Source organism: Phalangium opilio, unplaced genomic scaffold (assembly GCF_054372755.1).
Source record: "Phalangium opilio isolate 3A_F unplaced genomic scaffold, DU_Popi_V2 ptg000032l_1, whole genome shotgun sequence".
In the NCBI taxonomy this organism is placed as follows: domain Eukaryota; kingdom Metazoa; phylum Arthropoda; class Arachnida; order Opiliones; family Phalangiidae; genus Phalangium; species Phalangium opilio.
Genome location: NW_028324159.1, coordinates 11,204,025 through 11,348,203, shown reverse-complemented (window position 1 = coordinate 11,348,203; position 144,179 = coordinate 11,204,025). Strand labels below are relative to the sequence as shown.

At 37.3% G+C, this 144,179-nt stretch overlaps 3 protein-coding genes, 1 long non-coding RNA gene and 2 pseudogenes across 5 annotated transcripts; 3 read left to right on the top strand and 3 right to left on the bottom strand.

Moving 5' to 3' along the window:
- Positions 1-9,965: 9,965 nt before the first annotated feature.
- Positions 9,966-10,825, bottom strand: LOC149686173 (G2/M phase-specific E3 ubiquitin-protein ligase-like). Its single transcript, XM_089871098.1, has 2 exons — positions 10,770-10,825; positions 9,966-10,662 (listed from the first exon to the last, which is right to left on the bottom strand). Exons 1-2 carry the CDS (start codon positions 10,823-10,825, stop codon positions 9,966-9,968), a joined length of 753 nt encoding a protein of 250 aa, XP_089727224.1.
- Positions 10,826-61,576: 50,751 nt separating this feature from the next.
- LOC149686170 (beta-1,4-glucuronyltransferase 1-like) lies at positions 61,577-102,278 on the bottom strand. The gene is made up of 3 exons (XM_089871155.1): positions 102,199-102,278; positions 61,794-62,186; positions 61,577-61,719 (listed from the first exon to the last, which is right to left on the bottom strand). Exons 2-3 carry the CDS (start codon positions 62,006-62,008, stop codon positions 61,698-61,700), a joined length of 237 nt encoding a protein of 78 aa, XP_089727281.1. The 5' UTR covers positions 62,009-62,186; positions 102,199-102,278; the 3' UTR covers positions 61,577-61,697.
- On the top strand, positions 94,955-95,550 carry LOC149686172 (large subunit ribosomal RNA; annotated as a pseudogene; the record flags this gene model as incomplete).
- LOC149686171 (uncharacterized) lies at positions 97,353-99,659 on the top strand. Its single transcript, XM_089871097.1, has 4 exons — positions 97,353-97,559; positions 97,745-98,790; positions 98,857-99,441; positions 99,524-99,659. The coding sequence occupies exons 1-4, from the start codon at positions 97,353-97,355 to the stop codon at positions 99,657-99,659; spliced, it is 1,974 nt and encodes a 657-aa protein (XP_089727223.1).
- A 6,693-nt stretch (positions 102,279-108,971) lies between the features above and the next one.
- Positions 108,972-110,148, bottom strand: LOC149686169 (uncharacterized). 2 transcript variants are annotated; one of them, XR_016384126.1, is made up of 3 exons: positions 109,769-109,904; positions 109,285-109,694; positions 108,972-109,219 (listed from the first exon to the last, which is right to left on the bottom strand). It is a non-coding gene; the product is annotated as an uncharacterized LOC149686169 (long non-coding RNA). The 2 variants fall into 2 exon arrangements; XR_016384125.1 differs by having other exon boundaries at positions 108,972-109,694; positions 109,769-110,148.
- An 8,671-nt stretch (positions 110,149-118,819) lies between these two features.
- Positions 118,820-121,011, top strand: LOC149686168 (large subunit ribosomal RNA; annotated as a pseudogene).
- Positions 121,012-144,179: the final 23,168 nt, after the last annotated feature.

The following is a 144,179-nucleotide window of genomic DNA, read 5'->3' as shown; positions in this document are numbered from 1 at the left end:
CACTTTGAAACGTTAAAGACCTACGATTAAGCTTAGGAACTAAGGCATCACACTAGAAATTAAAGGGCTGTTTGGTAAACCCATCAGCGTAAATGTTCGATGTGCCTACCGCCGTGGTGTAGGCACTCTTCAAGACGATTTCCATGCCTTGTATTACGTTTTCTAGCATTTGAGGAGTGATTCGTTCAATTGCGCTTTGAATTCTGGCCTTCAAGTCGTCTACATTTAAAGGTTCTGTTGCAAACACCTTCCCCTTAAAATATCCCCATAAGACGAAATCAAGTGCGGTTAGGTCAGGGGATCTTGCTGGCCACGGAATTGGTCCACCTCTACCGATCCAACGGTTTGGAAAGTGCTCAGTTAGCCATTGGCGAACATTGACCGCCCAATGTGGTGGCGCACCATCCTGCTGGAACCACAGGTCCCGCATCACTGCTAATGGTAATGCGTCTATCGCATCACTAAACTCGTGGCACAGGAAGTGCAAATACCTGTCACCAGTAATGTTGTCCTCGAAGAAGAAAGGTCCGATGATTCTGTTCCCCAGAATGCCACACCAACAATTTATCTTCCATCGAATTTGATAGTAATGTTGCCGTAACCAGTATGGATTTCGTTGGGTCCAGTAATGTAAGTTATGTCGGTTTACCGTACCATCCCTGTGAAATGTCGCCTCATCAGAAAAAAGAACCTTTCTTAAGAACAATGGATCGGCTTCAATTAGCTCGCGCATGGTAAGACAGAAGTCTTGACGTCTTAGGTAGTCATCGTCCGTTAAGGCTTGATGGAGGTGGATATGATAGGGCCGGTAGTGATGCTGATGTAAAATGGCAAGAACGGTTGAATGGCTTAGACCAACCTCTTCTCCGACCGCTCTACTACTAGTATGAGGGTTGACTTCAAAACGTACTAGAATGTCGACTTCCCTATCATGATTACCAATTATACGGTCTCTTCTACGTTGACGGTCTTGCACGACGAAACTCCCGAAATCTCGTAGGTTGTCTCTAATGTTCGTGAAGGTTCTTCGAACCGGCCTTCGTCGGTTTGGGAAGCGTTCGGCATAAAGCAATGCCGCTTGTTGAACATTACCGCGACATTCACCCAAAATAAACGTCATGTCCAATTTTTCTCGGTTGGAGTAGGCTGCCATTCGTCTACGACACAGGACTTACAACGTTTATACGAACTAAGCTGCTAGTAACGACGCGTACGTTTGATTGAATAATGTGCCGAATTCTCAGTGCCGCGGAAAATTCTGACCTTCGTAACCTCGTATGGATTCTTTATCTAAGTAGGCCAAAGCCACGAGTTTAGTGATGCGATAGACGCATTACCATTAGCAGTGATGCGGGACCTGTGGTTCCAGCAGGATGGTGCGCCACCACATTGGGCGGTCAATGTTCGCCAAAGGCTAACTGAACACTTTCCAAACCGTTGGATCGGTAGAGGTGGACCAATTCTGTGGCCAGCAAGATCCCCTGACCTAACCCCGCTTGATTTCTTCTTATGGGGATATGTTAAGGGGAAGGTGTTTGCAACAGAACCTTTAAATGTAGACGACTTGAAGGCCAGAATTCGAAGCGCAATTGAACGAATCACTCCTCAAATGCTAGAAAACGTAAGACAAGGCATGGACAATCGTCTTGAAGAGTGCCTACACCACGACGGTAGGCACATCGAACATTTACGCTGATGGGTTTACGAAACAGCCCTTTAATTTCTAGTGTGATGCCTTAGTTCCTAAGCTTAATCGTAGGTCTTTAACGTTTCAAAGTGCGTATCATTAAACGATATTCACTATGATACTTGTTTCACGTTCTCATTTGCATACAATGACACATGTCACACCCTGTATACGAGCTCGAAAATGTACTGCAGTGAAGTAGTCCGTCAGGGGTTTTGGGGGTTTTCCACAAAGGTAGGTGTTGCTCTGATCTCTTCCACACTGTATTAAATTCAATAATGCCTTTCCCCAGTATTCGCGAATCTAGTAGCGTTTCTTTAGCACGCGGGAGACTCTCTAAGGGCATTTGTGTGTCAACCAGCCTTCACGTTGGCGAGAGTTGTAAGTACCACTTTGTTTGTATTAAAATAGAACGAGGCTTAGATCTGATAAAGTTGAACTCCAAACCAACAACCATCTCAATAACCTATCCTTAAATTTGGAAGCTCGACGGGAGAAACATTTCTACTGGCGCTCTTAGTAAATATATGGGTTCATAGAATCCTAGAATCGGGGTTTCCATCAATGTTATTCGGTTTGGAGCTTCAATACTCTGTGCATGGGAAATGCAAGAGTACAAGTCAAAACTCTTACTATGTTAAACTTTCAAAACGGGAAACTAATAGGTTGACGCTAAACTAACAGAAAAACCCCTGAAACAAGGCCTAATATGTTTTAAGAATACAACATTTGGGTTAATTTCACAATAAAATATTTTTCCTTATTCTCTAAAGGCTATTCCTGTTATAAACTAAACAGTTTTTGATAGGCTTAACAACATACTTAAATTTAATCAAGACTGTGCGCGCCAATTTTAAGATATTCAACATTTAAGTTATATTATAGTCATTTTGCAATTTTCTTGGGTTTGATTGTCTAGATGACCAACTTCCGGTGCGCTTCGTGGTATAAACTAAACAGTTTCTGATAGTTTGATACGCTTAACAACATACTTATATTTAATCAAGATCGTGCGCGCCAATTTTAAGATATTTAAGTTTTAAAATTAGAGTGCAGCAATGTTTGCCTAATTTTGTTTTCAGTTTCCCCAGTTTGTAAGGCGATTCCTGGTATAAAAGCGATAGTCTTTACTTTAATTCAATAGGCTTGATAACTCATTGAAATTAGATTAATACATACGCGGTCAAATTGAAGATATTCAAATTTGAAGGGCTTGTGTTTATATGTTTGACACTATACTCACGCGCCATCTAGGGAAGAGCAGTGCAACTAATTTGTAATAATTGCTCTTTTTACTAATTTTAAGAGTTTATGTTATTTGAAAATACTCAATAATCATTGTCCGTGCTTTTTACCTCTCCGTGTGACGTAGTCCAGGAGAGGTTCTGTAACGGCCGTGTCTGTGTGTGTGTCTGTGTGTGTTTCTTTGTGTTTCTATGTCTTTCTATGTGTTTATATGTGTTTATATGTGTTTCTATGTCTTTCTATTTGTTTCTATGCGTTTCTATGCGTTTCTATGTGTTTCTGTGTTTCTATGTCTTTCTATGTGTTTCTTTGTGTTTCCATGTCTTTCTATGTCTTTCAATGTGTTTATATGTCTTTCAATGTGTCTATATGTGTTTCTTTGTGTTTCTATGTCTTTCTATGTCTTTCTATGTGTTTCTATGAGTTTCTGTGTTTCTATGTCTTTCTATGTGTTTCTATGTCTTTCTATGTCTTTCTATGTGTTTCTATGTGTTTCTATGTGTTTCTATGTCTTTCTATGTGTTTCTATGTGTTTCTATGTGTTTCTTTGTGTTTCTATGTGTTTCTATGTGTTTCTATGACTTTCTATGACTTTCTATGAGTTTCTATGTCTTTCTATGTGTTTCTATGTCTTTCTATGTGTTTATATGTGTTTCTATGAGTTTCTGTGTTTCCATGTGTTTCTATGTGTTTCTATGTATTTCTATGAGTTTCTATGTGTTTGTCTGTGTGTTTCCGTTCGTTTTTACACTAGTGCAACGCCTTAGCAGTTCGCCTCGTGTAAAGAAATCCTACAAAACCTTAATATTTTCTTTTTTCATAATTTAAAGTAAAATATAGATATATTTTTCGTAATTTCGAAGCCTTTAGTAGTTTTGTAGCTATAAAAATCCGTTTTATTTTGATATTCCAAGAATATTTTTTATATTATTATTTCAAATAGTTGTTTATATATTAGTTAAGCTGTACAACATCTGCATATAAACGTTGGAAAACTACATGCGGGTAAAACATAAACGTTTTCAATCTAAAGGCGTTTGAAACCTAAACGTTTTCAATCTAAAGGCGTTTGAAACCTAAATGTTTTCAATCTAAAGGCGTTTGAAACCTAAACGTTTTCTATCTAAAGGCGTTTGAAACCTAAACGTTTTCAATCTAAAGGCGTTTGAAACCTAAACGTTTTCAATCTAAACGCGTTTGAAACATAAACGTTTTCAATCTAAACGCGTTTGAAACATAAACGTTTTCAATCTAAACGCGTTTGAAACATAAACGTTTTCAATCTAAACGCGTTTGAAACATAAACGTTTTCAATCTAACCGCGTTTGATACCTAAACGTTTTCAATCTAAACGCGTTTGAAACATAAACGCGTTTCAAACATAAACGCGTTTCAAACATATACGTTTTCAATCTAAACGCGTTTCAAACATAAACGTTTTCAATCTAAACGCGTTTCAAACATAAACGTTTTCAATCTAAACGCGTTTGAAAGAGATACTTTTTCAATCTATACGCGTTTGAAACGTAAACATTTTCAAACTATACGCGTTTGAAAAATAGAAATTTCAGAACTAAATGCGTATAGGCCGGGGTCGTGTTTAAAAAGGCGTTGCATTTTCCCGTTTAGGAAAACGTTTAATATCTAAACATCGTTTTTTTGTGTAGGGTTAATGAAAGACGTCATCTCCCAATCCAGTTTTCATTAAAGATTGAACAAGTTGGGAAACCAAAATAAACCTCTCCGAGCCGAGACGAATTTACTTTCCAAACACAGGTCCGCAAGCCAATGAGACAAACCGGAAATACATAGTACTAATCGGCGAGTTATTGCCATGATCATTTGGTTTAAAGCGTTTAATAATTTCCTGCGTATCCTCAATATTTCTAATGAGAACCTAATATCTATCACATATTGTGTATTTAACTTTCGGCTCACTCTGAACAGTTAAGACCTCCTATAAGAGGACATGAAACAAGGTCAATTATGGTTAAGATCTAGGTTATCTTATCTCATAGACCCAGTCGTTTCAACACGTATGGAGAGATGAAGTATTAACATCCTTATTATTTAATAAAGTTGAAAGTTACGTTTACACTATATATAAATGTAGTAAAGATGAATTAAAAGTAAACACCAAATTTTAAATGTTAATATCAAAAGATGTTCTTGGAATATTGAGATGAAACAGCTTTATAGCTACACAACTACTAAAAGAATCGTAATGCCGAAAAATATTTAAGTATTTCCATTTAATATTCTGCAAAAAGAAAATGTTATCGTTTTGTAAGAGATCTTTTCATCCTACTCGCTTTATATTAACTTTGATATGCGTGTACTGTTTCGATTCAGATGCAATCTTCATTACTCGTTCTATATTAACTCTCACTTGTGTCAGTACATAGAAATAAGTTTATCTTAAATAATTAATTAAATATAAATCGCCAGTAAATAACTTTACAAATAGTTAAATCGTTTAAAATAAAGTTGTTCCTATTATCTTTCTAAACTTTGCTAATATTGACGTTTAAAGTGAAGGGTACCCCTCTTGCCCGCTTTCTTCAAATTTTGGGGTACATATACGATTCGTTTCCATTATGATAATAGATAAAAACGCATTCGCGTGAACCGATGGTGGAAGCCCTGCCATTGGGAGGCTAGACGTTTCTCGTAACCCTAGCCGCTCGCCGCGTACATCTTAAGCCTAACGACGATGATGGAGTAGAAGCCAATGTTACAGATTGGTGTCTATGTGGTATAGACGAAAGACCAGAAGATGGTGGTGTTTGAAGCCAATGTTGCAGATTGGTGTCTATGTGGTATAGACGAAAGACGAAGAACAGAAGATGGTGGTGCTTAGAAGCCAGAAGTACAAACTAGTGTCCATGTGGAGTGGACGAAAACCAAAACTGGTGGTGTGGGAACTCAAGTAGAATAGCCAGCGGAGACAAACACAATTTTCCAAATTTCCGTGAACTGTCAATGCAGTCCGGAAATTGGGAATACGTTTGCTCCGTTACGCAACTGCGAACGCGGTCACGTGGGGTGTGACAGACACACACACAGACACACCCACAAGTCCAGTGTAATACCTCTCCGTGACGTCATCGTCACTCGGAGAGGTAAAAATGTTTTAATCTTTGTATCACACTCTCTATGTGCACTCTTGCTTTTACTATTTTGAAGTTATCGAGTGATTTTGTTTCCGTAAACTGATTAGATTTTATCAGAAATGGTGGGATGAAAGTTTCAATACCTTTTTCTAAACATTCGGCCTCTATTCTGAAACCTTTATCTACTATGCATGCGTCTACATAGGGTGTTAATTTGTCCAATACTCCACCGTGCAAAGTGATAACTTTTTAGATGCTCTTCCTCTACTCAAAAAAGAAATAAAACCAGCTGGAGAAACGCCAACCAAACTTTAAAGAGTGTGGTTACTTTTATAATAAGAATAAGACAAGATTCTACATTTAAGGCAATTTGGTTTCTCTATTGGAATTTCAGTACAAGACTACTTAACTGTCTTACTTACCTTACCACACGAAAGACTATTAATCAGTGTTGCCTACCGGTCTCCGACTTTTGACAATCACCTAGCAATCCAAAACTACATGTCAGCATTACTTGATTTCCGTGAGAAAGCAAACTGCCCATTAATCCTCCTAGGTGACTTTAATTATCCTAAGTTAGACTGGCTAAGCCTTACACCTCTTGCAGGTGCGACCATTTCCGCGAGACAGTTCCTGACCTTTATACAAACTCAAGCGTTAACTCAATTTGTCACTGATATTGCAAGACACGGTGGTCTGGAAAGCAATGATAGTATACTCTATATCATTTTATACAAACTCAAGCGTTAACTCAATTTGTCACTGATATTGCAAGACACGGTGGTCTGGAAAGCAATGATAGTATACTCTATATCATTTTAAGTAGTGATTCATACCTAATTACCGATGTATCAACCCTTGCCCCTAATCTAAATCAACTTAATCAATTAAATAAAAGATTACCGTTTTTAGTGATTTTACCATAAAATAGGTAGCTAACAGTTCTGAACCTGAAACGTCACACCCTTCTATCTCTTACTGGAGTTTCATCCCCCTAACGGTTGGAGACAGTATTCTACGCGCAAAAATGCCAACCAGAGAGGGGCTGCGTGACGTCAGACTATCTCTTCCCCCTAGCCAGTTGTTAGCTCCCTATAACGTCTGAAAGGGAAAGTGATTGTAAAAATCTTATTGTAGCATTGCAGATTCTTTAAATTCCTAGTAATTCTAGGCTTTTGAACAAAGCTGTTTGTTTTGTTATTGATAAAATCATCTTTTGAGTTCAACCAGAAGTTCATTAACTAGGAAGTATCCGATTGGGGGATTCCTGGGTCACCCCTCTCTTGTGTAAAAATATGAATTGTTTCTACTAAAGGGGGTTTTTTCCGTTTGCCCAGTGTTGCCAGGTTTTTGGTGAGCCAAGACGTAGTACTTTTAATTAATAAAAATGTAACCTTTAGATTTAAAAATATACTTTTACTTTAAAGAAATTTAACTTAACATTATTACTAAACCTTAATTAATAAAAATGTAACCTTTAGATTTAAAAATATACTTTTACTTTAAAGAAATTTAACTTAACATTATTACTAAACCTAATGAATATTTAAAGAAAACCTACAGAATATTGAGAAAGCCTGATAAAATGTTGAAAGAAATCCTAAAGAATATTTAGAGAAAACTATAGAATATGCTGTTGAGAATTTAGTTAAGTAATTTACGCGTTTATTAAAATAAGTAATAATTAAAATTTAAATTTGTAAAAATATTATCAAACCTGTATAAATTAAGCATACTCAAAGTAAATTATCACGTGCAAGTGAACAAAAATAATAATAAAAAAACCTACTTAACCCCTAAAAATACCTTAAACACAATACAACAAAAAATAAAAACCTTGAACTTTCAAATTCAAAAGACCATCAACCCTTCAAAACTAACCCTTGTATCAATAAGAAAAATTTTGTAAAAGAACCTGTCAATCATTGTTAAACTGTAAATCTATAAGATCTTCCCTCTCGAGCAAGCGAAAGGGGAACGTCCCCAAAAAACCCAAAAACACCACCAAGTGCCCAAAAACGAATGCAGGTGTACCGCAGAAAGCTCGAAGATGATTGGCCAGCTTAGAGAGAGGAGATCTTGTAGAATGAAAAATATCTTGTAAATTTAGACCCTCTTCACCTTGTAGCTGGACCCGAATGGTCACCTCCCTAAGCTGGAAATTTATTCCAAACCAAGTTTTAAAAACTTTAAAATTATACTTTTTTTCTTTATGTCGCTGAACCCTAATGGTCAATGTAATACTTTAAAATTTTTATCATTTAGTATTAAAATCATTGTTTAGTTAAAACGAGTCGCCAATTAATTACCACGAAACTAACCAGTACCAATTACCATTAACAATAAAAAACAAAACTATTCATCCATTGTTTCAGTCCGGTGGATGGATAAAATTTAGCTCTCCCACTAGCGCTTTTCTACAACAGGGTGACCAGACTTCCTATATTTCCTATTTTTCCAATGCCTTCCTATAAATTCCTATAATCGAAGGTTTTCTCCTATATTTTGCCTATTTTTTCACTTTGTTAGGTTCATCAGGTTATTAAGTTTCAAACTCGCAAAAAAAATTATTTATATTGTTCAAAAAAAAATAAGTCACGAGGTTCCACCATCAGCTTGAGTTAAAGCTGAAATTTACAGTATATCTAATAGACTTTAGTTGTATCTGGAATCGTAGTTTACGTTGTCTGCTAAAACTTCAGCTTCGGGCCTATAGTCTCTCTTCACAAACTACAATCTTGAACCGCGTCAAAACTGAAAGAGCTTTCAGTTGGAGCTGAGTCTCATGACATAATTTACGCTGCCATATTGGTGGGTTTAAAGCAGGAATGAAGCTGAGACCACCCAATAAGACTTGGGAGGATGTGACGTACTACTATCCCATCTGAAAGCTCTCTATTGACGAAGAAAGCTTTGCTCCAGTGGAAAATAAAACCATAAGTTCATGGGATATGTTGCATAAGTTTGACACTGGTTACTGAGAGCTTGTCATAAAGTGACGTAGGTGAAAGTGTCAAAGACTTAAGCAAGTAGTCCACCTAGCCTTGCGAAACCGTATCGTTACCGTTTTAAGTTCGTAAATCATCCGAAAAAGGGCGCCCATTACCTAAGTTCGAAAGCATCGTTTAAGAAACGTTATCAGATGGCGTTCTGTTCGTATTTGGATACGTGACGTTTCGTTAACGATAAGGTTTCACAAGGCTTAGTAGACTACTTCCTTTATTATAGACTAAATAGGAAGATGGATTGCAAAAACTAGTATATTCAATTCTCTCTTGTCGTTCTCGAACTAGCTCGAGCTGTAAGTCTCTAACATTACGAAGTATAGAATGTCACACTTATCCTATAAACTTATGATAAAACTAATATTGATTTGACATCGAGGTCATTTTTGAAATTTTTTATCCTATATTTCCTATAATTTAAAATTTTCAATCTTTTTTTTCCTATAATTCGTTACTATATTTCCTTTATTTCCTATAAAATTTTCAAAAATTTCCCTGGTCACCCTGCATATGCTGTGGAGAATATTTAAGATAACTTATGCGATTCAAAAAATTTCTTAAGCATAAAATTTGGAAGTGTTTTTTTTAATAAATTCTCCAGGAAAAAGTGCCCAGTTTCTTAAGAATAATTAAGGGAATCTCTTAAGAAAATGCCAAAAAAAAAAGATTTGTTAGGGCTGCTTCAACGATGAGCGGTGGTGGGGTTTCAATTTAAAGGGATGATTAAAGGCTTTTTTTATAAATGGAGTAAAATTTTACTTCTTAAGTTTTCGCATTTGCTAAAATTATTCTTTCTAAATAACAGTATCAGCCACTTAACGCAAGAGAAAATTTTTTGAAACACATTTTATTTTAAATTCAGCACATTACATTTCCATAACAATATAAACCATGAGTTCGCAAAAAATATCAGGTCTAAGGTTTCCCAAAGCAAGTGTTGCCCAAAATTATACCCTCGATCATATGCTCTTTAAATTCATTAAAGCCCGTGTGACTAACTGGGAGATTCAAACAGAGACCACACGTGTTTGCCATAGGATATTTGCTAATGTTATCCGATCCTGGTACCTTATCATGTAAAAATCCAATTTTTGGATGTGGGAAGAAACCTAAAGGGGGCTCATTATCAGCGCCAGTTGCAAAAATTAGAATTTCTTCTAAGGTTATCGGGGTATTATTCTCTTCTACGTCTATTAAAGAATCTTTCCAAAATGAAATCGTGAGACTTTCCTTAATGAATCGGTTTTCTCCAGCTACCGAAAAGTTGATATTAAAAATATCATTGAACTTCTTTCGAGTTAAAATGATAGATACATCCCTAACCATAATTGGTTTAAACAATTCTGGGAATTTACGTATTTCGTCGAGAACTCCCAAAGTTGTCAAACCCTTTTTAAAATTTTCCAAGTTAGAAAGATGGCGTTTTAAAACCAAGAAATTCGTTACTTCTTTAACTAAATTATCCTTTTGAGAAAGCTCGATTATAGTTGAGGAAATTCCAGCAATTAATAAAATGTCATTAATCTTTTCCAGAGCTTTATCAAGCTCATCTAGGTTTGTTGAATTATTAACCATCAAAACTCTATCTCGCAAATCCTCATCGACAATGCAGCTAGGAGATACAGTAACGTTAGAGGGGTCTTTATATCTATCTAAAACTATCTGATGTTAAACGTTGTTACTGTTGCAATGAGTGCAGAAACCTGATTAAATCTTTACGTAATGACGGCCGAATAGGAACCAAACTGGCAAAACTCACGAAAGAGGTTAGCCATATTAAAGCAACAAATGAACGATTGGAAAATAACATGAAAACCAACAACGAACAGCTAAGCCTTGGACTAGATGACCTAAATGGGAAACTAACTTTGCTAAAAACAGAAAACATCGACCACCTAAACTCTATAAAAGCCCTTACTGACACAATTTCAAACCTCAAGAACTTAACAGGCCAACTGGAAACTATCACCACATACTACAAGGAGTTCTCGGACTTCAGGGAGAACTACCTGGAACACCGTGCGGAGGATACACAGCCTAGTACTGCTAATTTGATCCCAGGAAGGGCATTCCACATACCATTAGAGGCACCAGTAATCATGCCATCCTATTCGGATACTACTAACGCACTCGTTGATAAGCGAATGTTGGGGATCGGAAATAGATCCGGTACTCTACCAACAATACCCCGTGGAAGTCTCACTGATCAACTTAACAGCATTCCTAGGACTAAGGATAGCACACAAAAATCCGGTGCTGTTAGTCTTCCGATGATTAAGAGAACAAGGACCATTAAAAATTACGGGGCCATGCCACAAGAGAAACTACTATCATGTAAAATCAAACCATCAGCTGACTATCATGAATTCTTCATTGGCAATTGCGCTAAAACAACTACAGTAGAGGACATTAAAGAACACCTTGAATCCTATTGTAGTATAACAGTCAGTGGTCTACGTACCACAATGAAATCCCAAGCTTCTGACAGAGTAAAAAATTGTTTCATACTAAGGTCCCCCTCAACAGTTTCGGACATTCTCAACCCTGAGAAATGGCCGGTGGGAGTCTCGTGCCACAAGCTGAACTCGGATACTTCAGACACCCCCCAAAGAACATGGGGTACAAACGAAGATTCAAAAGTTCTAATACTATCGGCTTCTCCTCAATCAGTATACTGGTTGTCAAACTGCAGCCCGGAAATAACAGCTGATGACATCAGGAACCATCTTGGAGAACTTGACATCACAAATGTGGAAGTCACTCTCGCGAATGAAGGTAGAAACTGGAAAAACTCATTCACACTAAAATGCAGTAACAAATTCGACAAAATTATAATGAACCTCGAAAATTGGCCAAGTACGCTACGCATACAAAGACAGAGAACAACGACAAGACAAGACCAGAAATGACCGATAAACTTAAATCCCCTAGCATCGCCTTTCATTCCCAGCTGTCATAAACCTAATAAACCCACAACAACCAATAGCTCTGTACTTCCACGCGGACTAAGACTTGGCAACCTAAACGTAAGGAGCATAAAGAAAAACAACCTTCAACCAATAATGGAAATTGAAGTGATACTAAACACCTATAGTCTAGACCTACTTGGTATTTGCGAAACCTGGCTGACAAATGACATCCCGGACGCCCTGTTTAACATACCCGGATACAACTTCCTAAGGAAAGACCGCGTGTCGAAGGGAGGCGGTGGGTTAGGAATCTACTGTAGCGATAAACTTAACATAACATTACTAGACAAATCAAAATTCCCGGTAAATGCAAACTCCTCTCTTGAGATCCTATGGCTAACGATTCATGAAACCAACACCAAACCACTATACTTCTCAACGTGTTATATACCCCCTAACCTGAAAGATGCAGTCTCAACTTTTGACGATCTAGAGAAGCAAGTTGACAGCCTTACATCTGACATAAACACCGAAGTTATAGTCATGGGCGACTTTAATTGTGACCTACTGGCCACAAAAAGGTCGAGCAAAACGAAACTTCTAAGTAAATCCATGGTGCGTTTCACCCAACTGGTGCAAGACCCAACTAGAGTGTCCAAGCAAACACAAACCATGATTGACCATATGTACACTACGTACCCTACACGCATACACAAGACTACAGTCATTCCATTAGGACTATCTGACCACGACCTCATACTGAGTGTAAGGAAGAAAAAAACACCAGTGATTCAGAAGACCATCCAAAGCGTGCGCAATTTCAGGAACTTTGATACTGATACTTTTATACGTAATATACAAACTACCCTAGCATCTAGCATGACGTTCAACAACCCCGACACAGGCCTGAACTTGCTATACACGACAATTTTTGTCAATCTCAATAAACTAGCGCCTAAGAAACTGAAAAGAACTCCGGTTAAATCACCTCTATGGCTCACACCAGAAATCAAACACAACATGCATTACAGAGATATTTTGCTGAAAAAAAGTCGGAAAAACCAAGCGTATCGTCCAGAATACCAGAGGCTCAGAAACCTAGTCAACAGAATGCTAGTTAAAGCAAAACGGGTAAGCCTTGGAATACACATAATGAACTCTAAGTCAGAAACTAACAGCCTGTGGAAAACGCTAAAACCCCATTTGAAACCTGCTAAACAAACAATTACATGTCTTAAAACCAAGGATAAAATAGTTACAAATGAACTGGAGATGGCGGAAGAGCTGAACAAGTACTACACAACCATTAACGCTACCTCGTCGACAGCAACACACCTTGATTTGCCAGAGGGAATGGATTGCACCTTTAATTTCTCAGAGGTTACAGAAGCATCTGTATTAAAGCACCTCTCAAGTATTAACCCAAGTAAGGCGACTGGCCTTGATGAACTGTCTCCTACATTGGTCAAAGCCCTCTCGCATATAATCTGCCCAGTTTTTACGAAGATTATCAACCATTCCTTTACAAGTGGGATCTTTCCTCATGCATGGAAAGAAGGGAAAGTTATACCTATTCCTAAAACAAAGGACGCTAAAACCCCTACAGAACTTAGGCCAATTACTATATTGCCTTGCCTTTCCAAAGTGATTGAACGACTGGCCTATGACCAATTATACCAACATTTCATGGCAAACAACATAATCTACAAAAGGCAGTCTGGATTTCGGGAAGGTCACTCGACTATTACATGTGCAATTGACTTGATTGAAACAATAATTGATAGACTCAATAAAGGACACTATGTCGGGCTAGTGTTTGTTGACCTGTCTAAAGCATTTGACACCGTAAATCACTCAATACTCGTAAAACTCCTTGAGCTCTATGGAATCAGAGGTGCCAGCCATGACTGGCTCAAATCATACCTGACCAACAGAAGACAAAGAGTAAGTCTCGGAGGGCTAACATCATCGGGGCTGGAGGTCTCAAGCGGGGTACCACAAGGTAGCGTCCTTGGACCATTGCTCTTCAACATTTACACAAGTGACATGCACACTACTCTGGATTCATGCAGATCTCACGAATATGCCGATGACAATGCTCTCCTAAACTCGTCGCCATCGATAACTGAACTACTCACCTCCCTTGAAATTGACGTACAAAAACTAAAAACAAAGTTCTCCCTACGTAACCTGCAACTCAATGAACAGAAAACTAAATTTATGATTATCAGTCCTGACCTAAAGTCTCCAGACCTCACTATACAAACCCTGGGAAAACTTGGTATTCAACGTGTTAAATCGTTCACTTATCTAGGAATCATAATAACTGAGACCCTCTCATGGAAGGAAAACATCGAACAACGAATAAAGAAATCACGTGCTGCTCTATGGCTACTTCGACCACTCCAAAAGTATCTTCCAACTGGAACCCTTAATACACTGTGCAAAACTCTAATCCAACCTGTTGCAACATATGGACTACTTCTCTACGGCACTGCCGGCACTAAGGCACTGCAGAAGCTACAAATACTACACAATCATTGCGCACGCTTCGCTTGTAAAGTGTCAAAATACCACTCTGCTACTGCAGCTAGGAAAGAATTAAACTGGCTAACCCTCGAACAGTCCTACCAGCTTGCAGTACTTTGCTTTATGTATAAAGTTAATGCAATGCAGGTCCCAGAATACATCCTTGAACTCTTTATAAAACCGTCCTCAGTACATAGTCACAATACCCGTTCCTGTTCCAGTAATTTCTATACTGAAACTGGAGTAACTGGCAGAAAGCTTAGTAAAATTAGTCTAAAAGAAAATTCCCTAAAAATATGGAACAAACTACCTGCACAGATCAAAAAAATGTACGAACCTTAAGTCATTTAAAAAAGAAGCCATGGTCTACATAAAGTCACTCCAATCTTAAACTCTTAAAGAATTACTTAACTTATAAAGTATCAGTCCACTGTATATATTTTAACTTTCGGTATTTAATTTATAATCTATATTAAATTAACAAACGAGACTCTTTTGTAAATCAGGCTACACTAGCTTGAAAAGAATATCTCAATAAAAGCGTTTATTATTATTATTATTATGAAGACAATCGAATAAGTGTTCGGCTAAACAGCAAGGCCCAGGGCCAACATGAACAATAGAAATAGCGATAACAAAACCAGCCATGTAATACAAGTTATCGCGTTCGGCAATCTGATGCTTCTCAATGGTACGGGCTATTTCTGGTCCCTCGAATACCGTGCTCACCATTATTTGTTTCAAAAGTAAACGAAAAAATTCTCTGGAAGGACCTCCTAAGTCTAGCGCACCTTCGTTTTGTAGAAAGTCATCCGTAAAAGTACCGTTCATTTTAGCCTTTTCAATGAAGCTTTTTCTGGCAAATGATCGGAGTGCTCCATCCATAACATTACTTCTAATCACATTGATTTCGTTCTCTTTTTCCAAGTCTATTTTTGAAGCCAATTTTAAAATAATGCTCTTCAAAGTAACAGGAGTTTCCAATGATAATTTTTCATTGCTTTCTTCTTCGTCAGTAAAGAACATAGAGCCTACGAGCGCAACACTGTCCGAGTGTAGTTCTTCCTCAAATAAATGCGAACGATTTAAAGAGATTGTGGATTGTTGTACATTGAGGCATTCTGTTAAATTTTCAGAATTGGTCGAAGCGTTTCTAGGCTCAATGACAACGTTTTCTATATTATCGAAATTGTTCAAACCGTTACTGGGTGAACTGACAGTGTTGGGTACATTTCACCCTCGTTTGAAGCATTCCTAGGGCTTTCCACTTCGTTTAATTGAGCTATAGATAAGAAGAAGCCCGTGAGTAACTTTGATTATCAATGAAAAATAGATAAAAGGAGATAATAGAAAAACAGACTTTCGTAAAATTTGTAATATTTTCATGAATTTGTAAATTATTCGAAACAAAAACGAAAGGCGAGAAAATAAACCGTTTTTAGCCACATCGTATGATGTACATCTATGATTTGGTCTGAAGAAGTAGATGTGGAAAAAGTATCCTTCCTCTTTTTAAAGGGAGATTGAAAAGGATTTTTGATTTTCAGAGGGTGCTAGGGATTATGATTTGTCTATAACAGTGCATTGCGAATCTACAGTACTATTCACATATTAATGAACGCGTGCACTTAGAGTGAAAAGGGATAAATTGCGTTAAGGTGGTATTTTTCATTCATTGTTGATTTTAAAGTGGAAAGGCTTATGATATGTCTATAACAGTACAATACGGATGCACTGTGAAAATATTAACGAACAAACAGTATTCTGTATGTCTTTTATGAACACACAAATTTGTCATATTGCCTTATGAGAAATTCCATTCCCTCTTTAAAATTTCTCACACCATGAGTATTCTAAGAATCCTAACAAGTTTTCAATACAATAAAAAGGGCAAGATTTACTTAGAGATAGAACTCAAGTTGGATGTTTAACCGAATCTTTTCTCTTTCTAACGCATGTTATAAATTTATAAGATGCGATATGTATGTGTCGGCATAAGTCTATGTTGTAAATTCAACGAGGGGATAATCACTAAAACTATTAAATTTATAAGATGCGATAAGTGTGCATCGGCATAAGTCTATGTTGTAAACTCATCAATGGGGTATTTTAAATGAAAGTACTAGCTTGTGGCCCCGGATATTACAATTATAACGCAAGTCAATTTATTGAAGTAAGGCTTAAGGGTTATAATTTTATGTAAGTGCATCGAGGGGCTATTCACTCTGATTTTCTGTACTTCTTTTAATGGTTATTTACGGGCATTTCGTTTCACCACTGTTAAAGGATTCGCATCATGGGGGTACTCACTCACGTTTTCAAACTATATTTATTTACTATAATCATAACAGAAGTAAAACAATTGAAGTAATCATTTTAAAACAGAGATAGTGTATCGAGGGGCTAACCACTCAATTTTTCTGTACGCCTGTTAAGTACGGTACGATGTAGCTACCCTTGGGTCGTCTTGTATAAATAGTAATAGACGTCTAATATTACCTATTGGAAGTTCATCTTCCGTTAAAGCTGATTCGTCTTGTGATACATTCTCGCTGTCTGATTCATCCAAATCTTTTTTTCAGGCGAACATACAAAATGCCTTTACCCCAAATTCGATGAATAACATCACCACTTAATTCAACTCCAGGTGACAAATGTGGGATCCTGAAGATTGTAAAAACACGATTCTGAAAGTAAAAATGATTTTTAAGAAATAATTTTAGATGAAACCTAAAATCAAGGAATGTCAGGCAAAACTACACGGCAACAAACCTTTCGTAATAAATTTAGCAAGGGAAGAAGGAAGTGTCATACTCATTCAGTCTCACTGTTATTATTAAGCCTAATAAACTTGTACCAAGATTCCCTCGAATATCTGTGACAATATTTCAAATTCCACGTATGTTTTATACATAACTTACTCCTCATTCGGTGAGAGCTTGTTAGCGAATTTCGCCATTATTTCTTGCTTAATTTTTGACGCACTACATTCTTTTCTAAAATTCTGGTTATAAAGGACAAATCCTTGGGTTACCAGGCTGGTTTTTATGCCCCTCTTGGAACTCCGATTATAGATTTATACGGAAGTAGGCCAATGTTTTTCACAAAAACGGGAAATTGTTCTTTCGGTATTTTGGAAGCATTTGGTCTGAAAACCAAACAAAACAAAATAACGCTATCATGACCTATAAAAATCCAGGTGATTGTAAAATATTCGATTAAAATCAGGTAAAACTAACCTAGAACTTAAACTACTCGATCTTTTACGTTCCGATCCTACAAATTTGAAAGGTCTCTCGAGAGATTGACTCCTGTTTGTAGAGACAGCAGCTCTTGTCGATCGAAACAAACTTCTCACTTCAGCACCCACAGAACCAAGCTCGGAATTAATCGAAGGTCTGTTAGCCCTGTTTACTTCTTGATTAGGTATAGGGGGAATTTCTTCTGGCTGAATTCTTGTGTGGCTTTGACTCGCATGGTTGCCAGGTGATGCAGCAGTTGACAGAATGTTTATAAACTCGGGGCTTCTTAGAAAATTTATAGCGTTCCGAATAGAATCAGGAGACTGACGACTAACATTTCTATCGTTCATGATGAGTATTATAGGTTTAAAACCTGGCAAAATTATTGAAGACGTTCCGCAACCGTCAAACGACTCACGATTGTGGAGTAGAGATTCAGAATGAGCTTTTCAGAGCTATGAAGCGCGGAAAAATCATATAGTTTCCGAAAAGTAGTCGCACCATCTTTCGTATAAAATGCACATATTAGAGAGATTAAACATTATCTTCAATACTCTATGGAAAGTGGCTACGAGTACGCGTGAAAGGGGCTGCTTACTCTCTCTAGTAAAACGTTGAAAATAGAAGTAACAAATACAAAAGAGTAGGGTCAAGACTGAAGAAAAGAACCCCCCTCCGGACACCTTATTTACTTTTCTGAATAGACTGAAAAATAAAGCCTTTCGATAAGGAAACACGTGTGACATCCTGGGTTGAAAAACCTTGAAAGTTTCTTGGAATTCCTTATAGCCAAAGAGCTGGGTGTTTTCCCCCTGAAATAAGGAAGGTCTCCCATCAATAGCGTCGGTGAGCCCCTAAAGGGCAAGACTCATTTAAATCGTAAAATTTTACACACGCCATTAAAGATGCATAGTACTTAGTACGTATGAATACAAGATAAAATAATTTCGAAATTTTACCTTCTACAACGATAGAAACTAAATGCCGTAAATTTTGTCCTCTACAGGAAGTTCATGTTAGTTTCCGTCTTTCTGTGACTTAGGAGCGAAAAAGTATACCGGGTTTTGTTGGCGAACTTGTTTTGTATCGGGTTGGCCCTCAGCGCAGAGTGGGAGAGCTCATCTCGCTTTGGAACAACTAAAAATTCTCTTAGTTAAAATTAAATAAACCACGATTTAACAGTTAACTGATTTAATGCCAATGTGGTTAAGGTAAATAAAATTGGCTAGTTTGGAGAGCGCCAAAGATAGTGACCATGTAGATAGGCGTACAATTTATTAAAATTTTTATCGATTTACAAAACCTCGCTTATCACATTTCAACGGTCAAGTTTTTTATCCTCTACAGCCTATTCTAGATATAGTAATTTATAGATATATTTACTTGATAAAAATATCAATTTGCAGCTTTTTCTAGTTTCTCTAGATGTTTTTAACTACAATCGTCTCGTAATTTTAGTTTTTTAAACAACTTTTAGATTTTAAATTTTAACATAATTTTAATTCACAAAAAAAACGATAAATTTTCAACAGACTTTATGCTAATGTTGCTGCTAGGCTTAGATCATGTTTAAAATTCAAGCACGACTCGCGACAGTCAATCTCTTATGTAATTATGACGTAGAAGCTCGAGAATAGGGTTCGAAAATTACGGTAATTTTGGAAAATGCTAAATTACGCCGTAATTAACCACGTAAACTACCGTTCATGGTAATTTACGAAAATTCAAAAATTAAATTCTATTGATCGTTTTTAAGCTAAATAATGAAAAATATCACTTGAACACAGCTATTCTTTTCATAGAATAGTATCTTACATTATTTAAACACCGAGTTTTGATGTTTGCAGCTCAAAATACTTTTGAACAGCAACATCCACTTTCTTCTTCTTACCAATTTAGCGAATTATTGCTATTTCACGTTTTTAGAACCAAATTCCAGAGAAGGGCCGATACCGATATATCGGTTTAGTCAAATTTCGGTGCCGATATTGGTATCGGTATGGGCCCATCTCTAGAAATTTCTAACAACTACAGCTTTCCAGCTGAAGCAAACGAACTCGACAACAAGAATAGACGAGAAAATCAAATATCATTTCCTTAATCAAATTTTTCCCACACTTGCCGTTCGACCATTTATGACTTACTCATGTCCCATGGGAAGAAATAAGTGTGAATGCACGGGTAGAGCAGAATATGGAGTTTTTGTACCATTTCCAAGTGAAGGAAATGAAAATTCGGTGGTAAATTACCATCGTGGTAATTTCCACGGTAATTACCAGCCCTAGTAGCACATGGGCTCCGCAGTACAATCTTTTAACAGTCCGTGTGTCTGCTAGGTGTCTTAAAAACTCGGGACTGATAATACATGTAAACACAAGCCTAAAAGCAATAAAGTAAACAGGCCATTATTATAACTAATTTTATTAGTCACTTGACTGCCTTCTAATGCTCTAAATTCAGCCTGTTTTTTCTTACCCAAGATTATATTAAGTCAGTCCGCCGGCTTGACTATATTAAGTCTCGGATTTTCAGTTTTAGTCTGGTTATGAGACAGTCCGCAGGCTTGACTATATTAAGTCTCGCATTTTCAGTTTTAGTCTTGTTATGAGACAGTCCGCCGGCTTCTATATATTAAGTCTCGCAATTTCAGTTTAGTCTGGTTATGAGATGGTCCGCTGGCTTCTCCATTTTAAGTCTTTCACGATCAAGTTTTATTCTTGTTACGTGACAGTCCGCCGACTTGAATATATTAAGTCTCGCACTTTCAGTTTTAATCTGGTTATGAGATATTCCGCCGGCTTAACTATATTAAGTCTCGCATTTTCAGTTTTAGTCTGGTTATGAGACAGTCCGCTGGCTTGACTAAATAAAGTCTCGCATTTTCAGTTTTAGTTTGGTTATGAGACAGTCCGATGGCTTGACTAAATAAAGTCTCGCATTTTCAGTTTTAGTCTGGTTATGAGACAGTCCGCTGGCTTGACTAAATAAAGTCTCGCATTTTCAGTTTTAGTCTGGTTATGAGACAGTCCGACGGCTTGACTATATTAAGTCTCGCAATTTCAGTTTAGTCTGGTTATGAGATAGTCCTCTGGCTTCTCCATTTTAAGTCTTTCATGATCAAGTTTTATTCTTGTGATGTGACAGTCCGCCGACTTGAATATATTAAGTCTCGCACTTTCAGTTTTAGTCTGGTTATGCGACAGTCCGCCGGTTTCTGTATTAAGTGTGGCTCGTTCAAGTTATACTCTTGTTTTGAGACAGTGCGCAAGCTATTCTATATTAAGTCTTGCTCATTCAAATACTAGTCTTGTTATGAGACAGTCCGCCAGCTTCTCTAAGTCTCGCACGTTTAAGTTTTAGTCTCTAAAAACAAGATTATAACTTGAACGCGCCACACTCAATACAGAGAAGACGGCGGGCTGTCTCATAACCATACTATAACTGAAATTGCGAGACTAAATATATAGAAGCCGGCGGACTGTCTCATAACAAGACTAAAACTGAAAATGCGAGACTTAATATAGTCAAGCCGGCGGATTGTCTCATAACCAGACTAAAACTGAAAATGCGAGACTTAATATAGAGTAGCCGGCGGACTGTCTCATAGCTAGACTATAACTGAAAACGCGGGACTTAATATATAGAAGTCGGTGGACTTTCTCATAACAAAACCAAAACTGAAAAGGCGAAATTTAATAAAGGCTAGAGAAGCCGGTGTACTCTCATAACAAGACTAAAACTGAAAATGCGAGACTTAATATAGGCTAGAGAAGCCGGTGTACTCTCTCATAACCAGACTAAAACTGAAAATGCGAGACTTAATATAGAGAAGCCGGCGGACTGTCTCATAACCAGTCTAAAACTGAAAATGCGAGACTTCATATAGAGAAGCCGGCGGACTGTCCGCTGGCTTCGCTACATTTCAGTACCTGATATCCATTATATAGTATTGTTATTTGATATTGTGGGTGTCATGGGTTTTTATATTATTCATTATATCAGTCCCTGACTTCCTTGGTTTTATCTTGTAATGAGACATTCCCCTGGCTTTCCCATAATATGTCTAAGACTTCCTTATTTTAGTTCTCTAATCAGACAGTCCAGAAGTTACGATATATTAAGTTTCGCGCGTGCTCAATTTAGACTTCTCTACTTTTGAGGTTCCAACTTCGTCGAGTTTTTTGGAATTCATCTGGATGGTTTCTATATCATTTCAACGTTCTACTTTTTCAATTTGTTCCATTTTTCATTGTAAACTTCTGTTATTTTATTTTAATGATAAAAGTTTACGGAATTGTGTGGTTTCCTTTAATAATACTCCATGGTGACAGATTATTAGCAGCGGACGGATAGCGGCATGCTCGTCAAGTGCTCACGACTCCCACACTCTTCGTGAACTTCCCAAGGTGTAGGATTTCGGTTGAGTTAAAAGTTAGGAAAACCTAAATAATATCGAAACTTATTCTCCACTAAAGTTCCACGATTCTGCTGATGTAAATTTGAACAACAAGCACAATTTTCTTTAAAAATCCATTATATTTCAACAACTAACTGTAAAATGTTAATTTACCCAGATTTTAATATAAATTTGTCTTTATAAGCATAATTTTACAATAATATCAAAGAAAATGTTACGGATTATGGCTTATTTCACCATTCCCTTATATTTACATAAGCCTTCAAATTGTTTGAAATTATAACTCTTTAATTATTGGAGATTAAATAGCAATGAACACTTTCGATAAGTGCAGTCTTTTGGAGCTATTTAACACATTTCGAAAGTCGCCAAAAGTGCGGGAGTTCGGTCCAATGGGATCTCCCAATTATGGTTTGGAACTGTCCGTTTACCAGCCGATATCGTGTCCATTCGCTATCAAATATGTTGTCCATTTGCCAGGCGATATCGTGTCCATTTGGCAGTAGATATCGTGTCCATTTGGCAGTAGATATCGTGTCCATTTGGCAGTAGATATCGTGTCCATTTGGCATTAGATATCGTGTCCATTTGGCATTAGATATCGTGTCCTTTTGGCATTACATATCGTGTCCATTCGCCAGCCGATATCGTGTCCATTTACCAGCCGATATTGTGTCCATTTACCAGCCGATATCGTGTCCATTTACCAGCCGATATCGTGTCCATTTACCAGCCGATATCGTGTCCATTTACCAGCCGATATCGTGTCCATTTACCAGCCGATATCGTGTCCATTTACCAGCCGATATCGTGTCCATTCACCAGCCGATATCGTGTCCATTCACCAGCCGATATCGTATCCATTCACCAGCCGATATCGTGTCCATTCACCAGCCGATATCGTGTCCATTCACCAGCCGATATCGTGTCCATTCACCAGCCGATATCGTGTCCATTCAACAGCCGATATCGTGTCCATTCACCAGGCGATATCGTGTCCATTCACCAGCCGATATCGTGTCCATTCAACAGCCGATATCGTGTTTATTCGCCAGCCGATATCGTGTTTATTCGCCAGCCGATATCGTTTCCATTCGCCAGCCGATATCGTGTCTTTTTCCCAGCCGATATCGTTTCCATTCGCCAGCCGATATCATGTCCATTCGCCAGCCGTCATGGTGTCTATCCGCAAACCGTTTTAGCGTCTATTCACCTTGCGATTTCATAACCGTTTACTAGTTGATTTCGCGTCCATCCACTTGCCGATTTTCTGACCGTTTCATTGCAAATTTCGTGTCCTGTAGACTACCAATTTCGTGTTCATTCTCCTGTTGATTATATGACCGTTTGATTGCAAATTTCTTATCCATTCGCTTACCGATTTCGTATCCATTAAGTGTATTTTGCAATCAACCGTAGTAAACGTGCGTAGATACTGGGATAGCAAGACACTTATCTGGGCGGACATTTCGCACTGTAGGGTACGGTCTAAGGTCACAAATAAGGTTATCCAAAAAACCGTCCAGCTATTTTAAATTCAGTACTGTCCCTGCAGTTGATTTTTGTTGCAGGGGAGGGTAATTACCGTTTTCGTAATTTACCCGAGAAAATCGTAACTTACAGTTACCCTGGTAAATTACCGTGTAAATTACTATGGTAATTTACCGATTTAGAACCCTACTCGAGAAGTAAAAATAAAATGATTTCATGAACCGGGCTTAAAAAACAATTTTAAAACCTGTATCTTACGTCGCAAGACGACTTGGTAAAATTATCTAGCTGAACTTATCTAAGAGCAACAGGACTTTCCCGCCACGTACACAACTTCCCGCCACGTATAGACCTTCCCGCCACGTATAGACTTTGCCGCCACGTATAGACTTTGCCGCCACGTATAGACTTTCCCGCCACGAACAGACTTTCCCGCCACGTATTCAACTTCCCACCACGTATTCAACTTCCCACCACGTATTCAACTTCCCACCACGTATTCAACTTCCCACCACGTATTCAACTTCCCACCACGTATAAACCTTCATGCCATGTATACAACTTCCCGCCACGTATAGACCTTCCCGCCACGTATAGACCTTCCCGCCAAGTATAAACCTTCACGCCAAGTATAGACTTTCCTGCCAGAAATTATGCTCCTTTCTCTCCCAAAGTCAACACTCTACCTCATGACAAACCTCCCTCACTTGTCTCGCGTAGAAGAGAGCGTCTCGATTGCAAGCTACCTCTGACAACATTTTTGGCCGAAACGGCGTTCCATAAAGCTCCGCGTAGAGAGAGAACTGCCTGCCTGGTATATTAATAAGAGGGGGAAGAGGGAGAGGGGGCATCCCGCTCGGATAGGAGAGAGAGGGAGGGGAAAGAAAGGTAGTTTAAATCTCGCGGGCTTTTTTTGAGTGAAGGGAAACAAGATGATAATTTTCGTCAACTACTGCACTTTGTGCGCGTGATACATCAGAGATTATGATGGATGGTTAGGTTAGGTTTAGTAAAATAGAGGGGAAGGTTTACGGTCATAGTGATTTCTGGTTTAGGGGATCCAGGATTTTGTTTTAGATACATTTTTTGATTCGTATGGTTTTTAAAAATTATACTTTAGTGGGGTGCACAATTTAGTTTCATTAATATTATTTGAAATGTGACGTTACTAGAAATTAAGGGGATACACGATTGTGTTTCAGAAATGTTTTTAGTTGTACGATTTTTTGGAGATCAACTATACGGGGGGGTCACGTGAGCCGTGTAAAATTACTATTAAGGCCCAGCCCTTCGGCCATCTTGTTAATTATCACGTGAGGGATAACTTATCGAAAGGGTCAAGCTGGTCGATAAGCTTTCGCTTGCTTTATAACTACAGACGGTAAAAATTTAACTTGACCACCTTGTAGTTCCCTAATTTAAAAGTGATTGTGGATGTGGTAGATGCACTTATGGGTTGACTTAATTATAGCACATTTGATTTTAACATAAATAATTCCCCGAAAACCTTTTCAAAGTGTTAATGAATAAAGGGACAATTAAGGTTTAATAAAAAAATGATTGGCAACTGCAAAAATATCTCGCGTCAAATTAACTTTTTATTTTGCCCACATTAAAATTACAGACCGAATTTGAAATTTAACAGTAACGGTGAAAACAAGTAATTTGAAGCGATGGAGCAAATTATAGCCCCCCCCCCGATATCATTTCTGTTTATTATACATAAGTCAAAGTTGATTTGTGGTTTTCATGAAAATAATTCGTAGTTAATTAATTGTTTTGAAGCTAAGGTTAGGTTAATTTGTATAACTCTAGGATATTGACAAGAAAATCCCATGAATTTAAACGATGAATAGTTTTAAGGAAGATTTAAATTGTGGTTTGAATAGGGTATTATAGGTCAGGGCTTTAAAGAATGCTTTCAAGCTGTTTTTATAATTTTAATCTTTGAAAATACTTGTATTTGTAACTATCTTTATTCGTGCGAAAAGTGTTTCATCGTAATTTAGCTTCTAACGCGACTATCTTAATTGACGCTTTTTTTAAATCGTTGAAATTATTTTATATTTGAAAACCAAATGTATTTTATGGCTTAATTACAAAAAAATTTATTTTTTATTTTCGCAATTCTTTTCAACTTTCAAACGGAAACCACAACTGTACTTTTTCAACGATAGTTAAAACTGCCATAAAAATGACAACAAACTCTACTATTTTCAAGTTTCCAAAACCATTTTTGCCAAGTTTAATTTTATTTAAATTCACACGAGAGTGAGTGAATATTTCTTCGCATTCGTGTCATAAGTGGATAATAAGTTCAAGAGTAGATTGCAACACGCGGTGGTTTTTTTCGTAAACTATACATTTCGAAGTAAATTCAAAGTTTTTGTATTATAGAGAAATTTAGATTTGGTGTGGTGACGTTTTTAATTTTACGAGTTCGTGTTATTTAATAGAAGATAATTTCGGTCGTGATGCCGGCTACTGTTCCCGACAACAGCGTGAGAAGAAAGTAGAAAGGAACGCCGACGCTACTCAGGTCCAAATCAGTCACGCTTTTCAACGGTCTCTCCCACTTGAGCTGTTCCATCTTGTAATCTAGATGAAATTCCAGATAATCGAAAACTTTCGTTTCGAATAAGGGTGCCATGCTGCAACAGAACATTCGTTAAAACGCTCTAATAATTTTACCTTAAAATTCGTTACCGACCTCAGTTGGAGGGACTCGTGCAGTTGCGGACTGCTTCTCACCCAAGAGCTGTTGAACACGGTGTGTTTGTAGTCGTCGACAACTTCTTGTTGCGAAAAATAAAGCCGTCCTATTATCGGGTAGAACTTTTTCCAATGTATGAGTTCGAAGATAATATTTAGATATTCAACCGTTGAGATTGCAGCTTTCTGCCCGGAAACAATGGGAATGAAAGTTTTGCTTAAGGTATCTAGTAAATCGCTGTAACATTTCTTATGATCGAGTTCGCCTACACTCTAAGAAATGGAAGTGTTAAAAACGTGTTAAAACGGTGTAAACACCGTAAAAACACCCAAAAGAGAGTTTTATTACCTTGACTTTTTAGGGGCCAATTTAAAGTGTAAATTCGGTGTAAAATAACACTATTAAAACACCGTTTGAAATTAAACATGAAAAATTATAATACTGCGGGTTTCTTAAATAAGGTCTTTCATTTTCATTAATGTTTTAATATTAAAGTCAATACAAACAGTAAAAAATTGTTGAAAAACGTAATTGTTAAATCTTTTTTAAAGATGATATTCATGAAAGAAAAGAGTTTAATCCTTTAAATAAAATGAACAAAGAAATTGGTAATCTGGCGGTGTTGTACCTTCATAAAACTATGCTAAACGTGTTAGGCGACACTCTTACAGGTGTTAAGCGATACTCTTAAAAAACGAGACTAGGTTAGGTACTGGTCTCACAGTAGGGCCAGCTTGAGAAGCCAAAGTGGGGCACTTGCTTTTGTGACATGTTTTATCACAATTTTGAGAAAAATTAGAGTACTAAATGGATTTTTTCTTGTAAAATCTGTAGTGCAAATTAGATTAAACGCGTTTCTAGTGCTCGAAAAACTCTTAGTGAAAAGAGATTATTAAATTTAACAAGAACGTCTATATCTACTGCTTGAATATTATAGCCTCCAAAACTAATTTAATACCCTATGCATTTGTACCAATTTAAAACTTTCTGCCTTTTTCAGAAGTTTAAATACCCGTAATAATGACTTTTTATGCAACAACCCACGCTTAACGAGGTATAGTTCTGCATGTGAGAACTTTCCTCAGGTGATGAAGTTCTCTCAATGCTATGAATATAGCATTAATTGGTAATAACAGTGCGGAAAGGCTAATAATCAAAATTTAATTAAACAGGAAAACCATACTCGATTTTTGAGTTATGCGTCACGAGTGGTCAAAATGTAGCTACTATAGTGTTTTTTACGTCATCGGTTTTGCACTTAAGTCTAGGAAAAGTATTAGAATTTCTACTACTGTCCTACCAAAAGATCTCCCACTCTTAAAGGTGTGAAGCGACTCTCTGAAAGGTGCTATGCCGCACCCTTTAAGGAGTTGCACGACACTAATATGAGAGTAGAAATTCACTTTCAGTGCGATATAAGAGTTAAAAAGGTGTTAAACTGCACCTCTGTTGCACAATTTTATACTTATCTGTGCCACCAATTTCTCAAATAAGTGTTATTAAACCCTTTCATGGGTGTAAATGAACACCTGTAACGGTGTCAAATTTGGACCCATATAAACTACTTTTAAAGGTGTTAAAGCACACCCCAATTTCTTAGAGTGTAGCCATTCCTTAACAGCCGGGTCCTGGTCTCTCTGTAGATACGGAACAATGACGTCAGAAGAATTGAGAATCTTAACATTCAGAAGGTTATTCACCAACACTTGGAGGCGGCTGTATGTTTCCTCGAGCATTACAGGTGGAATTCCCGATTTGATCAAGTCCGAGAGGGTGTCGATGCGATTGTAGCTTTCCGTCGTGAGCTCCGTCCGCAAATAACAACCCAGGAAAAACAGATTGAAGGTCACTTCGATCAGCCACGACGAAGCGAGCAGACGACAAGTAATGTGGGGCAAAACGGATGGAATCGCTGTAAGGAACAAAATTATCCAGTTCGCTTTACCATGAGTGACGAAAGCGCTAGACATCTTTCGTTCCGGGAACATAGTCTTTGGTAATTGAATCCCTCATACGAAACATGTTCCCTCAAGAGTTAATTGTTATTAAATGTTAACGAGCGCTTGATCGCTTACGTTCGAGACAGAAGAGCGACGCGTTCTCCCAAACATTTTCCAGGGTTTCTCGGGCCATTTTCTTGACCACTTTCTTGATGGGCATCGATTTGTATTTGTTGGTTACGATGGAGTGAGCGAAGGACAAAATGGACAGAACGACCAAAGTGGACGCGATTAAAATCACCACCTAATCAAACCAAGAATGGAATTCAATGAATTCGGCGGTGAGCGGAATGTTTATTGAGCGAAATTTACTGGAGTTTCCATGTTTAAGAAGGACAAGGAAGTGGACGTGACTCTCTTCGGGGCGGCCGAAATGATAATCGTGTCAGTCGTTCCATAGGGAGAAGATGGAGTGAAATAATCCAGTCGGCCATCGAAAAATGAACTTGGAGTGTTTAACGTGAAGATATGAAATTTCTAAAACCATCGTCAAATTAACTATTTATGCTTTGTAATTTATTAATAAATCAAAGCGTTTTAATCACTCACTCTCAAAATCCTGTGTGTAGGTTTAAGAGTATATAAATGAATAGGGGAAGTACCGAGAAACTCATCAACCCTGAAAATTAATCGACAAGATGAATTAAAATATGACCTTAACATAATCTTATGAATGTTCATAAAGATATTGGTTTCTGAGGGTTTGGTACGATTACAGTTACAATTTTTTCACTTTTTTAAGCATTCCGCGTAGGACTTTTATTTTTGTCTAAATCAATACTAATCGGTTTCACCCGCCACTTTCCGCGAATCAATTTTGTCAAACTAACGAGGATTAATTTATCGCGTTAAAGCGATTATTTCTCGCTCGCCCCAATTAATAGTCGTCTAATAGAGTTCCAAATATGAAATTTACTTTATGTTCAGGGATCGTTTCAAATAATCCACCATCATTTTGAACTGGGTTGCTTTGCTCTTAATACTCAACCAGAGCTGACAAGAAATGAAAGTGCAATTTTCATCAAGAAAATCAAGCTCAATTCCGAGAGATTGTTCAAGTCTCGCTTCAATAACGCGAACGAATGAATATAAACTCACCGGAAGTATGCCGTATTTAATTTCAGTCTCATTGGTGAACCTATTGATCAATATATCAAGGATAAGTATTTCAAAATGCAAATTAAATACCTGTATTTAAAATATCGATTATTTCCGAGAAATTCCATTTCGTTCAGCGCCATTTGGGGTCTATTTAAATCATAACGTGTAAAATCCGAATGGCGACGACATGAAGTGAAACTATCTTATTAACTTCAAGTCTCTCAAATTATTCAAGTCATAATCATTTTATTAAATTTAAAGACAATTTGCTACTCTCCTTCGAGTACCGTTTTGGCGTCGTGCTGAACAGAGTTTGCCCAATCAATTTAAAATATCATTTTAACTGCTATTTTTGCCAAACAAAACACACCTGCTAATGTTTCGGTTACCAGGGTAACGGAAATGAAGATAATTAAGCTATCTAAACGATTTTTATTAAAAATTAAGACCAGACTAGAACAATTGGATTTTGGAAATATTTCGTTTGGAAGAGAACAGGTTCTATTTCAATTAAGTTATTTATTATTCTCGAACTAGAGTTGGGCTTTATCATAAGAAAATAATATAAGTATGAATCTCTTCATTTAAGCCATGTAAACAGCAGTTTCATCCGTTAAAATTTGTAAAAAGTTTCCATTGCGACCTTTAGAGAATTTTTGACGTTAAAAAAATTAAATATTTGTTTAGAAAAATTCATATTTTAATTAAATCGTTAAAGGTCTTGATTATGATAATTATAAGTGATTAAGTGCTTGACAATATTATCATATTAAACTTATAGATGACGCGAAAAACTAGCTTGGAATTTTTTGATTTGGACGACCATGGCTAGCCAATACACTGGTAGGAGGTAAAGAGTTTGGTGGCGGTTTCGCCTCCCCCCTTTTACTCGTAGTTCGAAAACGTCCCGCAGGGGGCGTAAAAGCGTAAGCGCGTCAAATCCGGAAACAAAAGCTGTAGTATGAAAATGTACAAGGTTTCATACTTATAGGAAGCTATATAATATTTTCCTATGGCTTTATTATTCAATTCGAGACTTGAAGGAGCCAAAACATCGTCGCACGCGTGTTTGTATTAAACGTTTTATCCGAGGGGGTAGACACTTTGGATCTCTGTGTATACCTGAGTTCAAAAGAGTTCAGCTTTGACAGTGTATTGAGTTCAAGACATATTGTACACCTGAGCTCTCAAGTGTCTACTCCCTCGGTTTCATCAGATCTCCTATTCGAAATCCGAATAGAGTATTCGTTGAAACGAATATTACTCGTTTTTCAAAATATTCGTTTCGAAACGATTAATCGTTCTCTAAATACATGTAGCAGACGAGAAATATTGTAGAATAGAATTGTAAGATTTTGATTTGACCACCTTGTAGTTCCCTCATTTATAAGTGATTGTGGATGTGTTAGATGCACTTATGGGTTGACTTAGCATATTTGATTTTAACATAAATAATTCCCCGAAAACCCTTGTTGTTAATGAATAAGTGGAAATACGGTTTAATAAAAAATGATTGGCAACTGCAAAAGTATCTCGCGTCAAATTAACTTTTTATTTCACCCACAATAAGATTACAGACGGAATTTGAAACTTAACAGTAATGGTGTAAACGAGAATTTTGAAGGCAGGGAGCAAATTATAGCCCCCGATTATATCATTTCAGTTTATTATACAAAAATAAAATTTGATTTGTGGTCTTCATCTAAATAATAGGTAGTTAATTGTTTTGAAGCTCAGGTTAGGTTAATTTCAGTAACTCGAGAATATTAACATGATAAACCCATGAAATCAAACCATGACGATTAGAATTGTGGATTAAATAATTATTATAGATCAAGTCTTTATCGAATGCTTTCAAGCCCTTATTACAATTTTGATCTTTGAAAATAGTAAAAATACAATATTTTTAACTAACTTTACTTGTGCGAAAGTGTTTAATCGTAATTAAGCATCTATTTATATTTTTCTAATTGTTGATAACTTTTAGATTTGAAAAAAATATATATTTTATCGTTTATTTACAAGAAATAAAATTTAAATTTTCGCAATTCTTTTCAACTTTCAAACGGAAACCACAACTGTACTTTTCAATAATAGTTAAAATTTTCAAAAAATGACGACAAACTATCCTATTAGCTAATTTCTTGATGAAACGAAAACCATAGATCAACGTATTTTCCAAGTTTAATTAATTTCATTTAAATTCACACGAGAGTGAGTAAATATGTAATCGCATTCGTGTCACAATTGCATAATTACCCTCAATAAGTTCAAGAGTAAATCGCGACACGCAGTGATTTCGTTGGTGAACTATATATTTCCAATTAAGTTTGAAGTTTGTGTTAGATTTGGTGTGGTGACGTATTGAATTTTAAGAGTTCATGTTAAATAATAGAAGATTATTTCGGTGATGGCGACGCCTACTGTTCCCGACAACAACATGAGAATAAAGTAGAAAGGAACGCAGACGCTCTTCAGGTCCAAGTCAGTCGCGCTTTCCAAAGGTTTCTCCCACTTGATCAGTTCAATCGTGTAATCGAGCTCTAAATCCAGATATTTGAAAACTTTCGTTTCGAAAATGGGTGCCATGCTGCGATAGAACATTTGTCAAAACCCCTTCATAATTTTAGGATAAAATTCTTACCTTGGACGGACTCGTGCAGTTGGGGGCTGCTTCTCACCCAAGAGGTGTTGAACATGGTGTGTAGGTAGTCGAACTCGACGCCTTCTTCCGAAAAATAAAGTCCCGCTTTCATCGCGGATAACATTTTCCTACCTTTTTTGAAATCTCATAAAGTGTTCGAAGACAGAATTAAAAAAATGCACCATCTATGATTGCAGCTTTCTGCCCGGAAACAATGGGACTGAAAGCTTCTCTTATGCTATCTTTTAAATTGCCGAAAAATTAACCTGATCTAGTTCGCCTAGCCATTTCTTAACAGAGGGGTCCTGGGCTGCCTGTTGATACGGAACAATGACGTCTGAAGAATTGAGAAATTTAACATACACTGTTAAAATTAATGGTTCATAAATGGTATAGAAAGGGTATATCCTCTCCCGCTGCACCATTAATGGTTTAAATTTAGCTAGACAATGGTGTGATTATGGTTTGCTTTGATTGGCAAACCATTGATGGTGTATGAATGGTTTATCTTAAATTTTTGACTATTCCATATATGGTTTGATAATGGCATGCTAGGATAAGTGGTTAAAATATGGTTAAGAAATGGTTTATGTTAAAAACTTTTGACCATTCCATAAATGGTTTGATAATGGAAAGTTGGATATATGGTTCGAATTTGGTTTAAAAATATTTAACCATTTTCTCTATTCCATATATGGTTTTGTAATGGAAAGTCGGGATATATGGTTGAAATATGGTATAAACATAAATAAACATTTTTCTATATTCCATCAGGGATAGATAGACTTTTTTTAAGACGGAATGGGTAACAAGGTTATTCGGGTGCGCGTCCTAGTCCACAAACCCCTTACCCGTGACGGAGGGGTATGAAAGAAGAGGCGGGTCTTATTTTTGTTATGGCGTTGTATGTATATCCGGGTCAAATAAACGTCGTCTGCCCCTTCGTCTGCCAGGTTGGAATGGGCTCGGATTGTAATTTTTGAAATAACATTGTTTAAAAATGGAAGTTACACAAGACATACGGCTTGCAACTGAAAAAAAAACGGGGAAGACCCAAGAAAATTAAAAGTGAGTTAGAATTGAGTAAAAGTCTTCATAGATATTACAGCACGAACAGGTTTTAACCAAACACTAAGCTCACAAAACTCCTGACCATTCACTAAGCCTTGGTTAACTTCATCAAATTTGTTTACAAAATCATGAGGATAGTAGAAATGATTGGCTTAAGAAAGAATTAGCGAACACTTTTCACCTTTACAGGTGTACTCCAAATCCAAAACACCGGCACCAAATTCACTATCTACCTTCTTAATTGCTATTAAAAACAATTCCCGAATAATTACCGGACCCTCGCATTTAGACAGCTCCATTTTGAACCCTTGTGAAGACGCTTATCTGTACAACCATAGCCCACTCGATCCGCGCTCTATAGCTATAGCGCGAGCAGCTTGCGTCGTGACGCGCGTGATCGAGTGGGCTATGGTACAACGCAAGAGGGGTCGTGGTCATGGCGACTGAGGTAAACAGGAATTACGTATTTTTGGCTCTCCCCGTCAGCAACGTCACCAATACGTAGTTTTTGTGAGCCAATAAGATAATTTAATTTTTTGGTTACGTGTTGAAGGAAGGGACTATATACTCGTCTATGAGTCGGACTGAAGTAAAGGCCAAACATTGTTTATTCCGTCTTAAAAAAGTCTATCTATCCCTGATTCCATATTAGGTTCCAAAATGGAAAATTAGGGTATATGGTTAAAATTTGGTTTAAAAAAAGTTAACAATTTTTACTCTTTTCCATAACAAGCATAAAATTGAAACGTTGGCATATTAGTTTAAATTTAAACTGTTGGCACAGCCATATTTTTTACCTCTCCGAGTTACGATGACGTCACGGAGAGGTATTACACTGGACGTGTCTGTCTGTCTGTCACCGCGTTCGCTGTTGGCAAATCGGAGGAAACGTGTTCGCAATTTCCGGACCGAGTTCGCAGTATACAGAAATTCAGAAAATTTTACTTCCTTGCTTTATCCCAGGCCTGTGCGAGTACTCGATCGAGTCTCGAGTCGAGTACTCGACTCGAGACTTGAAAATCAAAATTTTAGGACTTGAGAATAATTTCGAGTCATCAAAAATCCTCACTACTGGACTCGAGGAGGACTCGAACTGAGGCTTAACACCATATCAAGTACAAAAAATATTTACTATGGATTAAGAATTTATTCTTCTTTCGTCTCTTGTCAGCGCGCACAAATCTACATTACATAGAGGCCTAGCTTTCCCGTGCTGACAACCGAAGCAGCAACAAAGTATATATCGAATAAGCTGCCTTCGGAGATAAGGAGTTGCCTACCCTCTAGCGTGAAAACAATTTTCCTCAGGCTCATCCTTTATCCATGTATTTCGCCTGAACTCGGTGACTCGGAATTTCAAGTAGAGCGCGGTATCTAGTGGGGTTTTACCGATTTAGATTTTAGAGAAGACAGATGATTGGACAAAAATTTGACGTCAGCTAGAACATGTTTATTGACGTTTGTTACTTTTTATATCCAAGCTGTGATATTTGAACATATGAAGAGTAAATGAAAATATTTAGCCTTGATTTTGACATGAAATAATTTATTAGGACTCGACTGGGACTTGAGACGTAGTTTTGTAGCTGAATTTAGGACTCGAGGACTCGATACCAGTTAAAGGACTCGACTCGAGATTCTATAAGACCTCTTTTTAGGACTCAAGACTCGACTCGAAGCCCAAAAAACTGGACTCACACAGGCCTACTTTATCCATCTTATTTAACGCCAATCATTAACTATCTGTTACACCTTCATCTGCTGTCTAACCGCCATGGTTTCACCCAATGCCAACCGCTATTTAATGGCTTCTAAGAACAAACTGTGCACTCGCATTTCGTGTACACCACATACACACCAATCTGTTCTTTTTGGCTTCTAACACCACCATCTACTGGTCTTTCATCTATACCACATAGACACAAATCTGCAACATTGGCTTCTACTCCATCATCGTCGTTAGGCTTAAAATTTACGCGGGGAGGGGCTAGGGTTAAGAGAAATGTCAAGCCTCCCAATGACAGGGTTCCACCAAAGGCTCAAGCAAATGCGCATTTCCTTATCCCTTGGTGTGAATCAATCGCCTTATATACCCTAAATTTACAAAAGTTCTGATATAGGTGTTCTCTAGAAGTATAACGTTAAAGATAGCTATGTTTAAAATTATTTTAGGAATTAAGTTTTATAAACCGACTTAACTATAATTAACGTAAAATACTGACGATTAAAATATTTAATATCAGTTACATTTATTTAATGATTTAAGATAAACCTCTTTCTTTGGAATGACACAAGTGAGAGTTTATATAGAACGAGTAATGAATCGAAACACTACTAGCATATCAAAGTTAATATAAAGTGAGTTGGATGAAAATATCTCTTACAAAACGATAACATTTTCTTTTTGCACAATATTGAATGGAAATATTTTAAATATTTTTCGGCATTACGATTCTTTTAGTAGTTGTGTAGATATAAAACTCTGTTTCATGTCAATAATCAAGAACATCATTTGATATTAACATTTCAAATTTGTTGTTTACTTTTATAATTCAGCTTTACTACATTTATATATAGTGTAAACGTAAATTGTAACTTCAACAGATAATGTGTTTGCTAATGCTTCATTTCCCCAGTGTTAATACGGTTGGATCTATCAAATAATATACCTTAGATATAAAAGAAAATTGACCTTGTTTCGTGTCCTCTTTCAGGATGTCTATACGGTTAAGAGTGAGCCGAAAGTTAAATCCACGTTTGAGTTATAGATATTAGGTTCTCATTAAAATTGAGGATACGAAGATAATGATTAAACGCTTTAATCTTTACAAATGTCCTTGGCAATAACTCGCCAAATTCTAAATATGTATTTCCGGTTTTTCTCATTGGCTAATGGACCTGTGTTTAGAAAGTAAATTTTTGTTTGAAAGAGTACGCCCTCGTCTCAACTCGAAGACGTTTATTTTGGTTTCCCAACTATTAATGAAACAATTTACTATTTATTTTTTATTACCTCTTCGAGTGAATTATGTCACGGGGAGGTCCTAATTTCGACGTGGGTGTCTGTTGTTACACCCCAGGGGACCGCATTCTCAGTTTGCAAATCGGAGCAAATGAGTTCTCAATTTCCGAACCGCATATACAGTTCCCGGAAATGTGTAAAATTGTATTCCTCTTACACTGGCTATTACTCCATTGTCTGTCTAACGCTACCAACTTCTTGTTTTTGTCCATCCCACATGGACACCAGTCTGTAATTACTGGCTTCTATACACGACCATCATCCGGTCTTTTGTCCATCCCACATGGACACCAGTCTGTACGTACTGGCTTCTATCTCCATCGTCATCGTTAAGGTTAAGACATACGCGGTGATCAGCTAGGGTTACGACAAACAGCTAGCCTCCCAGTGGTGGGGCTTCCGCCAAAATTTCACGCGCTGAGATTTGAAACATTTATTTACTACCGATTTGAGTAGGGCGAAACAGTAGGCGTATCCTTCGTTTCAAACGTCAATATTAGTCAAGTCTATCAAGAATGTCTAATTATTCTTAATTAAAATGATTTAACGCTCAATATAATGAATAATTAACGAAGAAATATATATAATATTAATTATTTATTTTAGAATTTAAGATAATCTGGTTTCTCAACTCAAAATTAATACAGAAAGAGTTAAACAGCAGTAAATGTGTTTGTCTGTGTGTCTGTGCGTTGCTATACTAGTGCACCGCGTTAACAGTTCGCTTGTGTAAAGAAATCTTACAAAACCTCAATATTTCCTTTTTTCGTAATATAAAGTGATTATATGGAAATATTTCAGTAATTTCGATGCCTTTAGTAGTTTTGTAGCTTTAAAGCTCTGTTTCATTTTGATATTTCAAGGACATTTTTGATATTATTATTTGAAATGGCCCTTTATATATTACTTAAGCTTTACTACATCTGTATATAGATTACTCCTTGCTTTAGATAATACATAAAGACCGCGAAGGCTAGTAGTAAAAAGTGGGGCATCCAACTCACCCGGGAGTCGGGAGTCCATGTTATTTCTATGGGGAGTCAAGGGTTATAATGTTATTTCTTTGGGGAGTCACGACTCCTACGAGTTGGATGCCTCACTTAGGTATACTATCCAAATGGAGAGGAGGGGAGTCAGACAGGGGGACAGACAGGTGGTAATATACTTCCGCGTTCTACTAGAGATTGAGTGTCCATAGGTGCATACTTTGCGTACGATCGAACAACATCTGTTTTAATAGGGGGGAGGCATTGAGGAGGAATGTTGTCTGGAAATATATTTCCCCTTGTAAGAGTAATAACAGTTGTTCTAATAAGAGTCTGATGATTGATAACATTATTTAATTTGGAAGGAAGAATTTCTAGGAATGTCAAAGTTTTATTATAATGTTTTCCAGTTGATTACAATAGGTTTTTTGATCACACTACATTTTGAATTCTTGAATTTCGTTCTGTTCCTTGTGAGGATGTAACTTGGTGATAATTCGGAATTATTTCTTGCATCATCGAATAATTTGTTATGGTGATTTACTGGTTTCATTCGTTTTTCCTGCTTTAATTTTAGGCTTTCGAGACACGTTGAGGGATTTTTTCCCCTTTTTCTTTTTTAAAGCTGTTTCAGATGTCGGAGTTCTTGTTACAGCGTTGTTATTAGGTGGGGTAGCCGTCTGTGGCTTAACATTGGGTATTATGTTTAGATTTGGTGGATGTGGTGATTGTGTTGAAGCGGTCGGAATCTGGGATGGAAGGTTATCGACATGAACTACATCTGGTTGCATTTTGCTTTTATTATGTAGGAAATTTTCTAGCAGGTTCATGTATCGTTTAGCCTTTTCCTGGGAGGACATTCCTGTCTCCCTCAATATATCATACATGTCACGATCTAACGCTGTCATTCGATTATCCAACACACTCTTGTTTGACTCCAATTGTCCATATAATACTAAAACCATCGTGAGGATGTCATTTTACACCGAGTAGGGCTGATATCCCGTTTACAATGGAGGGTAACAAAGAGCTCACACTGTTAAAAAAATTTGTTCAATCTTGCACAAAAACATGTGCAGGGTGGTGACTCTGAGACAGCACAGATTTGTGACCATGTCTGCACATATTGACCCATGTGCTAATGTGCACATCAATTTGATTGTGCAAAGTTACACAGTAGCACGGACATCTTTGAGCAGGCAACCGACCAGCGACAGCAAGAAAATTTACCATCTTTGAACGGACAAGCGACCATCAACGGCAGGAAAAGCGACCATCTTTGAACGGAATATCTACCGTCTTTGAAGGGAATAGCGACCATCTTTGAACAGAATATCGGCCATCTTTGAACAGAATATCGGCTATCTTTGAACAGAATATCGACCATCTCTGAACAGAATATCGACCATCTCTGAAGAGAATATCGACCATCTTTAAACAGAATATCGACCATCTTTGAACAGAATACCGACCATCGTTGAACAAAATATCGGCCATCGTTTAACGCAATATCGACCATCTTTGTACAGAAAAGCGGATCTCTTTGAACGGAATACCGACCATCGTTGAAAAGAGTATCGGCCATCGTTTAACGCAATATCGACCATCTTTGAACGGAATACTGACCATCTTTGAACGGAATACTGACCATCGTTGAACAGGATATCGGCCATCATTGAACAGAGTATCGACCATCTTTGAACGGAATACTGACCATCTTTGAACGGAATACCAACCATCGTTGAACGGAATATCGGCCATTGTTTAACGCAATATCGACTATCTTTGAATGGAATGCCGACCATCGTTGAACAAAATATCGGCCATCCTTGAACAGAATAGCGACCATCCTTGAACAGAATAGCGACCATCCTTGAACAAAATAGAGACCATATTTGAATAGAAGATCGACGGCTGGTACGTAGACCATTTTAGACTAGAAAACTCATTTTTGAACGGAACAACCACAATCGCTAAACGCATAACCGACCACCTTTGAATGCAAAGCCGTTCGTAGTTCACCGACGATGTGCCTTGATGAAAATAATCATCCAGCTTTAAGCACCTTTCAGTTTGAAAATTAACCTGACAGGGACTATATAAAACAGTTCCACCTTTTACGTCAAATGATCACTTTATTTTTCATTTATAAAAATATCTAACTTAATTGATTAACAATATTGCATACACCAGAAGATATTTTCTCACAGCTAATTTTAAAAACCACCTTTTGAATATACTCCAATGTTTTTTGTAACCCAATCGGATATTGGAGTTGGAATGCATAATAGCCAGCAAACAAGGTGGTAACTCCATCTTGAATGGTTTTAACGTCAAAGGTGACACCTTCAATTTGTACCGTCAAAGGTGCATCCAAATAGTTATTATTCGAAAACATCATTACAGGAGTTGGTGCCTTGGACTTCTAAAATTGAAAATGCACGTTTCAAATTTGACTCTTTAACAGCAAAAAATAAATAAATGACTATTTCGTACAGTTGATGTTAAGTATAAATCAAGTTCTTCCCCGAAAATGCATGGCAACAAAAGCAGACTGGCATTGCATAACTAGTATAAATAGAAAAAATCCAGTTATCCCAAAACTAAAGTCATCACAAAGTACAAATCTCCATAGACATTTCTGATGAAATTTTAAGCTAGGTATAAATATTCAACGTCTAACAAGTTAAATATTAGAAAAATCTCCATGGCATTTTATTGAAGGGCGAACCATTTAAGAAATTTTGTGGACAAGAAGGGAGATTTAAACTTCCGATTTTTAAGAAAAGAAGTTTGTTTTTAAGTCAATGTTCATTGCAAATATACATTGTATCAATTACCCTTAAATGCCTCTTCTGAAGAAACCTCTTCTTTTTCCCTAAGAAGGCCTAGAATTGGTTTCGCATGTGTCTTCTTAGCACATAGTTGAATTATTCGGGTTGCAAGGGGCTCGATATGGTGTTCTAACACCTTTTCTGCTGATGGTCTTATATTTTGTAGTATGTTAAGCTCTTTTATTAGCTAAAAAAAACAAATCAGAATTATAGTTCAAACTATCATTTTTAAATAATCCACAACATTGCTTAAAGTGGAAAATATACCTTGTTAGTTTTCGTCAGAACTGGAAATTTCGAGACTATTTCATCCTCTCTTTTATTTCCATATGCCATACTTTGACGATACGAAGCAGTCCTTAGCATTTTTTCTTCAATTAGTGTTTCATTGGGATAACTTTTGTCTATTTCTTTGTTAAGAATATCAGTGTTCATATTTACACTATCTTCATCTTCTGCCATTCCAGAAATAAGCTGCATATTATGAAAACTATTAAACATAACATAATAGAAATGACAAAAATTGCAACATACCCTTGGGCAAATCCGTTTTGATCTCTCAAGTGCACCAACCTTTTTCTTCTGTAACTGCTGAGTTTCTGGATTTTTGTTACTGGCTTCCAAAGACGGTTCATCCGGATCTTCTTCTATCACCACCCCATTCCCTTTCCTACTGTGAATGGCTTTCATTTTCTTAACACATTCCAAGTCATCCCTACTACACCGCTCATGACGAAATTTAGTGTGTAGAGCTTCAGCCCATGTGTCCTACAATAAAATATTTTCTACGAGTTGGGATATGGACCATTGATGTAGGGAAAATAGCTTTTTATATAACTAAAATAGTACAATTGCTCATTATTGGACGGTGTTTGAAAAAAGTCAAACAAATTTAAATGTTAAAGGGATACTATCAAATGAAGAAACTTAAACTATGGCACGCATAATTTCATGAAATAATAGGTAAATATAGGGTATGTTAAAAAATTACTTTTATGGGAATTATTTGTACATGCAAAATCATAGCTGAAAATGGAAGTCAAATTATTTTTGGGAACTCTAAGCTAATGTTACTTCTGGTTAATAAAATTACAGCGTGTCTTTCTGTGCACTTACATATGGATTTCCATTTAGATTGTTCAGCTTGTCCTTAAGGAAAGGATATTTTCGAACAAGTGCACTCGCTACCTTGTTACGTTCAACTTTGGATGGATAACTGTAAGAAATAGGAAATTAAATTATGGTCCCTTCTAGAGTGTACGTCGACGAAGCATTATCTTACTAATTTTTATATTTTGTCAAGTCTTCGTAAAGAATAATTATTATACGGGGCCTATATTTTCTACCAAAAACCCTTGCATCTTTCTCGTTTATTAATTTTACTACATCTGACGGAAGAGTTGGTATGATGTAGGAGTCTGGGATTCTCTCTTCAGCTTTGATCCATGCCCACATGAGGTATACAGGGTTTCAATATTTGTTAATCTAACTAAAACTTGACAAATTGTGAAGCCAACGTAGAGGACCACATCATTTGTTTTGAACCAGTCAGAGTGATGTTACGTTATCATTTCATAAACTATTTGTTACCAACAGTGATGGTAGTTAATTCATGATAGGGTCGTTATGTAATTTAATTTGTCAAATAATTTTCATGTTTACATCAGTGCTGATTTTTCCAATGTAACCCCGGGAAACAGAGGGTTATATGGTTTGATATTTCCACACTACACATTGCCGTTTGTTAATTCGTCTAAATTGCTATGAATTGTTTAGGTACTTGATTTAATTATTGGTATTTAATCAACGGTTGTGTATTCACCGTGTGAAAGATTGAAATCGAAATCCTACGGTAAAGCTCAAAGAAAGTTAAATGTTAAAAATCAAGGATGATATTCTCACCATATCAAAATTTCAACAACCGAAATCTGAGGGAGAACTGCCAGAAAAAGTGTGTGTGTGTGCCATTGTGTTTTGAACACTGCAGCTGTTTACATTAGCGCAGTTCTTTCAACATTACCATATAAAATACACAGGGATTATGCGAGAAAAAACATCGACTCTTTTTTTAAATAACTGTTTTATTTTAAAAAAATATTGAAGAAAAAATTAGGTAAAAATTAAAGAAGAACATCTTTCTAATAAAAAAAATTATAATTTTAAACAATTGTTATTAGGAAAAAATATAGTTTAAAATAATTTATAATATTAAAAAAATTACAGTTTAAAATAAAAATTTTCATTTAAAAAAATAACACTTGAAAAAAAAAGAAATTATTTGCAAAAAAAATTTAATTTTATTGTTAATGCCAATCCTGTAAGGAAATGGATTAAAATTGTGACTTGAATTATAATTATGAGGGTCCAATTCTGTAATTGTTTTAGTTGTGATAAGTATTTCTAAAGGGTTAATGTCAATGTCGCGAGTCAGCAGGCAATTTTATAGCAGCAGATTTTATTCTTTGAGATAGACACTAGCCCATTAGTTAATTGTTATCACATCCAAAATATTTTTAAAGAATTGATCCCCCCTCCCAGAAGAGAAACAGGAAACCTGCTATACAGGGTATACCAAAAAGGGTGAGAGAACCAAAGTACAGTTGGCTCTATTGACGATTTTGAGTCGAACATGTTTTATGACATTTTTGCCGCCGTTTATGACTGAATTTAATAAATACTAATTTATTGTAACCTTCTGTAATAGTTTGGGGACCTCCCGAGTTTCTACTCCAGGGTGTAGGATTTATATAGAGGATTAACACCCTGTGTTACCTTTGACCTTTCCCTAACTATAAAATGGTAGACTGCTTATGATAATAAGTCAGTCATTCTCCACTACTAAGATGTTGTAGTTCGCTCGAGCGTAGGGCTTTGACCCTGAAATTGGACTTCATCTTCGCAAGTAATTATTAATTTCTTTAATTTGTACTAAATACAAGTCGATATTTAGTTATGTCTTTAGTTATTTATTCAGTTATTATAATAAAGTATGTATGAACCTAAGGTTCTATATTAGTTTAAGTATTTACCAAGGTTTTATGGCCACGTGGGGCGAGTTTAGAAATTTTGGTTACATTACTTTTTAATTAATATTAATTATAAATTATAATTCGTTAAAAGTGACCTGAACAGCAAAATCTCAAAGAATAATTTCGACTCAAAATTGCATCTGAAGCAAACCAACCCACTGTTATTTGGTCCTACCACTCTTTTTGGGACATAAAGCTTACGAATTTATCCTGACCTCCAGGGACATGTCGTCCCCGGAGTCCTCCTCCTCCACCGGCTCGTCCCCAACGCCTTCAGGCTCGGCCGGCTCCTCTCCAGCGCCTTGGGGCTGGGGGGCTGCACTTCAGCGCCCTGAGGAGGGGTAGGCGCCTCCCCACGCGGAACCTCCGCCACCGGAGTTTGTTGGCCATCTTGGACCCCTTTCAACAGAATTGAATAATACTTTGTACATTTTGACATTTAAGTATCAAACGAGTTTTATACCACGAACGCGGCTCCAACAGTCGCGTGCCAAGTGGCCATAGCGATCGGAATTATTGCAACGCCGGCCCCTGGCGTTGCGACCGCTATGGCCAAAACGACCTCCACGGCCTCGTTGGCCTCCATAACTTCGAGGCGGCGCCATTGCCCCCGTTGAAATACGGCCCCCTCCTCCGGGATTTAATTGACCGCCTTCCTCACGTCCATTATTGTTAAGGTGCACATGGTGAACCGTAACATTACAGTTTTCAGATATGTAAAATAGTCTATCCATTTTCTTAACTACAATTTGAAATAAAGACATTTATGGTTATGGTACTAATCTTTCCTTCACTCACGGACTATTTTCACATTCATGGAAGCTGATTTTAATAGTAAAAATATAAACGGGATTGAAAAACATGCTGAAGAAAAAGGTTGCACTGGATAATCTTAAGACTTATAAGTTTTAACAGTCTTGAAACCTTGTTTATCTTAATTACGGGCCTGTATCGTAATTTTCCTGTTTGTAACCTTATTCTTGATCTTAATAAAAGTTTAGTCGTTTTAAGTAATTTCTTTACTAAATTACCTGTTGCAAGTAATAAGCAAGTGTTCAGAATCTATTTACAATGCCATACAATAAACGATGCGTCATTCTTGGATGTTCAAGTTGTAGTGACAATCTAGCAGAAGATGGTTCATACAGTTTACATATATTCCCGAAAGGTATTGTAAACCTTAACAAAAAGTGCCTTTTTGGGCGACTGGGGTATTTGGCTAAGTTTTTCCCAAGATAAAGGTAATGATGATCTTACTGAAAAGTGGATTCTGGCTACAAATCGTGGTAAAAAGTGGAAACCGAACAAAGTTTCCGTTATTTGTTCAAAACATTTTAGTGACGACGATGTTATTGTTACTAAAGGGAGAAAAAGGATGTTACTTAAACCACATACAGTACCAATTCTTGGAACAATTTTACATAACGAGCTTGGAGAGAGCTCAAATTCTAAAATTCTACTAACAGTACATGACGATATAAATCTAGTACATGTTCAAGCTTTTGATGATAATGAAAGAGAAACAGCAATTAAATCAAAACAAACTGAAGGTAACCCTGCGCTTGTAGATAAAGTCATGACACCCTGCATGGATAGAATTAGTATTGAAACAGTGAAAATTGGCACCGAATGTAAAGCTACGCAAACAGTCATTACAATGGCTAAAAAATGTACTCAGACACTTAACATAAACAATGCTTTGTTTCAATCGAAAGAAGTTATTCGGGTATTGCTGCTAGAAGAGAAAACATTCCGAAATGATTGATTAGAAACAGTATCAAAACTAACCACAAATGAAGAATATAGTATGAAGAATGGTTTCAAAGACGAAGTGGAAAACACATTTTAATATTTTAAACAGATGCCAGAGATATTTGTAGAGAAGACCTTTTAAATTCCTTGCAAGCTTAATTGCAACAATTGCAAACAACATGCGACGGAAGATGAAGTCTAGAAATTGTGAAAGGAACTAAATGCAAGAGTAATTTTTACTAAACATTTTGTCATTAAAAATCAATGACTATAGAATTGCATCAAAATAAATGTTTGCCTAATTTTCACAAATTTAAATGACATCAATGGCAGTTTTGAAAAATAGCCTCGCTTATTTTTTCTTAATTTAATCCATTTTTGTGATTTCATTCTGTGTACGTTATGTCAAATAAACGTCAAAATTATTGAGATCACATTTTCCACAATTTTGTTAATTATTTCGAGGCTTATTGGTTAAAATTTTCAAATTTCTTATATAATAAAATAATCAGGGGTGTGCGGGTATCGCGGGTACCCGACTCGATATCTGAAACATATTGTTTAGGACTCGAACAGGTACCCGAGTCCCATTTTTAAGCCTTTGCCAATACCCGCTGAGTCTGACCAAATCCCGATGGGTCCAGCTCATGACGCGCATGTTTCAAAATTTCTGTCTTTCATAATTTAACAGTTTTAATTAGTAACAAGTTATTAATTAATTTTGTTATGGGATAATGGCTCAGCTTTGAAATCTAGATTTTAATTGGACTGTAAGGAAAAACAAAGACTTGTCTGAATTGGATACGCGCAAGCTAATTTTGGGGATTTTGACAGACCCTAGGACCCGACGGGTAATTGAAAATTGGACCCTATACCCGCGGGTAAAATTTTCTATTACCTGAAGTTTACCCGCACAGCTCTTATCATAAGAGATTTAAAAAAAGCAAACCTATTTCTTCATTAATAGACTTTTCCGTGCTTTTAAAGGAAAAATATCAGAACAATATAGTTACAATATTTCTTTATTTTTTTCCTCAAATAGCAACTTGACTACAGGAAATAATCACAACCACATAATAATTTTAAAAGTAGTAGTATATAGCAAGTTTGTGCTGTTTCAAGTGACGACTTTAGGAAACGGTGTAGTTTAAGAAATATGTTTATCTATTTGAAGGAACAAACAGTAATTTTCATCTTCTGATTTAATGAAAGAAGGTAAAAAACGAGTAGTAGAAGGCTTGACTGAAGTGTTCTGGCTTTGAAATGTTCTCTCTGAACTTCCTATGTGGTCCTAAAATGCTTTGCTAAAGGTGCTAGTTCCACTCCCGTTATTTTTACCCTCTTTTATTTAATATACAGGGAGTTACAAAAAGATGTGTCACTAATTCAGGGGCGCATTCTACGGGTCAAAACAAGACTAAGTCACCAAAGAACTATGGTCCAAAACTGAACACCAGCGGAGATACGGGCCATCAAAGTATCACGTAAAATGCGATGAATTTTCCCTTCAAGTGAAGCGACTAATATGGCTTGACCATATTGTTTTCAATTAATTGGTCATAATTGAAAAAGATTCGATATTTAAGAAACGATCGATTCTGGGGGCAGAGCTAAAAGCATTTTAGACCAAAAAATTTAATTGGGCAAACTGTTTTAATTTGGCCTAAAGTTACAACGGCGTTTTCAGATCGCTGTAGTTGCTGAGAGCCTTGGTTTTTCATTCATTAAAACGATGGCCCATTCAACTTCTTTAGGCGGTAGATCGACGTTTGCGAGAGAAAGGGCAACTACGGCGAAGGGGGGAGCTGGAACACCTCAAGATGTACCCGAAAACTTAGAAAACCAAGTCCTGCAAAATGATCCCGGAACCGGTACCCGCAAGGTGGCAGATCAACTTGATGTAAATCATGTAAAGGTTTGGAGAATCCTAAACAATCACGGATTTCACCCGTACCTCTACCAGAAGGTTCAGGGTTTAAATCCAGATGACTATCCAAGGAGGCTACAGTTTTCAAACTGGTTTATCCACCGATGTGTTGCGAACCCCCAATTTCCAGGCAAGGTCTTAATGACCGACGAGGCCACGTTTGCATCAATGGAGCCAAGAGAACCCGCACGCCATCGTGGTATCAAGTCATCAAGTCAAATTTAGTTTAAATGCTTGGTGCGGTATTGTTGGTAATCGGACCGCACTTCCTCCCACAAAGACTTAACGGTCAACATTATCTCCAATTTCTAACTGAAACGCTACCGGAACTCTTAGAAGATGTGCCCTTGGCTCAGTGGCGCGACATGTGGTTTATGCACGATGGCGCTCCCGCTCATTTCAGGCGCGACGTTCGGGCACATTTGAACGCCACCTATCCTGGAAGATGGATCGGTCATGGAGGACCTGTTGCTTGGCCAGCTCATTCGCCCGACCTCAACCCTTTGGATTTCTTTCTTTGGGGTCATTTGAAGGACATGGTTTACCAAACGGAAATTCCAAACATCGAAGATTTACGTCGACGGATCATTGAGGCATGCGAAACCATCAGAAATACACCAGGAATCTTTGAAAGAGTTCGTGGGTCTTCCGTTTAAGAGAGAATTGGACCTTCATCATTATAATTTAAGTCACAATTTTAATCCATTTCCTTACAGGATTGGCATTAACAATAAAATTTAATTTTATTTTGTAAATAATTTCTTTTTTCAAGTGTTATTTTTTTAAATGATAATTTTTATTTTAAACTTTAATTTTTGTAATATTATAAATTATTTAAACTATATTTTTCCTAATTACAATTGTTTAAAATTATAATTTTTTTATTAGAAAAATGTTCTAATTTCATTTTTACCAAATTTTTTCTTCAATAATTTTTTTAAAATAAAACAGTTATTTAAAAAAGAGTCGATGTTTTTTCTCGCATAATCCCTGTGTATTTTATATGGTAATGTTGAAAGAACTGCGCTAATGTAAACAGCTGCAGTGTTCAAAACACAATGAACTTTCTGGCAGTTCTCCCTCAGATTTCCGTTGTTGAAATTTTGATATGGTGAGAATATCATCCTTGATTTTTCACATTTAACTTTCTTTGAGCTTTACCGTAGGATTTCGATTTCAATTTTTTCACACGATGAATACACTAGTAGTATATCCCCCCACTTCGTACCTCCGTAGGTGTAGAATGTAGGTGTAGAACGTAGGTCAAGGTCACCAGTGTAAAAGTAGGTCAATGACCTATGACGTAATGAGTGACGTAATCAACGACCCCTCGCCGCCGGGGAAGCCCCTCGCGGGGAAACCCGCGCGCCCCCTCGCGGGAAAATACCGCGCGCCGCCTCGCGGGAAAACCGCGAAATTTGAAAAACGCGCGCAAACTCGCGGTGAGTCTGCGCATGCGTATGACGGTCTCTTCAACTGTATCTGTGACGTCATTGATAAGAATTGTTGGTGTTTAGGTTATTGAGAGAACTAATATTATCTAAAAGAACTAATTAACCGACTGAAAATTAACTAGTCTTAATATACTTTTGTTGGTTATTTTGTAAATGAATAAACTTTGAGACTTTATTTGCAAGAAATAGTTTATTTTAGCAAGGATAAAATTAAACGAACTTCTCGCGTTGGAGGTAATTTCGAGAGTGATTCTAAAAAAAGTCCACTAGCAAGAGACGAGGGACCCCATAGGTCACGTGTCCGTTTTTTATCTTAGAACAGCAGAGGTTTTTTAAGCTGTTATCTTATTTACATATATTATTTTTTACATTAATCTATTTTGTTAATTTTAGACTATACATTATTAATTATTATGATTATTTGATTTTTAATTCTAAAATAATTTTCATGGGTCCGCTTTAAAACCAAAAGGCAAAGTGTCCCAACCTTTAATTACACGTTTGTTAAACGTAAATCCAAAGCTTTTTTCTAGTTTTCGACTTAAAAGAGTGGCCGACGTTTTATTTCGAATGACGTTGAAAGGAACGTCCACTTTTAGACGTTTGGATTTACTTTTTATAGAGTCCACTATAGCTTCAAAGTTTATAATTTTCTCGTTAACACGATTAAGGCAAATTCCTTTAACCTTCACGACAGATTGACCGTCCGTAGTTCTGTAACCGTAACTCTTGGGCCCATTTGAAACAAACTCTGTAATTGTAGCGTCCCCTAGTTTGTTAACCCAACATCCTAAATTGTTACCCGTGGGGGGTTTAAAATCGTTTTCCCCCGCCACAAATAAAACGCTATCCGTATCTATGTATAAGGCTCTTTTACCCAATTTATGCAAAGTCTCGAATAAGGTTAATCTTCCGTAACACGAAACGAAACAAGCCACATACGGATTTCCTTTGAAATATGTTGGTGCAAATTCATCTTTGTTTTTGTACGATAATAAGCACATTTCTTCATTAATTGGTCTTAAATCTACCAATTCCTTTGTGTCATCAGATAAGATACGTACAAGTTCTGTGTACTCGTTAACAATTAGTGTTTTGGTTTTGTTTGTATTCATACCAAAACGACCCCAAAGACTGTTGAGACAAATCTTTGAAATAGCTCTCAGTGCGGGGTTATGGACTACTTCATCCATCTTGATGCTAATACCTTCAGATTCATAAATCGATTCAAAATATTTTTGTTTTTGCTCGGCAGTTTTAACGGAAGACGGATAGCCGGAATTAGCTTGTTTTATCTTCAAAAAATTGTTAACATAACCTCCAAATAGTCCATCGTTAACATGTTTTTCATACTGAAATGTCTCGTCGAAATGATGTCCTTCGTATATTTTTATAATTTTATAACCCATTTCTACGGCTTTGTAAATTTCAGGCGAGGGCCAAATACCCGAAATAATTCGTTCCTTGTCAGAATGTTGACACGCTTCATTATTTGATTCAAGGGCCCATGACTTACACAGGGGGAAAAACAATTTTCCATTAAACCTGTATGGTAAAACTGGGATATATAGATCAGTCGGGGGCAAGAGTTCACACGATATTATACCAAAATAGGCATTTTTTCATAGTTAAAGTTACTATTTAAAATTTTGGGATGTCCTTTTGGGTAGATTCCGTATTTATTGACAGCGGGATAGAGTGACATGAGGTCGTAATAATAAATTTTTTCGTTTTTTGCTTCGTCCGATTTATGATATAATTTGAAGACTTCTGTCCTTCCACCGTATAAAGCCGACCTGGCTAATATTGGTGAAGGCACCTCTACAGTTTCGCAAAAGGTACTACAAGCGATATTTGTCTTTAACAAATTTTCAAACTCGCATTCCCACATTATTATATACTTTGCATTGGGGTGTAACTTTTTTATAAATTCTATTCTATCCAGGCCCTTTTCGTAACAGTTTTTATTTGTATCATTTACTAAACTGTTCCATTCACTACCTTTTAAACATTTCGGACAACCGTGATACACGCAACCATTAAACTCTAGGATAATTTCAGGATCCTTTGAGTAACCATCAACTAAATAAGGTCCAATTCTTTTTTCTCCTTCAGGAGATAGGGCTGTCTGTATTTCTACCTTCATTTCTTTACTAACCCAAGTCAACCACTTGATAGCTTTACTACTTTGGTTGTATGATCCACGATAACCCGGACTAGGTACTACACCCAATGTATTTTTTCTAAATATTTGTGTAAAAACACGTTAGCACAGGCCCCCGATATTGTAATAGCTCCGCAATTAAGAGGATCTAGACCCGATGCCTTTTTGTAAAGTTCTCTAAATTTTGTAATTCCTTTTTGTAAAACTACCACATCTTGTACAGCGTATTCCTCTAATTCGGTCATTATTTTGTACGTGGATTTTTTACCTTTTTCACTGTACCATAAATCAAAGGCCTGTCGGTCCTTTTCATTCATAAATTCAGGTTGAAATACGGCTTTTTCAGGTAACGGACCTTCATAGTTTAAAGTGTCCTCTTTTAAGAAAATATAAGGAAAAAACTGTTTTTTGTAACTACCCAATTGAAAAGTTTCTGTAAAGGCTCTCAAAGGAAGCGCCACGAATGAATAACTACAAATAAACCTAAAATTTTGACTTTTAATAAAGAGAGCTAGAATTTTAGAGCCGTCGAATATGACGTCTGGTTTTACATGGTTATTAATTAACCAATTTAATATAAAATACGAATCAAAACCTTTAAAATTGTGGGCCACTATAGTCAAATTTTCAAATTTAGGTTTACTTATTTTTATTCGTTTATTGTTCCTTGTATAAGATGTCTCATCTTCTGTTTGGATCAGATATTTCATAAACTTACCAACACAATCAAAACCTCTAAAAATTTGATAATCGTATTCGGTATCATTAATTTGCATGGCCGAAACTAATAGAACCGGGGTATGTTTAGAGTTCATATCAATAGTTTCACAGTCAAAATAACAAAATCTAGTTTCTTTAAAAGTATCATCAAGGGGTTGAACGTAACACATTTTGGGAGGGTGCTCAATTTTACATCTAGAACAAGTTGTAAGACATTTATGTTTGTCATCGCGAATTTCTTTGCAACATTTTAAGCATCGTTTAATTTTTAAACAAGTGCCATTTTCTATGTGAAATTGGAAACATTCAGGCCCTTTAAAGTATCTATTACAGTTTTGGCAGCGAGATATTTCAATCTGAGGGTCTTCGTGAAAGGTCTCAGAGTAACAACGCCAACATTTGATTTTTTGATTAAAACATTTGTGTTTTTTTCCGTTGTTAAACACGTGTTGCAATACGACTTGGCCCCAAACATACTGGCTAAACTTTTAATGACGTGCATGTGTTGATCTATTTGTAATAAAAAAAATTTTTTCTCCGAAAACATTTCACCTTGATTAACCTTTTTGAAATTATCATTAGCACTGAAAATAACTATTTGGTACTCGGGTTGCAATACTTTTTGAAACATTGAAATTTTGTCTAAACTAACGGGACCAATAGGCACATTAGCCTTGGCATGAAGCTTTAACGCTTCTTCTTTTTGCAAAGGTCTATGACCTAGTTGTATACGTCTATAACAATTAAAATCAAAAGTCAAAGTACTAAGCTTTTGTTTCTTTAAATATGTTAAATCAGCAACCATCATACCGCAAACGATTGCTCTTGATACGCATAGTTCATCATCGTTTATTATAGGCAAAAATGTCCTTCCTTTCTGAATATATTTGTCGAGAGCTATCATCGATCTATTTTTAACAGATCGACGACCTGATATTGGTACATTAACATTTAAAAATATAGCGTCGAGCCTGACATCACCCTCGAGAAAAAAATTTCGCCGGCTTTGACTTACTTGACTAATGGCAGTCATTAATCTTTCAGCCGTTAACTCATTTAGGGCCATAAAATTTAAATTTATAGCATTTTCCAGTAAGTCAGACCAAACACAAAATCTAACGCTATTGTAACCTTGAGAAGATTCTAAAATTGTCTCTATAATGGATTGAAAGATTTTTATCAATTGTTCATATACTTCTGTCAATTTGAGCATATGAAGGTCTTTAAAAATAATTTTATATTCAGAGGCTAAACAGTTGAACTTTCGAGAGACAGTTTGGTTAACTTTTGATAATTCGTAAAACCTTTTAGGATTAAAATAGGAAAGATCCAAAGGCTCTTCTTCGGATGATGACATGTTTTCTATTTGATCTAAGGCTCGACTCGAGATAAAACTCTTGACGTATACCTAGGAAACAAACTAAAATATCTAAAATAATACACACTATAAAGTTCTAAAATAAAAAGTATTAATTTTCTAAAAATACGTTTTAAACATTCTTTATTGTTTAAATTTACAAATTTCTTACTCAGTTACAGGTATTTTCTTTAAAACTTTATCTATAAGACTGACAACCTCTGGTATTTCATCAAACTTTAAATTTAATTGTTTTTCGCGCATTTCCCCCCTATATTTTGTCAATAAATAACCCGTATCTTTAAAATTTTCCAGTTCCAGCATTCCCGGGAAGCATAGGGTCTGTTTTATGATACTGCATGGTTTGCTTAAATTTTTTTTAACTTCTTCTATCACGTCTATCGAAATACACATTCCATATATAAGGGGTTTTTTAAAAGCGTATCTTCTAATATCTACATATAATTTATTGTTTAATTTAACTAATTTTACACCGATATTGTCGCTCTCGTTAAATTTAATTTCGATAGTTTCCCACGTTTGATTTGCCGTCTAAAGACAATAATGATACATTTGGACATGCAGTTTTTAAAAACGTGGAAAATTAAAAAAATCTTACCATGTCTAAAGGCATCGAGAGAATTTAGTTTATGGTCGAGAGATATTGGCTCAAGTGATTGTACGCCGCGACTTGCGGGGTTATATACTATATCTAAAACGGTCGACGTATCACGTTAAAATAAGTACATTTTGAACTATCATAGATGTAAAAAAATCTTATTTCCGTTTTACAAAAACAGCTGTTAGTTATAAGAGCGAAAAATATATTATAACCTTGACGTCATACGTATATTTCGAATTACCTTTGACGCCAACCTTGTTTTCGCTTTATTAAAACACCTGTTAATTATAACGAAGCAAAATATAACACGGTATAGGCGCTATATTATTCACCTTCAGGTATAACGAATCCTCGGGTCCTAGCTAGTTTGATAGTATTTTATGGAACGAAGTCTATAACCAACAACTGTAAGTTATAAAGAAGCAAAATAAATTTTTATCATGGCTAACCTTGACGTCATACGTCGAATTATATTTGACATCAACTAACCTGGTCTTTACTTTATAAAAGCAACTGTTACTTATAAGAGAGCAAAATATATTTTCTATACGTATATTTCGAGTTATCTTTGACGTCAACCAACCTTGTCTTTGCTTTATAAAAGCAACTGTTATAAGAGAGTAAAATATATTTCCAATTATCTTTGACGTCAACCAACCTTGTTTTCGCTTTATGAAAACAACTGTTTATTATAAGAGATAAAAATATATCCTTTACAAAAGTAACCTTGGTTCGCTTGTTAAGGACTCTCGCTAAGGGTATTCGAACTCGTGATACATAGAACAACGAGTTTAAAGGCAGATACGTTAACGAGCGAACCAATGATACTTGAGGTTATATTCGGTTGTGACGAAAAGTATATCTGCTGGATAACCAACTTCACTAATAGCAATAATTCACTGTATTCAGATCTACAAACTATTAAATTCTCCCCGCCATAACAATAGTCATGTCTTTGTCGAATATACCTTCTCTGTATACCTTGGCTAAAGTAGCGTCGAGCAAAACTTTTAATATACTATACGAGTATGAACTCGCTTCTCGGCATGATCTTTATTCGGGTTGTTTACCCAGTCATATCGCTACTGAACTTGAAGAATCACTTGCTACAACCGGTGAGTATCTCGATTCAAACATTTTAAACTATCTTTCGGCACAAGATGTTTCGACACTCGAGTTAAAGCACATTATAAACTTTCATTTCTACAGTACAATTATGTTATGACGCGCCCCTCACAATTACCGCACAATATTCCCGATTGGCGTCACGGTAATCACGTTGTAAAAGACTATTTTAAATTAGAAAATGTTTTTGCATGCCCCAACAAAAAACCATATTGCTTAAGGTGTCACGAAAACCTAAAATACACTAAAAGTACAATAAAACACACTAAAAGTACACTAAGGTACAATAAAACTACAATAAAATACAGTAAAACACAATGAAATACACTAAAAGTACAATAAAAGTACAATAAAATACACTAAAAGTACAATAAAACTACAATAAAATACAGTAAAACACAATAAAATACACTAAAAGTAAAATAAAACACACTAAAAGTACACTATCCCAAAATAAAATACACTAAAGGTACAATAAAACTACAATAAAACACAGTAAAACACAATAAAATACACTAAAAGTACAATAAAACGCTCTAAATCTACACTAAGGTACAATAAAACTACAATAAAACACAGTTAAATACAATACAATACACTAAAAGTACAATAAAACACTCTAAAACTACACTATAACATAATAAAATACACTAAAAGTACAATAAAATACACTAAAAGTACAATAAAACTACAATAAAACACAGTAAAATACAATAAAATACACTAAAAGTACAATAAAACTACAATAAAATACAGTAAAACAAAATAAAATACACTAAAAGTACAATAAAACACACTAAAAGTACAATAAAACACTCTAAAAGTACAATAAAACACACTAAAAGTACACTATACCATAATCAAATACACTAAAAGTACAATAAAATACACTAAAAGTACAATAAAACTACAATAAAATACAGTAAAACACAATAAAATACACTAAAAGTACAATAAAACTACAATAAAACACAGTAAAACACAATAAAATACACTAAAAGTACAACAAAACACACTAAAAGCACAATAAAACACTCTAAAAGTACAATAAAACACACTAAAAGTACACTATACCATAATAAAATACACTAAAAGTACAATAAAATACACTAAAAGTATAATAAAACTACAATAAAATACACTAAAAGTACAATAAAACACTCTAAAAGTACAATAAAACACACTAAAAGTACACTATACCATAATAAAATACACAAAAAGTACAATAAAATACACTAAAAGTACAATAAAATACACTAAAAGTACAATAAAATACACTAAAAGTACAATAAAATACACTAAAAGTACAATAAAATACACTAAAAGTATAATAAAACTACAATAAAATACAGTAAAACACAATAAAATACACTAAAAGTACAATAAAACTACAATAAAACACAGTAAAACACAATAAAATACACTAAGGTACAATAAAACTACAATAAAACACAATAAAAGTACAATAAAACACTCTAAAGCTACACTATACCACAACAAAACTGCAATAAAACACACTAAAAGTACAATAAAACTACAATAAAATACAGTAAAACACAATAAAATACACTAAAAGTAAAATAAAACACTATAAAACTACACAAAGATACAATAAAACTATAATAAAACACAGTAAAACACAATAAAATACACTAAAAGTACAATAAAACTACAATAAAATACAGTAAAACACAATAAAATACACTAAAAGTACAATAAAACACACTAAAAGTACACTATACCATAATAAAATACACTAAAAGTACACTATACCATATTAAAATACACTAAAAGTACACTATACCATAATAAAATACACTAAAAGTACAATAAAATACACTTTCTAGTTGAAGAGATTTATACTGAACTGGTATTGGGAGAAAAGCGTTCAAAAATGGTACACCTACTGTTTCCGTTTTGTCGTGACAGATGTTCGTGGAATGGTTAGTTGATTCAAACGAAAAATATCATAATAATTTTGGAGTGATATTTTGGATGTAGGTAAGGAAATTTATTTCGTTTTACTTTAATGTTATAAAGGCACAATATATATAAATAATAATAATAAACTAAGTAAACTAATAATAATAATAAACTAAATAAACTAATAATGAAATATGGGTTTATTGTACATGAAAAAAGTTGTATACAACTCACGAGAACATGCACAGTTCACAAAGAAAATCATAAGACATAAGTAACAATCAAAAGAAGTTAATATATATGTTACTACTACAAAAGTTATTCTTTGCAGCCATACAGAGGTAATTCTGCGTCAATTAATTTGTCAAAATTAAAAAAAAAAATGTAAACTACAGAGTATCATGAGAATAACACAAGAGAATTAGAATCGCGAACAAATTTAAGAATAATAAATTAAATCATTGAATTAAATTTTTTTTTTGTTTAGTATTGATTAATGTCATCTCATATATTTAATACATTTAGTAACCATCTACATCCACAGTTAAGTTATTAATTATGAAAACACTTTTCAAAAATTACTCTTTACAGCCATACAGAAAAAGTTTTTTTTTTTACATCAATTAATTTGTCGAAAAAAATGTCAAATTTATTAGTGAAATTATTGCATATACTTTGCATTCGGATAATTGGATTAATACTTTTACGGGGAATATAGAATGTATGCACATTTCGTAGTCGTTTGGGAATTAAGATATTAATTGATTCTAGTAGTTTTGGGAGTGTTATACGGTTATTTAATAATTTATAAACAAAGGTTATATCATTAAAATACAAGATGTCCTGAAGTTTTGGAAGATTTAGTATATTTAACAAGGAATCATAATTATAATTTGCTCGAGGCATAAAGAATGTATGACAATTTTCGATAAATTTCCGCTGAACTCCTTCGATTTTATTGAGGAGATATGGACTACACCCACCCCAGGCAACCCAACCAAAAATTACACGCGACCTAACAAGACTTAGATATAAAGTTCGAAAACGGGTTAATGAATTTAATTTTCGACTGAGTTTTAATGATATAGCTAGGGTGCGGCGGCATAAATTAACGGTTTTATTGACATGTTTCGTAAAACGTAAAGGTGCATCGAATACGGTGCCCAAATCTTTAGTCTCGGTAGCAGTATGTATTGGTGTGTTATTTATGACAAATGAATTGTGAAGGGCTCGACAAACACGCCTTGTGTAGGTTATATGTACTGACTTAGAAGGGTTTACGGGTATATTATTTTTAGTACACCAGTCAGAAACTGCGTCTATGTCCTGTTGCAAGGCGGAAATATCATGATCAGTGTCTATGATCTTGCTAAGTTTATTGTCGTCTGCAAATTGTAGTAAGTTAGAAAATTGAATTTTAAATTGTAGATCGTATAGGTAAATATTAAATAACAAAGGCCCAAGTGATGAGCCCTGTGGTACTCCACAGTTCACGGGGTATACAATCGTCGTGAGAGAGCCGTTGCATTTAATAAACTAATAATAATAATAAACTAAATAAACTAATAATAATAATAAATTAATAATAATAATAAACTAAATAAACTAATAATAAACTAAATACTTTGTTCCACGTATTATTATGATCAATATGATATTGAGTCTTACAGAAACTTTGTGAATTTATGACAAATAACTTAAATTACAACAAAATACACTGAAATACACTAAAACTACAATAAAAACACACCAAAACACAGTAAAACGCAATAAAACCAAACCAAAACACAGTGAAACAAACTAAAAGTACAATAAAAGTACAATAAAACACTCTAAAACTACACTATAACATAATAAAATACACTAAAAGTACAATAAAATACACTAAAAGTACAATAAAAGTACAATAAAATACACTAAAATTACAATAAAACTACAATAAAATACAGTAAAACACAATAAAATACACTAAAAGTACAATAAAACACAGTAAAACACAATAAAATACACTAAAAGTACAATAAAAGTACAATAAAATACACTAAAAGTACAATAAAACTACAATAAAATACAGTAAAACACAATAAAATACACTAAAAGTAAAATAAAACACACTAAAAGTACACTATCCCAAAATAAAATACACTAAAGGTACAATAAAACTACAATAAAACACAGTAAAACACAATAAAATACACTAAAAGTACAATGAAACGCTCTAAATCTACACTAAGGTACAATAAAACTACAATAAAACACAGTTAAATACAATACAATACACTAAAAGTACAATAAAACACTCTAAAACTACACTATAACATAATAAAATACACTAAAAGTACAATAAAATACACTAAAAGTACAATAAAACTACAATAAAATACAGTAAAACACAATAAAATACACTAAAGTACAATAAAACTACAATAAAACACAGTAAAACACAATAAAATACACTAAAAGTACAATAAAACACACTAAAAGCACAATAAAACACTCTAAAAGTACAATAAAACACACTAAAAGTACACTATACCATAATAAAATACACTAAAAGTACAATAAAATACACTAAAAGTATAATAAAACTACAATAAAATACACTAAAAGTACAATAAAACACACTAAAAGTACAATAAAACACACTAAAAGTACACTATACCATAATAAAATACACAAAAAGTACAATAAAATACACTAAAAGTACAATAAAATACACTAAAAGTACAATAAAATACACTAAAAGTATAATAAAACTACAATAAAATACAGTAAAACACAATAAAATACACTAAAAGTACAATAAAACGCTCTAAATCTACACTAAGGTACAATAAAACTACAATAAAACACAGTTAAATATAATACAATACACTAAAAGTACAATAAAACACTCTAAAACTACACTATAACATAATAAAATACACTAAAAGTACAATAAAATACACTAAAAGTACAATAAAACTACAATAAAACACAGTAAAATACAATAAAATACACTAAAAGTACTATAAAACTACAATAAAATACAGTAAAACAAAATAAAATACACTAAAAGTACAATAAAACACACTAAAAGTACAATAAAACACTCTAAAAGTACAATAAAACACACTAAAAGTACACTATACCATAATCAAATACACTAAAAGTACAATAAAATACACTAAAAGTACAATAAAACTACAATAAAATACAGTAAAACACAATAAAATACACTAAAAGTACAATAAAATACACTAAAAGTATAATAAAACTACAATAAAATACACTAAAAGTACAATAAAACACTCTAAAAGTACAATAAAACACACTAAAAGTACACTATACCATAATAAAATACACAAAAAGTACAATAAAATACACTAAAAGTACAATAAAATACACTAAAAGTATAATAAAACTACAATAAAATACAGTAAAACACAATAAAATACACTAAAAGTACAATAAAACTACAATAAAACACAGTAAAACACAATAAAATACACTAAGGTACAATAAAACTACAATAAAACACAATAAAAGTACAATAAAACACTCTAAAGCTACACTATACCACAACAAAACTGCAATAAAACACACTAAAAGTACAATAAAACTACAATAAAATACAGTAAAACACAATAAAATACACTAAAAGTAAAATAAAACACTATAAAACTACACAAAGATACAATAAAACTATAATAAAACACAGTAAAACACAATAAAATACACTAAAAGTACAATAAAACTACAATAAAATACAGTAAAACACAATAAAATACACTAAAAGTACAATAAAACACACTAAAAGTACACTATACCATAATAAAATACACTAAAAGTACACTATACCATATTAAAATACACTAAAAGTACACTATACCATAATAAAATACACTAAAAGTACAATAAAATACACTTTCTAGTTGAAGAGATTTATACTGAACTGGTATTGGGAGAAAAGCGTTCAAAAATGGTACACCTACTGTTTCCGTTTTGTCGTGACAGATGTTCGTGGAATGGTTAGTTGATTCAAACGAAAAATATCATAATAATTTTGGAGTGATATTTTGGATGTAGGTAAGGAAATTTATTTCGTTTTACTTTAATGTTATAAATAACATTAATAACGTTTTATATATAAATAATAATAATAAACTAAGTAAACTAATAATAATAATAAACTAAATAAACTAATAATAAACTAATAATAATAATAAACTAAATAAACTAATAATAATAATAAATTAATAATAATAATAAACTAAATAAACTAATAATAAACTAAATACTTTGTTCCACGTATTATTATGATCAATATGATATTGAGTCTTACAGAAACTTTGTGAATTTATGACCAATAACTTAAATTACAACAAAATACACTGAAATACACTAAAACTACAATAAAAACACACCAAAACACAGTAAAACGAAATAAAACCAAACCAAAACACAGTGAAACAAACTAAAAGTACAATAAAAGTACAATAAAACACTCTAAAACTACACTATAACATAATAAAATACACTAAAAGTACAATAAAATACACTAAAAGTACAATAAAAGTACAATAAAATACACTAAAAGTACAATAAAACTACAATAAAATACAGTAAAACACAATAAAATACACTAAAAGTACAATAAAACTACAATAAAACACAGTAAAACACAATAAAACTACAATAAAACACAATAAAAGTACAATAAAACACTCTAAAACTACACTATACCACAACAATAAAACACACCAAAGCACAGTAAAACATGTTTACACTAGACCGCCAAGAAGAACAAACACTGAATTTTTGAAAGTTATTTATTTGCCTTAGTTTTCCCAGGTTTGTACGAACCCTGAATTCAACCTCGTACAGATAGGCAGTTCAGCGCTATTATGAAAAATGCAGAAATAATATCCTCATAAAAAGTTCACCACAATGTTTATTGGTAACATTTATTTTCTGTTTTTCTTTACAATTAATTGACAAGAGATATTTCATTAAGAAATACAATGAAGAGCTGTTGTTGTTATTTATTTGTCTTTTATATTTCTTTTTTCGTTAGTAAATATATTACCTTTATCTTCTTTTAGGTTATTTGATAGGTCCAAAGTATGAAAAGGTACATTTGGATTACTTATCAAAACCAATGCAAGTTTATGAGCAAAATCCCTATTTTAAAATACAAATCTTTACATTAAATAACGTCATTATAAGAATAACTTGTACGAATATACACCATTTAACTCCTATATTATCTAAATAGAGTTCCTCAATGGAGACAGTTTTTTCATAACAGACAAAATCTGTTCCAAAGCTTCCGGGACCATTGTTTTTATACACAATGTAAGGTAGATTTGATTTTCTTTTTACTTACTCTTTAAAACTAACCTGATAAATTACATCTTTTTTGTACGTTTTATATTTTTCATGTAAATGGAAGCTTCGAGATCAGTAACACCTCCTGGATCAGTCTGGATATTTTTCTTTTAGTTCAGTTTTAAACTGTCGAAATAAGATACGGTTCTTTTCTTGATCGGTATCCTTTTCTTTATGGAATGAGTTGGCCATTTTCAGGCCCTTATGGATGACAAAAGCGTTATTTAAAACTGAAAATTTGTATCCTACAACGTGTAATTCGCAAACCTGCAAAGATATTAATCAATGGGTTAATTATCGATGGTTACTTCTTTCTACACACGGTGGTATCTTGGTCTTACTTGACTTTTAAATTAAAGCCATATTGTCTAAACCATTCATCATGATAAGGCGCTGAATTTCTGCTGAAGAAGAAAGGTTCCCAAGGATCTCTCCACAAGACTTCAAAAATGACAGCTAACTTATTAGTCATTGGTTCTCTATACCAGGCTTCGTAGTCAATATGTTTCTGACATTTCCAACAAAGCTCAATGTAAAAGAGGTGGGCGTCCATCATTTCCAAACGTTGTCCGTTTTATCCTTGGGTATTTGGGCTATTTCTTTCATTTCGAATGCGGGTACAACGTAAACAGTTTTATCATCTTTTCGAGATTCGAGAAAGAGCCTATTTTCTCAGGCATACTCCAGGAACATTTCGTGGAGGTTATCGTTGGGCATCATATCGACGTCTTAGACTAATACAAATTCTGTGGTGGAATTTCTTCTCATTGACATCAATAAGAGCGAAACCAGTACTTGAATGTACAGTTGCATTGTAAAATTTCATTATTTTTGGTAAGGCATCAATGTAATTTAGTTTCTTCGTTCTAGTTAACAACTTGAAGATTTTATCCTTTAAAGTTCTATTAAACCTTTCAATTACTCCGCATTTAATTGCACCTACACTAGTATAAAGACTTATTCCCTCTTTTCTTAAATAATCTTTAAACAATTTTGATAAAAATTCACTACCTTGATCAACATTAATTCGTATCGGCTTTCTTTAATAACTCTCCGTAAAGCTTTCAAAACCTCTTTACTAGTTTTATTTTTCAAAGGAAGACTTCAAGCATATTTTGAGAGGATATCAATAATAGTTAGAATATATTGAAACCCTTTATTATTTTCTTAAGATTTCATAGATCGATCAAGTCGCACTGAAATACTTCACTGACTGTTGTAACGTAAGTACGATTTCTTGGAAAGTATATCCTCCTTGCTTTGTGAATGGTATATGTTGGCTGAGACTGAAGCCATGTCTTAATTGTTTTCTTCGAAACATTTTTCACTCCTTGTTTCAATTTCTTTGCGCTACCGTAACTGAGAGGACTTTCACTGTTATAATACACTCGGCTTAACTTATTTTCCATAATTACACTTTCTCAAAGAAAGATTTTCTATTTAACCCTTGTCAATGTACGTTTAAAGCTATCCATTCATCTTCGTCTCTTATCAATGACGTCACAATTGTAGAAGATTTAACCCTTGTCAATGTACGTTTCAAGCTATCCATTCTCGTCTCTTATTAATGACGTCACAGATACAGTTGTAGAAGATTTAACCCTTGTCAATGTACGTTTAAAGCTATCTCTCTCTTATCAATGACGTCACAGATACAGTTGTAGAAGAGAGGAGTTTCCCAATAGACGGCGCACGGTGTTTTCTCGCCAATGACGTCACAGAAATGACGTCACAGATACAGTTGAAGAGACTGTCATACGCATGCGCAGACTCACCGCGAGTTTGCGCGCGGTTTTCAAATTTCGCGGTTTTCCCGCGAGGGGCTTCCCCGGCGGCGAGGGGTCGTTGATTACGTCACTCATTACGCCATAGGTCATTGACCTACTTTTACACTGGTGACCTTGACCTACATTCTACACCTACGGAGGTACGAAGTGGGGGGATATACTACTTACACTACCGTTGATTAAATACCAATAATTAAATCAAGTACCTAAACAATTCATAGCAATTTAGACAAATTAACAAACGGCATCTGTAGCGTGGAATATCAAACAACGTAACCCTCCGTTTCTAACGTGGTTACATCGAGAGAATCTGTGATGTAAACATGAAAATTATTTGACTAATTAAATTATTACATAACGACCCTGTCGTGAATTAAGTATAATCACTGTTGGTAACAAATAGTTTATGAAATGATAACGTAACATCACTCCGACTGGTTCAAACCAAATGATGTGGTCCTCTACGTTGGTTTAAAATTCAGAAATTATGTCACACGCCTTCACATTTTGTAAAGTTTTAGTTAGATTAACAACTATTGAAACCTTCATGTGGGCATGTTGAATTAACTACAGTAACGTAAACAACACTGTTTTAACAGTGGCAGCGAAAACACATTGTCATCTTTCCTCTGGCATTTTCAAGTTGCATTCTTCCCAGGGTGAAAACACTACTGTTGATTGTTCTATGCCTTAATAATTTTGACAAATATGCCATTTTTTACTTCAAATTTGAAGCGCCATTGAACATAACTACAATGTAAAATCTAGGGTTAGGATATGTTTCTAGTATGAAACTAAGCAGACTATAGAGAATTTCCCAAAACAGTGCTGGAAAGAGGAAAGACATTGTAAAGACCATATAAAGACTATATTACAGCGACTAACTAAAATACAACTTAAGCCTTGGCCGTAAAGAACGTCGAAAAACTTACTTTAAATGATATTAAAACCTCTATTAACTGTAATTATTTACCTGAATTACTTTTCTAGACTTAAATTCGACCTGAGAACGAAGTAATTCTTATTAAGGATGCTATAGTTAATTAGAAAATACGTATAAAGGTGTTCAAGCTCGGATGAAATACCAAAGTAATTTGTTAGCGTCTACTGCTAAGAAATTAGGAAAATCAGGAAGAAAATCAACATTTGAAATTTATCAACGTAACTTGTTAGTACGCACAAACTTAAGCCCTTCTAGTTGTCAACGAGAACGAAATCAAGAAATAGGTTTAAGCGCGCTTTAAGGTTAGGCTGACTTCTGACCCAAAAGTAATCTTTTGATGTACTTTGTTAATTAGTTAAAGTACAATACTTAGACTTCATTAATTAAAAATCGAAACAGGTAAGTTTCCGATTTAATAAATGCTTGTTAATTTAGAAGTATCCCGAAAACTAACTTCGCTGTAGTTTTTCAGTGTGGCTTGTCACAATTTCGTTAAAAAACTGAAAATTTTTTAATGCTTTTTCTATGGGACGCTAACCCTAAAAACTGTGAATTTTCCTTTAACATTACGGAAGGGTGTCATGTCATATCTACAAGGGCCTACCGGCCCTGTAGAATAAACTTAATACTAAGATAAAAACTCCAATAAAATTTACACTAATAAAGCTAAAATAAAATTAAAAAATACGATAAAACTAAAAGGAAGGAACTTAAAAGCGATAAACTTAATAGCAATAAACTTAAAAGCGATAAAACATAAGGTCTTACAGTTACTAACATACTTATTATACCCTTAATAATCGAATGGGTGGGAGTTTACATACCTTGGGAAAATTAGTTTACATACAGGGAAGTTAAACTTCTGTTGATGGCCGAACTCTTTCCATCAACGGATCCAGCGAAAGAAATAGCGGCTACATGGCTATGAGAGTGCAAAACTGCCCGGTAAAGAATTATCCCATACAGACTAAATACTACCTCTACGCGTAGCGCGTTAATTATCATAGTATCGGAATAACAAGAGCTAAGCATTACTAATTGGTGAGAGCAAGCTGAAAAAATTACAGGTGATGGAACATATAGCTAGGCATACTTCCTATAGCTAGGCATACTTCCTATAGCTAGGCATACTACCCATAGCTAAGCACACTACATATAGCTAGGCATACTACATAAAGCAAGGCATACTACATAAAGCTAGGCATACTACATAAAGCTAGGCATACTACATAAAGCTAGGCATACTACATAAAGCTAGGCATACTACATAAAGCTAGGCATACTACATAAAGCTAGGCATACTACATAAAGCTAGGCATACTACATAAAGCTAGGCATACTACATAAAGCTAGGCATACTACATAAAGCTAGGCATACTACATAAAGCTAGGCATACTACATAAAGCTAGGCATACTACATAAAGCTAGGCATACTACATAAAGCTAGGCATACTACATAAAGCTAGGCATACTCCCTATCGCTAGGATTACAACTTATAGCAAAGCTTTTAACCCTAGGCTAGTCTTAAAATTACCAACTACCCAAACCGAAAATTACGACCCATAATGAATCTTGACAGCTAGGCATACAACCCAAAGCTAGGTTATCAAAATAACTACAGCTTAGAGGTAGGCTTACAATTACAATTTAACTTACAGTTTAACTAGCGTTTTAATTTACGGCATACTGATTTTACGACTGCACTAATTAATCTCTACTTTTACTTTACAGCTCAACTTGCATAACAGGATGAAATAACTCAACGCAGCAAGGCGGAGTACTTAACAAGGGTAAGTCTTTAATTAATCGTGTGTATAACTTAACATTCCTTTAAAACTAAACTAGTTCAACGAAGCTAAGAAGACTCAACACAGGGCGGAGTAGGTATAATCAATACTACTAAAACTCAACGCAAAGGGCGGAGTTAAATTGATAAATACTACTAGAACTCAACGCAAGGGCGGAGTAAGCATAATAAATCCTAGTAAAACTCAACGCAAAGAGCGGAGTAATTATAATAAATACTAGTAAAACTCAACGCAAAAGGCGGAGTAAGTTTAATAAATACACAACACCAACTTAAAACCCTTGAGGGAACTAAGCCTGGCCTACCTGCCTACTCCAGGAGTCATATCAAACAGACCGAGGTCCGGTGCATCATAACCTTTCTCCTGCGCCATGCCCCGTGTGCCTAGCTCACACGTCATGGACTTCTACGTCCTTATAGGGTAGTGAAACTAAACCATTCACTCCCTAGGAGATGGAATCGACCAGGTCTGTTTCCCACGCCCGTTCCGTAGGGACAAACCACACTGCCTCCGAACGCTGGACAGCACCTGAGTCGAAACCAAGGGAAAAAGGAGCGCGAGTGGGTGTGGACCTCAAGGTGCCACACACCATCTCGACCGAGGTCCATATACTTTAAATCTCCGTGGCCTGGATTTTGTCTTGGAACGACCGGAGCAAATGCCATAGCCTAATTTAGTTAACCCCCAGACTATGGGCTTTCTGGGTTGCCAAAGCCTAATTTAATAAACCCTCAGGCTTTGGAAGAGAGTAAGGACGGCCTTATAACCCAGGTTTTACCCCCTTCTTTCCCCCCTGAAGGGGGGGGGGGTAAAACCCGGGTTATAAAGCCATCCCTGGGGTGGGGGAAATTGAGAGGGGGAGGAGAGGGGGGGAAATTGATAACGTCACGTGATGGTTTTGGCGGGAAATTTGAATTGTTGCGACACCTGGTGGTGGTTTTCTTGATGACGTCACGGATAATTTTTGATGACGTCACGTGGCTGGTACCTGTAGGGATAGGCTTATGCTATTGTAGATCCTGGTAGGCTTATCCTATGGTAGATCCTGGGGGGTAAAATTTTTTGTTTTATACCTTCACCCTTTAGGGGGGGATTGGGGGGATTGATGACGTGACGTGATGGTGTTGGGGAGGAGAGGGGGAAATTGATGACGTCACGTGATGGTGTTGGGGGAGGAGAGGGGGAAATTGATGACGTCACGTGATGGTGTTGGGGGAGGAGAGGGGGGAAATTGATGACGTCACGTGATGTTGTTGGCGGGAAATTTGAATTGTTGCGCCACCTGGCGGTGTTTTCTTGATGAGGTCACGTGGCTGATACCTGTAGGGATAGGCTTATGCTATTGTAGGCTTATGCTATGGTATATCCTGGTAGGCTAATGCTATGGTAGATTCTGAAAGATAGGCTTATGCTAGGTTATTCTAGGCTTATTATTATTACAATCAGATCGGAAATTTGAATTGTTGAGCCACCTGGTGGTGGTTTTCTTGATGACGTCACGGGTATTTTTTTATGACGTCACGTGGCTGGTACCTGTAGGGATAGGCTTATGCTATTGTAGGCTTATGTTATTGTAGATCCTGGTTGGTTTATGCTATATCAGACAGTGGTGGGAATCTTCTGAAGAATCTTCCTTGGGAGGGCGCCTCTGCGCCTTCTTCACCCTTCTTTTCGTAGAGAAGAGGTGGACTCTATAGAAGTAGAGGGATCCGTCTTTGAAAAGAAACTTGGGCAGATGAAGGCACCAATACCCTTCCTATCATCGTACATTCCTTCCCTGAACTGAAAAGGGCATGTGAAGGAACTTTAGTTTTGGGGAACCTCCGCGTCCAAGAGTCGGAAGATACTCCTTGGAGAAGAGGGCAGATCCTTCTTTTTTGGGAAAAAAATTATCTTCGGAATTAAAGAAGGCAACCGGCTCGGGAAGAAGGATTACCTTCTTTTTTGGGATGGGACAGTACCAAAGAAGGGACGTTTTTGGTGAGGGTTTGACCAGGCATTACCCAAGAAGGGAATTTTAATTTTCTTCTGTGATGTGAAAACCCTGCAGAAGGTGTTAAGGCTTCTTTCAGTGGGAAAGAAGTTAAGTCATGTAAGGGGGTACATCTCCATTTTAAAACGCAAACGCGAGAAACTAAACAAAATTCATTATGTGAAGATTTCAATTTGATTGTCAATTATAATTAAAAACCAACCTGTCCGGGGCTGCCGGTCTCCCGCACATTACTCTTTTTACATTACTTATTAAGTTATTACTATCTTTTCTATGTTAAGCATATAATTACGTATTTTTTTATTAAGCATATAATTACGTATTTTTAGATTAAGCATATAATTATGTATTTTTATATTAAGCATATATTATGTATTTTTATATTAAGAATTATGTTATGGTTTTTGAGAATATGCTATTAAAATGGATTTATCAATCTTTTAAAAATATCGGAATTTCTTCTTTATGAATAATCCTCTAATTAGTAAGAATGTAATTCTAAGTGTGGAGTTAGGCTTTTTCTTCTGTCACGCAATTAATTGAAGGTAGACTAAAATTCCAAGAAAAGGAAACTAATGATGGTTGGAATTATAAGAACACTTGAACTAAGGGCCAAAAAATACCACCTAAAAGAAGAGAAAAAACTTAACTGGAACATACCGATATAGGTTATTTTTCTTGCAATGACACCCCAACTGGTAGGGTGTGCACATAATTTATATAACCTTTGATAGGGAAGAACGTATAGAACATGACTTTGGCGAAGTTGATTAGTTAGTCTCTTGTAGTCTTGTCTCAGAAAAATGACCGCGTATTTCAACTGGTTACGACACTATTACCATCAAATGCGATGGAAGGTAAAGGTTAGGGTGGTCATTCTTGGAAACCGAATTATCGTAACCTGCTTCTGCGATGAAAATGTCACTTGGAGTTCCTGCGTCATATGTTTAGTAATTGCAAATTTACTTCAAGACATGGACAGTCGTCTTGAAGACCGCTTCCACGACGATGGAGGACATATCGATCACTTTCATTGAGGTGTTTACCAAACAGATTGGAGGTTGTAATTTGAGACCTAAGTTCGAAGACTAATCGTAGGACTATGCTTTAAAACATTTGTTCCAACATTCTTTTTGAACCTTCTCATTTGCATACAACACAAAAGTAAAAAGCGTATATATTTGAGGTCTGTAATTTAGTTTAGTGACGTCATCCTTTGGCAGTATTGGGGTTGTCCACAAAGGAAGGTTTTTGTCTGATGTTGTCCACGCTTTATAATAATAAAAGGATTGATTTTAAGAACCAAGGTGAGTGAAAAGGAGAAAACAATTATTTATTTGAGAAAGTGGTGGAAAAGCCTTTCAGATCTAAAAAATATTATCACCAACAACGCAGATCAAACTAAATATATCAGAGACCTTATGAAGGCCAGGAACCAAGTAGAAAAAAAGTTAAAAGACCTTTATGCAAATAAATTTATTTCATAACCTAATTATATTAACAATGTTGTATATAAAAAACATACAAACAAATAAAGCCGTTTTGCTTTCAATGTTTGTTTGGTTAATTTTTCCTACTAGTACATGGTTTACCTTATCAAGCGGTTTAACAGGGCAGAGAAATAAGCGCGCGCCGGAAGTAGATAGGAATGATTTCATACCTACCGACCAAGAACCCTCGAGCTCACCTTCTACTCCTTTTCTTTCTATGCTCTCTTATCGGTAAAATACAAAATAAAAAATGTGTTCGTTTCCTATAAATACTCGAGTTAATTCAAGATTTAGCGTATGTTCTATAAGTTATCATGAGCATAAAACGAACTCTGAAACTCGGACCCTAGAAAACTATGTCTTAATATATTCTGAAGGTTTTATCGTGTTGAACGTTTCGTAATAGTGTTAATTCGGTTGCGTATACGGGAAATAGCGTGTGTGGTTAACACGGGAAAACATGACGTCCCAGGAGATTGACTATTTGGATTTCGGAAACTGTGGAATCGAGTAAGTTGAAACTTTTATATTGCTTGGTAACCAAGAATAGTGTTGAAATGGTTTTAGAAGTAGGTAATGTATCTGTAACCCTCGAATTAGTAGTTAAATAAAGAAAAAGAATAAGAAACTGGTAGATTTTGTAATATTTGAGTTTATGTAGACTTAAGTTTACAGAGTGTTTCGAAAAGTACTGTTTGATTTTATAAACTATTTTGACTCAAAATCGCCCACGGTACTTCGGTCCGACAACCTACTTTACTAAATCTTGTACAGTATAATGCATTAGTTTTTTATTATTATAAGTTGCCCGTATACTTTCCCAGGGTTCAAGTATAGCTGCATACCAAATTTCATCAATATCATTTAACCCTTTTAGCCGTGAAATAAACGTAACATACAGCTACCTCTAAATGAAAAAATATTAGTATGCCTATAAAATACTTTGTTTCAAAAGGGTGATAGACCCGTTATTCTATGGGCTCTGGTTCTACGGACCATTTTGGAACAAATCATTTCTATAATATTTTGACCTAAAGGCCATCGTTATCAATTTAATGAGTGTTTCATTTAGTAAGAAAGTGAAAGAAAGTTTTTGGTATTGAAAGGCCTTTGTTTAAAAATAAATACTAGTCCAGTTGAGAATGCTCGAATTTTGGCCAAAAAGGTGCTTCAATGTTTTGGTAGATTTCTGTTAGTACTGTTTTCCAGATTCTTACTGGAATTTTAGGAATCACAAACATTTTCAACTCAAACAACCTCGTATAATCCACCTCGCTTCTGTTTTACCATAAGTAACATAATAAACATAAGTATGACTCTTCCTGTTGTAATAACGCAAATTTCAAAATGAAACCTATAATCAACACTGACACTCTCACTTACATCAGGCCAGGACTTGCAACCCCGTCGAGTACTTCATGCTGGTCTTTGGCGAATGACGTAGTTCTTCAATATTAGCCAATCACAATAAACCTTCTCCATGAACGTATTTGTGTCGGAAATAGCTCGTCTGCTATTTATTGTACAAGCTCGCGGGGTCGCGGTGTTTGTATGTTTCACTTTGAAAGTCGGATATTTCAGCACCAAAAATGATAAGCCTTTTGAAGTCTAAATATTCGGTAACTAAACCTACCCAGTGCAATTTTAAACTTCGTAATGTGGTCGCGCTAAAATCGGTAAAAAGTCAATACAAATCAACTATATAACCAAGGCTTAGGACCGTCTACTCAAATTTCAATGGCGTCTCTTTAAAACTCTGAACCGGATTTTCAATATGAGGCGGAAGTCGCTTCATTTTCTACCGCTAGGGGTCTCTGTGCTGGGCGCGAACTTATGATGACGTAAAAGGTCCGAAAATAGGTTTATAGTTAGTTTTGGCTAATTGTCATACTTATGGTTATTATGTTACTTATGGTTTTACCAATATTGTTTAGGTTTCCAGAAACGGTGCCTGCACTGAAGTAAAGTATTTTCTTTGTGCGATATACCCTAATGGGCACGCTATAAAAAGTTATAATCGGAATGCTTTACTGATGACCTCTTAAATTTAAATGGGACATTTGAATTTTGAACGTGTTATAATCTATCGATAAACTGGTGTTCACTTAGAATAAAGGGTAAAACATTTTTCCTTTATTGTAAGCCCACCCCAGTTTTCATTTAATTAAATAGCATCGTCTGTCACTTCTTTACTGATATAAGTTATATAGAATGGGTGATTAGTTAAGTACTCCGATCGTAACTTGTCCGGGAGAAAGTCATATAAATTACATTTCGAAGCCGCTGTACTTCGGTCCTACGACCCTTTTTGGAACACTCTGCATATTATATTCATATATATATCCATGAATTTAAAACATTAAGACTGCAGATATTGCTTTTCATAGCTATATTCATGATAGTGTTTTAACAGTACTTGTACCAGTGGTAATAAGTCTTATTATTCATCGCCTTTTTGACATTAAAGACTTTAACTTTCGCTGAAGGTATTAGAAGCTAATCCATTTAAGTTGTATCCATTAGAATTTTGAACGTAAGGAATTGGGGGAATGATTGTTCCAATAAAATATTATTTTGATTCAGCGCAAGTTTTTCGTGTTAACATAAAAGTTAATGTCTGGTTGGCATCATCTATCAACAACAGCAGTGAAGATACACTAGGTTCGTCGTCTACACCAAGTACAGCGTCTACTCCGAGTTCTTCGTCCACACCAAGATCATCGCCCACAGAAAGTAATCGCAGCAAATCATTTCTCTTGAAGTTTCAATCTGGAAATTTTGGGAAAAAGAATATCCAGGACCATTTCCAATTTATTAGATGTTTACCTCAACCTTCTAAGAAGGTTGTTTTAACATGCCGATATTGCTCGATATCACTGCAATCAGATAGCTCCAACAATTTCGAGCGACATATCTTGGTATATTAAACTAATTTTGTTTCTAAAGAACTGTAGTTTAGTCAGATATCCAAATAATACTAACATATTTAGAAAAAGCATGCTGACAAGTATTTAAAGCCCAGAGCTGATAAGAGGCTTGCCGAAGAATTGTTACCAGGTGTGGTTGAAAACAAGAAATAGCGAAAGTGAAGTTTACGCATGAAGATCAGATGGCTTATAAAAAGGGTGTTGTTGAGCTGATCTGCAGCGGTGGCTTGCCATTTAGCACAGTGGATAGTGAAGCCTGGAGAAACTTCATTGGCACAATTGCGCCACAAATAACAGTCCAATGTCGTCGCACTGTGGTCAACGACTTAGAAACAGCAATTAAGGAATTTAAGCCAAAAATTAAAGTATATATGATATTATTTTTGGCATGTTGAGTGCAATTCACTTTAAAATTTCACTATTAACTCGTATAGAATCGTCTTTCGGGCATAAATAAGAAAACCCTCCACATCACATTGGACATATGGAGCAGCCGACATAGGCAATCGGTATTGGGAATAAGGTGTCATTTCATTAATAAGATTTGGCAGTACCAAAATCTTTTAGTGTCCTTCTCCCATTTCCCTGGAAAGCACACCGGGGAAGCAATTAAGGAGAAAATCCTCGAAGAACTAGAAGTAGTTGGAATTGAGCGCAATCAAGTAACAAAAATTCAAATGTCTAGTTTCATTTAAATTAACAATCACCCATTCTTCAGATTTCTAGCGTATGCGCCAATAATGCATCAAATATATCTAAGGCGCTCAATATGATTAATGTATTCCCGGAAACCCAATGGCTTCTAAATGAACAGTACCAGGACTATGGTGATTCAGAAGCGGAAGAAATTGTTTTAGACGAAGGTAAGTTTTATCATAAAATTACAAATAAATAAATAAATAAGTTCAGCTCGTTAATTGGACCAAGTCATCTTGCAACTTATTGCCACTTATCTAACGCCTTTACAATGCATAGAGGGGTGGTGGCTAGCCCCTATGCCACAGCTAACCGACAGCGCCCTATACTAACTATTACCGTTAACCTCTGCAAAAATGTAATCGATTTGCTAATAGTATGTAAAATTGCTAAATATTCCAGATTGGAGTTCAATTGGTGCGATTTATGGCCTAAATGCAGCACCAATGAGAGACGAGGAGACAGATGAACAAGCTGACAGCATTCTGAATCCCAACTTTCTGGTCCCAACATGGGAAAGGAAATTTTGCATAGCGCACACCCTTCAGCTAGCAGTAAACGACGCTATCAAGGACAACCATAATGCTAAAACATTATTTAGAAAACTGCAAGAATGGATAAATTTCTTTAGGCGGTCAGCGAAATGGACCGAGGAGCTGAAGTGTCATACTTCTGGAAGAGACGTCAAGCAAGCTGGTGATGTTCGTTGGAACGCTGTGTTCGTTGTCACCGACTTTGGTGGACATTCTTACGACAGGTCTTTACGGGTTAAAAGCTGAGGGCTGAATGATCTTTATTGCGTGATTTTCTTGAGTGCGGGGTTGATAATTAGCCTGAGGGTATATTGACTGGTGCTTTCCTTTTTTTATTGCCCTTTATTGGCCAGGTGGTTGAAGACCATAAAAAGGGGCGTGGCTAAACTAGTTGTATTGTTATCAATGGAATCTGTATTTAGATTGAGTTATGACTCACACAAACGTGTTAAGACATTCCATCGGCTTTTTTTATTTATACGTAACCACGCGCAGACGGGTCTATGGCCATAAAAAGGGACAGAACTTGAACAAAAGAATTTATCCCCATCCGTTTTTATTTTTTCAATGGGTTTAGGGGCATGGTCGAATCAGTTGTATTGTTATGAATGGAATCTATTTTCGGATTTATTGCTTTGTTAGTTGGCGACTCTTCCTACCACGAAACATATAATTGTTTCCAGGTGTTTGCCCCGAAGGCATTATCCTGACAAGTCTCAACATGTTAAAGATATTTTTTGTTGCGTTACCCGAAATTAAAGTAATAAGCTTATGGTAGGTTTATTCTATGGTAGATCTTGAAAGATAGGCTTATGCTAGGTTATTCTATGGTAGTTCCTGGTACGTTTATTCTATGGTAGATCTTGAAAGATAGGCTTATGCTAAGTTATTCTATGGTAGTTCCTAGTAGGTTTATACTATATTAGAGCTTGAAACATGGACTTTTGCTAGGTTTATTCTTGGTAAATGCTGAAAAATATAGTCTTATGCTAGGTTATTCTATGGTAGATCCTGTTAGGTTTATACTATACTAGTTCTTGAACCACAGGCTTATGCTAAGTTATTTTATGCTAGATCCTGAAACACTGGCTTATGCTAGGTTATTCTAGTTGTATAGGCGGAAGAATCAGAAATTGTACTAGGTTTAGAACATTTAATGAGCAAGAAAGATTTTTCATAGAAATATTACTACAGTTTTTTCATATGAATACTACTAAAATACACATGAATATTGATTAAAATACTGGCATTTATATAATACTACCTTAAAAAACACCAATTTTACCATGCACAAGTGGCTTATTAGAGACTAATACCGATTTTCTATACGAATAATAATACTAAACTACATGGGATTTATATAAAATACATGCAAAGGTTATAGCTGACTACTACTAAAATACCCATGAATATTGAATAAAATACTGTCATTTATATAATACTACCTTAAAAAACACCAATTCTACCCTGCACAAGTGGCTTATTAGAAACTAATACTGAACTTATTACAAACAATACTAAATTACACGTGATTTATATAAAATACATGCAAACGTTATAGCTGACTTCTACTAAAATACACATGAATATTGAATAAAATACTGGCATTTATATAATACTACCTTAAAAAAAACTAATTTTACCATGCACAAGTGTCTTATTATATACTAATGCTGAACCTAATACAAACAATACTAAATTACACGTGATTTATATAAAATACATGCAACGGTTATAGCTGACTACTACTAAAATACCCATGAATATTGATTAAAATACTGGCATTTATATAATACTACCTAAAAAACACCAATTTTACCATGCACAAGTGGCTTATTAGAAATTAATACTGAACTTCATACGAATAATACTAAAGTAGACATGAATATCGACTAAAGTACAAACATTGTTATGATGCAAAGTGAAACATACCCATTTTTATGAAGCAAAAGTTGAACTATGATGCTTCCACAATTCTATTTCATCTCGAAAGTCACTGCCGTACCTGATTTAAATCTCTGGTGAATCATCTGTCCATTTGTAACACGGGCACAAGTCCTTAATCCGGTATTTAAACTCACCGCACAGTGTACAAAAGTTTCGCTCGTCAAGAAGATGTCTTCGCTCTTTATGGGTCGACATACGGATAAGGTTTTTAGATTGAACTAAAACACAACGTCTGAAGTGCGCACAGTCACGTGATGTGCAGAAATAATTTAATTGGCCGCAGTCAGACACGTCTTTAAAGTCCCAGCACAATGAGGGCAGTGTAGATGACCCGTACGTGGCATGGGGGCATACCCTAGTTTATCGAGGTTTTCATGAACATTTTCGGCCATACCGAAAGAGATGTGGTCAGATGAATGAAATATACCGGAATATTACTTGTTATGCTAAAAAACTTACCGATCTTAACATTTCCGAGTAAAGTATACACGAATATGGCTAGACTGTCTCATATCCCATGTAGCAAAAAAGCAGTCGGCCCAACTGCATAAAATTTGGGTAGGCAAGACATTGTCGGTAGTGCTGGGCATAGGATACCAACTGAAGAGTCGGGATGTCCTACCCAAAAGACTGTTGGCCGACTTACAAACGTCATACATCCGGCCGACATCTTATAAAACACTTTACCGACTAAGAATTTGCAAGTCGGCCATCTGATTAGTGGTCGTTAATTTTATGGTCGGCCTACAGTGAAATTCTCCGTTTGAAACTATATTAACAATTATATAGGAATGCTAGTTGGCCTACCTTAAAAAGGTACCTTTCCCAAGTCAAATTTGTTAGGCCGGCCTTCAGTTTTATTAAAGGTACGTTTTGATGACGGCCCTTCCCTGTAAAAGATTACCTAAATATACACGTAATGACCCACCCAAAAAAGTGTTGGCCTACTTACTTAATTTTATTTTTATTTATTTATTTTTATTTTTTGCTTGTACTTTTATCAATCGGATTTACAATATGGAATTTTTATATTGAATGTACAATACGCCACGTTCTGCTTAAGCAAAATGCTTGAGCGCAGAAGGCGCAATACTGGCATTTATTTGTGTGGTTAATAGAGATGTGGTCGGTAAAAGGGATCCTTTACCAACCCTTCAAATTTGGTCGGCAAAGGAGATCTTTTTACCGACCCTTAATGTGGTCGGTAAAAGAGATCTTTTTACCGACCCAAGAGATGTGGTCGGTATTAGATATTTTTACCGACCCTTTCTTGGAGAGCTATGTGGCTGGTAAAAGAGATCCATTTACCGAAGATAGCTTTAGAACATGATGATTATTTTACTGAATTCACGTTATTACAAAATATATTTATTAAAGTCCTCTTTGATTTGACAAATGGTTCGCAAATACAACAATTATTTATCAAGTTCTCTGTTAAAGAATGCGTCTTAGTAACATTTTATTTACTTTTGCTCTCTCACATTTTGTTATTCACTTTTAAAATGTCACATTTGGTTTCATAATAGCTGTTTACTTATCAGCCTTTAATGTCGACAGTAAAAAGTTCATTTAGAACAAATTAAGATTAGAAGCAGAAAAAAAGAGTTAACTTCACGCTCAAATTTTTACTTCAATTATCAATATTAATTGTTTTAACCTATAGATTAAAATACTTATTTTGGGGGTGAAATTCCATTAAAACCAATTAAGTTCAAAAACGGTTTCAGTTATTAAAGAACATGCAGTTCTAGTTCAACTACTTAAATATGAGATCAAATAAAATGAATGAGACTTGGCACTTTTGTCTATACATCTTCTATTCATTCGATCTCATCTGTTGACTGTTGACTTTTGACTTTTTTTGATGTTGCCATTCACTCCTACCTCCTTTGCGATCCTTCGAGTGCTTTATCCAGGCTTTCGTGACAGTTTCAATATCATATTCCCGCGTGTTATTGAGTTTTGTCGTATTGCGCACTGCATCTGATATAAAATTCAGCTATTAGAATTTTAATTCAGATATTTAATTTATTATGCATCTTAAAAATAATTTAATATTCGCTTTAAAATCAATTTCTATTCAAATCTTGTAAAAAAAGGGCCAAGGCCCAAGTATCAAGCCATGCCAGTTTCACATTACCGTATTTGGGTGTCATTTTTATCAGGATAAAAAAGTATCACAGCTCACCTTTATCTTTGGACGCGTCACAACTATTTAATTTTAATTAGCAAACCGGTAGTTTTAGTAATTGAGGTTAAATTGTGCGACTGCGTAGTATGTCGTTCACGTCGCGAACCAAATGCGATTCACCGTACCGCGCGTGTTATCGTCACCGCTTCAGTATAGAGTATGAGAAATAACCGTTTTTCTCACGCTTTGCTTCGTGGAAACGAGGGGTCGGTCATTTGCATGAGAGAGATTCAGACCTATAAAATGTTTTGCGCTGACTGCTCCTGGATTAGTTAGTAAATGGTGATTTATGTTTTTTTTTAAAAACAATCGTGATAATTTTAGGCTGAGAACCTTTATTGTAGAGTGCTTCTTTTTATAATTGTCCGACCCCACAGCACAGAAGAAATAGTTTCTCCGTTTTGTATTTTACCCTTGTTTATTCTTCCGCCTAAAGTCGGTTACGGAGATTCTCTCCTTAGAAGTAAATGGAATGAATATTACCAAATGTTTGTTACATTTATTTTATAACAACGCAAAAAAACACTATCAAACACACTTAGTATTATCTAACATTTTTAAAACTGTTCTAGAAAATAAATAATATATTTTTACCGTTAACGAAGTGATTATTGAAACCCAAATGCAGAAATAAAAGGTTAGCGCTATTTTTATCTACTTCTGCCACATGACATTTACTGTCTGCAAACCTCCCAACTCGAGTTCCAACGTTTCTTTTATTCATGTAAAGAAGCTACTACAGTAAAACAGTTGGTAATGCCGACTAAATACAAAATTTATTGAAACCACCGTCGGTACCAACGACTCTTAAAGGTAATCCTTTTCCCCTACTGTAAAACAGTTAGTAATGCCGACTATAGACAAAAATAAATGGAGCTACCGTCGGTACCAACGACTCTATAAGGTAGTCCTTGTCTCTCACTGTAAAACAGTTAGTAATGCCGACTAAATACAAAATTTTAAATGGAACCACCGTCGGTACCAACGACTCTTAAAGGTGATCCTTGTCTCCTACTGTAAAACAGTTAGTAATGCCGACTATACACAAAATTAAATGGAGCCACCGTCGGTACCAACGACTCTATAAGGTAACCCTTGCCTCCCTCTGTAAAACAGTAAGTAATGCCGACTATAGACAAAATAGATAAATTAAGCAACCGTCGCTACTAACGATTCTCTATGGTTATCAAAATGAGTGGAGTTAAAAAAAATTACTTTGGAAATAGAACTTTCGGCAAGGCCAACGCCGTTATAACGATCTTATTCACTGTCGGCAAAGAGTAGGAAAAGAAGACCCGATAATAAAATATTTTAATAAGTCGGGCAGAGGTTGACAGTAGTCGGTAAAGCCAACCGGACCACTAACCGACTGCCAGACTCTCTGCCGACTACGAACCGACAATCGTGTGCTACATGGGATATGTTAACTATTTAGCACACATTTTAAGGGACATTTTTACCAAAACAAGAATTACATATTACGTAAGGTGCATCGGAAGAAACACTTGATTTCTTACTAGCCTTGTCACCCACCTTTCTCTCCAGAGTTCGGAAGTGAAATGACTCTCTATAGTTTACAAAATCCCCTTTTGGCTACCCTGGTGTGTGTTATATGACATTAAGGGGGGAGGGGGGTCGAACAGGGTTCATAACAAAAGAATTTTTCCCAATCTGTTTTTTTACCTATAGGTAAACACGTTCAGACGTGTCGTAATGGCTTTTGGGGGGCGTGGTCGAACCAGTTGTATTGTTATCAATGGAATTTATTTTGTTCTTTCTTTAATTGGACCACCAACCAAGTTTTATGACATTACAAGGGGGGGGGGCGTGGGTAAACCTTTTTCCCCATCTGTTTTTTTTATTTATAAGTAAACACGTTCAGACGTATCTTAAGGGCTTTGGGGTGGTGCTCGTACCATTTGTATTGCTATGAATGGAATTTGTATTTAGAGTGATTATTGCTTTGTTAATTGGTGGCCCATCCTACCACCAAACATTTAATTGATTCCTGGTGGTTGCCCCGAGGGTATTATCCAGACATCTCAACAAGTTATGTTTTTGTAGAGTTAGCAGAGATACAACATATCATTAGACCGAAGCATTAACCTAATACGTACTATATTTATCAAAATTATCAACCTCGTAATCAAAAATTTGTGGAAAACGTAAAACGGTATTGAAAAAAGCATCATTCACAACGCATTTCGTGTTAGAAGTAAAAACAATTGAAACGTTTTTGATCATTTGGGTTACAATTGACCGACACGAAAACGATAATTTAAAATTCCTAAAACCCCACCGGAATACATGGGAAAATGAATAGACCACCGAAACGAAATCAGTCGTTTAGCATACATTTTTCCGACACGAAACAGGTCATTTGAAAAACATTTCAAATTGTTAAAAACGTTGAGTTAAATTTTAGCTAAATTTATCAAATTTACCCTATGTTTCACCAAAAAAAAACTTTTAATTTAGCCCCGATTAAGAATTGGGATACATTCCTTAACGGTATATACTCCACCCTAGGGGGTGGGAGGGGGAATGAGATCAACAAAGATCTTAAGGGCATAATAAAATGATTGTAAAAATAACTTACTCTGACACGCTGAAGGGTCCGTTACCATTAGGTGCGGGAGGTTGCTACGTTCTCCCCATCCCCATTGTATGTTGTGAGTTGTTATGGAGTCAAGTACACAAAGGTTGACAAGAATACGCAAGATCTTGGAGTACAACCCCCTAAAAACTACTTATTGTACTATTTATTTCATTGATCTTGGGAATGCTGGAATTCCTTAATCTCTGGTTTCAGAGTTTGGACGAGATTGTTTGAAGAATGACGTCAGCTTACAAACATGTTGAAACGCGCCCGTAAAGAATAACTTAATTCTTTGTTAAGAAATACTCTTTGTAATCTCTTTTGTATTTTTAAAAAATAGATGTGTCACCTTTTTAATACTGTTTTCTTTAATTTCATATATTAAGTAATGGGGAGGGGGGGGGTAAAAGAGAGGGGTAGGAGCTATTGGTGATAAATAAATCGAATATTTCTATCATCATATTCATTCATCATCATGAACTCGGAGCTGCAGAGATATCATACTTTTTACTCCTGGCCACAAGATGGAAACTATAAAAAAGCTTTAAGCAGAGCGGGGTTTTATTCGTTACATACCGATGATCTAGTACAGTGCTTCGAATGCAACGGCATTTTATGAGCCTGGAAACCCACAGATAATCCTTACGAAGAACATTTGAAACATTTCCCTAAGTGCAACTTTATCAGAGGTAGGCACACAAAAAAACATACCCTTTAGCATAGATGAAACAGAGACGTACACCAAGTCAATAAATAACAAAATCAAGACCGAGGAAAAAACACATGAAAATCCCAAGAAAACACGGAAGAAATTTATCATACCTTTAAAGTTAAAACTACAGATCTCGAAAGATTAGTCTTGGAACTTTACGTTAGAAAACAACTAAACGCTTTGTATATCAAAGAAAAACTTAATGACTTACGTAAGATTTAAAAATAATAATAAAAAAATAGGAATGGGTTGGAGGGGATGGGAGGGGAGTTGATGACGTCACGTCGTGATGATCTTGGCGGTAAATTTGAATCGGTGGTGGATTTCTGTACCGCATATTTTAGCGTCCTTGGCGGTAAATGGAAGCTTTGTCAACGCAAGGTTCCACTCTTAAATTAGGTTTACTTTTTCTCAACCTGTCAATATTTGATTGATTGTGTAGGCTTATAGTTTTGTAGCTTATAACAAAGGATGCTTTTGTAGGAATAAATTTATAAAGACTATGATATAAAGTAAAAAGTTATTTATTTTCTTTAAAAGTATAGGTTCTAATAATAAGGATATTTTTCAATTTTCATTTTAAATTGCATTTGATTTAACCTATAGTAAATTCTTCTATCTTCGTAAGGAAGATGATAAATTTTAATATTATTTTTAAATCTTACGTTAGTCATTAAGTTTTTCTTTGATATACAAAGCGTTTAGTTGTTTTCTAACGTAAAGTTCCAAGACTAATCTTTCGAGATCTGTAGTTTTAACTTTAAAGGTATGATAAATTTCTTCCGTGTTTTCTTGGGGTTTTTAGGTGTTTTTTCCTCGGTCTTGATTTTGTTATTTATTGACTTGGTATACGTCTTTGTTTCATCTATGCTAAAGGGTATGTTTTTGTGTGCCTACCTCTGATAAAGTTGCACTTAGGGAAATGTTTCAAATGTTCTTCGTAAGGATTATCGGTGGGTTTCCAGGCTAATAAAATGGCGTTGCATTCGAAGCACTGTACTAGATCATCGGTATGTAACGAATAAAACCCCGCTCTGCTTAAAGTTTTTTTATAGTTTCCATCTTGTGGCCAGGAGTAAAAAGTATGATATCTCTGCAGCTCCGAGTTCATGATGATGAATGAATATGATGATAGAAATGTTCGGTTTATTTATCACCAATAGTTCCTACCCCTCTCTTTACCCCCCCCATTACTTAATATATGAAATAAAAGAAAACAGTATTAAAAAGGTGACACATCTATTTTTTAAAAATACAAAAGAGATTACAAAGAGTATTTCTTAACAAAGAATTAAGTTATTCTTTACGGGCGCGTTTCAACATGTTTGTAAGCTGACGTCATTCTTCAAACAATCTCGTCCAAACTCTGAAACCAGAGATTAAGGAATTCCAGCATTCCCAAGATCAATGAAATAAATAGTACAATAAGTATTTTTAAGGGGGTTGTACTCCAAGATCTGGCGTATTCTTGTAAACCTTTGTGTACTTGACTCCATAACAACTCACAACATACAATGGGGATGGGGAGAACGTAGCAACCTCCCGCACCTAATGGTAACGGACCCTTCAGCGTGTCAGAGTGAGTTATTCTTACAATCATTTTATTATGCCCTTAAGATCTTTGTTGATCTCATTCCCCCTCCCACCCCCTTGGGTGGAGTATATATCGTTAAGGAATGTATCCCAATTCTTAATCGGTGCTAAATTAAAAGTTTTTTTTTTGGTGAAACATAGGGTAAATTTGATAAATTTAGCTAATATTTAACTCAACGTTTTTAACAATTTGAAATGTTTTTCAAATGACCTGTTTCGTGTCGGAAGAATGTATGCTAAACGACTGATTTCGTTTCGGTGGTCTATTCATTTTCCCATGTATTCCTATGGGGTTTTAGGAATTTTAAATTATCGTTTTCGTGTCGGTCAATTGTAACCTAAATGATCAAAAACGTTTCGATTGTTTTTTACTTCTAACACGAAATGCGTTGTGAATGATGCTTCTTTCAATACCGTTTTACGTTTTCCACAAATTTTTGATTACGAGGTTGATAATTTTGATAAATATTTTACGTATTAGGTTAATGCTTCGGTCTAATGATATGTTGTATCTCTGCTAACTCTACAAAAACATAACTTGTTGAGATTTGTCCGGATAATGCCCTCGGGGCAACCACCAGGAATCAATTAAATGTTTGGTGGTAGGATGGGCCACCAATTAACAAAGCAATAATCACTCTAAATACAAATTCCATTCATAGCAATACAAATGGTACGAGCACCACCCCAAAGCCCTTAAGATACGTCTGAACGTGTTTACTTATAAATAAAAAAAACAGATGGGGATAAAGGTTTACCCACGCCCCCCCCCCCTTGTAATGTCATAAAACTTGATTGGTGGTCCAATTAAAGAAAGAACAAAATAAATTCCATTGATAACAATACAACTGGTTCGACCACGCCCCCCCCAAAAGCCATTACGACACGTCTGAACGTGTTTACCTATAGGTAAAAAACAGATTGGGATAAATTCTTTTGTTATGAACCCTGTTCGACCCCCTCCCCCCTTAATGTCATATAACACACACCTGGGTGGCCAAAAGGGGATTTTGTAAACTATAGAGAGTCATTTCACTTCCGAACTCTGGAGAGAAAGGTTGGTGACAAGGCTAGTAAGAAATCAAGTGTTTCTTCCGATGCACCTTACGTAATATGTAATTCTTGTTTTGGTAAAAATGTCCCTTAAAATGTGTGCTACATAGAAAACATATGAGACAGTCTAGCCATATTCGTGTATACTTTACTCGGACTGTTAAGATCGGTAAGTTTTTTAGCATAATAAGTAATATTCCGGTATATTTCATTCATCTTACCACACTCTTTCGGTATGGCCGAAAATGTTCATGAAAACCTCAAAAAACTAGGGTATGCCCCCATGCCACGTACGGGTCATCTACACTGCCCTCATTGTGCTGGGACTTTAAAAGACGTGCCTGACTGCAGCCAATTAAATTATTTCTGCACATAACGTGACTGTGCGCACTTCAGACGTTGTGTTTTAGTTCAATCTAAAAACCTTATCCGTATGTCGACCCATAAAGAGCGAAGACATCTTCTTGACGAGCGAAACTTTTGTACACTGTGCGGTGAGTTTAAATACCGGATTAAGGACTTGTGCCCGTGTTACAAATGGACAGATGATTCACCAGAGATTTAAATCAGGTACGGCAGTGACTTTCGAGATGAAATAGAATTGTGGAAGCATCATAGTTCAACTTTTGCTTCATAAAAAAGGGTATGTTTCACTTTGCATCATAACAATGTTTGTACTTTAGTCGATATTCATGTGTACTTTAGTATTATTCGTATGAAGTTCAGTATTAATTTCTAATAAGCCACTTGTGCATGGAAAAATTGGTGTTTTTTAGGTAGTATTATATAAATGCCAGTATTTTAATCAATATTCATGGGTATTTTAGTAGTAGTCAGCTATAACCTTTGCATGTATTTTATATAAATCACGTGTAATTTAGTATTGTTTGTATTAAGTTCAGCATTAGTATATAATAAGACACTTGTGTATGGTAAAATTGGTGTTTTTTAAGGTAGTATTATATAAATGCCAGTATTTTATTCAATATTCATGTGTATTTTAGTAGTAGTCAGCTATAACGTTTGCATGTATTTTATATAAATCACGTGTAATTTAGTTTTGTTTGTAATAAGTTCAGTATTAGTTTCTAATAAGCCACTTGTGCAGGGCAAAATTGGTGTTTTTTAAGCTAGTATTATATAAATGCCAGTATTTTATTCAATAGTCATGTGTATTTTAGTAGTAGTCAGCTATAACTTTTGCATGTAGTTTATATGTATCACGTGTAATTTAGTATTGTTTGTAATAAATTCAGTATTAGTTTCTAATAAGCCACTTGTGCAGGGTAAAATTGGTGTTATTTAAGGTAGTATTATATAAATGCCAGTATTTTATTAAATATTCATGGGTATTTAGTAGTAGTCAGCTATAACCTTTGCATGTATTTTATATAAATCCCATGTAGTTTAGTATTATTATTCGTATAGAAAATCGGTATTAGTCTCTAATAAGCCACTTGTGCATGGTAAAATTGGTGTTTTTTAAGGTAGTATTATATTAGTGCCAGTATTTTAATCAATATTCATGTGTATTTTAGTAGTATTCGTATGAAAAAAACTGTAGTAATATTTCTATGAAAAATCTTTCTTGCTCATTAAATGTTCTAAACCTAATACAATTTCTGATTCTTCCGCCTATACAACTAGAATAACCTAGCATAAGCCAGTGTTTCAGGATCTATCATAGAATAACTTAGCATAAGCCTGTGGTTCAAGAACTAGTATAGTATAAACCTACCAGGATCTACCATAGAATAACCTAGCATAAGCCTATCTTTCACGATCTACCATAGAATAAACCTACCATAAGCTTATTACTTTAATTTCGGGTAACGCAACAAAAAATATCTTAAACATGTTGAGACTTGTCAGGATAATGCCTTCGGGGCAAACACCTGGAAGCAATTAAATGCTTCGTGGTAGGAAGAGTCGCCAACTATCAAAGCCATAAATCTGAAAATAGATTCCATTCATAACAATACAACTGATTCGACCATGCCCCTAAACCCATTAAGACACGTCTATATAGTAAAAATAAAAACGGATGGGGATAATTTCTTTTGTTCAAGTTCTGTCCCTTTTTATGGCCATCGACCCGTCTGCGCGTGGTTACGTATAAATAAAAAAAGCCGATGGAATGTCTTAACACGTTTGTGTGAGTCATAACTCAATCTAAATACAGATTCCATTGATAACAATACAACTAGTTTAGCCACGCCCCCTTTTATGGTCCTCAACCACCTGGCCAATAAAGGGCAATAAAAAAGAAAAGCACCAGTCAATATACCCTCAGGCTAATTATCAACCCCGCACTCAAGAAAATCACGCAATAAAGATCATTCAGCCCTCTGCTTTTAACCCGTAAAAACCTGTCGTAAGAATGTCCACCAAAGTCGGTGATCGAGATTACCGCGTGAACGCCCGTGTTAGACAAAGTAATGAATGTTATGCCGTTTTCGGGGAACTGGATACGTGCCAAGCCTACTCTTGACAAAGAAGGACGGAACATTTCTCACCATCTCGGAAAACGTTTTGAAGGAATTTATGGAGGAGTGGACGGAGATCTATTCAGCTATGGAAAATGGCGACTGGGGTAATTATCGTTACCTAAACTTGAAAATAAAAATAACCGTTATGGAGGGGGCTATAGTATTCGAGGATGGTAGCGTCTTCACTCTAACAAAGGCCGAAACAGGGAAACTGAACGATAAATTTAGTTTTATGAAATTTCACTTCAACCTTTTGAATGATCAAGCCGAAGTTATTAAATGCATGTACGAAGCTATTGCAAAACGCATGAATGATATATATCAGAATTTTTTTATAAATCGCGGTTATACGTCCTACAATGATTATGACTGTGTAAAAAATTACCTAACAGCGTGTATAGTTCCTTTGAGCATTTTCGAAGATTTTTGTAACTTACTTAGTGACAGAAACTTGACGCGTAAGCTACAATTTTATAATTTATTCAACATTTCCTTAAATAACGACGCGTTCATTCGCGAATTAATTAATTGGAATTGATTGTGTTCATTAAAAGTTTTTGACTAAAAACCCGATTCGTAATAATAATAAGCCTAGAATAACCTAGCATAAACCTATCTTGCAGGATCTGATATCAGTGGTGGGACTTTCGCAATTTCTTCCCACTTCCAATTTTCCCCTTCTTTGAGGCAGAGGGCGACACCGTCAATTCGGGCTTCACCTTCTCAGACGAGATTTCCAAAATTATCTACTTTACCTTCCCCGTTAAAGAGTTAGTATAAGAGATAAGAAGGGGGGTGAGTAACTAAGAGAGGCTGACGGTCTAGCTTGGGAAGTGATTTTCCCCCTTCTAACCTAGCATAAGCCTATCTTTCAGAATCTACCATAGCATAAGCCTACCAGGATATACCATAGCATAAGCCTACAATAGCATAAGCCTATCCCTACAGGTATCAGCCACGTGACCTCATCAAGAAAACACCGCCAGGTGGCGCAACAATTCAAATTTCCCGCCAACAACATCACGTGACGTCATCAATTTCCCCCTCTCCTTCCCCAACACCATCACGTGACGTCATCAATCCCCCCTAAAGGGTGAAGGTATAAACCCAAATATTTTACCCCCATATGCCTATCTTTCAGGATCTACCATAGGATAAGCCTACCAGGATCTACAATAGCATAAGTCTATCCCTACAGGTACCAGTCACGTGACGTCATCAAAAATTAGCCGTGACATCATCAAGAAAACCACCACCAGGTGTCGCAACAATTCAAATTTCCCGCCAAAACCATCACGTGACGTCATCAATTTCCCCCTCTCAATTCCCCCCATCTCCCCCACCCCAGGGATGGCTTTATAACCCGGGTTTTACCCCCCCTGAAAGGGGGGAAAGAAGGGGGGTAAAACCTGGGTTATAAGGCCGTCCTTACTCTCTTTTGGCCTTTCTGGGCTGCCGAACACCATATCTTTTACTTCCCTGGCTCGGACTTAAGGGCTTTTAGTTCATATTAGACAAGTCGACTCATCCGCGCATCACCGCCCCCAGAAGGCTGGATTTGGTGACACGTGCGATGGAGCCGACGAGAGCCCTACCACCACGACAAGGTTATGAACTTTGGTAGGGAGTAGATTAACGGGGACTAGCACGTCGGTTAACGAAATTAGAACAGAGATAGTTAGAGAATTAATTAATATTCCACATAGTCCTGAGTTAGGGGAGGAATTAGGTTCTCAAGGTCAAGTTAGAGAAGGATTTAAGGTAGTGGGTAAACGTAAACGTAGAAATATTGGAACTAATTTTAACACTCCAACCACCTCCCGAATCAATATAGGTAACGAGGGGGGAAATGTTGAACGTAATAACAACAATAATAAGGAAAAAATTAACAATTACAATAAGGAGAAACGTAATAATAACGATAACAGTAATAAGAATAATATGAACATAGGTAAAGGGAGTGTTAGAAGTAGCAACAAACGTAGGAAAACAGATACTAATAAAGATAAGAACAATGCGGGACCTAGATTTAGAACTAACTTTGTGCTAGAGGATTAAACTCTGATTGTATACCCCAAGATTGTAGCCAGTGTTCCTGCCCGTGAAGAGAATTCTGAGCCTTCTAAGGAAACTGTTGATAAAAGCTTAAGCTCTGAAAACATTATAAGGTTACTAAAGGAAAATATAGATCCAGTGAGCCTGGGTATAACCATTAAGCACCTCAGGGCTGGGAAGAATAATGCGGTTGTCATTCATCTCGATACGTTGAAGGATTTAGAAGTACTTAAAAATAGAATAGAAACGGATGAGAAAATTAACACTAAAGTTATAATTTATAGTTCAACTAAACTTAACCCAAAAATTATTATCAAGGACGTTAGCGTAGATGTATCAAAGGAGGCGTTGATTAACGCCATTATTGCACAGAGTAATGGTATTATAGATAGTAAATACTTAAAGTTTATTTTTAATTATGCTTCACGAAATCTAAAGATTAATTTCGTCCTCGAAACTGAACCAGACAAGTTCAAACACTTGATCGAGCTGGGGAAGATTAAACTAGGGTGGGAAATAGTAACGTTAAATGAATATACCAAAATTACTCGTTGTTATACGTGCTGTGGAATTGGTCACACGTCGAATAAATGTAAGAGCAAGGAACAGTATTGCACTACCTGCGGTGGACAGCATAAATTCGACGTGTGTAAAGCAGAAAAAAGCATTGTAGGAACTGCGAAAATAGTAACGCTACCGGTAACACTAAGTATCGATTGAGTCACGGGGCGCTCGATAGTCACTGTCCGAGTTATCTATTCGCGGTAAACTATAGGAAAGCGCGTATAAATTATGGTTAGCACTTTAGTGGTTTCAAATAAGGAGTTAGTTACTGATAAGGTAGTTCCTTCGCCCCAAAATTATAATCGACCGAAACGTCATTTTAATAATAATATTAACAATCCTTCACCAAGGCCTCTTGCCCTTGTACAAATTAACTTAAATAAAGCTAAGTCCGCAACTGCCCAATTACGACAGCAAATCTTAGAAAACAATATTGATATTGTATTTATTCAGGAACCGTATATGTTGGAGGGTAAATTATCGGGTATGTCCTATAAAACCATAGCATTTTATAATGTAGGAGACGCAAAAGCAGCGTTAGTATGCATAAATCCACTTATAGATATAGTACCTTTAAAAATAACTGAACTGTATGTAGTCGTTAATGTTAAATATCAGGGTCAAGACTATTTAATGATTTCGCTTTATGCCCCACCCTCCTGTGACATAAACCCTATACTTTTAGATCTCCAAACATACGTATCTCAAGTCAAAAACCCTAATATCATTATATGCGGGGATTTTAATGCTAAAAACAAGTTGGGAAAACCAAAATATTACCTCTCCGTGTCGAGAAGATTATATAAACTTAAGTATCCAATGAAAACGTCGACCTTTTTGCCCTCATCCTTTCCCGCGCTTTGCGCTTCCGCATTTCATCCTTACTCTCAACATTATCTTCCTCCATTTTACATACAAAAATCAAATATTCACAAAAAGAAGTGGCAAAAACCTGCTGGCTCTTTACAACCACTTAATTTGACTTAATATCCAATTTCCAACAACAATAATATGCCGGTAGTTTAATTGACAACCTACTAGCATCGAAATTCTCATTAAGAATGGCTCCCGCGGATAAAAAAGGCCAATTTTCAACTAGGTGGGCGTTATCTCATTAGATTTGAAAAATATCATTTGTCTTTTTTACCAATGCCTAACCGTTTGGATTTTTTTAAAGCAATCTTAGCATCAAAAAATAAATGTTTTATATTCTTATTAAGAATAAAACAAGAGGATAAAAAAGGTCTGTCCTCTCGTATTTTTTAAGCTTTTATCATGATTACTCTATACAACAGTAACAAGGAGTATAAACCCATTAGTGGAAGCAGTATTTTTTTTCGAAACAATTTCGCTTATGTTTATCCTCTCTAGACTTCGCTAAAAACGTATTACTCCTACGTAAAATATTAATAGACAGGCAAGGATTCATACCGTTAAAGAAGGAGCGCAATATTATCCATATTTTCATTTCATATACAGAGAAAAGAAATTATTATGTTTCTGAGAGGAGCTTCCCATTTTTGTTGTTGTTTTGAAAAATATATCGCAATGCACGGGCCTTGATAGATAAAGGAGGCAATGAATGAAATATATCACAATGCACGCGCCTTGAAAGATATAGGAGGCAATGATAATCTCTCTCTTTGCACGAGAGGTTTATCTTTAATAATTAAATAAATATAATTATTTTTAATTATTTTAATCTTCAATAATTAACATTAATAATAGTTAAATCGTTTAAAATAAAGTTATACCTATTATCATCTCAAACTTTGCTAATATTGACGTTTAAAGTGAAGGGTACCCCTCTTGCCCGCTTTCTTCAGATTTTGGGGTATATATACGATTCGTTTCCATTATAATAGTAAGGAAAAAGCGCAATTGCGAAAACCTTTGGTGGCGATCCCACCTTAGGGAGGCTAGACGTTTCTCGTAACCCTAGCTGATCGCCGCGTATATCCTAAAACCAAACGATGATAATGGAGTAGAAGCCAATGATACAGATTGGTGTCTATGTGGAATAGACGGAAGACCAGTGGATGGTGGTGTTAGAAGCCAATGATGCAGATTGGTGTTTATGTGGAGTAGACGGAAGACCAGTGGATGGTGGTGTTTAGGAGCCAGTATGTACAGACTGGTGTCCAAGTGGGATGGACAAAGACCAGCAGAAGATGGTGGTGATTAGAAGCCAGTATGTACAGACTGGTGTCCAAGTGGAATGGACGAAGACCAGAAGATGGTGGGGTGATTAGAAGCCAGTAAGTACAGACTGGTGTTCGTGTGGGATGGACAAAGACCAGAAGATGGTGGTGTGAGAACTCAAGTAGAGGAGCCATTTCCGTGACTGTGAAAGCAGTTCGGAAATGGCGAACACGTTTGCTCCGATACGCAAACTGCGAACGCGGTCACGTGGGTGTAACAACGGACAGACAGACACACAGACACACACACAGACAGACAGACACGGCCGTTACAGAACCTCTCCTGGACTACGTCACACGGAGAGGTAATATGCTTTGGGGTTCCCCACGCATGGATGAAAGAGGCGAAGCAGTTATAGATTTTATAAATATTGTTAGTATGCATGTCGCGAACGATAACGATTCCATAGCTACCTTTTCTTCAAGTAACGGAGAAAGTTGGATTGATTTAACGCTTATTTTGAATACGCTGTTAGGTTCTCTATATGGGTGGAAGGTTCTGGATGACATCAGTTGTAGTGATCACAGCTATATTTGCTTTAATTTGGGCGCCACTGGGGTGTCTCAGCAGTATAACTGCAGATTCTCAATTAAAAATGTAGATTGGTCGCTAGTTTCCGAAATTTTAAGATTGCAGATTCGAATAAAACTGAATTAGAAGAGACGGTAAATAATTATATGAATATAATAAACAAAATTTCTACGGAAAACCTAAAACAGTCAAAACCACTTACCCATAAAGGAGTCCCTTGGTGGACCCAAGAAATCGCAATCTATCGGAAAAAAGTCAGGGCATTGCGTAGACAGATGCAAAAGACCAGGAATTTAAACTTGCGCAACTTTCGGAAAGCTAGATATAATAGAGAACACGCTAGGTATAGAAAATTAATTAATAACTCCAAACAAAAGTCGTGGGAAGAGTTCTGCTCAAAGATCAATGAACAAAACCCTTTCGACACCCCGTATAAGATAGCTATGGGAAGAAATATTAACCCAATTAATTTACAAGCTGTGCATAGGGCAGACGGAACTCTAACCTCGTCCTTTAATGATACGATAGAGGTGCTCCTCGATAATTTTTTCCCGAGGGACGATGTAAGAGACGACAGTGCAAGCCATATTCAACTAAGGAATACACGGCATGATCTACCAGATACCAGGGATGACATTCCCTTTAGCCTACAAGAAATTAAGTATGTAATTAATGGTTTCGCGAGACGTAAAGCCCCCGGGTTGGATGGTATAACAATTGAAATATTTGAAAAGATTTATGATTCAGAGCCTGAGTTAGTTGTTAGCTTATTTAATGCATGTTTAAATCTCGGAGTGTTTCCACACTCTTGGATGATTGCTAAGTTAGTTTTACTTTCAAAGAAAGATAGGGATGGCACCGATCCTAAATCGTACCGTCCGATTTGTTTATTATCTACCATAGGAAAAGTTTATGATAAGTTATTAACTAATCGAATATACTATCATATGTTTAAGACAGGGCACTTGAATAATCGTCAGTTCGGTTTTCGGCATGGTGTGCCTACAACCGACGCAATAAAGAATATTCTAGATATAGTAGAAGATAGGCGCAGGAATGGCAATCACGTGGCTATTATATCCATTGATATTCAGGGAGCTTTTGACCACGTGTGGTGGCCCTCGGTCCTTTCTAGACTTAGAGTTATTAATTGCCCAAGGAATATATAGTGGGGTGGCGTAGCGGTTAGATAGTGGGGTGGCGTAGCGGTTAGCGCTTTCGCCTCGCAGCAAGAGGATCCCGGGTTCGATCCCGGACTGTGGCACCGGGTGAAAAATCTGGGACGAAATCCTTCTGCGTAGAGTTTGCAAGTTCTCTCCCCGCTTGTTAAAGGAGTTTTCCTCCGAGGTCTAACCCAGTTTCTCCTTTCCATAAAAACTTGCAGAGGTTGACGGTAATAGGGCGCTGTCGGTTAGCTGTGGCATAGGGGCTAGCCACCACCCCTCTATGCATTGTAAAGACGTTAGATAAGTGGCAATAAGTCGCAAGATGACTTGGTCCATTTAGCTAGCTGAACTTTTATATACTCCTCTTTTCTTAGCTACCTAAGTGAACGAAAAGTTGTCTTCAAAACGAACTCCACATATATTGAAAGGGAAGTTACCAGGGGTTGCCCCCAAGGATCATGTAGTGGCCCACTTCTGTGGAATTTGATTGCCGACACTGCTTTAGGGTTAAATTTAGGGGAAAATAGTTAAATTCAGGCATTTGCTGATGATATAGTCTGGGGTCCATCGAGGCGTCAGGAAACACAGTGCTGCTAGAAATATAGATATGGAGAAAACTCTAAAAACTTACCTTCTCAGAATCCAAAATGTGTGCGATGACGATAGCTCGCAAGTCTAGAATGGAACGAAAGCTCCTCATTAAAATTAATAATAGGAACGTTAGAAATGTCGATAAACTAACTTACTTGGGGGTAGTAATCGATGACAGACTGAACTTTCTACCACATGTTGCATATCTCAAGGGAAAGGTAGCAAATTTAACGGCAAAAATTGCAAGGATAGCTAAATCTACGTGGGGAATAAAGGGGCCGGCACTAAAAATTATTTATAAATCCTGTATTGAGAGATTTATCACTTACGCATCTGGTGCGTGGTGGCGGCCAAGTGAAAACTCGGCCTTAAAACGGTAACTGCAGTCGGTACAGAGAATTCCTCTTCTAAGAATTGTGTTAGGGTACAGAACGATTTCGAACGACGCTTCATGCGTCATGGCTGGCATTATGCCAATTGCTTATACAATATCAGAGGAGGCAGCGATATATAGGATTTTTCACTGTAAGGAAAAGGCGATAATTAGTAATAATTGATTTGAGTATACTTACCTGGAGGAGAAGATGGTTGCGTGGGACATCCATCCGGGGTCGCGTAACGTACTTACCTTTGATGAACGGGAACCAAATGGGGAAGTCCTGGAAATTTTCACCGACGGGTCGAAGTCTGAGTTAGGGGTAGGCGCGGCTTTCTGTGTTTTAGATGGGAAATCTGAAATAAAGAATGAAAAGATTAGAATAAGCGATTGGGCATCAGTTTTTGAGGCGGAGTTAACAGCAATGAATTTAGCACTTAGTTGGGTTGCGAGTACCGGGTTAGATAAACCCGTTAGTATATTTACGGACAGTAGGTCGACAGTACAAGCCATATCGGTAATTAAAAATACAAAGCTTAAAATAATACGAACAATAAGAGAACAAATTATAGCAATAAAAGCAAAGGGACAGAACATAAATATTTCATGGGTCAAATCGCATATCGGTATAAGGGGAAATGAAAGGGCAGATGCGCTTGCGAAAGAGTCAGTTAATATCCCCATTGTGCAATTAGAAACAGGCCACACACCTTTTGCCTAGGTCGTTGGCAGTTAGACTGGGACGTTTCAACGACAGGAAGGAATACGTATTATTTCAGGAATAAAGTTAGTGACATTTCTATGGTGCCAGATCACTTCTTAAGTCAGGTTATGAGTGGGCATGGTCAATTTGCAAAATATTTACATAGGTTTGGTTTTCGAGAGGACGATTCTTGCTTCTGCGGATACGCAGGGGCTGATGCCCTGCATTACCTTTTCGACTGCCCACAATGTGCAGGACTGTTTATTGACAGACCGACTAGACTAAATAATGAGATCCTAGAAAATGAAAGTATTAAGCTTGAAATAAGATCACTTATGCACCTTCTCATAGAATATTATTCAGTTAATACCCAAACGGTTCGACCCAGAGTCAAGCTAGAAGGGTTTTTCCCTTCCCTCATCTGTGGTTCTCCTAGCAGGGACCATGATGAGCCTAGCATGTCCCCGTTATGTGAAAACGACATGGGGGAGTAACAAATGTAGAATCTGAATGTCCCTTTTACAGCCAGCTTGGCAAAAACAGCGGGGAAAGAAGACCCTGTTGAGCTTGACTCTAGTCTGACTCTGTGAAGAGACATGAGAGGTGTAGCATAAAAGGGAGGTCGCTTGCGGCCTCCGGTGAAATACCACTACTTTTATCGTTTCTTTACTTACTCGGTGAAGCGGAAAGCGAACCGCAAGGTTCACCTTTCTAGCACTAAGCGCCGGGCTCTCGTGGCTCGGCACGATCCGCTCCGAGGACAGTGTCAGGCGGGGAGTTTGACTGGGGCGGTACATCTGTCAAAAGGGAACGCAGGTGTCCTAAGGCGAGCTCAGCGAGGACAGAAACCTCGCGTAGAGCAAAAGGGCAAATGCTGGCTTGATAATGATTTTCAGTATGAATACGGACCGCGAAAGTGGGGCCTATCGATCCTTTTGACTTTAAGAGTTTTAAGCAAGAGGTGTCAGAAAAGTTACCACAGGAATAACTGGCTTGTGGCGGCCAAGCGTTCATAGCGACGTCGCTTTTTGATCCTTCGATGTCGGCTCTTCCTATCATTGCGAAGCAGAATTCGCCAAGCGTTGGATTGTTCACCCACTAATAGGGAACGTGAGCTGGGTTTAGACCGTCGTGAGACAGGTTAGTAGATAGAAAGTACCGACTTTGGCCCACTGGCGTCAGACAGTGCCAGATGGCACCAGTAAATATGGCGTCGGTGAATCAAACAACCGAATTTGGCTCACTGGCGTCAGTGTGCCAAATCTGGCATCTGGCACCAGTAAATATGGCGTCAATGAATCAAACATGGCGTCCACAGCATTTTTCTTCTTATGGTGCCAGCGAATCAAACATTTTTCTCACAATCCTACTGTGACGTCAATGACATGTCCTCCAATGTCGTCAGCGAATCAGACGCACCCTGAAAATGTTAGGCCTATGTGTCATATTACCTTTCGGATATATTGGTTCAAACGTATATGACGGTAGAACCGATATCGTAACTAACACTGTATTTAAGTTCAAATGTATACAACTCTAAACATTCTTGTAATACATTGAATTTAAATAATAAATATTCAAATTTAATACTTTTTCATTAACCTTAATATAAGCATATTTCAAATTTAATACTATTTATATTCAAATTTAATACTATTTCAACTTAATACTTCTAAATATAAACTTTAGAAATTATTTCAACTTAAACCATTTTCTCTTTATTGATAAGCCTATTTCAAGGATGGGAAATGTAAATAAAGAGGTCGGTGAACGGGAATAGAGAAACTAGGATGGTAAATAAACGGCCCTTGTCAATAATTAGAAATCATGATAAGCGCTTGTATGAAACTCTGGCACCGAGTGTCAACATGGTGTGATAGTTCGGATTGCAATGTTTGTTTATGCTACGAAACGTGTAAATAAACAAACTAGATTGAAACTTGGCGCGAATTTCAAAACATGACACGGTTTTCGAAACATGGCGCAGCTCTCATCGTGAAGTCAATGGGAAAACCCATATGTTAGTTCGGGCAAAGATTAAATGGACGACGCCAATAGTACAAAAGCCCGACACGTGTCCAAACTCAGTCACTTCTGTTCCTGACTTCAGACGAGTTACAGCCTGCTCCTTAGTTGCTTTATAGTATTTTTCAATACTTGGTAACATTTGCTGTTGCAAGTTATTTTGCAGAGGGTAAGAAAAAGTTTACGGGCTAGTACCGAAATTACTTGTGATTTTTACAAGTAATTGCGATTTTTTTACAAGTAATTGCGATTTTTTTACAAGTAATTGCGATTTTTTTACAAGTACTTGAGGTTTTTGAGAATGTTTAAGTGTAATATTTGTGAGTGTTCCTACCAAGGGAGCAGAGAACTTTTGAGACATAAAAGGGAGAAACACGAGGGTGTTAAATATCCATGCTCGCAATGTCCGGCCGTTTATACCAGACTTGCGAATTTAACGTTACACGCGGCTGCCCGACACTCTAACTTTAAGGTTCCACACCCCGTCATGAACAATGCGGGTCCATCAACCTCTACCTTTGTTCCTCCTGTTATCCCATTCTCGGGTCCCTCAACCGCCACCTTTATCCCTCCTGGGACGCAGAGGCCGAAACGGTCCACGTCCGACCCATTCATTCCTGAGACGAAGCGGCCGAAACGGTCCACGTCCAACCCTATTCCTTCCCTAGATGAACTGTTCGACGATGAGAATCGTGCCCTGAACGCGTTCATGAACCGAGAGGAGGGTACCATCAATGGATCTCTACTAGGAACTCCTCCACCCGAAGTTTGCGAAAATCTGGATGAGCTGTCCGACGATGGAAATCTTGCCCTGAACGAGTTCATGGACCAGGAGGATGACTTCCCAGCCCTTTCCAGCCAGGAGAAGTAGATTTATTACTATTAACCGAGGGTGAGAAGAAGCATTTCTGCTTAATCCGAAACATGAGTCGACTTCTAGCGAAGGCGTTCACCGCAAACGAACACACGAACCATTATTGTCGTTATTGCCTCCATCGATTCTCCGGTGTAAACTCAGAGGAAAACTACAAGGACCACATCAAGGAGTGCAGTATACACGGTCCCCAGAAGATCGAGATGCCAGTGAAGGAGCCTATTATGGAATTCAAAAACGTCGCATGGCAACAGAAGGTAAACTAAAACTTTTTTTTATTTATCAGGGTATTTTGAATAGCGCGCCAAAATAGTTTACTGAGTCTAACGTCAGACGGCGCCCATAGCAAGATAAATAAAGCAGACGATAAGATGCATGGGAGAGAGAGATCACGTTTTGTTTACATATTATCGAATATAGTTTTATTTGTATTTTTTCACAGGTTAAATACGTCGTCTATGCCAATTTCGAGTCTATTCTCCGTAAAGTTCACCGATGTGATCCCGATGCCGACCTCTCTTCAACCACGAAAACTTCGCAGCATATCTCCTGTGGGTTTAGTTATGTCATTGTTAGTCACGACGGTACAGTCTCTAAACCAGTTACTTATCGAGGGATAGATGCCACGGAAAAGTTTTTAGAAAACATTTTGCGTGAAGACGCAATTATTCAGCGTAAGATTAAAGATTACGCACCCATGAATCTATCAAACTTAGAAAAGGCGCAATTCGCCTCGGCCCAATGCTGTTACTTATGTAACAAGCCTTTCACTGTTAATGACTGTAAAGTTCGTGACCACGACCACACTAACGGAACCGACAGGGGAGCTGCTCATAATTCGTGTAACCTGAAACTGAAGACCCGGAATTTCGTTCCGGTCTTCATGCATAACATATCTTGTTACGATGCTCATCTTATTATGGACAAAATTGGATTGGTCAAAGATCACAAGATTACGTGTATCCCCACGAATTCCGAAACGTACATTTCGTTTTCTCTGGGTAATTTACGATTCTTAGACTCAATAAGGTTCATGCCGGCATCGCTAGAGACACTCGTATCGAATTTGGCTCGAGGAGGAGCCGATGAGTTCAAGTGTTTAAACTCCGCCTTCAGCGCTGACGAAGTACCGCATCTGCTGAGGAAGCAGGTTTACCCCTATGACTACTTCGACTGCGAGACTAAATTCGACGAGACCGAGTTGCCATCCAAGGATGCCTTCTTCAATTCCTTAACTGACGAAGAGGTTAGTGAGGAAGATTATTCTCAAGCTCAAAAGGTTTGGGAAAAATTCCAACTCACTAACCTCGGTGAGTACCATGATTTATACGTTAAGACCGACGTTCTGCTCCTAGCGGATGTTTTTGAAAGTTTCAGGGCTATGTGTCTAGAATATCACAAGTTGGATTGCGCGCATGCATATACAGGTCCTGGTTTCGCTTGGCAAAGCGCCCTTCACATGACCCAAGTGAAATTGGAACTACTCCAGTAGCCAGATATGCATCTCTTTATTGAGAAGGGTATAAGAGGGGGTGTTTCTTTAATTACGCATAGACTAGCCATAGCCAATAATAAGGATCTCCCCGAAACATTCAACCCAGCAGAGCGTAGCTCTTACATTACCTACCTAGACTGTAATAACCTTTACGGCACCGTAATGTGTCACCACCTACCGATGAGAGGATTTCGATGGATTCAACCATGTCAAGATTTCACTCGTGAAATTATCTTGAATCACCCAGACGATGATCCCCAGGGTTTTATCCTGGAGGTGGATCTTGAGTACCCGGAAAGTTTGCACGAAGAACATAACTGTCTACCCTTAGCACCCGAACGTAGAGTTATTAACGCGGATGAGCTTTCACCGTATTCGATTGAACAGTTAAACAAACTGAAAATTAACGTACAGGATAGCCTTCCAAAGTTAGTTCCCATGCTCTACAATAGGGAGAAATATGTTCTCCACTACTGGAACCTCAAGTTTTACATCGCTAAGGGGATGAAATTGGGGAAAATCCATCAAATACTCACATTCGAGCAGGATGCGTGGTTAAAACCATTTATCGAGTTCAACACGGAGAAGAGGAAGCAGGCAGTGAACGACTTTGAGAAAGATTTTTGCAAGTTGGCCAACAATAGGTACGCATCTACGCTACGCAAACTTATTATTTCACACGTAAATTAATCAAAATTTTTATCTATTAACAGTGTTTTCGGGAAGACGATGGAAAACCTACGCAACACGATCAACTTTGATCTTGTCCAGACCCGGGAGATGGCAATCAAGAAGGCCAGTTCGCCGACATTCCAGAGGTTCACTATCTTTAGGAACGAGCTGGTCGGGATCCATCGTCTGAAGAAATCCCTCAAGTTGGACCGACCCATTTACACCGGTTTCGCTATCTTGGACCTCTCAAAGTTGGTCATGTACGACTTCCATTACAACACTATGAAGGCAAAATATGGCGACGACCTCAAACTTCTTTTTACCGACACGGGTATGATTTTTAAAAACGTTTACTAGATTTAAATCCTTTTTTCTACTTTCAATTTTAAAAAACTAATTAAAAGTTTTTACGTATAATTGCAGACAGCCTGACCTATCAGATTTTCACCGACGATTTGCCCCGGGACTTTGCCCAGAAGAAGGAGATGTTCGACGTTTCCGCCTACCCCTAGGAACATCCTCTCTTCAGCGAGGAAAATAAGAAGGCCCTCGGAAAGTCCAAGGACGACCTCAACAGCGTCCAGATTCAAGAGTTCTGCGGCTTGCGGCCGAAAATGTACAGCATCTTGTCAGCAAAAGGTGAAAAGAAGACGGCGAAGGGAATCTGTCGTTGCGTCGTCAAAAAGAAGATACGTCACGCCCAATACAAGGAATGCCTGCTTCAACGTAAACTCACCACTGAGGAGATGAAGAGGATAGTCAGTGTTAAACACGAACTATTTTCCATCACTCAGAAGAAACTCGCTCTTAACCCTTGCGATGATAAGAGATTCATCATCGATGGTGTGTCTACATACGCGCATGGTCATTTTAAAATTAAGAAATAAAATTTCAAATGTATAATTACTTTCTGTAACCCTATCCCCTCCCATACCCTCCTGGGGCGAAGTGGCCGAACCGGTCCACGTCCAATTCCCCTCCCATACCCTTTTGGTGCGAAGTGGCCGATTCGGTCCACGCCCAACCCTTTTCCTTTAAAATTTCATAGTTTAATGTATAGTTTATAAGTTTAATTTAATGTATATATATTTTAGGATTCAAAAGTATAATTGTATAGTTTTAAGTTGTTTTTTCTCGAATGAGTTTTACTCCGTGACACTACGGTTTCTCATTCAAAATATTTTTTTTAAATACAAATTTCCTCCCTCTTATTTCATACAACTTGGGCAAACATTTTTTTTTCAGGTTAAGGTGTAGCGCGGGGGTCCAGCCGAGTGCGCGAATTTAAATTTTCCCGCGTGTGCGCGTGTAGGAATAAGTTCGCGCGCGATTTAAAGGTAAGAATACAATTTAATTAAAGAAACTTTATTTATAGGATTTTCAACGGCGCCCATGTTGGGGTAACAGGGGGAGGGGATGGGTTGGACGTGGACCGTTTCGGCCTTTTCGTCCCAGGAAGGGATGGGGAAATAGGGTCTGACGGGGACCGTTTCGGATCCTTCACCTCGGGAGGGGAAGGAGATGGAGTAGGTGAGTAGTATAGGGCTACACTTCGTACCTCCGTAGGTGTAGAATGTAGGTGTAGAGTGTAGGTGTAGAATGTCAAGGTCACAGTGTCAATGCCCTCTCGCCACGCCCCCTTGGGAAAATCGCGGGCGCCCCCTGGAAAGCTCGCGGGCGCCCCCTGGAAAGCTCGCGCGCGCCCCCTGGCGAAAGCGCGCCCCCTCGCGGGAAAACCCGCGCGCCACCTGGCGGGGCGCGCCCCCTCGCGGGAAAACTTGTGCGCCCCCTCGCGGGAAAACTCGCGCGCCCCCTCGCGGGAAAACACTGCGCGGGAATCTGGCAGTCCTGTCTACAACTGTATCTATGACGTCATTGGCGGGAAAATCTACAACTGTATCTATGACGTCATTGGCGGGAAAATACCGTGCGTCGCCTATTGGAAAACTAATCTCTTCTACAACTGTATCTGTGACGTCATTTGAAGAATTGTATTTGTGACGTCATTGATAAGAGACGAGAATGGATAGCTTTAAACGTACATTACCAAGGGTTAATGATAGGTCTCTGCTGGAAGTTGCGCAATCCATTGTAATTTTTAGTTTGACTCAAAATTTCAACCTTTTTTCAAGGAGTTTATTTTGATTAAGGTATTGTTTTAATGGTAATTAAAAGGTACACGTAAAAGCGTAATTAATATATAAGAAAATCATCTTAGACGTAATAGTAGAAAGCGTAATTAACCTCTGAAAATCAAAGTGTTACTGGTGTGTTAGCGTCTATTTGTAAGCCTTGGTTAAATTCTGCCTATAATAGTCCAACAATTGTAACGTCATTCGAAGAGTTGTTGTATCGCGTAACGTATATTAAGGGGTGGCGGTAAAGTTTTATCATTGCTAAATGAAAATGTGTCAGGTTCATAACGATACAGTAGAGGTTTTGGTCGGTAATGGCTTACTGGAAAAGGACTGATACGGGTGTAGAGTTATACTTACAAAAGGAACAAAGATTTGACAGCTCAAACGGAATCAAATACCAGTACTTAGTTTCAAAATACAATCACAGAAAAGTAAGCGTGTGTAAATACTCTCCTTTCAAATCATTCGTATTCAAAACAATTCACATCTAATTTTTCTATTAGTATCGTACTAAAGCCAACGTTAGAGGCAGAGGCTACCCCGTTTACAGGCCAACACCAAACGCAAGGACTCGTCCTAACGTGTCTAAACCTAACCTACCTCCAAGTTATAACGTTATTACGTAAGGTGGCGAGAAGAAATTCCACCACAGAATTTGTATTAGTCTTAGACGTCGATATGATGCCCAACTATAACCTTCACGGAATGTTCCTGGAGTATGCCTGAGAAAATAGGCTCTTTCTCGAATCTCGAAAAGATGATAAAACTGTTTACGTTGTACCCGCATTCGAAATGAAAGAAATAGCCCAAATACCCAAGGAAAAAAACCGACAACGTTTGGAAATGATGGGCGCCCACCTCTTTTACATCGAGCTTTGTTGGAAATGTCAGAAACATATTGACTACGAAGCCTGGTATAGAGAACCAATGACTAATAAGTTAGCTGTCATTTTTGAAGTCTTGTGGAGAGATCCTTGGGAACCTTCTTCTTCAGCAGAAATTCAGCGCCTTATCATGATGAAAGGTTTAGACAATATGACTTTAATTTAAAAGTCAAGTAAGACCAAGATACCACCGTGTGTAGAAAGAAGAAACCATCGATAACTAACCCAGTGATTGATATCTTTGTAGGTTTGCGAATTACACGTTGTAGGATACTAATTTTCAGTTTTAAATAACGCTTTTTGTCATCCATAATGGCCTGAAAATGGCCAACTCATTCCATAAAGAAAAGGATACCGATCAAGAAAAGAACCGTATCTTATTTCGACAGTTCAAAACTGAACTAAAGGAAAAATATCCAGACTCCTCCAGGAGGTGCTACTGATCTCGAAGCTTCCATTTACATGAAAAAAAAGAAGTAATTTATCAGGTTAGTTTTAAAGAGTAAGTAAAAAGAAAATCAAATCTACCTTCCATTGTGTATAAAAACACTGGTCCCGGAAGCTTTAAAACAGATTTTGGCTGTTATGAAAAAACTGTCTCCATTGAGGAACTCTATTTAGATAATATAGGAGTTAAATGGTGTATATTCGTACAAGTTATTCTTATAATGACGTTATTTAATGTAAAGATTTGTATTTTAAAATAGGGATTTTGCTCATAAACTTGCATTGGTTTTGATAAGTAATCCAAATGTACCTTTTCATACTTTGGACCTATCAAATAACCTAAAAGAAGATAAAGGTAATATATTTACTAACGAAAAAGAAATATCAAAGACAAATAAATAACAACAATAGCTCTTCATTGTATTTCTTAATGAAATATCTCTTGTCAATTAATTGTAAAGAAAAACAGAAAATAAATGTTACCAATAAACATTGTGGTGAGCTTTTTATGAGGATATTATTTCTGCATTTTTCATAATAGCGCTGAACTGCCTAACTGTACGAGGTTGAATTCAGGGTTCGTACAAACCTGGGAAACTGGGAAAACTAAGGCAAATAAATAACTTTCAAAAATTCAGTGTTTTTTCTTCTTGGCGGTCTAGTGTAAACATGTTTTACTGTGCTTTGGTGTGTTTTATTGTAGTTTTGTTGTGATATAGTGTAGTTTTAGAGTGTTTTATTGTACTTTTATTGTGTTTTATTGTAGTTTTATTGTACCTTAGTGTATTTTATTGTGTTTTACTGTGTTTTATTGTACTTTTAGTGTATTTTATTGTGTTTTACTGTATTTTATTGTAGTTTTATTGTACTTTTAGTGTATTTTATTGTGTTTTATTGTACCTTAGTGTATTTAATTATGGTATAGTGTAGTTTTAGAGTGTTTTATTGTACTTTTATTGTACTTTTAGTGTGTTTTACTGTGTTTTGGTTTGGTTTTATTGCGTTTTACTGTGTTTTGGTGTGTTTTTATTGTAGGTTTAGTGTATTTCAGTGTATTTTGTTGTAATTTAAGTTATTTGTCATAAATTCACAAAGTTTCTGTAAGACTCAATATCATATTGATCATAATAATACGTGGAACAAAGTATTTAGTTTATTATTAGTTTATTTAGTTTATTATTATTATTAGTCTATTATTATTATTATTAGTTTATTATTAGTTTATTTAGTTTATTATTATTAATAGTTTATTTAGTTTATTATTATTAATAGTTTATTTAGTTTATTATTATTAGTTTATTATTATTAGTTTATTTAGTTTATTATTATTAGTTTATTATTATTATCTTATTTAGTTTATTATTATTAGTTTATTTAGTTTATTATTATTATTTATATATATTGTGCATTTATAACATTAAAGTAAAACGAAATAAATTTCCTTACCTACATCCCCAATATAACTCCAAAATTATTATGATATTTTTCGTTTGAATCAACTAACCATTCCACGAACATCTGTCGCGACAAAACGGAAACTGTAGGTGTACCATTTTTGAACGCTTTTCTCCCAATACCAGTTCAGTATAAATCTCTTCAACTAGAAAGTGTATTTTATTGTACTTTTAGTGTATTTTATTATGGTATAGTGTACTTTTAGTGTATTTTATTATGGTATAGTGTACTTTTACTGTGTTTTATTGTACTTTTAGTGTATTTTATTGTGTTTTACTGTATTTTATTGTAGTTTTATTGTACTTTTAGTGTATTTTATTGTGTTTTACTGTGTTTTATTATAGTTTTATTGTACCTTTGTGTAGTTTTATAGTGTTTTATTTTACTTTTAGTGTATTTTATTGTGTTTTACTGTATTTTATTGTAGTTTTATTGTACTTTTAGTGTATTTTATTGTGTTTTACTGTGTTTTATTGTAGTTTTATTGTACCTTAGTGTATTTTATTGTACTTTTAGTGTATTTTATTATGGTATAGTGTATTTTATTGTGTTTTACTGTATTTTATTGTAGTTTTATTGTAATTTTAGTGTATTCTATTGTGTTTTACTGTGTTTTATTGTAGTTTTATTGTACATTAGTGTATTTTATTGTACTTTTAGTGTATTTTATTATGGTATAGTGTACTTTTAGTGTATTTTATTGTGTTTTACTGTATTTTATTGTAGTTTTATTGTAATTTTAGTGTATTCTATTGTGTTTTACTGTGTTTTATTGTACATTAGTGTATTTTATTGTACTTTTAGTGTATTTTATTATGGTATAGTGTACTTTTAGTGTGTTTTATTGTACTTTTAGTGTATTTTATTGTACTTTTAGTGTATTTTATTATGCTATAGTGTACTTTTAGAGTGTTTTATTGTACTTTTAGTGTATTTTATTGTGTTTTACTGTAGTTTTATTGTACCTTAGTGTAGTTTTAGGTTTTCGTGACACCTTAAGCAATATGGTTTTTTTGTTGGGGCATGCAAATCTAATTTAAAATAGTCTTTTACAACGTGATTACCGTGACACCAATCGGGAATATTGTGCGGTAATTGTGAGGGGCGCGTCATAACATAATTGTACTGTAGAAATGAAAGTTTATAATGTGCTTTAACTCGAAAACCTCTTGTGCCGAAAGATAGTTTAAAATGTTTGAATCGAGACACTCACCGGTTGTAGCGAGTGATTCTTCCAGTTCAGTAGCGATATGACTGGGTAAACAACCCGAATAAAGATCATGCCGAGAAGCGAGTTCATACTCGTATAGTATATTAAAAGTTTCGCGCGACGCTACTTTACCCAAGGTATACCCAAGGTATACACAAGGTATACAGAGAAGGTATGTTCGATAAAGACATGACTAACAGTTGTTTTTATAAAGCAAAGGCAAGGTTGGTTGATGTCAAAGATAATTTGAAATATACGTATAACGAATAGGTTGGTTCTCTATACCTCAAGGTGAATAATATAGCGCCTATACCGTGTTATATTTTGCTCCTTTATAACTAACAGTTTTTGGTTATAGACTTCGTTCCATAAAATGCTATTAAGCTAGCTAGGATCCGAGGCTTCGTTGTACCTCAAGGTGAATAACATAGCGCCTATACCGTGTTATATTTTGCTTCTTTATAACTAACAGTTGTTGGTTATAGACTTCGTTCCATAAAATACTATTAAGCTAGCTAGGATCCGAGGCTTCGTTGTACCTCAAGGTGAATAATATAGCGCCTATACCGTGATAAAAATATATTTTTATCACGGATAACCTTGACGTCATACGTATATTTCAAATTATCTTTGACATCAACCAACCTTGCCTTTGCTTTATAAAAACAACTGTTAGTCATGTCTTTATCGAACATACCTTCTCTTTATACCTTGGGTATACATTGGCTAAAGTAGCGTCGCGCGAAACTTTTAATATACTATACGAGTATGAACTCGCTTCTCGGCATGATCTTTATTCGGGTTGTTTACCCAGTCATATCGCTACTGAACTGGAAGAATCACTCGCTACAACCGGTAAGTGTCTCGATTCAAACATTTTAAACTATCTTTCGGCACAAGAGGTTTTCGAGTTAAAGCACATTATAAACTTTCATTTCTACAGTACAATTATGTTATGACGCGCCCCTCACAATTACCGCACAATATTCCCGATTGGTGTCACGGTAATCACGTTGTAAAAGAGTATTTTAAATTAGATTTGCATGCCCCAACAAAAAACCATATTTCTTAAGGTGTCACGAAAACCTAAAACTACACTAAGGTACAATAAAACTACAGTAAAACACAGTAAAACACAATAAGATACACTAAAAGTACAATAAAACACTCTAAAAGTACACTATACCATAATAAAATACACTAAAAGTACAATAAAATACACTAAGGTACAATAAAACTACAATAAAACACAGTAAAATACAATAAAATACACTAAAAGTACAATAAAACACTCTAAAACTACACTATACCATAATAAAATACACTAAAAGTACAATAAAATACATTAAGGTACAATAAAACTACAATAAAACACAGTAAAACACAATAGAATACACTAAAATTACAATAAAACTACAATAAAGCACAGTAAAACACAATAAAAGTACAATAAAACACACTAAAAGTACACTATACCATAATAAAATACACTAAAAGTACAATAAAATACACTAATGTACAATAAAACTACAATAAAACACAGTAAAACACAATAGAATACACTAAAATTACAATAAAACTACAATAAAGCACAGTAAAACACAATAAAATACACTAAAAGTACAATAAAACACACTAAAAGTACACTATACCATAATAAAATAACTAAAAGTACAATAAAATACACTAATGTACAATGAAACTACAATAAAACACAGTAAAACACAATAGAATACACCAAAATTACAATAAAACTACAATAAAATACAGTAAAACACAATAAAATACACTATACCATAATAAAATACACTAAAAGTACAATAAAATACACTAAGGTACAATAAAACTACAATAAAATACAGTAAAACACAATAAAATACACTATACCATAATAAAATACACTATACCATAATAAAATACACTAAAAGTACAATAAAATACACTAAGGTACAATAAAACTACAATAAAACTACAATAAAACACAGTAAAACACAACAAAATACACTAAAAGTACAATAAAACTACAATAAAATACAGTAAAACACAATAAAATACACTAAAAGTAAAAAAAAACACTATAAAACTACACAAAGGTACAATAAAACTATAATAAAACACAGTAAAACACAATAAAATACACTAAAATTACAATAAAACTACAATAAAACACAGTAAAACACAATAAAATACACTAAAAGTACAATAAAACTACAATAAAATACAGTAAAACACAATAAAATACACTAAAAGTACAATAAAACACACTAAAAGTACACTATACCATAATAAAATACACTAAAAGTACACTATACCATAATGAAATACACTTAAAGTACAATAAAATACACTTTCTAGTTGAAGAGATTTATACTGAACTGGTATTGGGAGAAAAGCGTTCAAAAATGGTACACCTACTGTTTCCGTTTCGTCGTGACAGATGTTCGTGGAATGGTTAGTTGATTCAAACGAAAAATATCATAATAATTTTGGAGTGATATTTGGGATGTAGGTAAGGAAATTTATTTCGTTTTACTTTAATGTTATAAATGCACAATATATATAAATAATAATAATAAACTAAATAAACTAATAATAATAACAAACTAAATAAACTAATAATAATAAACTAAATAAACTAATAATAATAATAAACTAAATAAACTAATAATAAACTAAATAAACTAATAATAAACTAAATACTTTGTTCCACGTATTATTATGATCAATATGATATTGAGTCTTACAGAAACTTTGTGAATTTATGACAAATAACTTAAATTACAACAAAATACACTGAAATACACTAAAACTACAATAAAAACACACCAAAACACAGTAAAACGCAATAAAACCAAACCAAAACACAGTAAAACACACTAAAAGTTCAATAAAAGTACAATAAAACACTCTAAAACTACACTATACCATAATAAAATACACTAAGGTACAATAAAACACAATAAAATACACTAAAAGTACAATAAAACTACAATAAAATACACTAAAAGTACAATAAAATACAGTAAAACACAATAAAATACACTAAAAGTACAATAAAACTACAATAAAACACAGTAAAACACAATAAAATACACTAAGGTAAAATAAAACTACAATAAAACACAATAAAAGTACAATAAAACACTCTAAAACTACACTATACCACAACAAAACTACAATAAAACACACCAAAGCACAGTAAAACATGTTTACACTAGACCGCCAAGAAGAAAAACACTGAATTTTTGAAAGTTATTTATTTGCCTTAGTTTTCCCAGTTTCCCAGGTTTGTACGAACCCTGAATTCAACCTCGTACAGATAGGCAGTTCAGCGCTATTATGAAAAATGCAGAAATAATATCCTCATAAAAAGTTCACCACAATGTTTATTGGTAACATTTATTTTCTGTTTTTCTTTACAATTAATTGACAAGAGATATTTCATTAAGAAATACAATGAAGAGCTATTGTTGTTATTTATTTGTCTTTGATATTTCTTTTTTCGTTAGTAAATATATTACCTTTATCTTCTTTTAGGTTATTTGATAGGTCCAAAGTATGAAAAGGTACATTTGGATTACTTATCAAAACCAATGCAAGTTTATGAGCAAAATCCCTATTTTAAAATACAAATCTTTACATTAAATAACGTAATTATAAGAATAACTTGTACGAATATACATCATTTAACTCCTATATTATCTAAATAGAGTTCCTCAATGGAGACAGTTTTTTCATAACAGCCAAAATCTGTTTTAAAGCTTCCGGGACCATTGTTTCTATACACAATGGAAGGTAGATTTGATTTTCTTTTTACTTACTCTTTAAAACTAACCTGATAAATTACTTCTTTTCTGTACGTTTTATATTTTTCATGTAAATGGAAGCTTCGAGATCAGTAGCACCTCCTGGAGGAGTCTGGATATTTTTCCTTTAGTTCAGTTTTGAACTGTCGAAATAAGATACGGTTCTTTTCTTGATCGGTATCCTTTTCTTTATGGAATGAGTTGGCCATTTTCAGGCCATTATGGATGACAAAAAGCGTTATTTAAAACTGAAAATTTGTATCCTACAACGTGTAATTCGCAAACCTACAAAGATATCAATCAATGGGTTAGTTATCGATGGTTTCTTCTTTCTACACACGGTGGTATCTTGGTCTTACTTGACTTTTAAATTAAAGTCATATTGTCTAAACCTTTCATCATGATAAGGCGCTGAATTTCTGCTGAAGAAGAAAGGTTCCCAAGGATCTCTCCACAAGACTTCAAAAATGACAGCTAACTTATTAGTCATTGGTTCTCTATACCAGGCTTCGTAGTCAATATGTTTCTGACATTTCCAACAAAGCTCAATGTAAAAGAGGTGGGCGCCCATCATTTCCAAACGTTGTCCGTTTTATCCTTGGGTATTTGGGCTATTTCTTTCATTTCGAATGCGGGTACAACGTAAACAGTTTTATCATCTTTTCGAGATTCGAGAAAGAGCCTATTTTCTCAGGCATACTCCAGGAACATTTCGTGGAGGTTATAGTTGGACATCATATCGACGTCTAAGACTAATTCAAACTCTGTGGTGGAATTTCTACTCGCCACCTTACGTAATAACGTTATAACTTGGAGGTAGGTTAGGTTTAGACACGTTAGGACGAGTCCTTGCGTTTGGTGTTGGCCTGTAAACGGGGTAGCCTCTGCCTCTAACGTTGGCTTTAGTACGATACTAATAGAAAAATTAGATGTGAATTGTTTTGAATACGAATGATTTGAAAGGAGAGTATTTACACACGCTTACTTTTCTGTGATTGTATTTTGAAACTAAGTACTGGTATTTGATTCCGTTTGAGCTGTCAAATCTTTGTTCCTTTTGTAAGTATAACTCTACACCCGTATCAGTCCTTTTCCAGTAAGCCATTACCGACCAAAACCTCTACTGTATCGTTATGAACCTGACACATTTTCATTTAGCAATGATAAAACTTTACCGCCACCCCTTAATATACGTTACGCGATACAACAACTCTTCGAATGACGTCACAATTGTTGGATTATTATAGGCAGAATTTAACCAAGGCTTACAAATAGACGCTAACACACCAGTAACACTTTGATTTTCAGAGGTTAATTACGCTTTCTACTATTACGTCTAAGATGATTTTCTTATATATTAATTACGCTTTTACGTGTACCTTTTAATTACCATTAAAACAATACCATAATCAAAATAAACTCCTTGAAAAAAGGTTGAAATTTTGAGTCAAACTAAAAATTACAATGGATTGCGCAACTTCCAGCCTATCATTAACCCTTGGCAATGTACTAAAGCTTCCATTCTCGTCTCTTATCAATGACGTCACAAATACAATTCTTCAAATGACGTCACAGATACAGTTGTAGAAGAGAGGAGTTTCCCAATAGGCGGCGCACGGTATTTTCCCGCCAATGACGTCATAGATACAGTTGTAGAAGAGACAGGACTGCCAGATTCCCGCGCAGTGTTTTCCCGCGAGGGGGCGCGCGAGTTTTCCCGCAAGGGGGCGCAGCCGCCAGGGGGCGGGCGGGGGCCCGCGAGTTTTCCCGCGAGGGGGCGCGAGGGGGCGCGCAAGTTTTCCCGCCAGGGGGCGCGTGCGAGTTTCCCAAGGGGGCGTGGCGAGAGGGCATTGACACTGTGACCTTGACATTCTACACCTACACTCTACACCTACATTCTACACCTACGGAGGTACGAAGTGTAGCCCTATACTACTTAGGTGGGGTCAAACGATTTCCTCTGCATATGAGATCGTTTATTATTTGACTCTCCGTACTATTTAACTTTTGTACACTAATAGAACCCTCAGAGAAATTAAGGGATAGTCTACTATCGTACTCGGTAAAGTGTTGGGTTGGGGCGACAAGGGGAATGGAGATTGAAGGACTCGAAGTTGGGACAACCGGAGGGATAAGGGGAAGGGGGGAGGGACCCGAAGTTGTGAAAACATGCGGAACAGAGGTGGAGAATGATGAACCCGAAGTTGGAACAACAGGGGGAGGGGAGGAGGAGGGGTCCGAAGTTAGGACAGCATGCGAAGCAAAGGTAGAAGTTGATGGTCCCGAGACTGGGACAAAGGTAGAAGTTGATGGACCCGGGAATGAGATAAAGATAGAGGTAGATAGGTCTGTATTGTCCATGCGGGGGTGTGGAACCTTAGGGGAAGCTTTAGAGGGTTTTGAATACATATGTATCTTTAAATTCGCAAACCGGGTATAACTAGCTGAACACTCCGTACACGGGAAGGAAACACCCTCATGTTTGTCCCTCTTGTGCCTATAAAGTTCCTTCTTCCTGAGATACGCGCACTCACACATATTACACTTAAACATCCTCAAAGAATGAATAGGGTAAAGACAATCTTAATCTCGAAAAAAAATCGCAAGTAACTTAAACTTGGAAAATTTAGTCATTTCGGTACTAGCCCGTAAATTTTCTCTTACCCTCTGCAAAATAACTTCCAACAGCAAAAGTTACGAAGTATTGAAAAATACTATAAAGCAATTAAGAGGCAGGCTGGAACTCGTCTGAAGTCAGGAGCAAACAGTGATTGAGTTTGAGCACGCGCCAGGCTTTTATACTGTTGGCGTCGTCGATTTAATCCTTGTTTCAACCATCATACAGGTTTTACATTGACGTCACGTTGAAATCCTCGTCATGTTTCGAAATTCGCGTCAAGTTCAATCTAGTTCGTTTACTTGCAAGTTTCCTAGCAAAAACAAATATTGCAACCCCAACTATCATCCCATGTTGACACTAACCGCTTTCTACAAGTGTGTATCGCGATTTTGAATTATTTACTTGGATCGTTTATTTACCATCCGAGTTTCTCTATTCCCGTTCACCGACCTCTTTATTTACATTTCTTATCCTTGAAATAGGTCTATCAATAAAGGGAAATTGGTTTAAGTTGGGATAATTTATAAAGTTTGAAATGTAATTAGAAATATTAAATGAAAATATTTAGTTGGAATATGCCTATATTTAGTGGGATAGTATTAAATTTGAATATAAATAACTCCTAAAATTTGAAATATGCCTATATTTAGATAACCTACGCCTCTGTTTCGGCTAACGTTAATGATACGGGATTTGAAGCGGGTGTCGGGAAACTATTTAAGGTAGCGGTACCGCCATCATATTCAAGAAATTCGAGCCAATATTTTTCAACTTAATACTTCTAATATAGTATTAAATTTGTATATAATAACACCTAAAATTTGAAATATGCCAATATTTAGATAACCGACACCTCTGTTTCGGCCTACGTTAATGATATGGGATTTGAAGCAAGTGTTGGGATACTATTTAAGATAGCGGTACCGCTGTCATATTCAAGAAATTCGAGCCAATATACTTCAACTTAATACTTCTAATATAGTATTACATATGTATATCATAACTCCTAAAATTTGAAATATGTCGATATTTAGATAACCAACACCTCTGTTCCGGTCTACGTTAATGATATGGGATTTGAAGCAGGTGTTGGGATACTATTTAAGAAAACGGTACTACCGTCATATTTCAAGAAATTCGAGCCAATATACTTCAACTTAATACTTCTAATATAGTATTAAATATGTATATAATAACTCCTAAAACTTTAGAAATTATTTCAACTTAAACCAATTTCCCTTTATTGATAGACCTATTTCAAGGATAAGAAATGTAAATAAAGAGGTCGGTGAACGGGAATAGAAAAACTCGGATGGTAAATAAACGATCCAAGTAAATAATTAGGAATCGCGATACACACTTGTAGAAAGCGGTTAGTGTCAACATGGGATGATAGTTGGGGTTGCAATATTTGTTTTTGTTAGGAAACTTTCAAGCATACGATCTAGATTGAAACTCGACGTGAATTTCGAAACTTTCTTGAAGAAAGAACAGTTGCGTTCAATCGTTTTCCCCTGTCTAGTGGCAGTGACTCGTGACCCCTGGACTTTAACGACTAGATAGGGCTCGGGATCGTAGAAAGGTGTTAGCTTGTTATGCTTCTGCTGTCGAACCAAGACCCAGTCCCCTTTTCGGAAGTCATGAGGAGTCGCATGGCGTTTCTTGTCTGCGTACACTTTCATGGCGTCTTTCTTCTCTTTCTCGGCTTTCCGGAATATAGCGTCTGGCCTTATAGTGTTCATCTCGGGAAGCCATGATCTTACTTTCCGTCCAAACAAGATCTCCCCTGGTGACTTCCCCGTCGTCGTATGGGGTGTAGTTCGATACGCCATCAAAAAGTTATTGAGCTCGTTCTTCCATGGTTTCTGCTCAACTTGGGTAGCTTGGATGAACTTGTTCAATGTCCTCATGAACCGTTCTGCTTCTCCATTCGCTTGTGGCCAGAGTTTAGTGACTCGCTGGTGATAGCACCCCAACTCCTTTAACCGTTTCGTAAACGCCAACGAATTGAATGGGGGTCCGTTGTCAGTCTTCAGCTTCTCCGGAAACCCGAAGAGAGCAAAGATCCGTTCTATCTTGCCCAGGATGTTGGCTGCGGTTAGTGTAGTGACCACCTGAACCACCGGATACCGTGAGTATTCATCAATCAAAACGAGCAGGTGACAGCCATCCGGAAATGGACCAGCAAAATCCATGACCAAGTTGGTCCAGACGTCATCCGGCAATTCGGTCATCTTCAGCGGCTCTTCCTTGACATCCCCTACCACCGTCTGACACGCAAGACAATTCCTAATTTTGGTTTCAACCATTTCGTCTATTCCTGGGAACCAGACCCTCTCTCGTAGTAGCCTCTTCGTCTTGACGATCCCTTGATGTCCGATGTGTGCCAGATCCACGCATTGCTCTCTCAATCCTAAGGGTATAATGATTCTTGAACCCCTGAGCAATATTCCACTGTCATGTACCGCTAGTTCCCTCCGGATCTTCTTATACTGGGTTAGATCTTTGCCGGAAAATTCTGAACCCGAGCCTCCCAGTTTGCCAAGTTCTTGGATTACCGTCTGCAATGTCGGATCTTTGAGGGTCTCTTCTATGATCGTTTCTTTGGAAATGGCTTTCGGGATAGTACAGTCCACTATGTAGCTGATGTAAGCTTCCAAATCATCGTTCTCTTCCGGAGTGGAACAGGGTTCTGGGTGACGTGAGAGATAGTCGGATGGATTGTCCTTCCCTGACCGTCTTCGTGCATGGATCTTCTTGGCTTAGAATTGCTCCCAATCCTACCGGACTTGCGTCCACCACCAAGTTCGTCTTATACTTCGGGTTAAAATAGGCTAATTTTACATCGGCAGCTAGACGAGTCTTGAGCGTAGTGAATGCCTGTTGATGTTCTTCTGTCCAAACCATCGGCGTATCCTTCTTTAACAGCTGCCTTATCGGGAACGTTATCGTTGCCAGGTCGGGAATAAATCTTCCACTATATTGGATCATACCAATCAAGCTGTGTACTTCTTCTACCGTAGTTGGGGGTTGCAGCGATGTGAATGCAGTTATTTTAGCTGGATCCACCGATATTCCCTTGTCTGATAACACGAATCCAAAGAAAAGCAAGGAACTCTGTCCGAAGAGGCACTTGTTTGCGTTCAACGTCAGCCCTGACTCCTGCAATCGACGTAAGATTTGCTCTAGTCTTTGGTCATGTTCTTCCTTCGAAGGTCCACAAACAAGTATGTCATCGCTGGCGTTAATGGTCCCCGGAATCCCTGCAATGACTTGTGATATTACGTCTTGAAATAGCTCGGCAGCGGATGACACCCCAAAGAATAGTCGCTTGTATCTTCGCAGCCCTACGTGCGTAGAAAACGTTGTTATCCTCCTTGACTCCTCATCCAGTTCGAGTTGATGGTACCCCATTCTCAGGTCAATCTTCGAGAACAGCCTTGCTCCATTGGCTACGGCCAATATGTCTTCAGTCGTGGGTGTAATATGACGTTCTCTCTTGATAGCCGTGTTGGGAAGTCTCATGTCAACACACATGCGATACTCCTTCTTTCTCTGGCTAGCTCCCGTCAGCTCCTGGTTCTGTTCACGCTTTGGTATCAGGACAATCGGTGAAACCCAGGGCGTCGGCCCATTTGCTCGTTCTATTATGTCCTCTGCTTCTAATCGTTCCAGTTCCTTTTCCACGACGTCCCTCATCGCAAAAGGAATTCTTCTGTGAGGCTGGATTTTCCCCGGTACCGATTCATCGATGTGGAGATGCGCCTGGTACCCTTTCAGTTTGCCAATTCCGGTGAATAGATCCGGAAATACCGCCTTCCAATCAATTGTTTCCGAGATTGTTCCAATTTCCTGGACTTCGTCCGTCAATATCTTGATCAACCCAAGGTTTTCCGCGGTTTTGAATCCCAGTACGGATATCGACCTGCATCCAACCACGTATATGTATGCCTTTTCTTCTTTTTTCTGTGTCGCGAAGGTAATCTTGCAGCGTCCTAGTACCGGTAATCGCTTCCTGGACCCATATGCTCGTAGCTCAACTGACGTTCCCTTCACTGGTGGTAGACCTAGCTTCTTGTAAGTCTCCTCCCCCATGACGTTTACAGTCGCTTCAGTATCGATGGTCATTAACACGTCTTTGCCATTGAGTGATACCATTGCCTTCGGTGACCCGTCCGTCGCTGAACTGTTTACTGAGTTGATGTACTCTTCGTTCCTTTCGTCCCCTTCCGAGCTGGTACTCTCCGAGCTTACTTTCTCTAACACTCGGACCTTGTGAGATTTCTCCCGTGTATCCCGCTGTGTCCATTGACAGCACCTGGCGAAATGATTCGCTTTCTTGCACTTGGAGCATATTTTACCCTTGGCTGGACAACCTTTTCTTCCGTGAGGCCATTCGTATCCGCAATTGCGACATGATTGGTCCTGTGGTAGAGGCATGCGATCTGATTTCCTTGCCTCCTCTCGCCTAGGCCCCCTGAACTTGTTGTGAGTGACTGCCTCGACTCTTTCTTTACCAGTCTCTGGTCCCGACCTTTCCATTGCAGCTGCTTGACGATCCGTTGCTTCGTCCAGACGACCTTGTTTCAAGATATCTTCCATGGACAAGTTTGGGTCCCGAAGCGCAGCTCTCCTCAACCGCTTGGAGTTGACTCCCATTATGAACTGAGACTTGACTTCGCGTGATACGTCGTGGAAATCGCAATGCGTTGATAATTTTCTTAATCGAATATGGAAGTCGTCGAGTGACTCATCTTCGCCTTGCTTGGCTTGTTTGAAGACGAAGACTTCGTACTCCGTATTGCGTTGAGGAGCGAAATGTAGCGCGAGCGTGGCCTTGGCTTCATCATAGGTAGTCCCGGTCTGCGTTAAAGTCGAAAAGATATCAAATACGTCATCCCCCGCCGTGTGAAGTAACAGTGCACGTTTACGCGTGTCACTGGTGACGTTCATGGCAACCAAGTAGATGTCAAAGCGTTGAATCCATTTTTCCCAACGTGAAGCTACAGCGGTCGAGTCGTTGAGTAGGGTAAACGGCGCAAGAGCTGGCAAATTGGCGGACGTCATGGTACGATCCCCGTAACGCGACTAGCGTACCCCGAACATAATGGTTGACCGGCGTCCGTGACGTTAAAGACGATCCCCGTAACGCGACTATAGCGTACCCCGAACCGTAAAACCGACTGTTAAGCGCGATTCTCCTTTAACATGACACGCCTCCGTCGCCAAAATGTAGTGTCGTTGCTTAAGAATAACACATAAGAGATAAAGGTAAAGTAACTTTATTCCACTCGCTCTAACCGGGAACTCCCCTTATCTAGCGGAGAGCCCCGTTTATATACAATCTATTATCTATGCCCCTGCTGGGCTACACGCGGAGTAACGTTATTTTCGAAGAATTTTCCATCTCCTCAAGCGCCTTTTTTCTCTTTGTAGCTTAACTTTGAAATTTGCGACTCATAGTTTTTATTCGTCTGAAACCCACTGGCCCTTGCGACGATTAAGGATATTTTAAAGTTTGAAAAATATAGGCCTGAAAAATCCATGCGTGCTCAAACTAAAACCGACTCATTTAAGAGAGCAAAGTTCATAACTCCAGTTTGCCCTATCAGTCACATTTACATCGCTGCATAGCGTTTGAGGAACAATGCGTCACGTTATCAGTTAGGGTTAGGAAAGGTAAACAAGAAAAGTCGATTAGTGTGGTTTATTGAAAATTCAAAATGAGTGTATAAATAATATAATTTGGTAATCAGATTGTACTTGTTGTATGTTGTATATTATGTAAATATTTTGTATGTAAATATTTTTACAAATCAGGCCTAATGCGCTCGCGCAAATATTCATGTTCTGGAGAATTACATTCACGTTTTAAAGAGTTATAGTAAAAATATCTTTAACTGTTCTGCTAGAGGGGATGTGGGTAATCAGGACAATTAAAACAGAAACTTTGAACAAAGGGACCGGTTCCCACGACAATAAAACTCTAAAAACTTGTTAGCATCTATATCGGAGAGCATTAGGGTTTTCTATCTATTTTACGGCGAGATGGCATTGCGAGCTGGACCAAAACGTGCGCGAAAATGAACACTTCAAATTTCAAGCTAAGGAAATTAAACATTTCAATTTCCTTAAGTCCAGCTAACAGCGCTCTCGGGTGAGGGAATTCGGCAACATATGTTGTCAAACGAATAAATGAAAATTGGCGCCGCGCACAGTCCTTGATAAATGTAGGCAATTTATAAAGTAACAGATTAAGTAAAGTAGAGTGAAAAGACAGTTTAGATTGAAAGACATTGAGTTGATTGGATTTAATAAACCGTTTGACTTCGGCTAACCGCTAAAGCAAAATTGGGTGACATGTTACTCTAAGGTGACCGTTTTTCTTGGTTCGCGAAAGTTTACCTTTCGGGAATCGAGATCGGTTTAAATTTAGTGTTGCGTCTCGTTCGTCGACTCGCCGTGGCGTTGTCGCACTTTCGATTCGTGCTATGCCTTAAAAACCATAAGGACCAGAGCGGCTTTCGAGTAATGCGTAAAAACATTTTCACGGCAAGTTCGTCTCGCGATGGTCCGGGTCATTCGAACGATTTCGGTCCTCGATCTAATTCGTTCGACGTGGTCGGTTTTACGCTTGTTTTCGTAAGAAACGGCGTTCGGCTACGCGTCTCGATGCTTTCGAAAGCGGGCCCTAGGGTTCTTTCCGAAGGATTCTGCGGGCGGGTTAATAGGAAGTTACGCTAGCCACCTCGATTTATTAAAACTGTCGACCTCAGATCAGACGAGATAACCCGCTGAATTTAAGCATATAAATAAGCGGAGGAAAAGAAATCAACAGAGATTACCTTAGTAGCGGCGAGCGAACAGGGAGAAGCCCAGCACCCAAGCGCCCGTCCCAATGGGGCGGGGGTGCTATTTGGAGTTTAGGAGTAGCGCGACCGAAGGTTGACCTAAGCGCAAGTCCCCTGACTGGGGCTCTCGCCCATTGAGGGTGCAAGGCCCATACTCGCTTATGGTCTCCGGCGGAAGCAAAACTCCTTGGAGTCGGGTTGCTTGAGAGTGCAGCCCTAAGTGGGTGGTAAACTCCATCTAAGGCTAAATACGACCACAAGTACCGTGAGGGAAAGTTGAAAAGAACTTTGATGAGAGAGTTCAAGAGTGCGTGAAACCGTTTAGAGGTAAACGGGTGGGCCCTCGAAGGTGATCGTCGGAGGGATCAGTCGGACGTGACCGCGTGCGTCGTTCGTCTCTAACGGTGCGGACCTCGATCGGCCGGGCGGGCGATTGCTGCGGGCCGTTTGGCGCATATCCTTCCGTTCGAACTACGCTGCGACCGGTCTGGTCACTGAAAGTTGTCCGTCTTTGAAAGCGGGCGCCGGAAGGTGGCCGGTGGTTTCTCCCTCGCGGAGTTTCTACCGGTGTTTTAGCCAGCTCGTTTCACGAGTGAGCGTTCGCCAGACCGGGGTCGATTTTAGCCCTGTGCGGGCTACGCCGAGCACTCCCTTTACCGGGAACGAAGCGGCGAGACAGGTGTTGTCGTTCGGTTTGTCGTTTCACCTTTGTGTGAGCGGCTGCCGGACATCTCCGCTGGTTTCCGTTCGCACTCGTCGATGCTCAGGTGGTCAGCAGCGAGTAGGTCGGTAACCCACCCGACCCCTCTTGAAACACGGACCAAGGAGTCTAACATGTGCGCGAGTCATTGGGTCTTGAATAGGCCCAAAGGCGAAATGAAAGTGAAGACCGGTTCGGCCGGTTGCCTAGGGATCCCGCGAGCCTCGCGTTCGTGGGCGCACCAAGGGCCCGTCCCGATCGCCTCGTCGACGGGGCGGAGCAAGAGCGTACACGTTGGGACCCGAAAGATGGTGAACTATGCCTGGACAGGACGAAGCCAGAGAAAACTCTGGTGGAGGTCCGCAGCGATTCTGACGTGCAAATCGATCGTCAGACCTGGGTATAGGGGTGAAAGACTAATCGAACCATCTAGTAGCTGGTTCCCTCCGAAGTTTCCCTCAGGATAACTGCCACTCGGAGAGTGCACTCTCATCCGGTAAAGCGAATGATTAGAGGCCTTGGGGTCGAAAAGACCTCAACCTATTCTCAAACTTTAAATGGGTGAGAAGTCCGGTTTGCTCGACTGAAGCCCGGACGGCAACTTGGATGCGAGTGCCAAGTGGGCCACTTTTGGTAAGCAGAACTGGCGCTGTGGGATGAACCAAACGCCGGGTTAAGGGGCCCGATACGAGACGCTCATGAGATCTCATGAAATGTGTTGGTTGCTATTGACAGCAGGACGCTGGCCATGGAAGTCGGAATCCGCGAAGGAGTGTGTAACAACTCACCTGCCGAAGCAACTAGCCCTGAAAATGGATGGCGCTCCAGCGTAGACCCCATACCTGGCCGCCGCGGCCGAATAAACCATGGTGTTTTAAGCCGCGGTGAGTAGGAGGGGTGCAGAGGCGGGCGTCGAAGGTGCCCAGCGTAAGCTCGCCTGGAGCCGTCTCTGGTGCAGATCTTGGTGGTAGTAACAAATACTCAAGTGAGAACCTAGAGGACTGAGGTGGAGAAGGGTTCCATGTGAACAGCAGTTGAACATGAGTCAGTCGGTCCTAAGGGATAGGAGAAATCCGTTCCGAGGCGGGACCTCTCATTCGCAAGTCCCGCTGGTGACCAAAAGGGAATCGGGTTAATATTCCCGAACCCGGACACGGAGATCGTCCCCTTCAGGGGTACATTGCGGTAACGCAAACGAGCTCGGAGACGTCGACGGGAGTCCCGGGAAGAGTTGTCTTTTCTTTGTAAGGATTCGACTCCCTGGAATCGGCTCGCCCGGAGATAGGGATGGTGTTTCCGTAAAGCGCCGCGCCTCTTGCGGTGTCCGGAGCGCTCCCGTCGGCCCTTGAAAATCTGAGTGAGAGGTAGTGATTTTCGTGCCGGACCGTACCCATATCCGCAGCAGGTCTCCAAGGTGAGCAGCCTCTAGTCGATAGAAAAATGTAGGTTAGGGAAGTCGGCAAAACCGATCAGTAACTTTGGGACAAGGATTGGCTCTTAGGGCTGGGCCGATCGGGCTGAGGTCCGAAGCGGGTCTGGCACTGCACCGGGACTGGGCGAGACCGGCCGGCAACGGTTTGGGTGAGCCCGGACCAGCGTTGGGGCCTTCCCGTGGAATATTTCAGCTGCGCGGCGTGCTGGGTCTGGTGCCTGGCGCGACCGTTTCGGTCGGCAACTAACAGCCAACTCAGAACTGGCACGGACCAGGGGAATCCGACTGTCTAATTAAAACAAAGCATTGCGATGGCCGTTGATCGGTGATGACGCAATGTGATTTCTGCCCAGTGCTCTGAATGTCAAAGTGAAGAAATTCAACCAAGCGCGGGTAAACGGCGGGAGTAACTATGACTCTGTCTCGGACCAAACGTTTACGAAACTTAAGCAACCGGTGCTTAACGCGGTTTGCTCTGTGACAGGTGCGCGGAAGACCTTTAAACCGGACTTGGTGCTAGTCACTGACGCGGACATTATCGTTGTTGACGTTGGAATTTGCTGGAAAACTCCGACCCCAATCACGCCTTAAAAGCTAAAACGTATGACAGCCCCTTATTTCGGGCTCATCTCCTCGGTTTATTTCCCGGCCGTCAATTTAAATTCCATGCCTTCACCATCTCGGGTCGGGGCATCTTTGCCTGTGCGGTGTTAGGCCTTGGTCTGGGCTTTAAAATTAAAACCGTCGATATCGTACTTGAATGTGTAGTTTATTTATATTATTATTTCATGTCGCGTGTTTTCAATTAATAACTGTAGTTCATAAACTGACCATCTAAATCTGAGTGTTACTATTTATCTGTACTTTTGTTTATACTCTTTTACTAGTACACTATTTGTGTTCGGTTAAGAAAAATATGACACTGTTCGCTATTTGAAAGTTTCATGTTGCCCCATAATTCTTAATTTAACATCACTTTAATTATCATTTATCATTCAAACTTAACTGCTGTTAAATATTCTCCATAATGTGTAACGGATTTTGTGTTTAGAATGGTCTTTTCCTCCTCGATGTAATGTATAATTTTAACTGTTCAACATCATTCCAATACTTGATTAATTTCAATAATGTTTAATTTTATAACTGTTGTTTAACATTTCGGATTACCTATAAATATATCGAGTAACTGTAGTATAACTTTAATTGTAGTATAACTTTAATTGTAGTATAAAGTTAATTGTAGTATAATTTTAATATCTGGTCTCCAGGTGGAGCTTGCTCCCAAATCCAACCGGAAACCTGGAGATGGTGGAGTTCCGGCAAGGGTACTACTACCGGGCATAACCCGTCTAACGACCTTAATTGTTTATCACTAATACTTATTGTTCATTAATGTATCTCTTACACTTTTTGAATAAGGTCGTTACTATCAATATACCCATCCGCTTCTGCGAGATGGGTATCACACTATGACGTGTAACCATCTCAGTGATAATTAAATATTGTTTTAGCCAAATACCTCGTCATCTAATTAGTGACGCGCATGAATGGATGAACGAGATTCCCACTGTCCCTATTTACTCCCCCCATGGGTACCAACTTTACGTGGTGGCGGGGGCTTGCGTGTACCTGAGAAGCGATGAGCGTTGCCGGTAGAGCTACTCATGCCGGTTGGTCATCGTGGAGGTGCCAGACTAAGTGTACCCATCCTCTCTTGAGGTTGCGGGTCTCGACAATGGCTCGTGTAAAACTTGTCCCACCTGTTTGCCGTGGGTGGCGTTCCGTAAGCTTTGTGACGGAATCCTGGTGGGCTGAGGCGACGGGTGCCCTGCAATCGCTGGTGCCCCGAGCCAACACACCCTCTTTGGTCCTGATCTTGGTGTAGACGGATGGTCCTTACTGGCCGGTAATGGATCAATCAACTGGGCGTCCACAGCGGTTTGTCATATCCCGTCTGTGGTGCCTGGGTATACTCGTGTACTACCTCTGGGTTGCAATTGCAACTCCCCTTGTTGGGCTCCGTGGTGGGTGGAGGGGTAGATGGGTGTATTTTACGAACTAATTATGGCTTCCAAACTAAATAAAACCCAAATTGCTAAGTCCAGAAAGGAGGCTGGCTCAGCGACTTCTACTGATACAATACATGCACGAATAACAATACCCAGCAGGGTCTTACTATTGCTGACCAGATTGCTCTCAGTAACTCCTTTAGTGTCCTTTGTGACGAAGGTGGTAATGTTGATAATGATGACCATGACTTATTTGTCGAGGCCTTGTCTCATGTTCCGAATGCGATCCACATTGCTAGGACCTTAAAACAGGACCTAGAAACTCTGCTTACCAACTCTAATGCCAGATTCACCATCAATGACAGGTCCAAAATTCGGGCCCTTTTCACTAAACCCGAGTCTCTCGTCATCGACCAAGAAGTTTCGCAATTGCGCATTTCTAGCCGCAATGAAGAATTGCAAAACCGCATCCAGTATCTTGAGACTAGCCAGGACAAGTTGGTTGAGCGCCTGAATTCCTCGCCATCTTGGGCTTCCGTTACATCTAGCAATCCCCCTCATCCTCTGTGGATACACTTCCGTTCATCTGTTTCTGGTGTTACATCAAAAGGTGTTCATGATGCCACTTCCTTTCACGGTACTCCTGCCGCCATCGCCGAACACGGTGTTCCAGCTGCCACTTCAAATCACGGTCCTCCTACCATCACTTCACTTACTGGTGCTCCTGCAGCCACTCCACAAGGTGTACTCGTTTTGCCGGTGACTCCTACTGCTAATTCCAATGCTCAACCTAAAAGTAAAAAAGCTATTCCCTTACCTGATCCTGCACTCTTAAAACTCATGGGTTAAATGAGTTGGGCTATTTGAATTTTAACTAAAATTTGGTTTAAAAATAACCCAGTAGCAGTTGAATAAACATTCCTAAAGTTTGGGATGGGGTTGTTCCAAACCCAAAAAATTTGGTTATTGCAGTAACCCAAATTGGGTCATTTGCAATTTTAGGCAAACCTAGCATACAAATACACGATATTGTACACTAGATGGATGTTTAGAAAACTTAGCAATACCAGTTATTTAAGTAATATGTAAACAACCATTTCAAAGAATAATATAAAAAAGATTCTTGGAATATCAAAATGAAACAGAGCTTTATATCTACAAAAGTACCGTAGGAATCGAAACTACGAAAAATATTTTAATATATTCATTAAGGTGAACTGCTAATGCGGTGCACTAGTGTATCAACGGACAGACACACCACTAGGCGACTTTGCTACTCTTTCTCTATTCATTTTGAGTTGATAAACCAGATTAACTTAAATATTAAAATAAATACAATTAATATTACACATTTTCTTCGATAGTTATTTACTTTATTGCGGGTCGCATCGTTTTAAAAATAACTGTTGAACATTATTTAGATACTAAACTAATATTGACGTTTTAAATGAAGCATACGCCTGTTGTTTCGTCTTACTCAAATCGGTACATAAGGCTTCGAATCTTAGTAATGGATCAGAACAGCGCAATTGCGTGAACCTATGGTGGAAGCCCCACCATTGGGAGGTTAGACGTTTCTCGTAACCCTAGCCGATCGTCGCGTACATCTTAACTTTAAGGATGATGATGGAGTACAAGCCAGTATGTACAAACTGGTGTCCATGTGGGATGGACAAAAAGACCAGAAGATGGTGGTTATTAGAAGCCAGTACGTAGAGACTGGTGTCCATGTGGGATGGACCATTATGTAGAGGATGGTGGTGTTAGGCAGAAAATGGAGTAATAGCCAGTATATGTCGAATGTAATTTTCCAAATATCCGGGACCTGTAAATGCGGTCCGGAAATTGAGAGCACATTTGCTCCGATTTTCTGACTGCGAACGCGATGCCCTGGGGTGTAACAACAGACGAATTTAGAACCTCTCCGTGACATACGTCAGGTAAAACTAATCAGCCATCTTACAATATGATGGGAAAAAACGCTTAGGTATTAATAAACAGCAATTTGAGTTCTATTTTGAGAGGTTTTAAACAACACAAATTAGGGTTTTGTTCAACCCAAAATTATGTAAGAATTTAACCCAATTTGTGGCTACCTTTTATCCCAAAGTTGCGTCAAAATTACATTTAACACTTACTAGGGTTGTTTTTTACCCAAATATTATGTTACAATTTAACCAGTAATGCGGTTACTGTTTAGCCCAAATCTGAGTTATCGTTTACGATGACTCAACATAGGGTTAAATAAACAACCAATTCTAGGGTCAAGGAACAACAACCCAAAAAATGGGTCGGTTAAATACTGACCCAGCAAAGAGTTAAAAAATAACCCTTTTTGGGTCAAAAACAACCCAACATTTTTAAGAGTGTGCGTCCGTCGTTCTCGTTCGCTCGACAGATACCTCATTGTCATCTGATGCTCTGAAAAAGAAGATTATGAAACATGTCAGTCCTGCTTAATTGAAGATTGGAATTAATACCATTCGTTCGTCTCGCGGCAATGTTCTTGCTATCCGCTGTTCAAAAAAAGAGGATGCTGACACTCTCAGGGAGTTTGTTAACAGCTCCACTTCACTCAGTTCGCAAGTGATCCTCTCGGCACCAGGTTCCAATAACCCTATGCTGCTCGTGAGTGGTGTTAGCAAGGACATTGAGAAAGATGAGCTTGTTGATACCATACTAGCCCAAAATCAACTCGACATTTCTTCTTCTGATATTCGTATTCTCTATGCCCTTAATGAAAAAGACGATACTTGTAACTAGGTTCTTCTCTGCACCTCTGTTGCCTTTACTGCCCTGAAAAAATTGCGCAAACTTAAGATCGGATGGACAAACAATCCAGTTCGGGAATACATTAACGTACCACGATGTTACCATTGTAGTCAGTTGGGCCACGTTAGTAGCGTCTGCACAGACAAAAAGCACTGCACGCTATGTGGTGAGGAACACGACTATAAAAACTGCACAAATCCCATCAACAACGCCCCCCTCCTGCCTTCATCCCTGTGCCCAAAATGGTACCTGCGGAACCGCCGTCAAGGCATACGGGATCGGGCAGCGGGCCCGGCAACGCCCCTGAAGCAGGTGACAGAGGCGGGACACCGTCAGCGGCGAGCCCAGCCAGGAGGTGGTCGGTGACAGGGCTCGGACTAAGGCAGCAGAAGGCGCGAGGGGCCGGGGGATCGCCCCCCGAGCACAGCAGTGCCATACGGTCCAAAAGTGTATCCGCGGCCCCCAGAGGGTTGCCAAGAGCTGCGAATGAGCCATAGCAACACCTGGGCGGGAGCGAGGCGGCCGAGCAAAACGTTCGCGGAACGGGGCAGGGAAAGGTCCGAACCAAGGGCAAGCCCAAGGAACCATCCTAACCGGCACACCGAACTCGGGCCCCCTCCGCCACGACAAGGCCTTTTGCTCTGCTCCCAAGGGGGGGCACCCCAAGGAAGCGGGAGGGGGAGCTTCAAGGTACTCTGCATCTTGGCGTATAGTAGCCACACCCAACTGATTTCTATCACGTTCAGCTTCAACGTACTCTAAATCTTGGCCCAATTATCTACGCCTCAACTGTATACGGGACTTACGAGGTTACCGCTCCTTTTTCGGAGAGATGGTCTGTCAAGGCTACGGAGCACGTTCGACGACAGGGAATGTCAACCACTAACTTTCGGCCGCCTACAGGTTATGGGAGCGGCCATAGAAATTCCTCTCGTAAATCCCGTATACCCTCAAAACTGGATTGCTGTGTAAACATTTTCCTCTCGTTTCACCTCAGCCATAAAGTTTGTAATTATCACCCGATTAAGACCAGACCTTTCCCTAATCTGATTGTCACCATGACGCTTTCTTCTTATTATTTAAATGTGTATTTAACTTTCGGCTCATTCTGAACCCTAAATGTCTGTTCATTAGAGTAACGAAAACACACCGATCTCTGTACCTTTTGGTTCACTAGGCCTATTAACAAATAAAAGTTCATTACACCGACATAGTAGCGTTTTTCTTGTAATAACTAAAGAAACGATTACGCTATAAACAGATGTAGAATAGCTTAAGTAATATAGAAACATGCATTTCAAATAATAATATAAAAAATATTCATGGGATATCAAAATGAAACAGAGCTTTATAGTTACAAAACTACTAAAGGCATCGAAATTACGAAAAATATTTCCATATAATAATTTTACATTATGAGAAAACCAAATATTAAGGTTCTGTAGGATTTCTTTCCACATCAACACAAGGCGAACTGCTAACGCGGCGCACTATTGTAACGGACAGACACATAGACTGCTGTTTTACCCTTTCCGTATTAATTTCGAGTTGAGAGACAAGATTATCTTAAATACTAAAATAAATATAATTATTATAATATATTTTCTTCGTTAGTAATTCACCTTATTCAGCGTTACATCCTTTTTAAAAAGAACAATTATACGTTCTTGAGAGACTTACCTAATATTGACGTTTGAATTGAAGGATACGACTGTTGTTTCACCTTACTCAAATTTGTAGTATATAAGGGTTTCGAATCGCATCCATGGATGAGACCAGCGCAATTGCGTGAACCTTTGGAGGAAGCCCCGCCACTGGGAGGCTAGACGTTTCTCGTAACCCTGGCCGATCGCCGCGTATGTCTTAACCTTATGGATGATGATGGAGTTGAAGCCAGGTGTACAGACTTGTGTCCATGTGGGATGGACAAAAACAAAGATCAGAAGATGATGGTGTTATAAGCCAGTAAGTACAGACTGGTGATATGTGAGATAGACAAAGACCAGAAGATGGTGGTGTTAGAAGCCACTAAGTATAGACTGGTGTCTATGTGGGATAGACAAAAACAAAGATCAGAAGATGGTGGTGTTAGAAGCCAATAAGTACAGATTGGTGCTCATGTGGATGGACAATTGACTAGTCAGATAACTAGTGGCCAGTTGAATTGTGGATAGCCTCAAGTTTTGAATTTTCCGGGAACTGTGAATGCGGCTCGGAAATAGCGAACACATTTGCTTCGATTCGGAAACTGCGAACGCGGTCCCCTGGGGTGTACGTCAATAACAACATACAGACAGACACGCAGAAACACACAGAGACACAAAACCCCAATCAAGTATCCAACTATAAGCCATATGAAAATGAACTAAATTGCTCGGACATGTTTCCCCTATACCCTCGACTCCATTACAATGAAGAAATTTGAAGTGAAAAATAATCTCTCGATTAACATATTCGCGTGGGAGGGCGGTGTGTTTCCGCTTTACGTGAGTGAAGAGGTGGTGATTGAGGAGAGGGAAATTGACCTTCTTCTTTTAACTGATGGCTAGAAGAAACATTGTCTCATTCGAAGTCTTAGTCGGCTTTATCACATTTCAAAAAACACCACGGTAAAATCTATATCTGTCGACGATGTCTCCATAGATTCTCGGAATTATTCGCGAAACCCGTTCACGCTGAGCATGATAAACATTGCTCGATTCATAAACCTCAGCGAAATAAAATGCCACATAAAAAACCAATTCTATCCTTTGACAAGTTAATTTTGAATGGATGCAAAAGGTAAATTACTATATTTTATGATTTTAAATTCTTTCGGTATATCTTACCCATTATCATCAAACTTATAGTGTCCATTCATAATTGACGCTGATTTCGAGAGTATATTAAATCGTTATCAGAATTGTGCAAATAACAAGACTCTTTCCTCAACCACAAACTCTCGGAACACATCGCCTGTGGATTCAGCTACGTCGTGATTGGAATGGATATTACTTCATAAAATCCTTATCTTTAATCATTTATTTTCTAACGATAATCTCTAGGAGAGCCCAGGGCACCCGTAACGTATAGGGGGACTGATGCCGTCGAAACTTTCCTTGAAGGTTTGCTGATGGAGGCTGAAACTATTGGCGAAGCTCTACAAGAAAACATCCCTTGTAAGGGAAGAGGTATATGTTTTTCCTCGTGGGTTGGTTGTTTTAAACTATACCCACTGGTGGGTCTCGTTACAAAGGTTACTTCAAAATGCCCGGTTGACCGCTAAGTTTTCACTATTGGGACTTGCGGAGTAGAGATAGAATAAAACGTTGTCTAGGAGATTTTGGTTGCTTAATAAAATTAGAAAATAAAAACATCTAGATTTCAGGATTTCCAAAGAACATAATATTTTAATTCTAATAGAATTATCACACCTTAGTAATTACTAAATGTAAACGTACGTACGCTACCTTACAACTTTACATACTACGGAATCTTAAGGATTCTGTATTACAAAGAAATAATAATTATAAACATACAAAGGAATCTTAAGGATTCTGTATTACAAAGAAATAATAATTATAAACATACTAAGGAATCTTAAGGATTCTGTTTCAAAAAGAAATAATAAAAATTATAAAAATGATAAAAATGACCCAACTAAACGGGGGTACTTAAGTTCAGCGTCGGCCCGATACATCAAGGTTGGGTATCCAAGAATATGGTGATTCTTTTTACTTTCCGCACACCAAGAGCAATTCCGAGCCGCGCACAAAAGAGATTTTCTCTAAGGCAGGGTTGGCAAAAATTAAGTTTTTTTTAAAAAAAACAAAAGTTGTGTTTTTTATTGTTTAAAACACGATTTTTTGTTTTAAACTGTTTTTTAAACAAGTAGAAAGAAACAGTAAAAAAACACAAAAAAAACTAGTTTTAAACATGTTTAAATCACTCTTCCAGATCTAATAGTCTATCTCGCGGTTCTCCATTTAAGCCACTACTCCCGCTAGCGCAAGGCGCTTATTTTCACAACCTACTTGATTAAAAAGGGTCTTGGTTTGGACCAAGACAGAAAAAACAAACGATAAGAGTGACGTTTATCAATTGACTGAAGTCCCGATATTGCAATTTTTCTTTATTTATATTAATTTAATCCTTAATCAATATTTAATTCAATCAACTGATTTAACAGTTAGTCGATTTATTCCCTCCAAATTGATTGAAAAAACTACAAACTTACCCATTTTCAAGAACAAATTAGATTTTCCGAAATTATTTTATGATATTAATTATTTTGAGCGTTCAATATTGAATAAATTTAGAATTTCAAGGTGTAAGAAATTGTCCGTGTGGAAATAGAACCAGGGACCTCTTGAACCCAAAGCAAGTATTATACACCTAGACCAACGAACCACGAAACGTATAGAGAAGTAAAACACGAAAATAAAAATACTCCTAAATTTATAATATGAAGCTCTAAGACGCGACCTTCCGGGATTTAACCTGGTACCACTCGCAACCAGCGCGAGTATCATACCCCTAGACCAACGTACAACGAACATGTACTGCAAAGTCAAACAGGAAAATCAAAAGCTCCTAAAATTTAGAATTTGAAGGGGTCCTTGTCAGGGTTGGCAAAAACTTAGTTAAAAAATTTTGTGTTTTTATTGTTTATAACACGATTTAAAGTTAGATTTTCGGAAAACATTTTATCATGAAATTAATTATTTAAAAGGGAGTACGTGTTGACGATACAATATTTAATATTTGAAAAATTCTACTGACTGTTTAAAAAAGAAAAAACGATCTTTTCAAAAGGAAAATATATTTTTTTTAATAGCGGATACAAAATGAGTGTGATGCGTAAATTTGTACATTTAACCCCTAATGTCTAAATGCCTGATTTCTTTTGTGGCCACTATTCAGTTATTTCCGCTTCCGTACTTCCGAGTTTCTTGGTCAGAACTCATCATACATTTGAAACTTCACCACCCCTTACTTATTTGTAGGAGCTCATGTTTTCCGTTATCGGATTAGGCGTATTAATTTTAGCACTGTCAAAGGCCTGGCTTTATAGATTACGCGTAATCTTTTCAGAACAGTAAAATGTACCAACAGTGTAGAGAAACCACATAGGAAAAATGTTATTGCTTTGCTTTAAGTAGATGACAAAATAAGTTATCCTTAATCATATTTTTGAATATCAGTCTTCAATACAGATTGGTAATGGATAAAACAACTGGAAGGGTCTCCAAACAATTAAACACACATTTGAAACAGTCGAATAATTGGAAGGTTTTGACTGGAGCCTATTATTTCTATAATTTAATCTTTTCGCTCATTTTCAAATAAAAAAAGAGTTAATAATATTCGAAATTTTTCTCCGTAAAAAAACATGTTTTAAACTTTTTGTTTAAAACGTTTTAAACAAATTAAAGTTTTTTTTTCATGGCTGTTTAAAACAAGTTTTAAACCAAAGTTTAAAACAATTTGTTTAAAACTTGCCAACCCTGCTCTAAGGTCATAGTTTTCGCGCGCAAATAACAATCCGTGATACGGGCGCTTGTGGGTTCTTAAAACGGGTCGTTCCCGAGGTTTCGGTCACTTGACCGACAAAACCAACATCGATGGGTGCGGGCCCATTTTTCTAAGTACGGGGACTTTTGACTACAAGTGAGACCGATCCTTCTCCGTGGACGTCCAAAATTCGAATGTCTTGTTCATATCATTTCGACCTGGTCCTCCCGAACTCTTTATTTTTCGGACCTCGTGACGTCTTCATCTACGTCAAGGGTTTTTCTCCGTACGTCAGAGGTGTTTACCAAAAATATTACACTTGGCAACATGCAGGTGTTTTACTAAATATATACAATTGAGTAGGTTTGGCAGCCCTGTTTTCTAGATATTTTCAAAAGGATCATTCAGTGTTTAAGAGAGGTGAAATCGAATGAAAGGGGCTACTATCGCAGTATCCCAAAAGATAATCTCAGCGGAACGAATGGACAAAGGCGAAGCAACCTCTGCAGCAGGTCAACCCCACCCGTTGAGCATTGAAATCGTTATTCAAAATAAATTGTTATTCAGCTGTTGAATTTGAACGACCAGCATTCAGGGATCCCGTGGCCAAAGAACATTCATATATTTCATAGGATTAAATTTGAATTTTGAAGAAATGTGTTTTGAAAAACTTTAGAAGCGTAAATTTAAAATTTGAAAGAATTTAGGCCAAATCAACATGAATATTGTGAAATTTTGAAAATATAATAAATTGGGCGTTACACCCTATGGATCCAACAACCGCTGAATTGGCGGCTAGTAAGAGCGCGAATCATTGCTACCCCTGCTCCAAAATACGGACTATCAAAGACTATGGCGTGAATGATCATTGCCATGTAACAGATGAGCTTATAAATGTTATCGAAACTTCACGTATTCAGTATTTAATTTCCCTTTATTTTAAGCCGTTATCGCGGTCGTGCGCATAACTCCTAATCTAAAAATGCGGTTAGGGAAGCACATTCCCGTGGTTCTACACAATTTGAGTCCTTCAAAAAGTTGGTCTGTTCAAGGAGGATAATATATCGGTCATCCCGAATAAAACCGAAACTTACATCAGTATCGGGCTAGGGAAAATACAGTTTATTGATTCAATGAGATTTATGTGTGCGTCGCTAGACACCCTAGTTCGAAATGCAGCCGCATGCGGAATCGACAAATCTAAAATCCTGAGCGCATCGTATAACCGCGAACAAGTAGGGTTGGCCCTCAAAAAGTTGTCTTTCCCTTACGATTATATGGACTCGATGGACCGTTTCGAGGAGACCGAGCTACCGCCAAAGGAGGCATTTTATAATGCCGTAAATGACGAGCATATCCCCGATGAAAAGTACCAACACGCTCGCGATGTCTGGGAGAAATTTGGAATTAAAAATCTGGGTACTTTTAACTTTGTAAGAGAGGATTCCATTTCCTATATTATAAGTTCACAGAAATTTACAGGCGATCTGTACGATAAGTATGTGCAAATTGACACACTACAATTGGCGTGAGTGTTTGTGAAATTCAGGGCAATGTGCCTGGACGTCTACCGATAAGACCCCCGCCCATTCTTATACCGGACCTGGCTTAGGTTGGCAGGCGGCTCTCTTGATGACAAAAGTAAAACTGGATTTACTTTTAGATACCGATATACATCTGTTCATCGGTAATCAAATAAACATAAACATTATATTTATGATATTTACCGATTTCAATATTAAGGAAGGGGAATACGCGACGGTGTAAGTCTGATTTCCAATCGTTTCGCCGAGGCTAATAACAAGTATTTGCCCGACTACGATCCATCCAAGTCCAGTAATTACATCATCTATCTAGACTGAATAATTTATACGGCATTTTCTAACTCATATTAAACCCTGCAAATTCTTAATAAGCTGGCAATATATTGGCATAAAATTCAGCGCTCAGAACACTATAATAATGAGTTGAAAACTAAAATCAGGGCCAGATTCCCAAAATACCGTTCAAAATTCTAAAACAAGTGTCAAATTCCCTAATTACCGTTCAAATACTAAAATCCAGGTCAAAATTCTAAAATCCAGGTCAAAATCCTATAATCCAAGTCAAAATTCCAAAATCATTTTGAAAATCCGAAAATCTTGAAATCCCGTACACAAAATCGCTCCATGTCCGACCCCTCGGTTATCATCGTTATTAGCCACATCGTATGATGTACATCTACGATGAGGCTCTTAGTTTGGCCTGCCCTGTTGTACTCGTACTAGTACTACTACCAGTAGAAGTGAAATAGTAGCGCCTTTGGCAGTATAAAATTTTTCGTTCGTCATTTAAGGGAGAGTGAATGGGACAAAATTGTGGTGAGGTGATATTTACGTTTGTGTCTTTTAAGAGGATAGGGATTATAATACTAACTTTAAGCATTGCATTTAATTGTATCAGTAAGGTTAAGCATTTTGAATTGTGTTTTACAATGGCTCCATATATATTTAAAGCGAGATAGAGCATTATGGTGTTACCTTAATTAAAATGGAAGGTTTAATACTCCCTTTAAAATTCCTGTCACCCGTAGACAATAAGGGTTTCACGCTTTCAATAGCATGTAACCGTCCACACCAAGCTTCTCCTTCCCGGGGAAAAACCGCGTCGTCTGCTTTGTTCATTTTTCATTTTTTACATTAATTTTGTAAAATGTTAAATTGTCCCGAAGTGGCGCCCTAAGCGCCACTGCTGTCAAGCTTGTTAAAAAACATTTTTCGCGGGGATAAAAACCCCCGCCTACAATCTCTAAAAGTGTTAAGACGTGTTTTTGTTTTGGTTCAATAAAAAGTACTATTTCAATTACCACGGCGTTTTCTTCACAATGGATCATTTGGTAAATATAAGTTAGTCATGGACAATAAGTCCTTTAAACGAGTAGCCTGGGAACTTCTTAGTTATAGTTTTAGTTTAATTTCTTTGTGAGCCGTGAAATTAGGCCCCCTTTCCTACAGTTTAATTTTACGGTTACAAGCGCTCCCCTATTTCGAAATTCAAAGAAATTTAAAAAGCAAAAGAAAGTATATTCCGACGTTATATTTAGAATGGTCTTAAGGAGATGTTTATTATTAGAAGTTACCTGTATTTTTCCACAAATAGAGAAAAATTTTAAAAGAAAGTACTAACTTGTGGCCCCGGATATTACAATTATAACGTAAGTAAATTTATTGAAGTAAGGTTATAATTTTTGTTAGGGCATCGAGGGGCTATTCACTCTCATTTTCTGTACTTCTTTTAATGTGCATTTACGGGTATTTCGTTTGACCATTGCTGAAGGATGCTCATCGTGGGAGTCCTCACGTTTTCCTGTGTTTGTGTCACACTATTATAATTATAACAGAAGTAAAAAATTCCTACAGTTTAATTTTACGGTTACATAAAGTGGCGAGCTTGTCAGGACCCGTTAAGACTGACATTACCATTTGTATGTAAACGCGTACTTGTGAACATTTTTTTTTTTTATGTTTATTAGTACACTGTAATACAATTTCGTTACTCGCTTATGTAACGTACTCAAACCACCAATTTAAGTGAGACTTGTATATTGGTGGTGGGTTTTAGTCATAGTGACGTTAGGTTCTACAGCACTGACAGACAAATTTTCGAGGGGATTTGTAATTATTTGTTTTTCTTTTAAATAATTTGGAAAGTTTATTTATATATATTTTCTGTAAATTGTAATTTTAAAGTCCAGATTTCGAACTTTTTGTTATTTCATTTAATTTTAGGTAGAGGGTTAATTTATTTTTAAAATCATCAAATGATCTGGTAATTTTTATATTTTTGGGCAAATTATTATAAAGTGCGATTGCTAACGTGTTTGCATTTTTTTGAGCAATAGTTTTTTTACCATTGGGATGGCCTTATTCAAATTAGATAAAAACCGGGTTTCAGCTCTATCTTCCATTGTTTCGGTTTGTTTTTCCTTTTGCACATAGTTTTTGAAATAGATTATTAAAACTGCTTTATGAAAAAGTTGTTTTAGGGGTAGGACATTTAGTTCCGTGTATATCAACTGAGTTGGGTAAATAATTGGTCTTTTAAGGCATTTCTTAATTGCTCTATTTTGAATTATTCTTATATCATTTAGGGTTGTATCATATGTACTACCCCAACAAATTATTCCATAGGTAATGAGTGACTGGAAAAGACTAAAATAAACTGATCTCAATGTTTTTTGGTCCAAAATATTGGTAAACTGGCTCAGGCTAAAGAGACTCGAACGAAGTTTTTTTTTAAGGAGAGTTATGTGGGCCTTCCATTTTAAATGTTTGTCTACCGTAACTCCCAGATAGTCTACAGTGTCAGATTGAATAATTTTTGGACAATCTCAGGTATAATTTGTATTTAAACAGGTTTGATGTTCATGTAAATATAATTGATCCAATTCGGTTTCACCAGCTTTTGTAATAGAGAATGTTAAATGTTTGGATTTTTTTGGGTTTAAACTAAAAAGGTTTACGCTTAGCCAATTGTTGGTCAGCCATAAACCGTTATTGGCTTTTTATAAACTTCAATCCATGTGTTGGCAGTATATATTAACATAGTGTCATCTGCATAAGCTATTGTATGATCAGAGTAGTTCTGTTCTATTAGTTCATTTATATAAATTGAAAATAAGGTTGGTCCTAAAATGGACCCTTGTGGAACCCCATAAGTGTATTTTTCAGGGTCACTTATTATTTGATTAATTTTTACTTTTGCTATTCTTTGTGAAAGATAACTTTTAAACCAATCTAAAGGTAGACCATATATACCAATATTTTGTAGTTTTCCTATTAGTTTGTCATGACTGACCGTGTCAAAGGCTTTTGCCAAATCCAAGAACACAGCAATTACTTTTTTTCCTCTATCAAGGTTTTCTACTACTGTACTATTGAACGAATGTAGAGCATCTTCTGTCGATAGTCCCTTTCTGAAACCATATTGGTTTGTCGAGAGGGGGCTAAATTTTTCCAGAAACTTGTCGAATTGGTCTTTTAGGCTTTTCTCAATAATTTTAGAAATTGTGGTAAGTACCGATATCGGCCTATAGTTGGAAATCTTAGTTCGGTCCCCATTTTTGAATATTGGGGTTATTAAAGAAATTTTACACGTTTCCGGAAATACACCAGTCGAAAAGCTTAGGTTAACAATATGTGCAAGAGGGTTACTTATATATGTAGCAATTTTCTTAAATAGCGAGGAGCTCTGACCGTCAATCCCGCAGTTTTTAGTTGATTTTAAGGTGTGAATATATTTCAGTATATCTGTGGGGTTTACCGGGTTTAAATAAAAAGAGTTACCCTTTTCGGTGCCACTCTTTTGTTTAGTAATAGTTTCTCCTAGTGAATTCAAATCCCTTGTTCGAGTAATGTTTTCTGCCAAGGTTGGACCAACTTTAGAGAAATATTTATTAAATTCATTTGCAATAGTCTTGGTGTCTTTGTCTGTACTGTAGCTCGTTTGTCCAATTGTTATGGTTTCCACCCCTTGTTTATATTTTTTATTAGGATTTCTTAGATCATTTATAATCCTCCATAGTTTTTTATTGTCTGTTCCAGCATTCCTGACTTTTTTTTCATAGTAGAGATTCTTCGTATGTTTTATAAGGGTATTTAGTTTGTTTCGGTAATTATTATATCGTATTTTTAAATCCGTGTTTAAAGGCTCTTTTAGTAGTTTTTTCCTAAGTTTATCTCTCGTATCAATACTTTTTATTAAACCGATTGTTACCCATGGATTTCGAGGTTTTTTCCTTGTAACCTCACTATGATTATTTATGCTTTCAATATTTTGTTTATATGGTTTTCTTGCTAGGTTTATGTAAAAATTTAAGTGTTCTGTAAATCTTGTACAAGCGTTATTCGCATCCTCTTGATTAAGAATGTTCAGCCAATTCTCAAGGGATAATAAAAAATTGAGTTTTTTAAAATTAATGGGTGGATCTATTGAGGTTGGAGTTTTAACGGCTTGGGGTATTTGTAGTTTAGAAAAGCCGACAATAATTGGCTTATGATCAGTAATTGAAGTGTTTACTATATATGAGCATGTTGATAGTCGTGCGTGGGAATTAACTTTAAGAAAAATATGATCAATACACGACGTAGTAGACTCTGTGGTTCTTGTTGAATCATTTATTAAACTTGTAAATTGGCTGGACGCAAGAATATTTAGGTATTCATCTGAGAAGCTATTTGTATTATTTTCTAGTATGTCAATATTCATATCTCCTACGATTATTACATTGGGGAGGGTTGAGTAGGAGCGCACTTCATTTTCAAAGGCTTTTAAAAAACTGGTTAAGTCCGAACTTGGTGATCGGTATATACATAAAAGGGTAAATTGGTACTCATTAATATAAAAGTTAAAGGTTAAACAATTAGAATCATGTATAACTATTTCCCGATGTTCAAAATTAATTTGGTTTGAAATAAAGACTACTAGGCCATCGGCACGGTTTTTCAAATTTTTTGTTGTAGATAATTTATAACCAGAGAGGTTGAAATGGCTAATTTCTAGATCTCTGAGCCAGCATTCTGAAAGGATTATTATATCAAATTTTTTATCCATTGAATCTAGTAATATGGTTAATTCATCAAAGTTCTTGTTTAAGCTTCTAATATTTAAATGAAATATATTAGTCCCGTTATTAGAGCAATATTCGTTAATTTTATTTTTTGAAATGTTCTTGCTTATACTATTCATTAAATATTTTAAGTATCAATAGATTTATTTTTCGATTTGATATTTTTAAGGTTTGAGTAGGTTCAATGTTCGTTGACTTTTTATGTTAATCGCTTGATCTCCTTCATTTTTACGTAGATAGATTTTACCGTCGGCTACCCAAAAGAATTTAAAATTATTTTGGGTGGCATATTGCTTAACATCATAAAGAAGCTTTCGGTTTGTAGGCGTTAAATGTTCGTTTACAAATATTTTTTTGTTTTCAAAGTTTTTATGAAGGTCAGAGGCCAATAACCCTTGGCTTTTAATTTTTTTAAATGCGGTGAGATATGATGAACGAATTGCTTCATTAACAAACCTAATGGTTATAGGCCTAGGTCTAGTTGCTTTTTTAACCCATTTTGGGTATCGGAAGACATCTACAATATCTTTTTTGTGAAGAGTTACTCCAATTTCTTCTGATAGTAATTTAACGATTTCCCGAAGGTCTTCATTCGGGGTTTCCTTAAAACCAGCCACTTCAAGGTGACAGTTTAGCTGCATTTGTTCCAAATTTACTAGGCCTAATTCAAGTTGGTTAACTTTATCTTCTAGCTCTTTATTCTTGATTTTTAAGTCCTGGTTGTCTTTCGTAATATTTATTAAGAGGTCGGGTTGCCTAGTCATTTCCTTTTAGAAATCATCTATTTTACTGGAGCAAAAATCTACTGCTTGTTCAAAGTCATTTAACTTATCTTCGATACTATCCAACTTGTTTATCTTATTTAGAATTAAACTTATCTGGTTAGCAATGGATCCAAGGCTTAGCTGCTGATCGTCTTCTTTCGGTGGAATTTTTTTACATGTTGAGCATTTCCATGTGGCTTTTTTTGCTATAAGTTTTCTTAAATTATCCTCTGTTTTGAGTGCCGTACATTTCGCATGGTAGTAGCCTTGGCAATCTCCCGTACACATGATAATTTCTTTAGGGTTATCCAGCGTATCATTACATTCTTTACAAAGTCCACTCATTTTTTAACCGTGTTTTCCGGAGCGCGATTTTCGTGCGACTGCTCTCCTCGAAAGTTAAATACTACTAGTAAATAATAATAACAGAACATTACTTGTGCCTTTGCTTGAACTCATTAACTCTCGCGTCATGAATCCCGCCGACCCGCAAGCTTTGTTCGCGGCGCTCAACGCGCAGTTACCGGGATCTTATACTCCCCCGAGGAGGAACACTCCTCTTACAAGCCTTGGTACTAGTCCGACACATGGTCAAGGACAAGCGGCAGGAGGAATCCCACCTCCGCCGCCGCTACCGCAAGGTGCAGCGTCCAATGTTTTGATTCAAACTATTCAAACACTTGGGACTACGTTAGCGAACATAGGAACTAGACCAGCCGCAAAAAATAGGCCAAAACCACCCCCTCACTTAATATTTAGTGGTGTAGAAGGTGAAAGCGCGCCGGAATTCCTTCGGACTTTAACGGAATTCGCTGAATATCACAGCATGACAGACAATGACATTATCGCGCTTCTACCCCAAATATTAAGGGGCCGTGCATTAATCTGGTTTAGAGACTTGAATCGGCCTAATCAGACACTAACGTGGCGTACAGTAAAAGGCGCGTTTAGAGACTATTTCTTTTCGGTAAGAGCGGAGGAATCCCTCCGCCTAGAAATAGCGCGGTTTATACAACCCGCCGGTGTGTCTTTTGACGCGTACATCGCGAGGATTACCGCGATGAATCAGAACCTACGCGTTCCGTACACTGACTCTGAACTTGTTGGTATTTGTAAGAGAAATATCCTCCCCGAAATACGCCCCCATGTGTTCAACGACAGCATAAGGACAATGCGCAGTTTTATAGAGAAGGGCCGCGTAACAGAAGAAATTTTACGAGCGACTCCCTCTAGCTCATTGTATCCTAGATACAGTGCAAAGTCTATCTCGCGTGAATCCAGTGGGAGAAGAAATTCTCCCACCACCACGGTTTTTACTAAACCGCCGGGGGGAGGGGCAAAATCAAAGGTTGCGAGACCTAAAGCAAGAAATACCAACAGACCAAAGACTCCGACACAGGTTAAGCCCGAGCAAAACGACTTAAGTCGTGTAGAGTGCTATAAATGCGGACTCTTAGGGCATTATGCCACGACCTGTCCGGACAACCAAGAAGTCGCGCAAAGACAGGCTTCGGAAAACGCGAAAGCGGGAAGACAAAAAGGGGATAGTCTTCCCGCCGCGCGAAGAAGGTAAAGCCCCTCATGGAAATTGGCTCTATGGATGTGCGTCGCTGTGAGGTTGATCCTCCCGTGGCCATAGAAGCCGTGTATTCGCATGGGACTTTCGCGACTAGACTAGATTCAGGCGCTGATGCATGTTTTATCACCTTATATCAGTGGCGTAATTTAGTCAGAACTTTAAAACCAGACTTAGTACTTCCGGAAGAAGAAGAGACTCAATGTATAGTATTAGGCGACGGACGTTATACCTTTACAAAGGGACGCGCGCGAGTAGACTTCTGCTTAGGACAGTTGAAACTAAAGCAGGAATTTCACGTAGTTCCCTCACTACCAAACGACTTTATTCTGGGAAAGAATTTCCTGTACAAACATCGTGCCATTTTGGACTTTGGTACAAAAACTTGTCAGATTGACGGAACAACGTTTCCATTCGTGCTTAATCTCCCGGGGTTAAAGACTCCAACACCTCAGATTATCGAGGATATCGAACAAGCTGTCGCGTCGCCTACACTTAGTCCTACGCCAGTGATGTCCAACTACGGGCCCGCGGGCCACTTGTGGCCCGCCCGGTTCTATAATTTAGCCCCAGTTGAGTGAAAAATTTAATGGTATTAGTGGCCCACCGAGGTAATTCTACGGGCCCACCTATAAGTTCTGATGGCGCACCATAGGATGAATGAGAATCGGTATTGTGACAATAAAGAATTTTTGACGAAGAAGTTTCTACTAAAATAGCTATATTTAGAAATTCGAAGTATAACTACTGTCACCAGATGGTAATGTGCTACTAATTTCACACCGTTCTTACTCGCCTGAAACAACTTATTTGCAGCCCGTTTTGGTCCGACTTTCAAGGCTCAGTTTTAGTTCTGTTTCGTTGAGACTGAAACAATTGTATGTTAAAATATGGGTTCAAGTTGCCAAAAAAGAAAGCCTAGCGAGAGTTATCGCGTTTTTCAAGAGAAATGGACGTACAACTATTCTTTTGTTTCTGTTCAAGGTAGGCCAGTTTGCTTAATATGCAGGGATTCAGTTGCTGTAGTGAAAGAATACAATATTAAGAGACAGTAGGGGCAATTATCTATCATTTTAAGAGAGTTATCGCAAGTGATAACTATCGTCTAAAGGATTGGTGCCAACCTCGTGTGTTCTAAGAGAGCGCGAGATCTAAATAGGCTATTATTTATATGTGTCATCAAACCTTAAACGAAAATCGGTGGATGTGTCGTGAATTCCGCTCGTGCTAATAAAAAACAAGGTGGGCAAGTTTATTTTTTACCGTCTTTGGTTATAAAGCAAGCGATAACTTATCGACTAGTTTAAAGCTTTCGATAAGTTATCACTCTCGTGAGTATTAAAGACGGTAAAAATAAACTTACCCACCTTGTTTTTTATTAGCACGAGCGGAATACGCGAGACATCCATATAAATAATAGCCTATTTAGATCTCGCGCTCTCATAGAACAAACGAGGTTGGCATCAACCCTTTTCTCGATAGTTATCACTTGCGATAACTCGCTTAAGAAGTTAGAGAATTGCCCCCAATGTCAGGTTTCTCACTAAAACTGGTAAAAACAATTGTAAAATTTAAAAAATAAATGAAAATATGTGAATTTTCATTGTGTGGCCCGCTTGTTGATTTCTAATTTTGAATTTGGCCCACCGTGAATGAAGGTTGGACATCCCTGTCCTACGCAGAAGGAAGACTTAAAAACTCTATTACTACGATTTCCAAAACTATTTTCGGAAAAAGCGGAACGTACTAACTTAGTCTATCACGAGATACACACTACCACCGATGTTCCCGTTAGTCAACGCGCGTATCGTGTTAGCGACGAGAAAAAACGGATAATTGAGGATCATCTTCACGAAATAATCCGCGACGGTATCGTGAAGCCCTCCGTTAGTCCTTACGCGTCGCCTGTGGTACTTGTACACCAGAAATGCGGAAAGATACGTTTCTGCGTCGACTATCGCGCTTTAAATAAAGTGACCGTGAAAGATCCGTATCCGCTTCCCCGAATAGAAGAACTATTAGGAAAAATGGGTGCCCCGAAGTTCATCACAGCACTGGACTTAAAGAGCGGCTATTGGCAAATAGACCTCCATCCGCAGGCAAAAGCAAAGACTGCTTTTATCACTCATGCGGGGAAGTACGAGTTCGAAGTACTTCCGTTCGGTCTATGCAATGCGCCGTCGTCGTTTCAACGACTCATCGACGAAGTCTTCAGGGATGGACATCACTTTTCCATCTGTGTCTATCTGGATGACATCGTCATTAAATCCAGTACTTGGGCAGACCATTTGCAAGCCTTGGAATATATCTTTCACCGACTGTCTGAAGCGGGACCTACGCTTCAGACGAAGAAATGTCGCTTTGCGCAAAGCGAAGCGACCGTGCTAGGGCATATTGTCAATGAACGAGGGATTCATATTGATCCCTCCAAGACTAGGGCTATAGTAGACTTTCCCGTCCCAAAGAACGTGAAAGAAATCCAAAGATTTCTGGGCATGGCGGGATGGCACTCACGATTCATCCCGCAGTATTCCACAATCGTTGCCCCATTAAACCATCTCAAGAAGAAAGACGTTCCGTTCCAGTGGAAGAAAGAACAGCAGGAAGCATTCCAGGCCATCAAGGATGCGATCTGTATGGCGCCTCCTTTAGCGGCTTACAACCCTAAGTTGCCGTGTATCCTGACAACGGATGCTAGCGACGCCGGACTTGGAGCTTTCCTGTCGCAAATTCAAGATGACGTCGAGGTACCTATCGCCTATGCCAGTAAACAACTGACCGACGTCCAGAGAAGATATACCACCACGGAAAAGGAATGTCTTGCTATCTATTGGGGAGTTGGAAAGTTCCGGCCATACTTGGATAATATCCCATTCACTGCGATCACCGATCACAAGGCACTACAGTGGTTATTCACCTTGAAAGAACCAAATTCTCGACTTGTTCGTTGGGCAATGTACTTGCAGACGTATGACTTCAAAATCATACACAAAAAGGGAGTTGAGAACAAGGTTGCGGACGCATTATCAAGAGCGCCTTTCTCTCTATTAGCCATGTCTTTGGAAGACACGACTTCACAGTCCACGTCAGAAGATTCCAGTCCAGCGGAATCCTCTTCAATGACGTCGACCTCGTCCTCAACCAGTAGCGGATTAGCTCCTCCCGCCAATCACGCATTGTACCACTCTTTCACGCTGGAAGAAGTACGAACGGCCCAACAAGATGAACACGCCATTAATGACATCATAGTCCAGTTATCCGGAGACAATCCTCAAGGACATCGAAACTACGAGATGAAGAACGATGTCTTGTATCGAAAGGCCTATGGTAGACAACCACCAAAAATCTATTTGCCACAGCTGTTCCGGCGGGACGCCATCCGCTTATTCCATGACCACCCTCTATCTGGACATCGAGGTCGAGATCGTACCTTCGACAACGTACAAGCCAGATACTGGTGGCCATCGTTCCGGCAGAACGTTACCCAGTACGTCCGCGGATGTCCTTTGTGTCAAATGCACAAGGCCCGCAATAGAAAACGTCCAGGTCTCATGCAGCCTACGGCCATTACTGAGCCATTTGATTTGCTGGGAGTGGACATAATGGGACCTCTACCAAGAAGCCGACACCATCACAAATATATCCTGGTGTTCACGGACTATGCCACCAAATTTGTCGAACTGTGCCCAATGAAGAACATCACCGCCAGAACGTGTGCGAAGAAACTCGTCTCCGTGATAGTTCGCTACGGATGTCCGAAAGCCATCGTAAGCGACAACGGGACACAATTCGTTTCTCAACTTTGGAAGGACATTCTCAAGATGTTCAAAGTCAAAACACGATACATCACTCCGTATCATCCACAGAGTAACATCGTGGAGCGCACAAACAGAGTTCTGGGAGAAATTATTTCGATGTTCGTTGGTCGAGATCACCGAAGATGGGA

What these genes read in the sequence shown, in the direction of transcription:
- LOC149686170 (XM_089871155.1), bottom strand. Translation starts at nt 62,008, where the DNA reads ATGATGGACGCCCACCTCTTTTACATTGAGCTTTGTTGGAAATGTCAG. An exon ending in GGCTTTAATTTAAAAGTCAA is followed by an intron (nt 61,720 to 61,793) that starts GTAAGACCAAGA and finishes ATATCTTTGCAG; the next exon opens with GTTTGCGAATTACACGTTGT.
- LOC149686171 (XM_089871097.1), top strand. Translation starts at nt 97,353, where the DNA reads ATGAGTCGACTTCTAGCGAAGGCGTTCACCGCAAACGAACACACGAAC. An exon ending in GTGAAATTGGAACTACTCCA is followed by an intron (nt 98,791 to 98,856) that starts GTAGCCAGATAT and finishes AATTACGCATAG; the next exon opens with ACTAGCCATAGCCAATAATA. An exon ending in TGCAAGTTGGCCAACAATAG is followed by an intron (nt 99,442 to 99,523) that starts GTACGCATCTAC and finishes GTTTTCGGGAAG; the next exon opens with ACGATGGAAAACCTACGCAA.
- LOC149686173 (XM_089871098.1), bottom strand. Translation starts at nt 10,825, where the DNA reads ATGGCTAACCTCTTTCGTGAGTTTTGCCAGTTTGGTTCCTATTCGGCC. An exon ending in TCCTATTCGGCCGTCATTAC is followed by an intron (nt 10,663 to 10,769) that starts GTAAAGATTTAA and finishes TGTATCTCCTAG; the next exon opens with CTGCATTGTCGATGAGGATT.